Below are 144179 nucleotides of genomic sequence, written 5' to 3'. Positions count from 1 at the left end.
GGGTGTCTTCTACAAGGCCTTGAAGTTCTCTCACGAAATTATTTTCCGCCACTGGCGTAAAACTGCTGTTGTGCCATCGCGGTATCTAATTGGCCGTGGGACCCCATCGCGCAGGCCGCGCTATTATTTTCTTTATAACTCCCGGGCAATATTACGAAGCTCGGCCATGTTAGGGAACCCCTGCCACTTCGTGTGACCACTATGACACCACGCTGTTTAATCCACAAGTTGGCTAATCCCTATGACACTTCCATAGCAACATGAAGCACTAGAACACTACTACACTAACGCACCACGTACGTGATCCTTATAGGAACATTTAGGCTGACCAAGGATTGTTACTTATCCCGCCTAGATGCCTGCGTGCAGCTTACCTGTTAAGCGAGTATACATGCTACTTTTTGATTGTACAGCGCCTAATGAAGGACCTAAATGAGAAATGGTACGACTATAGCAAAATAAGGTCCAAAGCTGAAAAGCGGAAAGCCATGAGACATAGTATATTAAAAATATCACGTTTCATTACCGGCATGTTCATCCTGTACCGCAGAACGAATGTACTGAGCAACATAGCTAAACACAGTTGCACTTTAGTGTGCTCGGAATTGCGGAAGTGTGCTTTCCTTCTATTCACGATTGTTCAATGTCAACTGTTCGCGTAATAAAACAGCGACGATCACTTTAAGTTCACAAATTACAGGAACGGAGGCAGTTATACGGAGCGCTGCCGATGTTTTTGGAGCTTCTTCAAACATGTAGTGTAGTACGTTTGACGCTTGAGTGCGTTGCGTAATTTTTTTTTGACGTACACGCGTCCGTGCAGATGCTTAGAAGCGGTAATAAGTGTGTTTCAGAGAGGATCCTGCAAGGCAGCGTTCTGGATTATGCGTAAAACGTACTGAGAGAGAAAAAAAGAAAGAAAGGCGAGGTCAGTTTTTCACAACTAGCTAAATTCGGATACGTACTTGGAGAAAGTGGGAGAGTGAAGAAAGAACACACAAACGCAAAAATAAAAGACGCACAATGGTAAACCAGAGAGATATCTCGCTAGCTATCCTGCGCTATAGAAGGGTAATTCGGTACATGGCAATGAAGAAAAAGAAGAAAAAACTGCAAATATACATCGCACGCCCACTATAAAAGTCAACGCGTTTAGATATAGCCTCTCAGCTCTATTGTTTTGAAAGTTATCATCAGAGTAGCGCGCAGCTTGCGGCGCTGATGAGAGTATGTTCCGCCATGGATGTGTATCGTTGTAGCAGAGCTAAAAGATGTAGACTAAGAAGGTGCAAACACACAGGACGAACCCTTCTTAGTCTACGTCTTTTAGCACTGCTTCAAGGATGCATTTGTACCAACTAGCCCAACTATCTATCTTCATGGATGTGCTACTGAGGCGTTTTCATTGATGGTCGGATGATCAACAAACGGCTGAGCGCAATGGAAGGATATCGAAGCTGGGCATTGAAGCGTACAAAGCGGCAGATGGGGTTCTCGACTGTCTCATCGACGGATACGCAATGTTTGATTTACTGGTTCGAGTTTATCATTGTAACATCAGTATACAGGCACCATATAAGAGGAGTACACACACAGCTGGTCAGCGCATATGTCGTCTCTTTTGCTATGTCCCGTCTAGTGGAATGCTATAAAAATGCTGGCCCCTCCGCGTTTGAGTTTCTGAAGGACAATTTCAACAGCGCGGGAATGAACACGAACCACGAAAAGAGGGCTGACATGTCCGTGTCAGCCCTCTTTTCGTGGTTCGTGTTCATTCCCGCACTGTTGAAGTTTTCCTTTAATATGAACTACCAACTCGCCCGAACTCTCACGTTAATGAGTTTCTGAAGTATAGACAAAAGAAACTACTGCATCGTCGCATGACCTCATAGACTCGTAACAGTGACCACATGTGCATTCTAAACCTACTGCTTATAGGCAGGTCAAATTGCTAGCGAGCCGCATGGACGCCGGACAGATATAGGCGCTGTCTAAAGTGAGCGATGTATGCAATGCGAAGAAGTGTCTGGAATAACAGAGAGCTTAGCTAGTTGGTAAGTATTCATTCTAAAAAGACAGGGCGTGCAAACACGGACACAAGAAAGAAGTCAGGACGCCACAAACGCCGACTAACAACTGAAGAGACGCACAACGGCGGAAAAGAAAGAAGGCGCGAAAACTTATCTGCGCGTGCCCATGCAATAAGCGACCCTATCATTTGAAGGATCAAGGATTGATAGGTTTGCCTATTGCATGGGCATGCGCAAATAAGTTCTCGTGCCTTCTTTCTTTTCCGCCGTTATGCGTCTCTTCAGTTGTTAGTCGGCGTTTGTGGTGTTCTGACTTCTTCCCTATGTCTGTGTTTGCACGCCCTGTCTTTTTAGAATGAACTGTCTGGAGATCGGTGGGAATGGGCGAGGTAGGGAGTAAATTGGGACGGAGTTGCGAAGCGATATGGAAGAATGTACTGATGACGATCACAACCGCGCGAAGGAGTACTCGGTTTGCAAGCTGGCGCGAACATAAACGAAGAGAAGAATGACCGAACGGGTTACGTCGCATCCGGGGTATCTCACTTACTCAGCCCCGGAAAAAGAGCCAAAGCGGACTGGGCATAGCAGCCACCATCCCGTGCGCTGCCTCGAAGTGACTTATTATTACTTTCGCTACCGTTACTTACAGGCGTCCGGTGGGAACGCGAAATTAATAGCTATCAAGTGAAATGGGTAACAATAAATATATCAGCAATTAAGGATTGGCAATATACATTATTCTGTGAAGCATTTACGTAGACTTTAGGTGAACGCCTGTTGCGTTGGTCCCGCCCAGGATGGGCCACCTTGTCATTGATCATCTCGTTATCATACCGGTCGTCATCACATGTTGCTGTGGTCTAAATTATGGTCAAGGAAAAAACCTCATTCCGCAGGAATGGTTGCCCGAGCGCAGCTCCTGAATACCAGTATCACTAGAATATGTAGTGCTGTTTGTGAATGATAGTTAATACAGCTAAAACAGGGTCTGGTGGCTAACAGTAACGAAATAATTTGATCGAGTGGTAACAGCTTTTATACGACAATAGTAAACACAGGTTCATTCCGCTCAAAGCTCTGATGGCACCCCGTATCTTTCGACATTCCTTCGGACGCTCTTTGCTCCTTTCCAAAAGCAGTTGCCTTTACATCTCGCCTCTGCTGCCACGCCAGACGTTCTTGATGGTGTGGCCCGGCGCGTTTAACCTTGCCCGGCTCCGATGGAGAGCATCGTTTTGGGGTGGCCAAGTAAAGACCTGGCTGCTACATCATCTGGAAACCCAGAATTCTGTGCGCGTTATTTCTTTTTTTATTCCTCTTCCTCTCGAGCTACGTATTCCTTGTTCGATATTTTTAAGGAAACCAAATGAATGCGAGCAAGGATACTGCCGAACCATCAACCGATGGCCCGTCACATATTCAAATCCAATCTAAATTTCTGTCCCCGAAAAATTGCAGCCAGTTTGCACTAGCGAAAGCTTGGCACAGCGAAGCGCGGGCCCGTCGCCGCTCGCACTCCCCGCTGACCGACACGTCTAGCTTAGAGATGTGCGGCTTCCTCCTCGGGTGTACGCAGCCAGGCTATGCACTTAGGTACTGCGCACGCATGGCTTAACTAGGTGGTGCGGTATCTGGTGACTAGACGACGCGATGCTTGCTTCCTCTTTCTATTTTTCTTCCTCTTTCTCTCTACTTCTTTCTCTTTCGCTGATGCTCTCCCAGCGTCTTTTTCTTTCTCTCTATTTTTCTCTTTGTCATTCTTTCTGTGCTACGCTTTACTCTCTTCCCTCCTCCTTTCCCTACTCCTCACCATCACATCTCTCCTCCTCACGCTCACTTCAGCTTCCCACTCCTTGCTGCACTATACTATACAAGGCTATGCTATGCTCTGCTAGCGTGCTTGGATAGCCGAGTGGTTAGGACGCTCGCCTTCAGATTGAGGGTACGCAAGTTCGTGTCTCGCCTCGAGAAGGACTTTTTTTCGGCAAGAATTTTTCTTTTTCTCTTTCTCTTTCTTTATATCTTTCTTTCCGCCTCTATGTTTATTTATTTATTTATTTATTTATTTATTTATTTATTCATGTTACCCTACAGGCCCCACAGGAGCATTGAGTAGGGGGGAGGGGTTACAGAAAAATCACAATACATAAAGCATAAAAAGAAATTACAACGAAGAAGAAAACAAAGAAAATTGTACAATGGAAGGGAGAAGAACAAACACTATAAGCAAATGCAGGAAAATACAAAATGGAAAAAAAAATGAAGCATATTTATACAAAATCAAGGGAACATATAAACTTGCAGTTGCTCACGAAATTTGGCCGGATCTCTCAAAGAAACAATTTCATCCGGAAGGCTATTAGAAAGTGCGATGGCGCGTGGGCAATGCAGAATTATTGAATGACTGTGTGTTGCCGAAGATGCGTCTGAAACTGAGATGATTATGAAGTCGACTAGATGTACGCGAAGGAATGTCAAGCGATAGACGACTGGCCCACGAGTTGTAGCAGTACTTATGGAGGAGGCATAGGCGGGTGACTTTCTTTCTTTCTTTCTTTCTTTCTTTCTTTCTTCTTTCTTTCTTTCTTTCTTTCTTTCTTCCTTCCTTTCTTTCTTTCTTTCTTTCTTTCTCTCTGTGGTCGTTCTCAGGGTTATTACAGGCTACGCCGTAGCGGTGAGTAGTGCGATTTGCCCAAATTCCGAGGCACATACCCGTTCATGATGATGACTGTTTTTGGGCACGGTCACACACTTTACGCCGAGCTAGAGCAGCTTCGCTGTTAAAACTCAAGCGTACACATGGGCAAAGTTTATTTTAAAAAAAATTAAAAAGATCAGGGTCCCTGCAGGCGACCCATTCGGCTCCTATTAGGTAACATTCGGTAACCACATAACACGCCCAGACGCGACGCACATGCAGTGCTTGTTTACCCTCCTTTCGTGTTATTTTTAACCATTTGCTTCTGATTACCGAAAATTTCCCCTGATTTTTTTTTGCCTCGTTTATTTCCCCTCATATTTTTTTTTATTTTGTATTGGCTTTAAGCCCGGTGTACTTATATAAAATGGGCATCCCCCGCTTTCTATCTCGGTTTTCTTCGATGAGAGGGGGGGGGGGGATACTAAAGCCATGGACGGGGCGTACAGCATATGCCTGGTGCTCATGATAAACTTTACGTTGTTTACTCAGCCTTCGGGAGCTGTCGGTGACAATTGCATTTTGCAGTCATTCCTTATATTCATGCACCGTAATGCTTTTAAAGGAAAGCGAAAATTCGACGCTTGTAGCAATGAACACCCTTAACATGGCGACCACCCAATGGTGTTGCGCTCAGCTTGAGGTTACTGTTTTGATACCGGCCAACACTGCCGCTTTCTGGAGGGTGCAAAATGCCAGGTGCGCGATAGAGAACGTCGTTTGGTAAATATTAGTGCGAACTCTGGAAGTACAGCGTGTCTCATAATGATATCGTCGTTTTAACGCGTGAGACCTAGAATTCAATTTTTTAAATATTGACTTAATTATTAATTATTTCTTGACGCTTGATTAAATGCGGAAACATCAAAAAAGGAAGAAAACTTGAAAACCTTCTAGGTGTCACGAAGTGGTTGACTGAAAAAAAGAAAAGCAAATGATTGGCACACAACTGGCGCTTACAAAGATTTATTTGTGTCCGTAATTTTTTCATTCACTTTTTTTTAAATTTCTAGTGCCCCTAAGGCCCTGAGGAGGGGTTTTACATTATGTAGGATGGAATGCTGGGCGAGTTGGTACAGATTCATCGTGGCTAACAGCGCGATCAACACGGACGAAAACGAGAAGTGGACACTTGAAAGTCAGCGCTGTGCCGTGTCCACTTCTCGCCTTCGTCCGTGCTAATCGCGCCTTTAGCCACGATGGGTTTCACATGGCGGGTGACCTGCTTTTGTATAGTACTTCTTCAATGATGCGTCTGAAGTGGTTTATGTGTGACTTCCGTGCCACGCAGCCAGCGCCCCATATGCGGTAGAAATCTCAGAGGTGTGAAAATATAGCGTGCACAGGGTGGTTGACATACGTCTAAACAGCGCATTATCAACTATGACAATGTGAGGTGATGTACCTCGTGTAGTCGAACGTAAGTCGATCAAGTGTATAGGACGAGACCTATATATTTAACTTGCCGTACAAGAAAAAATATAAGCAGAATATAGCTCGAACGATGGCTATTTAAATAATGGAGAAGCTTTTAGCAACGTTGCTTGCTGGGCGAGTTGGAACAAGTCAGTCATAATGGTATTTAGCGCAAACTGTAGACAAAGGACAAAGGAGAGGACGTGGACGCAGCGCATGTGCTGCGTCCACGTCCTCTCCTTTGTCCTTTGTCTACCGTTTGCGCTAAATACCATTATGACGGAGAAGCTTTTAGCATGAGCTGTACGGTAGGCGTGCTCTTGTTTGCCCCATAAGCTCAGCTTCTAAATCTCGCTTGTTGACCGCACAAGGTAAATTATCAAGCAACTCTTTTTTCCCTTTTTACGGGCGAAGCTCCTCAGGGTGTGGGCCTGTCCCTCCTTTGTAGTATGTAGTAGTAGGCAGCCACGCATAGTGGGATGTATCCACTCCATGTGATAAAGATGACGATGACGACTGTTGACCATGAAGAATAAGCGCGTTCCACTATAGTGGAATGTACCCACTACACGTGATAACGATGACGATGACGCTGATGACCATGAAGTATAAGCGCGTTCCATGACGATGACGACTGATGACCATGAAGAATAAGCGCGTTCCAGTATAGTGCAATGTACCCATTACACGTGATAACGATGACGATGACGCTGATGACCATGAAGTATAAGCGCGTTCCAGACCACACATTCTCTTTCTGCCATGGATGAAAAGGATCGTGAACGCGCTCTCGCCCTCGAAAGGCAAAACGGCAACGCCGACAACAAACGTTCCCCTGAGCTTAACGTCATATATGAGGACCACCGCGTTTGTGTGTCAGGTCTTTGTATGATGATCGAGTGGGCAACATTTACGGGGATTGACGGTTTACCAGATTACCTCCGGAGTTTCGCCCACTCATCATCATTCACTTCGTGGGTATGGCGTGATTTTTTTTATTGGCTTGTGCTTCTCTTTACTACAAAAATACAAATTTATATGCAAGCCAGTGCCGGTGTTGCTTACTCTTTCACACACACACACACACACACACACACACACACACACACACACACACACGTGCATCGGTAATGGCGAACATTGACGCTAAGCACAACTAATTAGAGCTGCGCATCGCGTGAGAGCTACACGTACTTTCTCCGCACGAACCCTCGCCACGCAAGAATTTTCTCCGTTGGAGCTCCTTCCGCTTGGCCACGCGTCTTCCATCGCGATAGCGATATGTAGCGGCTGGCGATACGCAAGCTGCTTCTCTTGAACACACAGCGATAAATCTTCCGGGTAACGTCCTGTCACGTACTGGTATACGACGACAGTTTTGAGGTGCGTAGCACGCACGCTTGCCTTTCGCATTGGGTTATCAGGTGGGAATTTCGCGAACGTGCACGGTTTGTCTAAAGTTATTTCTGTAATAAAGTCAGCAACCTTGTACGAAGCAATCTCTGATGATATTAGTAATGGCACTCGAGCAGACATCTCCTCAACGGCTTCGACGAAGGTTACGTGTTCTTGCTCAAGAATGCCAGACCCTCAAGGCTCTACGCTTGGGGTTAGTTCTGTAAGGACGTATTTCGAAATTGCCACGACGCGTATACGAAATGCCTCATCTCTGTTTTTCAACAGAAGGGGCATTGCTCAGCTTCCACAACAGTGTGGCGTAGCTTCATTAACATACACTTTAGTTCGATACGACAAGTGAATAAGGGGAACGCAAAGAAACAAACACGAAAAAAGAAAGGGAGCAGTCGAGGCGTTGCGTCGAGATTTTACGGCTACGCCGCAATGTATTTAATGTCTAATACGTCTGCAGACTGAAGAATTAGAAGAGTGATCAACAGGAAAGATGGAGTTCTTGAGCTGCAACTCATCGCGTGTGCCGCAACAGTACATTCTTTACGGGCATAAATTCTATAATGGCATTGCTGTGCGACTTTTGTCCATTTATTTTAACACAAGCTATGTCGATTTATTGCCCTTATGAGTGACTTCTGCCCAGTGCCGCTGCAATCCAGCGCAATGCTGACATTCTTTCGATTTGGTTGTATAACAGCCTGCTGGAAGAGGTCACCGCGGTGATCACAATTGCACTTACGTGTTGCTTGTCGCTGACATTCCCACTCACCACCTTGATATCTCGGTGGGGTTGAATAATTACCGAGAAAAAAAAGGTTAGTCTAGAAAATGTTTAATGAAATTCGTTGGGCCTTTTAATAAATAAAGCAACTATGCAGCTGAACTCAACCTGAAAGCTGTAGGGATCGTGGAGCAGTGATTCGCCTGCTCTTCGTCGACGCTGGCGTTCACGGGCAAGCAAGCGCTGTCGTTCCAAACGTGTAGCCTGATCGGCGTTCATGGCGGGAAGGTAAACGCTCACTTGTGATGCAGTGGCGCCCTTTCCCCTCCTCCTTTTCCTCTTCCTCCTCACCCACCCTTCCCTTTCCCGTCCCCTTGCTGTACCATAATTTACATGGCTATGCTATGCATGGTTTTGCCTGCGTGCGCCACACATGGGTACGCTATGCTTACCCTCTCCCCTCCTCATTTCAATCCTCCGTAAACTCACATCACTTCTCCCCTCCCTCACTTCCATTTCCCGGCCCCTTGCTACACTAAACTATAGATTGCTATGCTATACATGGGAATGCTATGCACGGTTTTGCCCGCGTGACGCCAAGCAACGACGTGAAATTACAGTAGATGACATGACACCTGAGACGACAGCCTTAGCCGCTAAAGTGCTCCGCACTTAAAATAGACACAGATTCATGCGGAGCCGTACAGGCTTCCTCGTGAGAAGTGGCAATGCTCCACACCATAAGCCGCACACACAAAGAAAGTACAGAGTAGATTTTCCAGCCTTTTGTGCAAGAGCAATTCATTCTACGATGGTTTTCAACGCACCTTCCGTACTTACTATTAAACTCAACTTTCCATACCTTTCACTAGTGCAGAGATCAACCCCTGCCTCCCCCGAAATTCCGAAATCGTTCCATTTTGCGTGTGTATATGTACACGCACACATACAAACGCAACGCACGCACAAACATACATAAAGCAGCATGCCCGAAAAGAATTTCTGGCTGCGCTAGTGATACCTCTGTTCGAAACTAGACACGTGTATACCTCCGCCGCATGTTCATTCCTGGCCACCTATACCATAATCAGACCAAGTAAATCGCTGCATGAAACTACGTTGTGTTTGCTGCGGCGTGCACCTCTGCCACCGGCACTTCCGCAGCAGCGCATGCACTTTGCTTGGGCTGGGCATTTTCCGCGGTTTGCCAGTTGTCGTTAGTCATCCACTTTGGTTGCACGCGTGCACATTGTGCAAAACCATTAGTGGCAGCCTCATCTCTGGCCTGTGTCCTCTTGCTGCAGGGTTCAGTAACCACAAGGTACAATCTTCCTACGCGGAATCGTTTTCGAGCAGGGTAGGCCAGCGTGAGTGCAATTGTCTGGCACTTCTTGATAACACCTTTGGCTTTCCCTCGAGTTATTTATTTATGTATCTTGTTCCTTTCTAGGTAACCTTCGCTAAGATGAGATCTCTAACGCTCATGTTGGCGCCGTATTGGGAAATCCGGCTTCGGGCGATTAAAAGAAATGCCGCCGCAGCTCGCGTTTGTTTTCATCGCAATCTTACATTGGTAGCAAAAAAATACGCTAGAGTTGTCCTTGAATGAATCATGGGGAACTATAGTGGTTTTTCTTACCAGATCCGCCACGGTGGTCCAGTGGTTACGGTGCTCGACTGCTGACCCGAAGGTCGCGGGATCGAATCCCGGCCGCGGCGGCCGCATTTTCAATGGAGGCGGAAATGCTTGAGGCCAGTGTACTTAGGTTTAGGTGCACGTTTAAGAAGTGCAGGTGGTCGAAATACCCGAAGCCTTCCACTACAGCCTCCCTCATAACCCTGAGGCAAAAACCAGTCAAAAAAAGACGCCGGCCAAGGGGAAGAAGTGACACACACAAGGACTGGACGTCTTTTTTTGACTGGTTTTTGCCTCAGCGTCATGTACCAACTGACCCAGACTTCGACGTTATCCCTCATAACCATATCGTGGTTTTGGGACGTTAAACCTATCGTATCTTTTTCTTACCGGCCAGGTTACAACCGCTTGAAAACAAACTCGAATAGCGGAGTGCGCAGATTCCGCAGTGTTCACATTTCTTTTTTATCGCCATAGTACAAGGATTCGGCACTATCCGCGGCATCACCACCGAGCTCTTCGGCTGGCGAGGCCCATTCGACAGTTTCGTCTAGCTTTCGTAGAGGGTGATACGTGACGAAGACTAACGCGTTGTCTGCAGTGAATTCTGACAGCATTATACCACTATTGCTGTAGTATCGTCCAGCACACAAATTTAAACTGCGCGAAGAAGACAACGCGTAAGAAGCGCAGACGTATGGCATGTTGTTGGGCTGGCTGGTTCATAGATTCAGCAGACAAGTTTAAACTGCGCGAAGAGGACACGTAAGAACATAGAAACACGCGCTATACCATACATAGCATAGCCATGTATGGTATAGTATAGCATGGGGTCGAAAGTAGAAAGGAGGGTGAGGAGGAGGGAGAGTGTAACATAGCAGAGCGGATGTTAGTGGAGGAGGGAGGCGAATTGGAGGTTGGAGACATGCAGGTGATCAGACGGAGAGGAGGTTCCTTCAGTGCTAAACCACGACCAAGTCCGCCTAGCTTTGCACCAGTTTGCATTTCTTCGCTGAGGCTTCCCCTCAGCTCCGTCGTTCATTGGCCTTTACGACGTTGAGTCAGTTAAAGCCACGCATAAAGTGCAGAGTTACGCGAGATCGTATCCAAAAGAGTTTGCTGCTAGCCTTCGTTCGTACAACGTTATAATTTGTGGCTATGGCATTCATTGCTTCACCTTTGAGGCGAAACTGTGATTTTTTGTTTTCGCTGGCGGAGGGAGTAACAGGCTATTACGCAGCGCAGCTGTAACAGACGGGACGAAAATTTCTGAGAAACTCGCAGTGTGATAAGTACACTTGTAGTTGATTCACTTAAGGTTCAGTACACATCGAATGGCCGCTTTATATACACTTAACCTGCATTATCTGTACATGGTGAGGCCTGATCAGACTCTCCTTCTAATCGATCCTTTTCCAGCCTCGTTCAGAGGTTGCCGCATCCACACCTACGCAGTCAGAGGAATAAAAAAGTTATCCTCTATTGACTAAAACAATAATTGTATTCAACGACATTCAAGGGTACGTTTAGAGAAGGTTGCAAATCTGTAGCTCTTATTTATTTATTTATTTATTTATTTATTTATTTATTTATTTATTTATTTATTTATTTATTTATTTATTTATTTATTCATTTATTTATTTATTTTTGCGCACAGAAGCCACACTGTGTTTAACACGCTGTAACAAACGTCAGCCACTTCTAGAAACGGTATTGTTTACGTAAGAGCAGTGGAAGACTTGTAGAAAGTATAAGCAATCATGGAAAGCCCAGTGCATACGATGGGACAAGTAAAATAGCGAACATAGGTAGCCTAGCGCCTATTGTCCGAATTCCTCTTTCGTAAGTGCTAATTTGCATGAATGGTCGCATTCGCCATATTTGAGCATCTAGTGACAGAATTTGACGATATTTTTAAAACTGCGGTACAGTTCAAGAGACCGCCCTGTCGGCGCCTGATGTCTCGCATTAGCGTCACGCAGGTCCCACGTTTGATACACATAAGCCGAGCAGGCGGCGCGTTCGGAACGCCAGCGCTTGCTTCCCGTGAATGTCAGCGTCTCCGAAGGGCTAATTCGTCTGCCCGAGCCAGCGAAGCGACAGCGAAACGCCAGCGTCGGGAGATATACACTGATCTACGAAAGAGAGAAGCGGAGGCGAAACGCCAGAGCCGCGAGTTAGACGCACCGCGCTCGGAGCCGCAAACAGTAGAAGAACTGTAGAAAGAGACCATAGAACAAAAAATAGATAATCGCAAAACAAATCAAATGATCCCAAGAAAATAACGAAAAATGATATAAATTATCACATAATCACACGAGAAGAACCAAAAAGAGCAAAAAAAAACAGTAGATAAACACAAGAAAGGAACACACTACAGAAAAGAGCAGCTAAGCACAAGATAAAAATAAAGGAAACACAAGCGAATAAATGCTCCGCAGTCCGTATACAGCGTTCACTTGAGGTGGAACTGGCTTTGATTTTTATAGCAGAGCTATTATGCTCGAGGTTTGCCGTGTGTTGTAGATAGAATATTTATCGCCATCATGAACTGGCACGCACTCTATTCGGTCCTCTTCTGCTTCGCTGCCAGAACACGTGCGCCGATTTGTCCGGCGTGGGATGCAATAACTCTGATGGACGAGAGAACAAGTACAGAGAGAGAGAAAGAAAAAAAAGAAAGAAAGAGAGATAAAAGGAAAGATATAGAAAGAAAGAAAAGCGAGAACTTCTTTGTGAAAAAAATGTCTTGGTGAGGCACGATTCGAATCCGCGTGCCCACGATCCGAAGTCGAGCGTCGTAACCGCTTGGCTATGCAGGCAAACTAGCCGTGCATAGCATAGCCTTGTATAGTATATTATAGCAAATGGGGGGGGAAAGGAAATGAGGAGCGAAGACCGAGTACAGGGAAAGAGAGAAAGAAAGAGAGAGAGAGAAATAGACACAGACAGAAAGAGATAGAAAGAAACAGACACAAAAAAAGGAAAAAAAAGAGAGAAAGCACAGCCAGGTATAGTATAGTACAGCAAGGGGTAGGAAAGAGAGAGGTGAGAGGGCAAAAGCGTAGCCAAGCCTTGAGCAGCTTGGTGCCCACCAGCTCTGCTGTGACCCAGCCTTGCGCGACTTAGTGCAAGCTACGCTAATGCTTTTCTTATGACGAACAATTCTAGCCTAACAGCTTTCTTTTTCGGAATACAGGCCCGCGTCCTGTCCGTGTTACTCGTCCCGTCGTATGGGGTGTTCCCTGGGTTTGCTTTTCACTAAGCCAACCAGCCCTGCTTAAAAGTGATGTGCATCATGCGACTGATCCACTCAATAATCCAAGCAACACATAGGAATCAGAGGAAGATGCAGGCTCGAAGTTATTAACAATGCGCAGTTCGGTTACCTTTGCACAACAAAGGAAAACGTAACGTTTCGAAATTGAGTTAATGGGACCCCGTCCCCTTACGAACGAAATAGCTGTTATTAAAGCGTTGTGTTCAGGTTGTGGCCTTTTCTGCTCAAGAAACAGCTCTGGGGCGTAACTGAGTTGAATTTCACGATTCGAATGCGTGAGGAAAGCATAAGTGACGTTTCTAGCCGCTACAAAAACAAACAAACAAACAAAAAATTCCGTGTTTATTTGCACTCACAGGAATTCAATTTAGGCCTTCAGGGTAAACACTGACGATAACCGTATCATGTCAATGTCAATAACCGTATCATGTCTTATCTCCTCAAGAAAAAGTTATTGACGCATGAGATAGCATATGCAGCTAGCAAAATCGACTCGAGAAATTACAGTTTATCACTGACCTTCTTTGAATTAGTTTCTCAATATACAATTCTGCGAAATAGGTGAATAGTGAGAACGCAGCTTAATGCGCAAAATTATTGAAAACTTGGACACAGGTTCTATCCCCATCCGTGACGGCCACTTTCCTTTCGGAAGGAATTCGCTCGTGTACTGATGTTTAGAGAGAGAAAGAGAGAAGAAAGTTATGCGGCAGATAAGGGAGGATAATCGTACTGAGATTTAGGTTCACGCTAATCGACACAGGGTAGCCAGAATTACTTAGGAGCCCTCGGTCACGGCGTCTCTCATAGCCGCAGTTACGGTTTGGCCCGTCAAGCCTCGTAAGCGACTCAATTAGTCAGTAAAGTAACAGGTCTTCCTGCTGCAGTGCAATAAATGTTTAAATTTACGTTCCTTGTTAAACTATAGGCGATGTATCGGAGTGTAGTTTAATCCATACCTTATTTTGTTAGTCAACTTTTGTGAAATACTTTGAAGCATTCATCGAAAATTAGCCGCTAGCACCTGCTGTAATATATTTTATTTTAAGTATAATAATCTGTTTCTAATACTCTTGTGTCATGAAAATAATACTCGATTTACAATGTACTTACAGAAGAATACGAACATTGATTAACGGTTGATGAGGTACCCTCAAGTTTCTGCTACCAACAACTACACGGTAATAAGCCAACAGTTATAAGCCCAAAAGAGCCCGTGTGGCGTCTTAGGATTGTATGCATTTCCTCAAGGCGGGAAGAATAACGCTTGGTTAAACATTCTGGACTCAGTGGAAACAGTATCGTGCAGCTGTGAAGCTATGTTAGCCTGCGTTACTCTTACTACTGTTTGTTATTCAGAAAGTTTCTCGCACCGAACCCACAGATGTGAGCCACCGAGGTCCGCAGCGAAAGCAATGATGTTATAGACACAACAAGCTATTACTGGGCTTCTCCATTTACTATCACGGAGTTGGTGCCTTTGTTGTTCTGTTCAGGCACACGCGTGTTTTTGCCAAGAAAGAGTTTCTCTGTCGACACAAGGAAAAGGAAACGTGCGAACAATCTTGTGCACCATAAATAAAAAGACAAAACAACGCCATCACCGCGTATACTCGAGCGTAGGGGTTCGTTCGCCCATCAACCTCAAGCACGAATCCGCAAGGCGCTGCGGAACCGGAGAAAGCAAGAAAGAGGAGATGATTTCTATACGATTCTATCATTACCGTGGGTAACATGCGACCGTGCAAAACAATAAAGGAGCTGGAGAGAACACAGGCGATCATGAGAGAGAGGGCGTGGCGGCTGTGTTCGAAGTGACGTCATGACAACGCGCATTCTACGTCACTGCGGGCCTCTCTATTATGTAATTGCTGCGGCCGGACGCGCTCTTCCCAGGCCGCGCTGAAAATCGCTTCTTCCTTGCCGGCGGCGTCCCCCGACGCTTTGTCGACGTTGGGATGGCTCGCTGGAAGCGCACGCGCGATGAACGATTCGAGCGGCGAAACGGCGCCAGATGCCAAACTGGCAAGCGATCCCCCTTCCCTCCCTCTTGCACTCGTGCCTTGTCGCCATCCGGTTAAGCAAAAGGGTGTTGGACGGAGCGCATTGAGACTTGGCGAAGTATCTGAAGACGTTTCGTTTCTCTCGCGCGATGTTTCTCTCTGCTTTCGCTTGACCTCCATACTCTCTCCCTCTCAAGGCAGCGCTGCTACGCTTCGCGCCAGAAGGTGGTCCGGAATTTACAGCGACGTAACGACACCCTCCGCTTTCGAATTTACTTCGCTCGTCAGCGCGGCGTCGCCCACCGTCGTCAGAACGTGAGCGGCGTCTTCCACCGAGACGGGAAAAAAAAGGGTTTGGCAGCACGCAACCCTTCGATGACTGTTATTACGAGTCCGGTTCGCCTGCCGGCCATTCCTTTTTATTTATTTTTTTTTTGTGTTTGCGTGCATTTACCTTCTCCGCCTTAGCCATGGAAGCACCGATGTCGAAGGCATTCACGGTCAATGGTCGTTCTTCTTCCTGCCCGCCCTCCTCCTCGGGATGAAACAGCGACTTTCGCTCTCTTTTCAGAAAAAAGCCCCCGATGTCCGCTAGCAGCTGTAGCGTCGCCATTTCAGTGACGTCATACACGCGAGTGGTGACGTGCAGAAGTGTCAGGGGGAAAAGAAACGAAAAATGGGAGAGGGGCGGTTCGGTTATAACTGCCGGGTATGGTTCTCCGGAAACTTTAGTAGCCGAAACAAGCCTGCGATACGCTTCACGTGGTTGGCTCGATGCGCTACCGGGACTGAACCGTCTGTGTTCCTTTTCAGTGTTGCTTTAGACAAGACACTTCATTCTAAAGGACAGTGAACCAACGAGGTGTAGATTTTGGGTTTCGTTGAAAAGCTCGAACGAATTGCCAGTCTCTTCACCGAACTTTCGGAAACTTCTGAATGCTCGTCCAGCGGGTCGCTTCACACAAGAATTAGTTGCCCCACTGAAATCAATTATCACTGAAAATTTTCATCCAACTGCGGGCTCGCTTGCTTGCGAACCGGTGATGGTATCTCGAAAAATTGGTCAAGCTAGGCTCCCTGTTTACAGTGGCCTACTCATTCTATTGCTGTCTTACTGGACACATACCGCAAAATGCGCTACCATAGTCCCGCAGTCCGGCATTCCAGGTGCTGAGCCGACTAGAGTCCTGAGCTCTTGGAATCCAACGGCTGCCTCAACTTCTGTCGGGACTGAGAAAGCTTTTCACCATTCGCAGTCCAGTAGTGTGCGCTTACCTGCACCAATTGTTTTCACGGAAACTGCTAGCTCTTCACCCAGTGAAAATGGACGCGCTGCCACATTGGCTACTTCTTCGAGGGCGACATGGTCAACTGCTCTCCTTGAATCGATGGGAACGGAAGCCAAGATGTCCGCGACAAGCCCCACTACCAGTAGTGCGTCGGACACAAAACCAGAAGAGCCATCTTCGACTGCTGCCAGTTCGCATGGACCACACAAATCGAAGTTTATCGAAAACTTGAAGGCCACGATTAAGTATATCATGTCGACCATGGGCAATGGGCTCACACGGAAGCTGCTACAAGCTGATATATCGATGGAATGTAGCCTCGGCATGCTGAAGTTCATGCGCGCAGTCCAGGAGCTCGAGCCGTGGGCCATGAGAGGTGAGTGTTATCTGGTTATATTCTACAACAGAGACACCTTGCATTTCATTTTAAAGCCACACTTATTCCGTAGCAAATTAGACATAATTTTCGTAGAATGGATTAACGTCTGGTAGGCGGGTAGCTGAGATTCTACCGCGAAACGCAACGCTTGCTGTGAGATTCTATTGCATACCAGGAGTGTGTGGTCGAGAGCAGGGTATGACGCTGTGTATTGTATGATTTTTCAGCGCTGAAGCCTCCACAGCTCGGCCATTATATTTAACTGAAGTTTACCTCTCCGACTAAGGCTCGAACAAGCCGCTAATGTTCCCACGACAGTTGGGGATCACTCTATAAAGTATATAATTACTTGCCGTTTTTAGCGCGCCTAACCATAGTTACATAGCTCAACATTGTGCTTTTCTGTGTTTAGCGGGACGGGACAGCGGCCTACGTCAATGTGCTTAAACTAGAGCGATATACACTTACGAGGTGCCTTATTCAAGGAGCTATGCACCGCTAAGCCTGTTGCACATTTTGTTTCTGCAAACTGAGTCTACATAACCGGCTGCTCTTTTGCGCGACTTTGTCTCGAGTCGTGTGAGTTTATTTTGTCCAGCAGTCCCGACGCTTAGGTTTTCATTAAGTGGTCGTTTCGTTACCTACATACTTATGCAGTGGTTGACTCTACGGCCAAGTACCCGAACGGCATGCTCCAGGCTTCCACGGCAGACCTGGGCGCTTACGACGAGTGCATCGAAACAGTTGTGCGAGACGAATACGGCGATGTGAAAGTGCGGGGCCAGTACTGCAACGTTCACGTGTCCCTCGGCGACGATCACTCCTTCATTGGCGACATACTCCCCGCATTTTTCTACTCACACAGGAGGGTGAGCATATTCTTTACTTACCTCATGGTTCCTCTTTCTTAGTATTATCTATATTTATTCTGCAGGAAATAGGAACATTCGTTCCTGTCTCCTGTAGCTTAATCATAAGGCTATGCTTTGTGATGAAATTTGCCTGACAGATGTTGGGCATAGGAGGACCCAAAAACTCTTGCAATAAGCCATAATGCTAACATGAAGCTTAAAATGTACTGACCATACCGATAAAATATTCGCTACTGAAGAGAAATCATCATCAGCACCATCAGTCAAAGGAGATTTTTGTTTACTTGTGAACCTCACCAAGAAGAACAGAAACGTCCTTCGTCTGACAGGTGCCGTGAGACGCCTAAGGATGCGGTCAGGCTCCGCTTACGTTCTATGCCGCAAGTTAAAAAAAAAAGAACGCATCGGGCTGATCTAAAGAATAGCAACACAATTTCTGATCTAACACTCTAAAACAAAAGATTATGGCGACGCTAGCAGGTTGAATGCTAAGCCGACACAAACTTAACTAATATTAGCCCTAACTGGTCTTTAAAAAGGCGAGAAGCAGCGCGAAATGCCAACGGTATTTTCTACATTAGGCGCAGCGTCACCCGGCGTCGCGAAGCGCTTATACAGTTTCGCCGGAAGAGCACAGCGCTGATTTTACATAGTTGGAATGCACTGCATGGCGGAGTTGCCGTCATTCGCTAATTACATGGGCCGCTATGTTGTGCAATGCTTTCGCGCAGCATGAAATGGCGGCCGCACTGACGGCGTGCGCAGTGTCGTGAACGCGACGAAACTGCTTCACTCTAACAAAAGCAAAGGTTCTTTGTATGAAGCCGGGGAGGTTCAGGGATAAGCTGAGCTCTGACAACCAACAATAATTTGGGGGACATACAGCTGGTTCATCTCAACTTGTACGGCGGGATCTGTTAGCAATGGTTCTCACAGCCATCACAGCTCCCTTGCATCCTGCCATCTTCACGGCACCACCGGCGTCTGTTCCCATAAGGCAGCATTTATTCATCAATTTCTCCGCAAGAAATGCACGCCGGTGACGTTGGACGACACTCTTACGTTGCCGGCGTCCAATTTCTGAGGGTAAATCGCGCAACGGTGCGCTGGAGGGCTGTGCGAACCCGGTATAAATATTCTCGCCCAATAATCCTATAAAGGACAAGCGTATCTCCTCTGCGTGATAGTAGAATGAGACAAGCATGCATCCTTGCACGGGATCGAGAAGTTACGTATAAGCTCCACCAGAATGCATTAGTCGTTGTTTACCATTGTTTAAACACACTATTTTCTCGCAGTCCGATTACGGGGAAAGAAATTTTGCCTATCTGCTGTAGTAGTGAGAAGCACCAGCATGAACCTTAGGGACTAAGCACTGCCTTTGGTCCGTCTATAAATGACTATTTCCGTCTGAGTGCGACGCAATTTAGTCTATCAATGAGGGCGTGATGCGCACTTCCTAGTGTTTAGTCGGATAGACAACAACAGTGATTTTACGTAGCTAAAGTTGCGCTTGCAACCCCGCTCTCCCTAGTATTTGTCATAAAGTGCAGTTGCGTCTCGCACTGCATAGTTTCTTGCTTGCCGCGGTTCAAAGGACGACTTGAGGTGAAAGTTGGGGTTATTTGCTCTGATTTATTACGCTCTGCCTAAAGGAGAAAAATTTGAACATAAACAAGCGAGGAAACAGAATGCTTGTCTTGTGCGCTTCGTGCTCATCTTGTCCTGCTTCGTTTTTAGTGCTAGGTAAATCTTGGGCTTCAAAAACAATGTATCCGCCCCACCAAGCCACCCTCTTTCTTTTCGCTAAAACTGGTTCTATGAAAAAGCACTCGACTATTCGACTTGTGTTAAAGCTGAAAGCAGTTATTCTGTTATCACACGGCGCAGCGCATGACCCTGAATGTGCCCAAAGTATTCTTTTCCTCATGTCTGCAATGGATGAGCGACATCTGCGGCAGCTGTGTTCATTGACAATTTACAAGAGAGAAAGTGTTTAGAGGTGCCACATAATGAAAAGCTAGCTCGTGGACATAGGAATGAGTAAACATGGGCAATAAGTGTTAAATGACGCCCTTGCAGCTTCTCGACGATGACGAAGGAATGCACTAAATTAATGAAGATTGAAACGATATGCCGTACGACAAACCACGATTTGAAAATGAGTGTTCCACTGCTTTGTCACGTCGAAACGATGTCACACAGGAATAGCGAGAACGAAATGCCTTTGTTACGTTTCGTGCACCCTGCACAGATGACGCTATGTGAATACACGACGTTTTCATGGAAGACGGAGTGCAAAGGCGGCCCTCCAATTTGCTTTCAACGAAAACCTTTCACAAACGGGATGCTGAGTTTCTGTTTGACGAGATTTCCAACAGTATACGTCCGCAGAACATGCGCATTCGATCATTGGTTCCTTTAAAGGCGAGCTAGTTAACGATGCATTGCCATTTCTATTGACCATTTAAGAGCACTTTATGCATAACGACGTAGCAAGCCATGTTGTTTCGAAAACGCTCGGGTGCGCTATAGGTCGACGGCAACATTAAGACAGTCCTCCTTAGCCCTCTACAAGGAAGTTCTGGCAGCCTTTTTGTCACACTGAATTTGTTTCCTACTTTTGAACCATCTTTTCATTTTTTTTTATTATTAGGCCCAAAACTTTACTTCCTACGTGACGGACGAGAGGCTGCCTGGTCTACGTCTCGGCATGTGCTTCGTGAACTCATGTAACGAGAAAGACCTTACCAACATCGCCAAAACACGTACGTACACCTGCATTTTTACGATTGTGTTTGCGCGGGCGCGTGCCGCGGTAACATGCGAGTATACGCAATACAGAATTTCCTCTTGACACCACTTGAAAAACTGGATGGAGCATAGAGCAATGTTTTAAACTGATTCATTGCTTGCGATGCCGGAAATTCCTTTCCAGCCTTGTCGACTGGCCTAAAGGCGGTGTCAGCAGGAATGTGGCTTCAAAACGAATAGAAAATACATAGAGATGTTCGTAGACACTGTGCTTGCCTCAAAATGTCTCCTACACGAAAGTTTGTGGTGAGGCTGCAAGTAATTGCACTGATTCTTTCGCTTTCTGAATCCTAATCAGTTCAAACTAAATCCTTATACATATACGTAAAAGAGGAAGGTTTCCCGATGACAACAGTAAAAATAGCTTTTTGTGCAATTGAAGAAAGAAGACGGCTTTACGTGCTCTTGCGCGCATCCACGCAAGAAATGTTCTACTCCGCTGATACTTACTGTTTGTCTGGGACTCTCTATTGCAGTAATGGGAAACGTGGCCAAAATTGTCGTGAAGAACTGCGTGACAAACGAGGATGAAGGGATCAACAAGACACAAGCCTGGATAATGTAAGTGTATTCGTGTGCGTTTGTTTTTCTAGCTGAAATTTTAAGCATTTCATACCTACACAGGTGAGAATACGCCGAATGTGATAATGTCGTGTCGACATAGAATGGAGGAGCCGTCACAGACTCGTACGCACCGGAAGGCACACAGAACATTATATTGATGATAATGTAATAATAATTTACAAATGGTCATGAGATATGAGAAATAGTGCGGACGCTGATTTGATGTATTGTTACAATTGTACATTGCTGTAGTATACGCTGTATTAGAGTTACCCAAGTGAATAATGAATACATGAGAGATTTTTTTCCGTGCAATTTTATCTACATCACTCACATGATTTTTCAGAGGTTACTTGGCGGTCCTCGCGGCAGTTATTGTTGCGGCTACGGGCTTTGAGCTGCTCACGGAAAACTGGGACAAGAGATGCAAAAACGGTACGGAAATATGCTCGGAGTATTTCTATTAAAAAAAATATTGCGTTTCAATTGAAAAACTTGCAGATGCATTAATATTTCCTTCAAATGTCGGTACAAAAATAAACAACCAACTTGCCCTTTCATAACTGCAAAATAGCGGTGAATATTAGCAGATTTTCGTTTGCAGTGAATAACATGGCGAACTCCACAGATACAATAACGTCATCAATTTTTAGGGCGAAAAGAGAACATCAAGGGCTTTCTTCACGTTATTATGGCTTTAGGGGTTGAAAGTGCTTTGGGGGTCGAAAAATGTGTTGATTGAAGAAAATTCTGACGTTATTTAATTGAAAACCTAGAAATCAATTTTCTCTTCATATTACTACAACTATATTAACATTGTACTGTGTAGTCTATCAAATCATTTTTAAAGCAGCTTTTAACAGCATTTTTAATTTTTATTCTAGGTGTTCCATACAGGTGCGTTGTGGCGTTCTCAGCGTTGTCAAACACAAGGCTCATTCTGAGCGTCAACAAGGACAAAGATTCGGAAACTTACTCGTACCGCTTCATGCATGGCATCCGCTTCCTCAGCATCTTCTGGATTTGCCTTGGACATTCCTACGGGACAATCACCGAAAACATAAGTAAGCCTTCTTGCGGCATTTATCGTCATCGTGAGCAACTGTAAAAGCTTTATTACACGCGTTGAGACTATTAAAGTGTACTTTCAGAAAATTACGCTGACTGTTATCAGGAGTGCAGTAGTACTGGGAAAAGAGAAAACGGTTATCTCCAGTTTTCAACGATTCAGAATATTAAATGCCTACACTACCAACCTTGCTATTTAACCATTTCTGTCAGTACTTTCTGTTCAGCCACGCTAAACTGTTTTCCTGGCGTTTAAGAAAACAAGTGTAACAAGAGAGGAACTGTGGACACAAACAGGGCTGTGAATGCCAAAACATTTTGAGCGGCACGTCATGTATTAGCCATGATGAAGTGGTGCGGCTAAATTACTGTCGGCATTCGCGGTCCGCGGTATGAGTACATTTAAATTTAACCTTACTATTGCTTTGTTTTGTTATACATACGAACATGAATATGAGCATTGAAACGCTCTTCTCACAATATACTGCGGTTATCTTTATTTCAGCGAGGCTTGTGAACGCCCTTCACTACTTCGAGCACTGGGAAACACTGATTGTGACGGCTGGGTACTTGGCTGTGGACAGCTTCTTCTTTTTCAGGTAAGCCTCCAGCGATTACTGTAAGAATAAATTGGCAGAAAACAGGGAGGTTTAAACACAATTTGCTGGAGTGTAAATTATGGGATCAAAGGGAAGACCGGTCTTCGCCATCTTACGAGGAGCTCGATAAAATGTTAGCTTACAGCCAAGAAAAAGGAGCTTTTTCCTCACACGCTCTACAAGTTTAAGATGGCATTTTTTCCCGGACCAATACTGCTCGGTGTGAACCCCATTACTCGACGCGTTACTCGTTTCCTCGAGAATCCTGCAAGTCTTGACAATTTTTATTGGGTATCACGTCATGAATGCTGATCGGAAGACGTTACTTTCCTCGGAAACAACCATATTTTATTCTATAATTACCCTAGCACTTACATTAACAGAATAGAGGCACGTGATTTTCAAACGGACCCTCTCCCAAGGCTTCGTTTCTGAGATAAAGTAGGAACAAGTGCTGGCTTCACCTCTGCCGGTAAGAAGTTTCGAGAGCTTCCACTCCGTAATTTTTTATTAACCTCATTGGAGAAACCTTTTTACCACATTACTGTCGAAATATTCGAGAGATTGATTAGTTGGGTCGCATCTTGATATATCACGTTGTCTTTGTGTTTATCGTAGAAATCAAAGCCCGCAATATTAAAAAAAATTACGGTGCTCACATCTGGCTCACTTATAAATTTTTCTTGTTTTTTTTTACAGTGGATTTTTATTGTACTACACCCTCAGCAAACAAAAGCGCAACCGAGTTGTCGTGGCTGTGGTGGCAATCATCAGAAGGTACATAAGGTGAGTTAAGGAGAAGAGGTTGGAAGACTTTTCGCTTTTTTGGTTAGGCATATATTTAAAAGCAATGAGATTTGGCAAGCAGTATAAAAAATTGATTCGCGCTGCTGCATTATTAATGGACCTGTTAGTTTTCAAATTAACTGCGCACAGTTAACTACGTGGAAGAGTTTTTCATGACCCGTTTCTCATTGCTCAATATTAATTTCAGTGAACTGATGCCAACCCGCATACTTTTCTCTTAAGGTTGGCGCCTAGAAATAACTGCCTGAATTGATATCAGAATTATATTTGCAAAAATGAGCAGTAATATTTACCAGAGAATTGTATGAAATATTGAGAGATTAAATTATTGACATCTTGCGCTAAAGGAAAATCTTAACTTCACGTGGCGCATTGCGTAAAAAATGCACGCAAAATAAAGTAAGATAAGTGTATTAATAATGCTTCATAAGGAATTGATTTCAGCGGTGTGAGTACCTAAGCAAATTAAATTTCTGTTATTTGAGTATTGTCTGTGCCTTTTCAGCTTCAAACGTTCATGTGCGGATATCTCGATGCGCTGACTTTTCAATCGAAGTACAATTCTCTTCGACTCGCAGGGCCACCGTCCCACTCTTCTTCATGATCATGTGCATGTACCTGCTGCCGCTGATAGCGACGGGACCCAACTCGAAAGAATTCTACAACAAATTCTACGCCGAAATGCGCAAGCACTGGTGGGACTTGCTCTTTCAGCTGCGTAACTGGAGGGCGGACGAAGAAGTGGTGAGTGCGCGCCTTAAAGCTACTATTTCCTGAATTCATTGTTAAGTTGAGGGATACGTGCACGTTCACCTTTGCTTACAATAGCAGCAGTGTTCTTTACTGAGTGGCAGAGGAAGCATCACTTTTGGCCGTGGTGGATATGAGTGCAATTTGGCAAGACAGATAAAAGAAATCTTAAAAGACGAGATAAACAGCAAACAAACGCGTACTAGCTGCAAGAAAAAGAAACAATAAGCAAAATTATCGTGCCTCGGACGAGATCACCCAACGAAAGTTTTGCACGTGCTGTACCGTGTATATCTTGCACTGTCCATTCTGACAACGCAGTTTCTCTTGTTTTCTGTTCTAGTCCACCATGCCTCACCTGTGGTACCTTTCTGCAGACTACCAGTTCTTCCTGGTTGCGCTGATAATTATCCTGGTGTTTAGAACGTAAGTATTTGAATATATCTTTGGAAGGCAGACTAGCAGAAACATTTTCACTGATTGCGTGCGGTGCCAAGAAACAGTCCATTAATGGTACAGGTCTTTTAGTGATTCTAATCAAAAAAGCATAGTTTAAAATGAGGGGGTCTCTCTTGTGGGTGTGTGTTCGCGCTGTTACTCCCTTAACCTACAATGAACCAACTCGCTCAAAATGAAGTATTAATGTCCCTCATAATCATACCATGGCTTTGGGGCGTAAAACCGCGACAATTAATATTATCTGTGGGGCAAACGCACAAAGCGAATTTTGCGTTCATTGAGAAAGTCCGCTTAACACGAGCAGTGATTGGCTTTGTGCGTTCGTAAGGAGCCGAAGCAAAAGAGATTCACGTTGACGTGGTCGCGGTGTACGGTGAGCGTGGCGAAGCTTATGACTGCTGTGAAAAGGTGGAGATAGACTGTAGCCGAGCAGTCTGCGACAATGAATAACGGAGTGTCTCGCCGTCGTTAGATCAGTAAACACAAACTGATGCGCAAGTAGAGGCATAGTGATTGATGACCAACTGAGAACTGTTCAACAAACAGTGTAGCCACGTGAATGAACGATCACATTAAATTCTTACCGCAGTCACATCAATTGCTTCGACTAATCTCTGCTACTTCATGCAAGTGCTAACTTCATTTACCCCCTCCTATTGTTGCACGAGCGACTGACTGTTTCATCTGGTGTACTAAAACATCCTGATATTGGAAAAGCCCATTTTTTGGTTTATATACAGCGTGCGTTGATGCAGAACACGTTATTTAGAATTGGAGTCAGCGATGAGGTCATGGAATTCAATTCTCTTTCATGCTTGCGGTACTTTGACAATAATGTGAACACACTGTTTTCTCCGTCGTAGAAAAGTCAGGCGTGCATACACGGACACAAGAGAGGGAAAACAGACAACAAGAACGCCGACTATCGAATGATAAGTCTTGGTGCATGCTCGATACATTTAGTTTAAAATAGCGCAAAATTGCGCAATGTTCCATGCAGGGACATTTTGGCTTCTATATACACAGCGTCCATGGGGGTTTTTGTGTGCAAGTTGTTACTGCAAAGTTAGAATTTTTTTATTGCTGAGTTTTTTCGCATGTTTAGATAGAAGCAGATATGTTTACTGTGCATCCGTTTCCCTGAGGGACGCGTGTACTTCACACGCAACGCATCAGCAGTTATTTTTCTTCTAATCTCTTTGCAGGAGAAAGTGGCTGGTTGCGTTAATCTTCAGTGTGTTATCGCTCGTGTCTTGCGGCATCGCTGCCTGGCAGATATATGGGACCAACATGACACCGTTCCTTGTGCCAGTGGCAAGTGAGTTCGGGTAAGTGCTAGTCTTTTTGTGACAGCCGTCGTGATCGAATAACTTAAGGCAGGTATCGTCATAACCGCTAGTCATCTACGTGACGGGATTCAAGTTGCCATTGTTTTAGATAAGGAGACGATTATAATGACTCAAAAGAGGGTGCTGCACTGGAACTCTCCCTGTAATGAAGTGCAGTTGTCCTGCGACACAAGGTGACTCCAAGGGGATAATTAAGGTGGGGTGAGACTTTGAAAGTGAGTTTAAAAATTTGGCTGTACAGTACTGGTAATAAAAGCTATGGCTATACGATTTGCAAGGAATTTTAAAGATAGACACACGCTGCATTGGAGCTCAATATTAGTTTTAAATTGTATTTAGTGTTTTTTGTTTTATTAGTTTTTCTAAATGTGTACTTTTTATCTTAAGATCAGCTATCTGCAGAATATTGCAATTTTGTACAAGGGCAGGTACCAAAGCTTTACAGAAGTGGAACTAAAATTATGAGAGTACAACAAAAACTGGGTTTGTTGTTTTTTTTTACGTTCGTCAATATATGACACTTTCCACATGTGAAAGGGTTTCTTGATACTAAAAATATACAAATGCACCTAGGCTACTGACCTTAGTTCCAGTTACGTAAATACCACTAGCTACCACGTGTGAAAAATTTTGTTGGCTTATGCTTGACACTTCCTGCAAAAATGGTACACAAACTCCGAAAATGTTGTTTCGAGAAAAACGCAGAGATTACGTAGGGTTACACCCACATTTGCTGTCATCGTGCCGAAAAAAAAGGACCAAAAAAATTTTTTTTTTGAAACCGGGAGCACCAAAATGTGACAAATTTTATGAAAGACAAAGAAATTCTCTGTCAGATGATTGCGAAATCTCAAAATCGAATTTTTTGCTTAAACGAAGTCCCATCCCCACCTTAAAGCAGTCGGGGCTTAGAAGTGTAGCCTGGTTGCGGTTGTGGCACTATTATGTGTACTTTCGAGGCCACCTCACAGTTCGTTATTTCAATAATCCCGTACGCTCCGCAATTTCATAGCGCTTGCTGTTTTCTACGCACATGTGTTTTTCGCGCAGTCTTGTCTCAAAACAGCCTATGAGAGCCAACTAGCTATTTCAGTAATTTCTTTATTACTTTTCTTTTCTCTGCAGTACTGTGATGGACACGTTGAACCACTATTACATGCTTCCATTCTACCACGGCGTCTGCTACTTCTCCGGATGCCTAACATTCCTCCTCGTCGAGAAATACGGAAAAACAAAAATTTCAAAGGTGAGTCGAGCCATAGTTAGCGAACTGCCTCGAAACTCTGTAAAGATGCTTTCGTTTATCATTTACTGCATTTGAGTAAAGAAAGAACGTTACTTGCTGCGACATAATAACCAAAGCCAATACGACTTATGGCAGGTGATATTCCAAAAACAAAACACAGTTTGTGTGCCATAGCTGTAAACATAAACCAAAATTGCTTACCTCGGTGATCCTTAAGAAAAGCACTTGTTGCCAACTGGCGGCACAGGGAATAGGGTAATACTACTTATTTTCAATATAGCCCTGAGTCGTCATTGCCTCTTGTTCCCTACCTCCAAATTACCTTTCGTGGTTTCCTTCCGGTAACTAATTCCGTCCATGCTGACTCTACACAGATGATCCAGGCGTCTCTGTGGTGCATCAGCTTGTTCTGTGGCCTGTACTGCTTGTTCATGAAGATCGAGTGGTACCGAAGCAGTGAACGGGCTGCCGAGTCCAAGCGCATGTTTTACGCTTTCACTGACCGTATCCTGTGGTCTATTTGTGTGGCGTGGTTTGTCTTCACCTGCTCTACTGGCAGAGGAGGTAAGTTTACATGACTGGAGTGTAAACTCACATGCGTGTGTTTTAGTTTCTCATTAAGTATATACACTCTAACGAAGAAAAAAAAAGAGTACCTGTTACTCTTTTTCGTGAGCCCTGACCTGCTGCCACACATGTAATCTATTTAAAGATGCACGTTAGCTCTCTTTTAGAGAGTCGCGCCTCCCACAACTCTCCGAAGAGAGTATAATCTCCAAAAGAGAGTTATATATTTCGGAATTATATATTTGGGAAAAAGGGAATTATATATTTGGTAAGTCACGACTCGCAAAAAAAAAAAAAGTAAATGGACTCTTTCTTTTTTTTTTTTCGAATAGCCTAGTCCTGCGGTTGACTCCGCAGGACTAGACTATCAAGTGCGCGTTTCACAATTATCGGGTGATCCAAAATGTCTTTGAAAAACAATCTCAAGCAGCTTCTTTGTTCGCATATTAGCTTCGATAGCTAATGGCGCCTCGAAGTTGTGTTTTCTGGAGTCGTTCGCTGCAAACTTGTTACGTATCCGTAGCACGTGCGGCTGCTTTCCCAAGTTCAGCTCGTGCTTTTCGGTCGCCCACCATTTTGTGAGTAAACACATCCGAAGAATATTAGGACTAAGTTGCACCAGGAAACAATGTGCCATAAACATTTCGCCGCTTTACGGCCACCTGTAGACACGGCTCTTCGTATCCATGTCTCCCCCGCAAACATTGCGTTCAACGCAGAACTAAGGGCGAAGTGAAATGTACTGGATGTGCACATTTTTTAATAAGTCTGCGCACGTCAGTCATTTGGAACACACGGATGTTTACAAAATTTCCGGCTTGAATAGTTCATTTTTCGCTTTATGAGCGTATTTACGGCCGGGTGAAAGTCCTCACAAATATTTAGTGGAAGTAAAGCTGCGAGCCCATGAAATGGTGTTGGTTGTGGGCAAGGGCTTTTCTTGCAAAAGGAAAAAAAAAAAAGTAACTTTGATTTAAGTATGATTTGAAGTTGAAGAGTGAACAAACAACTATAGTTCTAAGATAACACCAAGAATGAAGGACAATGTTGCTTCTATACGTTTTCTGACGTAATAATAAAGCCCAGTTATATAAATGACGAATCACGATCTGAAGGAATGTATGTATGTTACAACTCGGGTTCACCTTCTATATTGCATTCCGCATTCTGAGTATTTTTTTGCTTGGAACAAACGCAGGAATCGTCAACCGCTTTCTGTCCTGGAATGGATTTGTGCCACTGAGCCGGCTGTCGTTCGGCGTGTATCTCATCCACTCGCCGTTCTTCATCCTCATGTACCACATCGCCAGGGAACGTGTCTTCTTCTCACACTTCACGCTGGTGAGTCTAATGGGAAGGGACTTATGGCTGCCTCTATCTAACGTTGCGATATCGGCAACTTGAATACTAACCTAGGCTCAACTAATTTTTGCTAGAAGCGCAGTAGTATTTTAGCTCCATGAAGTGACTTCAGTGGTAGAACACTATATCATTGAAATTGAGCAACTCAGCCTGATAGTCAGTTTGGGGAGAAGCACACGACGCAATTTAGTGAAGTATTATGACTGACACAGGTTGCACAGCTTAATAAATCTCGAAAAAAAAAAAAACTTGTACTATGTTTGCGCTTCATTCTGACTTCACTATCAAGCTGTGTATAGGGTGCTTGCATGCGCGAATCTGTAAAACTGTATTTGTTTTGTTAATCGTAACTCCGGCAACCGAGGATTCTCATTTGCGACGAGCACGTCACGATGAGCCGCGCTTTCTTTCACCATGCATCTTAGCCTAAAAGACACGGTTACATGACGTAAGGGAAATCCCGGAAATGAGAGGGACATCTGCTTGCGGATGCAGGGCTCCAATACTTGAAAGAGGTTTCCAGCTTTGAAAGTGTCGTACTGTATTAGCAATAACGTGAAACTGGTTTGCCCAGAACGCGGCGAGCTAAACTTGGTGTAGAGACAAATTGCGGTTGGGGACTCCTCTCTAACTGACTACACTATACGATCGTTTCGATGACTATGTAGGATTGATATGAGCCCAGATTGTGTCTGTTGTTCGTGCCAACTACTGCGTGTTACAACTACTGCGTGTTATTTGAAATAATAGCAGGAATGTGTGCAGTGAAACGAATTGCTGTTTACTGAGGCTCTCTATGGAGTATCACAAAACACATGATTGTAAGCATGGTGATACACTTTTTTATTCACTAGTGAAAGTGCTAAAGCACAGTGCAGTGCAGGCGTCGGTATTTTTCGATGAAGTGCAACTCATAACCCTACTTGAGAATGAGCGTAGTCATTGTTCTTTCATGAGTGCAAATATTTCTGCAGAAAAAAAAAAAACGCGTGTTCAAGAGTAAACTGAACCAGTCAACCAGGATAAATTTGGTTGATTTTCTTTCATCCGCTGCAATGTGCAAAGTGGATTAGATTTCATTGCAAGAAAATGCTATCGAGAGAAAATTTCGTGCAACTCAGTTCCACGCTCACTGTCGCCCCAACCGTGCAGGTATCCCAATGCTTCGCGGTCGTGGTGTGGAGCTACATTTTAAGCTACTTCCTCTTCATCGCCTGCGACGCTCCGACGGGACAGCTCGATAAGTTGGTGTTCATGCGCGAGCGGCGAAAGGAACCGTCTCGGGCGGGCGTCGTGGCCAATGGCGTCCATCACAAACGGCAACAACAACGCCAGGGACTTGCCCGTCGGCATCATCGAGGAGGGCCCGATCAAGAACTACTTCTCCGGGATTGTGCCTCCTTCTTTAGGAAGTCGCGACGACGGCTGCTGCGCCGAGAAGAGTTGCCGCCTGTGATCTTTAAAGCACGCCAACAAAAGCACGCTCGTTGTTGTTGGACAATCTGCTTGAGCAGCGGCAATATTCCGACGATCGATGCTTCTCCGCGCGGCTACTGTATAGTTTGCACTCGCTCCCCCGGCCTAGCCTAAACGTTCTGAGAGAAAAAAAGAACGCAATGGGCGAACCTATGTGTTCGGTGCCATGACACGCGCAGGCGAGCAACTTAATGTGAGGAAGCGTTACGCCGCATTTCAAGAGCGTTACCGCGAGAAGAACTCGTGCCGGGGGGGGGGGGGGGGGGGGGGGAGAAAGAAAAAGCCCGACCGGTTTTCGAAGCTGATTGCTTTCGCTGACGTCTGCGACTACGTGGCTTTTGCAACCGAACCGAGTTGAGTCATTACGCGTCACCTAATTACCAGACGCGGAAGCCTCGCTCGGGAAAGTTTTCATAGGCGCTAATATCATCGTTTGCGTCACACTTTGGTTGAACCGTTAAATCCCCTACCGGCCTGCCGATGGCTCAGTGGTAGGTACGAGCGATGCATGTGGAAGCCTCCACTCCCCCATCCTCCCCCTTTTTCTTACTTTGCAAAATTCAATTCACATCGTCGTATCGATAGGTGGTCACATCTAAGAAGGGACCGCTTGCTATTTCAACAGCGTCAATATGTCCTGCGAGAAAAAAATGACTGAGATATGTGTTAGTCACGTTTGTATTACACATCAAAGAAATCTTGTGCCGGTATTCTTCTATGCTTAGCGTTTATGAAGTGAAAAAAAAAATCCCGATGCTTTGGTAGGGCTATCCCGCTTACTAGGACTAGGTGTATGAGGCAAGGGCGTTGGTCCGCATAGTCTCACTTTCGCCCATAAAAGCCTGATGCGGAGAAAGAAGAAAATGCTTGTGCGTGAGTGACAACATCTTAAATATTTATTTTGTTAATGACAAACATTCGCACAGCGCGCATCACTTTTACATTATCAGCATACTGCATTTTTTCACTTCAGTGGAATGAGAGCCTATTTATATCGTCATACGACCCATGCGCGCGGTGCTCTGTACATAACTTGTAAATAAACTGTGCCATCTGTTCTGAAACAAACTTGTGGAGTTGTCTTTGCGTAGGAGACTTGTAAGATAGCTCTAAATATACACGTTGTAGGACATCGCATTGCATTTACAGCATTCGATTTTTTAGAAACACATCCTCAGCGAAGAGGATTAATATCTGATGAATTAATTGCATTTCTCCTCCATCTAAACGTGTGAGTATTGTCTCAAGATAGGAAATTTTCCAATACTTAAAGGGCGAATTAGGTTTGAAAAAATGTACCTGGTTATCTTGATATTGCACACAGGAATGCACAATTACGAGAATACTCGTAAATTTTAGGAAAGCTCGGAAAAGTAGAACATAATTTCATTATAGAAACAAAAGAGTTGAGGTGACGGAAGCAGCTTTGCATGGGTGTGAGAGGCTAAGGAATAATTCTTAGTTATATAATCCACTATTGCCGCGGCTAAATTTTAATGCTGGATTTTTGTGGAAGCCCTTGTACTCTATACACAAATATGCACAATTACAGCGGCTCGCCTTGAAACGGAAAACAAAAACTGCTAAAGACTTTGCTGAAATGGGCACTACAACAGGTAAATCTCTATATTGTTAAGTGTTTATTGTCTCGGCATGTAAAAGAAGCACAACATTAAAATTGGCATGTTGAGTTGTCGTGCATCAAAGGTCGTCTGACCAGGAAGAAGTTACCGCCAACATTTAACGTTCATTTGGAACCCCAGAAGGTGCCTCGAGCAGCAGTTGCCGTTTTCAGACGCCCCTAAACGTTGACACGTTGAGCATGTGTGAAATTTTTACTAAAGCATAAATTCATGTCTTATCGTTTCCATCTAAGATTGCATATACGATTCAATAACAATTCTGCAGCCGCTGGGGTGCTCGTAATAAGAAGAGCTGCGTGCGTTTACGGTTGTTACGCATGTAGACGGGGCCACAAGCAAATAGAGCTACAAGGTAATGAACACACACACGTAACGATAAATTTCCCTTCCTTGTGTCCCCGTTTACTTGCGCTACAGATTATTCCAAGATGTCACACCACAAGCCCACATTGCAACACTAGCTGGCCCAGCAGGGGTTTCAGTGGAATTGATTAGTACATGTGGCATGAGCATCAAATCTTTGTGGATCCGTATTTCGGTATATTCAACCAACAAGAAACCCATTTATGTACTGAAAGACGGAAGACGACCGGACAAGACAAAGCCAGCAGACCCGTTTATTCCACAGGTATTGACCAGGCTCGAACGCGAAGAACAACAGGGGTCAATGGCTCTATGCTAGCAAGAACGATGAAGTACGTTAAAAGTGCTTACATAATTAAATCCTAATTTTCTGACCGTCTTAGGTAGCTGTGCATTACCTATAATTTTACCTGTACGTTTTAAATAAAAAGTAATTTGCGTGTAAAAGAGATTTAGCATCAACCTACAAAATGGCAATAGACATTACTTCATTTTACTGTATACGCTTTTGTATTTTATTTCGATCAATTTGTTCAATGTCATTCCTTGTATTTAATTTATCGCAGGCTCCTATGGGCAGTAGATGTAAGCTTGCCCACAGCTTGTGCTTTTACATCAGGTTATACCAGTACTACTATTAACACAACTATACTGCACCGTATTCGCATTTCACTCCGCTCTTCTTTGTATTTCTTTTCCTTACACCTAGCGTACGGTAGCAAACAATGTATTTCAATTGCGGCTAACACTTCTGCCTTTTCCTCATGCATATCTCTATGTATTTAGTGTTCGCCTCTGTGTGATGGCAATTTGATCTGGCCATAAGCGACTGCGCATTACGGGAAATATGTGCTGCGAACATTCCAAATCGTTTTGTTGGAAGCCATGCCTACAGAAAAAAAGTGTTTGTATGACATAGTGAGCAGAAGGTAAACAGCGTCTACTATTTGGCGCTGTTTGTTTGCCTTTCATTCTTTCTTGCGAAAGAAAGAAAGAAAGAAAGAAAGAAAGAAAGAAAGAAAGAAAGAAAGAAAGAAAGAAAGAAAGAAAGAAAGAAAGAAAGAAAGAAAGAAAGAAAGAAAGAAAGAAAGAAAGAAAGAAAAATATGTTTGGTTCATTCTATGGAGCAAGAAACCCAGATGCTCGATTACCCTGATAGGCCCAATTAATACTCCGAATTATTACCCCAAATATTCCAATAAAACCATTTACTGAGACAGACAAACAAAGGTACAATGATGTCCGCAACGTTGAACAGGTCCTCCGCTTTATGTGAGGCTCCGTAAAAAGACAGCTGGAAGACAAAAGCGGAACAAAATGTGTGTTAAGGAGTTCACGGAGGGCAATGCTACACCATCTAGATCCCCCACAGTCGCCGTGGTGAAAAATGTCAGAGTGTTCTTCGGGCTGGTTTTTTTTAGGGTTAGGAGCGTATTTCCCACTATAGTCCTGCCATAAATCATACATACGTTGCGTTTCGCAGCCCGTCGTGATTCACGAAGCTTGTTTCTGGCTTCGATTCGTATACGCCGCATTCTTCCCTGGACTTTTTTGAAATACGCTGCCGCGTCACAAGGTCGCGGACGCCGCCAAGCGCGTACGCACTCGTAGCGGTAAGCGCGGGCGAGCGCCTCCCGAAGATCATTGCGCCTTACGAACAAGCGCGCGGGCGAATTCGGTGTACAGTCGATTAGTGTCGCAACGCTGACTTCACGCGAGCGCTTTGGCAACAACGCCGTCCATGCTTTCCCCCCTCATTGCGTCGAGGAACCGCCCCGCGGCTGTCCAGAAATAGCAAACGCCAACCGCTTATCCAACGCCACGCAACCGAAACGTCGTTACTTGCGATTAGTGGAGGAGAGATACCTTGACTCCGTCTGCTGAACTGACACCCCTTCAATGCTCGGTGCTTATGGACGATGCGTCACGGAGAATTCCGAAAGCTACGTCGTTGTCTGCAATAAGAATGATACGCTTCAGAACAACCTGGACTGCAAAGCTTCTCCTTTCAAAAAAAATGCTTTGTGTTTGTGTGCTTAGAGATGCAAGAGCGGTTGTTAATTTGCTCCGTGCCGGTAGCGAGACATACATTCGGCGCAGATAAAATTTTGGGCCATTTTCTCTAAAGGGAACTGTCGTAGTGTGTGAATCACTTAGTGTAGTAAGGCCGAGGTATCATAGTGCGCACGCATTAACTTATTACATTCTTAGCAGAATGGATAAGAAACACTAGTCACTGCTAAAATCAAGCGAATATGTCGGCCTCACACAAACAGCAGACGTTTTTTCGAAGAATAATAATGTTTGTGTGTGTGTGTTTCGTCTAGATTATAATAATAATTGTTGGGGTTTAGCGTCCCAAAACCACGGTAGCGTCTTGAGTATATTGTTATGTGAGAGTTCGTATACGCATGTCTTAATTCACACCTCCAGAGATGTTCTTGACATGTGTTGCTCGCAAATTTTATTGTTGTTTTCCTTAAGTGCGTAGCACTTTAGGGGCTCGTCTTGCCGTACATCTACTGCATGTCGCATGGTCATGCAGTGGTAAATACAGGTCTAAAACAAAGCTAACAATGCTCAAAACCAGTGCGAAATAGACTAACAAGGTCTAAGATAATGTAAACTACAGAGATAACCAAGAATTAGTCACAACAATTTGCCTAAAATCGCGAAAGACACTTCTGAAACATCCTGCTAATACCCGGGCCACGCAAGAGAGGCCGCCCCAGCCTCTGCAAGCGAGTGATTGCCGAGACGGTGGCAAGCGCGCGATTGCCAAGAGAATCACCGTGTTTTTCTTGCTACGCACTTCTTCAGGTTTCACGGTAGTGGAACTGCATCGAGCGCAGGATTTAGAACTGCACCAAGACCTACACAAAAACTATATCACCGCTACATTAACCGCAGAATTAACACTCAATTAGAGCAGAATCAGCGCTACGTTAAGCGCTAGATTTATAGTTTTTTTAGATGGTGACCCAGCAACATCACCCAAATTGTTAGTCCGCTTCCTATAGAATACCTCGCAGCAAAAAGAGTATAAACCTCTAGAGCAGGGGTTCACAAACTTTCTGGCCCTTGGGCACCCCAACGGCTTTTCCAGAGTGCCACGCAACCCTTAACTTTTGAGCATGAATACAGTCGAAAAGGGGGGAGGAGATGATAACGCCTCTCGACGCGCGCAACCACAGTATTAACACTGCCCGCGTTGGCCTGTTCTCTTTTCTTTAATATCGAAGGCCATCGCCGTTGATGTAAAACTCCCGATAATACGTGGACTTGCGATTCCCCCTCGCGCAGCTCTGCGGGTCGCGTATAGCGCGCGCCGACCATATACTGCATGCGTCAGGCACCGCGCAGCGTAAGCAGTGTGTTTCACGCAAACGAAGCGCTGGACGTATACAGAGGCCTGTTTTACTTTTTGCAAAACAATACTGGAGGCATGCCAGTCGCACAGCGAAACGGCCGTCTACCGATAGCTAAGCTAAAGCCCTAATGCCCGTGTAGTCCACAGCCGGCACGAAGCGACGCCCGTATCAAAGCGCTCGTCGCGCGTTTTGATTACAAACCGACGTAGAGCAGTGGCAAATCACCGTGTATGAAAACTGTGCCACGTGATCGCCGACGCGCCATGAGCCACGAATAATGCGCCGAGGTGCCCGTTAACGTCGTTTGAACTGATTTAAACGCTCACGAACGTGAATTATACCAGCGCTCCACGCGTTCTGTCACCACGGTTCCGCAAATTGTGCAAGTTTCATGGCGCGCACTAGACGACGCGTCTTTAGTGCTGCTACCAGTACCACGTGGGTCTCTCGCTACCCGCAGACATCTGATGCGCGGATGCGGCGTGCAATGGTTTCGTTAGATGCAAAATGCAATGCAAATTTGCTTGTCTAAATAAATAAATTAGTTGCTAGTTGGGGTAAACCGGGAGCGGGTTGCATTCGTTCTGGCCGCTCACGGAACCCTAAGACGTCCTTCGCAGAACCCCTGGGTTCCGTTGAATCCAGTTTGAGAACTCATGCTCTAGAGGTCCGTCGAAAAGGCGAAGACGGCTAGCTTACGCAGAACAATGAGAACGCAGTAATCAATAGAGTTATTCCTTTGGCGACTGATTATTCCCTGATTTATCCATCGAATTACCGAGCGAGTGAGAGGGTTTAATAAATAAACATCATACCTCGAATGCGTCCAACGCATATGTGGGGCAAGCAGGACGACACCTCAATGAAAGTGTCGGGGTTGCACTTACCCCATCTGTGACCATAGGCGCAACAGTGCCGCGGCCAATATGGTGCATCGCGCCCATTTTGTGGCGCCCAAATCTTCAACGTCACTGCGACATACTTGTTGTGGACTTGTAGAGGCTTGCATTTAAGCAGTCTTCGCCACCGCCGCGCAGCAGCCCTCAGGCCTGGTCGACCACAGGACCTTGATCGCTGGATTCACAGATCATTCCAACGTTCACTGTTAGGCTTCAACATGAAGCAAATTTGTATGTGTATTTTTGACACCACGTATTACTGTGCCTAAGGGCAGGCTTTCGAAATAATAATAAAAAAAAGGCTCTGAGAGCATCGCTTTGCATGCAAGAAAACGACAGCCTCAGGCGAACCTTCCGTGCACTGCAAAGTGTGGGTGTAGTTCAATGTTTGACAAAACTTCAGTTTTGGCAAAACTTAATAAAATTACAGGATAAATTCGGGAAGCCTTCCACACATTGGACCAGCAGAGCTTATGTGTTATTCTGCCATTCTGCTAAGCCAGCCTGAAATTAACTGTATCAGAAACAGCATATAGCAAGGAAGCCAGTCACCCCCCCCCCCCCGCCATAAAAAATAAAAAAATAAAGAAAAACAAATAAAGTGAGAAAGATGTCGAAAAGTCATCGTTAGTTCGTGACGTCGCCTCTCGTGTAGCATCAGAGAATAGTCCGCCATGGTTTTAAGCCCCTGCACCATTTTCTCTTACCCTTTTGTTTCTCTTCTTGTGTTCTTATTCCAAGACGTATTTTCAATAAATTCAGTTGATAGGTTAGCCTCCTTGTGTCTTCGTTCCGTGTGTCCTCCCTAGCTTTGTGTACCCTGTAACATTATTGGTCAGCTGCCAGCTCGTAAAAAGATCACGTGCTACGTGACGCCAAAAGGCAGAAAAAGAGTGTTCCATACTCGCCGCCATGGGTGCTATCGGCGCTAACTAACACTCCTAGGTTTAAATGCACATATATACCCTATAAAGTGGACGGGGGGAGACCGCCGACGTAGCTAAGTGGTAGAGCATCGGACGCGTTATTCGAAGGTCGCAGGTTCGGTTCCTGCCGGCGGCAAGTTATCTTTTCGTCCACTTTACTTTATTCACATTTATATCCCAATTATTACAAATAACATTCCTTATACTTTCCTTGGCATTACTCTCTGTTAGTTATTAATATTGTGTCTAACAAAGTAAAACGAGCCCTCAAAAGTCATCTTCTTTCCGTCATTCTGTAACATTAGCGCAGCTGAAAAATTTTCACGCCATAGCTTTTCTGCTTGCGTTTTGTTTTCCTTCAGCATTGCATTCAGTCATTCTCATATTAACCATAGAATTATTTAATTGGCTAACACATACCTATGTTACCGTTATCAAGTAAACGTATCATCACCTACAGTTCTCCACGCATTAATGCTTTCGGCTTACTTCACCAGCCTTGTGAGTTAAGAAATTATTCCAGTACGACTTAGCCGTTATATCTGATAAATTACCTAATTCCCTTCAATCCTTTGAATACACTGAAAGTAGCTTAATTCAGAATACCAGCCCCACTAGGTTTCCTTTTAATTATATTTGCTTGTTATGATACATGATAAAAAAATGTAAGCCAGTTTCGCGACTGTGAAGTCTGAGTAAAGAGCTCAGGAGGCAAGCAAGCGCCACCACCTGGCGAACGCAGATTGAGTTATTTCTTCACCTTTATTCATCGTTGTTCATTTATCTGTTTCAGTATTGCCCTCTCTTCTCTTTTTCTCCTTCTAGCACTCACGTCACTCCTCCTTACCCTCACTTCTATTTGCGACCCCTTGCTATGCTGCACTGTACATGTCTATGCTATGGTTTACCCGCACACCCCCTTCATTTCCTCCTCCTGCACCTCCTCCTCACCCTTGCATCCGTCCTCCTCACCCTCACTTCCTTTTCCCATCCCCTTGCTAAACTGTACTATACAAGGCTACGTCATACCTTGACCCCTCTCCTCCTCCTTTCCTTCCTGCTCACCTTCGCATCACTCCTTCTAACCCTCACTTTTCTTTCCCACACCTTTGCTATGCTATACCATGCATGGTTGCGCTATGTTAGGAGCTGCTTGGTACGTACCCGCTTCCTGTGGCGCATATCTGCCGAGTTATCTGTCGACGACACCGTCATGCTTAAACAGCTCCACTGCTAAAAAGAAACATGCCAATTCGTTACGCTCAGATTTTGGAGTAGCTCGCGTTTGCTATACTTAAATACTATGCCCATATAGAGATGCATTTCAAGGCTTCTGTAAAAAGTATATACACTGTGACATGCGTATTAATATATATATATATATATATATATATATATATATATATATATATATATATATATATATATATATATATATAGAAACAGAATAAGACAGATTAAAAGGACACACATTTTTGCTACCTTTCCACCTCATTCACTGCCCAAGACTACGTGTCTCTCGAGTGCTGACCCGCATGTCGCGGGATCGAATCCCGGTCGCGGCGGCCGCATTTTCGATGGAGGCGAAAATGCTTGAGGCCCGCGTACTTAGATATAGGTGTAGGTTAAAGAACCCCAGGTGGTCGAAATTTCCGCAGCCCTCCACTACGGCGTCCCTCATAATCATATCGTGGTTTTGGAACGTTAAACACCAACACTTATTGTTATTAAGACTACGTGTCTGTCGTCAGCGGGAATAACCGTTGCTGCGCGGGGAAACAAGGACACTGACACACAAGGGTCATCCCGGCATTTGACCTCGTCACAATCTCTATGTACGAGTCATATTCCAACGGGAAGAAAGCAAGCTAGAAGAACTTAAAAAGCCTGCCTCCGTTTGTGTTGCATGTTCAATCAAGGACACGGCCTGGGGGAGCAGCGGACCGTTAAATATATGCATCAGGAGCCACACAGGGAACGAATGCGACTTTAAGGACGACACTATCATGCGTTGTTGTGACAGTTACACAGTTGTTATGACAGTTAAAGGGTGTATCAAACTCATCATGCATGCAAACGCACAGCGTAATTGCTTCCTGACAGCAACGTGTGCAGTTTGATCGTTGCATGAATCGGTGTCCGCACGAGCACGCGATATTTAGATAGACGCGGGAGCTATTTACTGTTACCGTGGCGTTTCCAACCGGTTTTCTTGCGCCATTGGCAGAGGTTTACGAAACTCCATGAGCACTGTTGTGAGTGGACCAGACGACGCAATCAGCGAGGTTATGACCACTAAAACCGACTATTAATGACCACTAACATTAAGGCTGTCACTCTAAAATCGTGTAATGACCCATTCCGAGAGCGCACTGGCACTTCGGGCATTGACTGGTCGTAATTGTCTTGCTAGAGGCTCGACAGCAGACTCAGAAGGATTGAAAGACTGCTTATTATCCTGTCCGTTCTCCTGTGGCAGATTTACCTGCAATCAGAAGTGCGGCAAGCTGTGTCGCCATCGGCGCGCATATGCGATACGTTACTAATCTCCGAAGAGTAAAAAAAAAGAAAAAAAAAGAAACAAGGGGTAGAAAGCTAGGAATTGCCCGCGACTGCAGAGAACCGTCAAAGCACGTGCGAAAACGAATTTTTCACGCAAGAACGCACGTACACAAAACAGAGCCCGTTTTTAAACAAGAAACACATTGCAGTGAGCTAAATAGCTGGGCGAGTTGGAAAAGATAATAATGCCCCAAAGAGAACTCCGACCTCATCTTTCAGCTCATTGAAGATCATGCGGGTGCTAACCTTTCTGCGAAAGATCTGACATCATCATTACACAAAAAGACACAAAGCATCGTGAACTTGCAGAAGTCGTACGCATCGAAAGATTGCACGATGATTGTGTATCGGAGCCGCCCATCGTTTAGCTAGATTGTGAAACGCACATGCTTAGTAATATTTTACATGTGACATTGAGCCCGGCGCGCAAAGGTTGTTGGTTTTTAGAGTATTTTCCCTTTCAAGCGTTTTGTTAAATAAACGCAATTGCCTTACGGCAAAGAAGTCACACTCCATATCACTGCGCACCAAGGACGCCCGTATACATGGACGTGGTGCAGTGGAACGATTGCATGATCGCCTGATGACTGTGCGAGACAGAACCGAACATTTGTCACGGCTTACGCGTTCATCAAAGACTCGACGTATTTATAAAAAAGAACGCAAATATCACCGATTTGTGGAAATCAAAATACGCGAAGCTTTCGTGAGCAAACAAAGAAAAATTTGCAGTGGATTAGCTCGGCTATGCCAGGATATACGTAGCGTTAGCAAAGGTTCAGCTGATTATACTTAGCTTTCCAGGTTGTCTAGGATTATTAGCCTTCTTTTGTTCATTCTTCGTAGGCTGAACCGCTAATTGCCAGGCAACTCCTTCGGGATTCGATGAGATAAGCTTCTCGGCTCTTCTGCGCAGTTGAGCAGCATTTGCGCTCTCCTTCTCCATGGCGTTATCCACCTGCAAACAGTCCAGAGGCGCTATCAAGCGGCCCCAGCGCAGTGTCCGACGTCGACTGCACAGCGAAGGCGAATAGCTGCGCGCGCGCCGGCGCCACTGTGTTTATGGCTACGACGTCACTCCTCTCGAATGCGGCGCAGACCTGCAGCGGTGAGCCGCGCGCGGCGGTGGCGGAGTCTGCGCGCGCGCCGGCGCCAGCCTGTCTGCCGCGCCTACGACGCCACTGCTCCCGAACGCGCAGACCAACAGCGGCGAGCCGCGCGCGACGGTGTCGGAGAGCGCGTGATATGCCAGCTCCGGTGACCCAGCTGTGTGACATCACTGATCCTCGCGCATGCGCAGCACGGCTCATGACCCTCCACGCGAAATCGGCTCCGGCTAGGCAAGTGTAGCTAACGCTACAAAATGACGCACAAGGGCAAGAAATGCGCTGCCGATTTGATTGATGAACCGCCCTCTACGAACCATGGTGGTCATGACGGAGACAAATGAGGTTTTATTTTGCAATAAAACATCTTTAGTCACCAAACACAAGAAGCTTAAGATTGCAGGAACGCGCCGTAGTGAGGTGAGAGAAGCGCAGCGAATATCGGCGACGAACCATCGCACTCATGCACTTTTAGTTCTAATAGCGATTAGCATTCCTAGAATATTCCGCGCGCTTCCCAGGACATATGTGTTTAACCGTGTTCCCGCCAACTTGGGTGATTTAGTTCGCGCCAAATTTCAGTGAACCTCTTTCACGGCAACTATCTGGGTATGTGGTTAAAACACCGCTTGATATGTGGGTGTTTTAATACCATTCTCTGACTAGGTCGCCAGAGAAAAGCGTGTTTGTGTGTTTGTGTATGTGTACGTGCATAACAGCGCGAAAACATAACAAAAACCATTTGGCGCAGACAGAAAGTAGGCCACTTCAGTTGGGGCAACAAGTAACAGTATGATACAGTCGGCGCATAAAGAAAGCAGGACATTACTGCTGCCTCAGTGGGTAACCACACCGTATTGTCGGTGCAACAATTAACCGTATCGTACAGTTGGCGCATAAATAAAGCTGGACCATGCAGTTTCCGCAGCATGTAACCATTTCATACAGTCGGCACAGAAAGAAAGCCGGGCATAACAATAGAAGCTGCAAGGAATCGCACCATGCTGTCGGCGCAGCGAGTAACGATAGTGATCACACAGTCGGCGCCTAAAGCGAGCAAGGCCGCACAGTTCACGCAACAAGTAACCATGCCATACCGTCGGCGCAACAAGTAACCACATCATAAAGTCGGTGCAGAAAGGCAGCTGCACAGTAGAATTACCACCGCAATGAACCATACCATATAGTCCACGCAACAATAACTTAATTATACAGTTGGTCATCACATAGTCGGCCACAACAAGACACCATAGCATGCTGGCTAAATGATGGCTAGTGTCGGTTAATTATGTCGGTTAATTATATTAGTGTCGGTTAATTAGCGCCACCACCGCGGAACAGAGGAAGGCTCGGGAAGCCGAACGTAAACGTAAGCGTCGGCAAGCGGTAATTCAAACGCCTTGACAACCACCGTCTCATAAGTCAGATAAGAGAAACGGAAAGTCGATGTGCACCCCCCGCGATGCTTTCGCATCCCACCATGGTTGCCCGTAGGGGGAGATGATGTGTAATTTTCAATTTGAAGCCTCGGTACAAGATAGACTCGACCTGTTTTGTGTGCCCACATTGCTATATAAAAATGTTGCTTTCTGTTTTTTTACTACGATTAATTGTAAGAAAAGAGTTTCTACAAGTTATGATGCACGTAAGCTTCGTCTTTAATTCGTAATTTATCTATTTTGTAAATTTCCCTACTCTAAGAATTTATGCAAATTTATAAAACCGCCCAATTCTTGGCCAATCACCCCATAGCGGCTGTGAGTCACAGAAACTAGGCAAACAACAACAACAACACGATTCTGAATTGCCGTGCTGAGTGCCTGGATTCGAATGCCGTTCGAACCCTGCCTTTCGTTTTGATATTGGCGCGATATCTGCGACAGACACAGGCGGAAGTGGCGGACAACTATGCCACCAATATCGGCTGTTGCGAGCTCATAAACGCTCACGCTCTAAAAGTCTACGCAGACCCTCCTTTGGGAGTTGCCAAAGCGATGCATAGGCGTCCAGTGTTATTGTAAGCTGCGTCCCTCCCTAGAAAGTCGTTTTCGGACGCCATGGGCATATATTTGTCTAGCGATCTGTCTAGCGCTCTTCAGCGTCTCGAATGACCCCATGGCACGCGCATACCGCGACCACTGAAACGCCTGTTTGGAATCAAATTTTCGCAAAGTTGCAATTTTGATGATGTGTGCAATTCTCCATGTCGCCTTGACAGCTTTGGCCATGAAATTCAACGTAGCGTTCATATTCTTCCTTTACATTCTACATTTGTTTTGCACCGCGGATACAACGCATTCATATATGATTCAGCACCGGCAAGAAAATTCATTTTTGGCTTTATACATTTATTTATTTAAAGCGATGATTTTCTTAAGTGACCGATGGGTCAGACGGGCAGTTTCCTCGTCGAGTCGGCTTAGAAATACTTACGCATTTAAAACGGTAAAATTTTCAACCTTAAATTTCTCACAGCCCTTTCTGTCGTAATGTGTATGCTTGCAGTTGCCAAGAACAAGAGCACGGTATGCTACCGCAATGTTTACAAATGTATTTCTCTCTGTTTCGATGAAATCACCACTTCGATAGAATTTGTTATGTAGAATGCAGCTTTCACAATTTAGTTAGGGATTCATTTAAAAAATAGAAGTCTCTTAGCCCGCTTTTTTAAATAACTTCAAGGCACTCGTGACCGCGCTCGGAACACGTGTACTTCGGGACGACGACCCAGCAAATGGTCCGTAGATCTACGATTTTCCTGCATCACTCTACTAAAGGCGATGCGTATGCGGAAATAACGTTCTTATTTCGTTCATCTTTATTTCACCTAAGTCGGTCAGAAAATGCACGGTAACAAACGTTTAGCTGTCATAATGACACGATGACTACCTCACCTTCACTTACGTTCACTAAAATTGAATATAAGAAAGCATGCCCTCTCACATCGAGGAGCAAGTCAGGATAAATAATCTCATTAAAGACGCCTGAATACACGTATCACGTAGCAAATGACTCATTCATACAAATTTGCGTTTAGGTTCAAAGAGAAATCTTCAGAACAAATAAAAGATGATAGTATGAAATGCAAGGCAAGTATTAATGTGCGTTCTAGTTTCATTAGAACTACGAAATTGTGACTAAAATGGCACATTAAAAGTTAATGAAAGCGAAAATAGATGTTACCGGATACATGCATGCATATGTTTAAGCGATAATGAGTTGTAACTATTTTTCCCGACAGCATTCTTCCTAGATGGTGTCCACATCTTACTGCTCTTCTAGTATTTTATGCTACTTACTTCAGACGGGCACGATTCGTGCGAACGCAGTTCATTCAGTCGACACTTTACGGCACACAAAAAAATGGATGAGCACATTCCTGACCACATTCATGTACACACGGATCGCGCCTGTCCTTGTCGACTTTATCGAACACATTATGTAACACGCATGCCGACACGCTGGAATGTACACAAAGAACCACATGCATTTGTACAAACATAATCGTGCGCACATTTATATGCAGGAAAGTTAACCAACACCTTCGTGGAAGCAGAAAAGGATGTGTGCCCCATTTTTTTTTTAGATTCTTCGTAAGGCTTCTCGGCACGTCAGCTTCCGAACAAATAGCAAATTTTCCCGCAAACGCTGTACGCAACCGCCGCCAGAGAACGAAAAAAAAAAAAAAAGCAAGAGACTCGCGTGAAACGACCCGCAGCAGTAATTAGTTCTGGCAAAACGATGAAGAGCCTAAAAAAAAGAAGATAGAAGGTAAGTGGTTTTTCTGCGTAAAGTCATAATTTCACTGCCACCTGAGTCCGTCAAAGTTGATTGCTTTTGCTACAGCCACAACGTGTCCTTCCGAGCCGGCCATGAACATCGCCTGCAGCTATACAGTTGCGCAGGGGCAGTGACCATTCCCATTTCAGCTGCAGTCTGGCGAACGGCCTTAACCTGCTTAATACTTCGCTTAAAATAAAACGAAAAAAAAAAGACGGAGCAATGCATCATGCCCCAAACGATTTGTATGGAACTCACTTAAGAATGAGCGCTTACAATCTAAATTAATGACATAGGGTGAATTTATAGCTTATGTGATTAGTTTAGATTGTAAAGTGCTTATTTCTTCCCTTGTTCTTTTTCAAGGCAATGTACGCGCGTGATTTGACGTGGTGGTCTGAGTACGCGTGTGAAAGCAAAAATAAACATATTGTTGCAACTTATGTGGTCCGATGGTTTTTTTTCTGCATGTTCTTGTCACTGCTGCGCTACAACAAGTAGGTGGGTAGCAGAAAATGTCATGGAGAGACTTTGTGGCTCCCAGGCGCATCAGCTCGACCCTGCACTCATTTGGCTAGAAACGCACACACGGTGAAGCTAATAACGACTTCATCATTGCTCAATCTCGGCAAGCTCTATTCCAATCAGACGCTAACATTTTGTGACGCTTCTAGGTCAAATTGCACCAAATCGAGCCACCTTCGAGATTCTCCTAGAGCAACGGTGGTGAGTTCTCGCACTTGGCGTTGGGCATTGTGTAACACTTCAATTGTGTGCACGATTGACGTTAGATATACGTTTACAGCAGAGTTCAAGCCCGGACAAGCTTGTAGCTAGCATGCCTGCGCGGGGCTGCGAGATACAGCTGTACAAAGGCCGCACGAAGCGACGACCTTTCAACGAGGCAAGACAGAAAATGAAAACAAACAGACGCAATAAAGTGGAAAACGATATAAATTGTCATGCTAGTTATCAGTTCTGGCTTAAGCCCATTTCTTCTTTTTTTATTTCTTTCTAAAGGCGCTCTTCTCTCGACATACCGCGTAAATGAACTCGCGCACAAACCTGTCTCTTTCGGAAACACAAATGGTCCACATGTTCGCAATGACGTTTTTCTTCTTTCAGTGTGTGCGTTCCCTTTGCTATTTTTTATTTGCCTTTTACATAGCGTCCCTACATTATGCAATGTCATTCACCGTCTTTTCTGCCATAGAATATACGAGAGAACGAAAAGATTCACCAGCTGTTTGAAAGAACATATACGATGTAATTTTAGCTATTATTTTTTTTTAACACGAAAGTATTTTATGGCGAGGTCAACCAAGACTTTAGGGACGTTTTTCCGTCAAGCAGAGGACGGCTGATAAAATCGACGCTAACGGATGAGAAAGAAAAAAAACTGTAAGAAAAAGTTCCCCCGCCGGGAATCAAACCTACGACTTTTTTCTTGGCCCCAGACTTTAAGCGCCCGCCGCCCCACCCACTACTACCGAGGCAGATGCACGGCACTCCACAAACGCGCCTTATATCTTTCGAACATTTACTCTGGCACGGTGCTCTCTGTGGGCGGGGCGGGGCGGGGCGGGGCGGGGCGGGGCGGTGCGGTGCGGTGCCGCCGTCTGTGAGCGGTGAAGTAATGTGGCATGACACTTACTAGCGCCGATACAAACAATTCGGCGACGACGCATGGGCTCCGAAATTGCGCGCCGGTGCGCAATGTCGGAGGCCATGGTTAAAGCGTCTTGATACAAGCAAAAAACACTGGCCGCGATAGCATCGGGGGGTCGCCCTAGACGCACTTACGTTCTGTGCCTTTGACTTCGTGTTAGCGTGTGATGGCACGTTGTCGGAAGAGTGCAGCTTCCACATGCAGCAACGGTGTTTCTCCGCCGACTGCTTCGAGTGCGATAGCACCGACTAACAAAACTGCTGCAGTAAGCGCTGCAGAAAGGCAACGATGTCGACGACGAACGTCGTCCGTTGGTGGAGCAAGACAAAGGACAGTGGGACGTAGAACGGCCTGCGCGCGTTCGCGGCTCAAGCTACGCCTCCCATGTTGCTGAAGCGCAGTGCGGTAGTGAGCACCGGCGTAGGTTATCCTATTACTCGGGAGCGCACATCGTGTCGTTTCTCTCCCCAGTTGACGACGCTTTGAAGTGCACGTCGAGAACCAGTGTTATTATGTGCTCGTTGATGTCATGTTTGCGAGGGATTCACGATATGCTGTGTCCAGGTATATCTTAAAAGCTTCAGCTATCACAAAGGTTGAATCAAGATCATGGGCGCTGGTCGTCGCGATGGAGATGCGCCACTAGGCGTCAACGTGGGTGCATCCACGTCAAACGGTGCTATAGCTGCCAAACACCAGTAGCCATTTTAGAAGCTCTCATATACCACTACACAATAAGCACTACTTCTGTGAAGAAACGTTTCACTTTTGTGTTATACCAATTCCTATGACGGAGGGATCAGCCATGTTTTTTTCATCAAACAACGAAGCTTTTATTTTCTGTAAAAGGTGCTATGCATGGTACCATTGGGCACATTCCTCAACAGACTTTACATTAGAGGCCTAGTTTTCAACACGCTTGAGAATAACTTCTGCATGTTGGCCGTCATACTGCCCTTTGAAAGTGTGCGAGTTGCCCTGATTGTTTTTGCTTCAAGGTAGACCTTTCATCGTTCTTGCATTGTACACCATCATAAGGTTCAAATGGAGATTATACAAACATACAGAGCGAGGTCCAAGCGAGCTTTGCATATAGCTACAATGCACTGTAGCTATATGCAAACACACAAGACACCTAATTAAATCAATCACAAGCTAACACCGTAACATATTTTAATAGCACAAACGAATTATTAATAAAACGGTAACAATTGAATTATTACATAGAGTACAAAAACTATGGAGGTTTGATTTGTATACGTAAATATGAGTGTATTTGAATGCGATACGGTAATTAATTCCAAAGTAGTGTGGCTGATAGATTAGTAACGAGAACTAACGGACAATAATGCCAAGGAAAGTATAGGGGATGTTCTTTGTGTAAATAGGATTTAAGTGTGAAGAAAGTAGAGTGGAGGAAAAGATAACTTGCCGCCGGCAGGGACCGAACCTGCGATCTTCGAATAACACGTCCGATGCTCTACCACTGAGCTACGGCGGCGGTCATCCTCCCGTCCACTTTATGGAGTATATATGTGCAGTTAAACGTAGGGAGTGTTAGCGCCGATCGCACCTGTGGCGGCGAGTGTGGAACACTCGTCCTCTGTCTGTTGGCGTCACGTAGCACGTGATCTTTTTACGAGCTAGCAGCTGACCAATAATCCTTCGCATACTACCTGAAGGCATCAAATCTGCCAAAACGAGACCCTCACTATGAATGAAGGAAAGAAGATGACTTTTAAGAGCTCGTTTTTTTTTCTTGGAGACAATATTAATGAAAACTAACAGACAATAATGCCAAAGAAAGTATAGGGGATGTTGTTTGTGTAATTCGGATATAAATGTGAAGAAAACAAAGTGGACGGAAAGATAACTTGACGTGGAGCAAGGAAACTAGCTGTTAGTAATTATAGATTATGGGAGCTGCCCCTTAACAGATTTATGAACAAATATTCCAAGCTAGTATTTATTTAGTTTGTGTACTGATAAAATACCACCAGAGGTGAGCAATGGAGATGCTTCTTATCTGTAGCTGTTACGTGTGATCATGCAGCCTGCTTGATTTTAACGCGACAGCGTTAAAGAGCTCGTATCGCAGAAATTCCGTCGTCGGTGTCGGCGCCGTTGGTTGTGAGCGAGAAATCATCATCTTGTCCGTGACCGAAAAATTGAAAAAGCTACAAATAAAATAAATAATAAAAATGTTGGGTCCGAGTGAGAATCGCACCCAGGCCGTCTACCACGGTGTTCTACCACGGAGCCACGCCTCTGCTTGGAGCTGCACTGAAAGTAACATTCATGCTTCCCAAAAATACGCGTCCTGTATACAAGTGTCATAGTACGAGATGTAATATCGCAGTAATATTGCGTGGTACAAGCGTACATTGCCATCGGGCGTCACACATGTCAATATCATAACGACTTGGTGGTTTAAAGACAGACACCCATTACAAAAGGCACACACATTACTGCGCGTATTCCCTTAAGACCACGTAGTGGGTGCATCGCAACTTCGAAAAAGTTTCTCGCGCATAATTGCTTCTGGTTTAAAGCATGCTACCCATTACATAAGGCACACACCTTAGTGCGCGCATTCTGTTAAACACTCGTAGTATTCGAAGTGCGCACTAGGGGCAGGATATCGCTATCGCGTTCAACTCCTAAAGGTGAAGCTTAAGCGTCCCACAATTTTGTGTATGCTGCAGAGTGAACAAACGTGTGGCATACGTGTTCTTCGAAGATGATATTCAATGATTAGCTCAGGTATAAATAAAAACGAAGTAAATGAAGGTGATTTTTATAAATATTAAGAAACTGTGAACTTTCAATAATATTCTAATCCCATCAGCTGCCTTATTTGTTCAGGATAAAGCATGCTGATAAAATCTTAGGAGTTTATCTTATGCGACGCCAAGAACTACTACACTGTCAGTAGGAAAAAAATTACAGCATATCCACGGGCTGGGCGAAGCTCCTGAAGCAATCATGGTCTCGGGATCGGCTTCTCGTTGAGCCCGTTTCGCAGCGGCGTCCTTGGCGCGCACAGTCCCGGGATCCGCCCGGCTGCTGCCAAGCGAGCGTCCGCCGCTGCGCGTCGTCCATGCTCCACCAACGATCCGACACGTATGGCGACGATCCAGGAGAATGAGAGAGGCGCTCGCTCCCCGCGCATCCCCGCGCAGCCCGTGCAGCAGCCAATCGGAGAGTAGCGGCACTTCCAGCGCCATCTAGTGTCGATTCACACAAGCGCCATATTGCACACAATTCTATTGGACCAACGCCATCTAGGAAATGAGACGAGAAATGGTGATGACACAGATTGTGTACAGCGCCATCTAGAATATCGTCCCTGAACTGCAGTTTGTATGTACTTCTATGAGACAGCACGGTCTATTGTACTCTTCGGGAGATACTGCCACTGCCGGTTACGCCTGACATGGGACAAGGTTAGACTAAGAGGAGCTACGCGCCTAAAAGTGTGCTGGGAGCGAAGGTTTGTGATGGTGATCCTGAACAAGGCTTTTGTCTAGCTGAGAAAATGACAGTTAGATTTCGTGTTATTATTATGTAGTCTATTTAAACGGCACAAGGTTACGGTGTTTGCCGCGTCGAGGTTCAGCTTGATTGAAAATATCAATACATCAAGACGTTTATGTAAGGAGCAGATAGAAGTATGGTCGGCGTAAATGATAGATTCGTAGGACTCTAGGCACCGGGAGAAGTCATGAATGTCTATTAAAAACAAGGCAGGCACTAATATAGACTCTTGCGGGCCTACCAATGCTAGTTATTTTAGAGTGAGAGCAAGTGCTTGAAACTTATACGCTGTACCCTCTGACTTTCAAATAGTTGTGTAATGATCTCAGGACGGGGCCAGTTATATCAAGAGTATAATTTAGCAATGATATGAAAAAGTAAATCAAACGCTTTAGAAAGATCGATAAACAATTCGCCGCGAAAATTTCCGATTCAATTGCCTGTCAAATCTTATCTGTTAGAAATATTTGATGCTAAATCAATTGAGCATCCCTGCCTAAACGCAAACAAAGTTGGTATTAGGATATGAAATTTTGACAGAAAACTTAGTAAGCGTTGTACGATTAGTTTTTCAAGAACTTTAATAAAAAAGCATGGTTGATCCCTTTGTCATAGGATTCGGTGTAACACGAAAGTGAACCGTGTCTTCACAGGAGTATAGTTGATTGTTTATTGTACATTTATGTATGAGAGCTTGCGCGAGCTTGTTTGGCGGCTATAGCACCATGTGACGTGGATGCATCCACCTTGACGCATAGTGGCACATCTCCATCCCGACGACTAACGCCAAAGATCATGATTTATTCCTTGTGATAGCTGAAATAGTTATTATACATCTGGACAGAGCATATGCTGAATCCCACAAAAAGATGGCATCAGCAAGCACATAGCTGGTACCTGATATGCACTCATTCAGAGCGTCGTCATTTGAGGAGAGAAACGGCATGGTGTGCGCTCCCCAGCAATAGGCATGTGCATGTGCTCATGCATATACCACGCAGCGGTTCAGGAACGCGAGAGGCAGAGTTCGTAGCTTGAGACGTGAACGCGGGAAGGTGTTCCGCTCCCCCTGCACCGAAAGTTGAAACTACTGAAGTGGCCTCGGAGATTGGCTCCGGCATCGCTCCGTTGCTATGGCCGTCCCATGCACACGGTGACAGCGTAATCAGAGGAAGCGGTCTGACAGCCAGACGAGCGTCACTGATTGGGCGCTAAGCTTGGGCTGAGGTCGCCATCCCCCGGAATGCTTAAGATTTAACAAAAAGCTCACACCACGGGCGGGCTAGAAACACGAAGGAAAAGCGGTGCGCGTCGTGGCTCCTCTCTAGCCTGGCCGTGATTTCTCACAGGGCGAGCGGGGAAGCAACGGCGCATTGCCGGAGCTAATCTCGGAGGCCACAGTCTTGATGCAGTACTTCACCGATCCCAGGCGGCGACAGCACTCCCCGCGAAGGTCACTGTGCAAGGGAGATGGTGTGAGAGATATAAGGCGAGTTTGTGGAGCCGCATGCATGAGCGTCGGTAGCGCAGTGCGTAGCGTGCTCCGCTCCAACAGTCGCAGACCGAGAGGTCGTAGGTTCGACTCCCAGGTCATCTAAATCAACGAAACGTTTTCTTCTGATTTTAACGCGAAAGTGTTTTATGCCGGGGTCCAACATGGCTCTACTGACGTGTTTCCGTCACGGTTATGACGTTGTAAAATATATAGACTAACAGCTGGCAAAGAAAAAACTAGCAGAAAAAGTTCCGTAACAGGAGTCGAACTTACGAGCGCTCGCTCCGCAGCGCGCGGCGCGAAACTACTTGGCCATAGCTGGCGCGTTCTTCCCCATACTAATAGCGAGCTCTTTATATCCACCGTTTGCTGGTGGCGGTGCTCAGAGATCGATGGCACTTCAGTGCGTTTTCATTATCACTAGCGAGATGGCGCGAAGAGCTCGAAGGGCGCTCTTTAAAGGTAGTTGCCACACGCGTTGCGATGAGCGCGCGCCTCTACAGGGCATGGTCGCGAGTGCGCGCGCTTATCTCGCGATGCTGGTTGTTTGTACGTCTTCTGCTCTCACCGCAAGTTTGCGTTGAAGTTACAGAGAGCATGAAGGTCACTTAGCTCACTGAAGCGGCCGCAAATGCGAAAGCAGCGCGTTGCTAACAGACAAATAAGTTACAATTGTGACAGTTCGCGTTCATTTTGTGTATACTTGTGCGTTTGTTTTGTGTGTCCTTTGTGTTTGAGCAGCACGCTCTAACTGTTCAACTGTGACAGTTGTTAGTTTGCGCTCATCCTTTCCGCGCGTTTCTTTCTGCTTGAGCAGCGCGTTGCAAGTTTCAAGCTGCTTACCGTTCTTCGCGTGACATTACAATTTGTTGCTGTAGCATTCATTCCTTCGCGCTTGGGGCGAAAGAATGCACATCAAACGCTCAACTACGTCTGTGAAGACATGCCTCACTTTCGTGTTATACCGATTTCTATGACCGAGGGATCAGCCATGTTTTTTTCTTCGTCATCTGTATTTTTCTGACGCATTTCATTAAAGTCTTGGTGGACGCCGACACAAAACACTTTCGTGTTAAAAAAAAAGAAAGTATAACAAGAGGGCGACACTTTGAGGATAGATGCTTATCTGCTTTTTTGAAAAGAATTATTTTGGCCATTTTCAAAAAACTTGGAAAATTCCTGCTTTAAAGATAAATTTCGCTACGCAACAAAATAGTCGTGGCAATGAGCACGCTATGGACTGAAATTATCAAGGGAAGTCCCTGTATTTTTAAAACTTGAAATGGCAGGTTGTTTGTTTATGAATATTGACTGTTGATATACTGTTTGGCTGCATGAAGAAATTAAAAAAAATGTAGATGGCCTCTGAATATTTAATACATGTCACATTTCATTCATGAGCACACAATGAAGTATTACAGAACTTGGGGCACTCGCAAAGAAACTGAATACTTGTAACCAGATCAACGCATGATTTCAGACATCTTAATCTGTAATATCACTTCGTTAAATAAATAAATAAATAAATAAATAAATAAATAAATAAATAAATAAATAAATAAAGTGGCCCCACATTTGCGCAAAAATTCAATTTGGTGGTCGGATTAAATACCAATGAATAGGTCTGCTAAGTGAAGAACGTTATCTAAAAAAGAGAAAAAATTCAAAAGGGTCCATTTTGTTTGCAGATAACTTTTCTGTACTAAATGCACAAAATCCCAGTTTTGTTTCCATATTCTCAGCGTTAGTGTTAATAATCTTCAAAAAAACAGACTAAACTGGTTTTCAGATTCTGATCTTCGATGAATGAGCGTGCAAACAAATATCCTTGTTAAAAAATATATATATACTAGTCCCCTGTGGTATGCGAGGTCACACTTAAAATACAAAAAGTCTTCGTGCAGTATCACTATGGCGGCGCGCACATAAGAAAAAAAAATCAAGTTGTAATTTATGCATACCGCATCACCTGTAGTTGTAAACGCCATATGTGGCGACGTTCGCGTATAACCTTGCCACAATACCGCCGGTTATTCACCCTCCTATCTCGTGTGCCGTCGAGAACCCGTTGTACAACCGAACACGTTATTGCCCTCAAGTGCACCTCGATGCCCTCGATGTCATCATTCCCTCGATGTCATCATTCGTGCTGCTGACCGCGCGCGGCAGCTCGCACGCACCCGTCTGCAGGCCTCCCAGGAGTACCATAGACGCCTCTATGATTTCTGACATCGAGACGCACACTATGCTCCTGGTTCTCTGATACGAGATACCAAGGAGAACTTGGCATCTCGTACAAGTTCTCTAAGTTTCGTAGCGGTATGTGCCCTTTATAATAGTATAGATTCCACTGCCCTGTTTTCAAGGGCTCACCGCGAGCAGTGTTATCGGAGTAGATGTTGCCTACGACGCCATGGACTTGGAAGTCATTAGAGTTATACACAGAAGGTTGTTCGTATTAGGTAATGGCAATTAAGTTATCCAGTTCCCAACAAGCGTAGTTCTTGTGGTACAGGCCGCCAAACTACTATGAAGTGCTGCAGCGCTGCCCTCGAGTGGCTGAACGTTTCCTTCACGTCTGACGAAAAGATGTACTATAAAGTAATGTCCAAACTAATTAATGATACTGCACTCCCCACATTAGGATGTGCAAAACAATTCTGTTCAAATTGTCTAGTTTTATAACATTGCTTTTAATATGTACAGCAGCATGAAAGTTATGCCCTCAACAACAACCAAGACGAAGATGAAGATTGCACTTGAAGAAAAGGGACCGAACTCATGAAGGTTCCACATCTGAAACACTTAGCTGGAAAACACCGGTTATTCCTAAAAGCCATTCGAGGAGATTCATGGTTTGGGTAACAGGAACTCACCTCTTTTTAACACGAAAGTGTTTTATTCCGGGGTTCAGCAAGACTTCACTGGCGTATATCCGTGACGGAAATACGTCAAAAAAAGTACAGATGATAAAGAAAAACCACGATAAAAGGTTTCATTATTTGGATGACCTGGGAGTGGAGCCTACGACCTCTCGGTCTGCGACGATAAGTTCCAGGCGCTCTGCCCACTGCGCCACATACACTCATGCATGAGACTTCACAAACACACCCTATATGTTTCACGCCTTCTCCCTTTCACAGTGACCTTTGTTGCCGGGGGGCGGTGTTGCCGTCTGGGATCGGTGAAGTGAAGTACTTCATCATGACCATGGCCTCTGAGATTTCCTATAACGGTCTCATTCGGTGTGTTTGCAAGAGAAGTGTAATTTTGTCAATGCCTCAACACATCGCCAGGTGGCGGCCTTAGCCCAAGCCTCGCTAATAGCATCCACCCGTACTTAAAATAGCTCTGCGACGCTCGCCTGGCTGTCACACCGCGTTCCCCGCTAGCCCCGTAAGAAATGACGGCTAGGCAGAGGGCAGACATGAGGCGCGTTGCGTTTACCTTCGCGTTTATAGCCTGGTCGTGGTGTTATCGTTTTGTTAAAGGGGTGGTGCCACGAAATTTTGAGGCTCTAAAAAGCCTGCTGCAGGCATCTTCTGTACGCGAGGACCCCCAGCACGAAGTGTTGGACAGAGTGAACGTTTAGAATATATTTTAATTTGGTTCCAAAGTGTGCCCAAATGCTCATTCTCACGATCAAGACCCATGGCCAGCGCCACTGGCACCGTCGTCACTGTGCAGGAAGAGCTTTAGTGACGTGAGACCATATTAAAGTGACGTGCAATGAGCGGTAACCTCCAGCTCCGCTGCACCAAGCAAGGCAAGAGAGGGTCGCCTGCGAACCTACACTCATATTTTCTCAGCGTGTTGCCGAAGCAGTCCAACTTACTCGCATATTGCAATGTGCTTCGCATCGTCACGCGAATCAGCGAAGACGACTTTAGATAATTTTCGCTTGTTCGCATACTTCTTTGCTTTAGCATACCGGGTTACCGTAGCCGCAAACGTGAGAGGCCGGATAGGTGGGGTGACCTGGCGGCGCTGAGATGAACCAGACAAGCAGACATTTGTTGCAGAAATTCGTATTCTACTTCTTTGCTGGTGGAAATTCTCGGCAGTGGAGTAGTACCGAATGCATTGCCTTTTCAAACATTTTTTCGCCACGGTGATTCAGCGAAAACAAAGAAGCGCACCTCTAACTGTGGTTGTACAAAGCGTCACAAGATGTCGGTACCATCGTCCGGGAACCCAGTACTCCGCAAAGATCTCTGCGTAAGCCGGAATTCCGTACACGCCAATATTCTCTAGTAGAAAGTATTAGCTAGTTTTGAAGGCATCCGGACTGTTGCTCGCACGTGTGCGCCAGAGCAGACGATGCAACTCTGCGCGCGTCACAGCTTTGTGGGCCCACTTGTTCAAGCTTCCTACACAGTGACGTGACTGTCGAACTCGATGCCCAGAAACCTAAACCGAAAGTGGTTCATATAAATAAGGCGATATCAAATTATTTAGCGAGAATACATGGATCTTGCAGCGTGTAACATGCTTTCTAGAGCAATAAGAAACAACTGCGACGAAGAACGCGCAAGCCACGAATTTGATGGCAACTCCCCTTTAACTTTAGCATTTCGCGGGATGGCGACCTTAGCACAAACCCAGCCTCCAATTACTGGCGATCTCCTGGCTGTCACGCTCCTTTTTCGCTTATTACGCTCTGTCCGTGCGAATAGAACGGCCTGAGCAACAGCGCGTTGCCGGACTTCATCTCGGAGGCCACGTCATTACACTAACGAGCGCCGACAGTGAGCGCTTCGGTAGTTCCAGCTTTCAGTGCAGAGGTAAGCGGGACCCCTTCGCGTGTTCACGGCTCAAGCTCCTCTCGCGTCTCTGAAGCGCTGTGTGGTGCATGCGGGAGCACAGGCGTAGGTTACCTTATTACTGGGGAGAGCACACTTTGGCATTTCGCGCCTGAAATGACACTTTGAATGAGTGCATATCGAGTACCAGTGTTATGTGCTTTCCGATTCCGTCTTTGCGCGGGATTCAGCATGTGCTGTGTCCGGGTTTATGTTAACTCCTTCAGCTGCCACAAGGGTTAAATCATGATCGTTGGCGTTACCCATCTGGGTGGAGATGTGCGTGTAGGCGTCAACGTGGGTGCGTTCACGTCAAACGGTGCTATAGCTGCCAAGCACCAATAGACATTGTGCAAGCTCTCATACAACTGCATCAATGTACAACAAACAAGCAACTATACTCCCGTGAAGACAAGGTTCACTTTCGTGTTATACCGATTCCTATGATGGAGGGATGGACCATGTTTTTTTAACACTAAAGTGTTTTATATCGGCTTCCACCACGGCTCCACTGACGTATTTACATCACGGATGTCACGTTGTAAAATATAAAGGCTAACAGTGGGCAAAGAAAAAAAAACCAGGAGAAAAAGTTCCGTCACCGAAAATCGAACTTACGACGCCTCACTCCACAGCGCGCAGCGCGAAATGATTCGGCCACGGACGCCACGTTCTTCGCAATGCTAATCGCGAGCTATTTATATACACCATTTGCCGGTGGCGGTACTCCGAGATCGGTGTTACAGCATGTTTTCGTTATCACTAGCGAGATGGCGCGAAGGGCTCGCAGAGCGCGCTTTAAAAGTCGCCGCCGTTGGGACAAGCACCCGCCTCTACATGGCGTGGTCGCTCGCGCGTGCGCTTATCTCGTGATCGCGGTGGTTCGTACGTCTTGCGTTGAGAGCACGAAGGTCACTTGGCTCACTGCAGTGACCGCTTTTGCGAAAGGAGCGCGGTGCTCGCACAGAAATGCGTTACAAATGTGACAGTTCGCTCTCATCCGGTGTATGTTTCGTTCCGTGCGTCCTTTCTGCTTGAGCAGCGCGTTGCAAATTCCGAGCTGCTTGCCGTTCTTCGCGTGACATTGCAATTTGTTGCTGTAGCATTCATTCCTGCGCCCTTGGGGCGAAAGAATGCGCAACAAACGCTCAACTTACGTTTGTGCAGACACGTTTCACTTTCGTGTTATACCGATTCCTATGACAGAGGAATCAGCCATGTTTTTATATTATACAGCTAAATACGACTTCACAAATGCAAATGGCGATAAGAAATTGCGCTACTGAAACAATAACGAAGTTGATAAACTAATAAATAACACCCCTACAGTGTTGGCATTTGTCCCTAAGGGGGCAAAAATTGCAAAGTTACGAACCCCATCCTCTCGTGACGTACAGCAGCTGCTGTTGGGGCGCATTTATCAGTAGTGTTCTGACGGGTACGATGCGGCAAGGCCAGTGTATGTAATTTTAAATTCAATCACATCTTTTTAAATTAGAATTCTAATCAATTGAGTGGTTTCCTCACGAACTGAATTCTCCACAGGAGCCTAGTCCACCTTCATTTTTCTTTAGTGAACGTTCTTATTAGAGGGTCACCTCTGGTGAATGTAAGTTAGAAACGAGATTGTAAGAATGATCGTAAATATGGGCGAGTGTTTTCTTTAAGTTGCTGAAAAATTTATTGCAAATTTATCACCCGACAACCAATGTTGCTAATTCCTAAATATTGCACCACATTTTGATTTGTACTTTCAGTACAGGTGTACTGTTGCCAGCGCAATTGCCTGTTCATTGTAGTTTGCTCGAAAAATCACAGCAGGAACAGCTAAAAAAATAAATTGATTGTTTTTTTTTTCCTCTTCGATCTTGGACTTATAAGAGATCGTAAATGTTTGTAAGCGATACCTGAAAACTCTACACCTCCAAAAGCTGTGGATCTTTGATCACGTGCAAAAATTGGTTAATCGCTTTAATAAGTGACAGCATGCTGTACTTAAACTGTCAGTTCGACCAAATGGAGACACCAGAAAAGCTGTTTCCTTCAAGCAAAGCCTTGACTTTCCAAAACGACACATTCTCCAGAAAGATAGAGCAGTGGAAAATTATTCCAGGGTGAATAATACCGAAACCAAGGGAATTCCTGTGGCGAAATTCCGCAAAACACGAAGGGCATGCAATTAACTGCGCTGTGAATTCTGGTGAAATAAAATATCCTACCGCATCGCGATTGAAATCAGGTGATAAGCGCATCATTGCTCCACTTTCAGGCTGTAACTATAGTAAAACAATTTTCTTCGGTAAAACAAGCACTCGAACTTCACAGAGTGACATTTCTGGCCACAGTGATCACTAATAATAATATCTGCGGTTTTACGTCCCAAAAGCACTGATTATGAGAGACGCCGTAGTGGAGGGCTTCTGAAATTTCGGCCACCTGGGGTTCTTTAACGTGCGCCTAAGTCTAGTACACGGGCCTCAAGAATTTTCACCTACATCGAAAATGCGGCCGCCGTGGCTGGGATTCGATCCCGTGAGCTTCGAGTCAGCAGTCAGGCGCCATAACCACTAGACCACCACGGTGGATTCACAGTGACCACGCAGAGTAGATAAATGAACACCTGGGCCTCCATTCACAAAAACATCTTACGTTAGAATTGTTCGTAAGAAAAACATTTAGCCAGTCGTGATGCTGGGCATATCATTAGTGAAGCCGGCTAGCCAATGAGAAAGAACACTTAAGAACCGAAACCTTTGTGAATTAGTCCCCCGGTGATTGGAAAGGAAATACTTTCTCCGAGTGCTCTTGCACTCAAAAAACAGCAAAAAATGGCAGTAGTGTGGGACGGCGAACTGCGTGATCAAGACTCGCAAGGCTGGCGATACTAAGGTCTTTCGCATAAAAAAGACTGATATGAGGGTAATTACGTGGATCTTTTTAACCCTGTATATCCCATGGCTAATTCAGTTGTGCAATTATTTTTTTTGCCCATATGTAATAACAATATAGATTAGAGAGGCAATAACCCGAAACCCAGGAATCTTTAGCTTTATCTCGGAAATAAAACGGCTGTGCACATATGTGGACGCTGGGACCACTAGGTACACAAGGCCCACCCACATTCTTCATGGCACATGGAAACCCTGTATATCCCATGGCTAATTCAGTTGTGCAATTATTTTTTTTGCCCATATGCAATAACAATATAGATTAGAGAGGCAATAACCCGAAACCCAGGAATCTTTAGCTTTATCTCGGAAATAAAACGGCTGTGCACATATGTGGACGCTGGGACCACTAGGTACACAAGGCCCACCCACATTCTTCATGGCACATGGAAAGTTTGCTTGTCGAGGGTTCTATTTAAACGAGGTCATCATTATGATCCCCGCTTATCATAATCAGCGCCTCCACCATCAGTATCACCATCATCACAATCGTTCATGGGGCCTCTCCTTGTTAACGGCTCTGCTTCAACACGTTCGTCACTGCATTTTACCATGAAAGCGTTTATCCTCATGTTCAATGCTTTCATCACCATCATCTTCGCCATTCCAGCCGGTTTTGCTTGCCCACAGCTCTGCTTCAACATGTCCATCACCATCATTATCGTCGGTAATCATCATTATCAATGCGTTCATCGTTATGTTCAAACTGAACGCTTTCATCCTCATCTGCAGCGTTGTTCAAGGGACATTTGCTGTTCGATGACTCTGCTTCAACGCGTTAATCATCGAAGCTTTCCAAGTCGGGACCTTCTCTTCTTGTAGGCAACTCGAAAATTATGACATATATGTATTTATCATTCAGTCCACGTCTCGAGGAAAGCAAATAAATTCTAAACACAACTATAAACACAGTATTTGGCCCCGTTTCCGATAATCTTTTGTGCAGAGCCGCACGGCAGAGAAGTGCGCCCTACTACCATGCGGCTTTCTATCGACTCCTCACAAGAACTCGTTATGTCTGGTGTCCACAAACGTAGATGCCGCAGCGAAAAGCCAAATAAAATAAAACTTTGGTTGCTCACAGTGCAACAAAAGTTACATAAAAAAAGATAAACTCTTCCTTTTCTCAGGTACGGTGCGGTACGAAACACTTTCTTGAAGGCATCCTGATAAGTGCCACCCCTTAGGGCAGCACCGCAGGGCGGCACGTGGGGACAATTAGCCCTATCCTAACCGCTGCATCGCAGACTCTCTGGACAGCCAAAAGTTGGAGATGATACTCTGAGCTCTTGAGGGCCGAGCTCCTTTTTTGTTCAGTATGTCCATGTCCCCACGTATTGTGGGGCACCGCCGGAGCATGTATTTTAGATTGCACGAACCACGCAGCGAGGGCACTGTGAGCTAAAGTCATTTGGGAATAGGGAGTGCATGAAAGCCAGACAAGGATATTAGTTAGTCTGGAGCAACCTAAGGGTCGTAGCCTGTGGTCTCGTGACAACTTCTTCTTTCCACATATGTTTGTTGAATTCCTTAAAAGCGAACAAAGTGTCTCAGAACTCTTGCACCCCGAACTGTGACAAGGCTCTTACTCTCACACTCCTAGGCACGCGGTAGTACGCGTGCCTAGGAGTGCGCGATGTTGTTGAGGTTGGTGCGCGAGTCCACATTTTGGCCCCAGTGTCGGGAACCAAGTGATCGTGTGTAGTTAGTACCCGGTTCTTAAGAACGTCATGGTCCTCTTTCGCTATGGAGCTGGAGGCAAACGCCCTGACCACCGGTCAAGAATATGTGTAGATTTGCGTTCTATTGTCGTCTAAGAGAGCCAAAGCTATAGCAACCTGCTCCGCTTTAAAGAGGTGCTCCCAGTCGCGGACGCAATCGCGGTCTATTGTCACTACGGCAAAGTGAAATGAGCGAGCATTTAGGCCGAATCTACGAGGTAAATCGATTGGGCTTCATCCTTGATCTTTTTCTTGTTCTTGCTCCATGTAAAGCCTAATAAACCAAAATATATTTAGCATGTAAGGAGAAATTAAAAAAAAAATGTGGGTATACTCCTCGACGGCGACTTGAGGAAAACGCCATTGTTCTGTGCCCAATTACCACTGTTTGTGCTCTGCAGTTGTTACGTGGAGATGTGTTTACGAAACTTTGAAGTAATGGCAACATATCACATCGATTTTTAAGGCAATGCGTTGGCTTGCTCAATCACACTTCACTAATATGTTTTGTCCACATATGTGGACGCTGAGATCATCATCATCATCATCGTCATCATTATCGTCATCATCATCAGCCTTACTACGCCTACTGCAGGGCAAAAGCCTCTCCCAATCAACCCGGTCCTGCGCTTGCTGCGGCCACGTTATACCCGTAAACTTCTTAATCTTATCTGCCCGCCCAAATTTGTGTCGCCCCCTTGCGCGTTTGCCTTCTCTTGGAATCCAGCCTGTTACTCTCAATGACCAGCGGTTACCTTGCCTACGCGCAACATGCCCTGCCCATGCCCATTTATTCTTCTTGATTTCGACTCTGATGTCCTTAACACCCGTTTGTACCCTGACCAACTCTGAGCTCTTGGCGATTTTTCGAGGTCGATGGATCTCAGTGAAATTCGCTGGGTACGTTCCTTTGCACGTTTCCGTCATTTATGCCAAATTACAGGCTTGAGACATGCGCAGATTGTTTGCAAATGTATTTTAATGATTGTCTGCAAATGCCCTCCTGGCTTCCCACAATTATTGGCAACATTGCGTCTGTGACGTCAGTATTGGCAAGACGGCGGAAGTGACGCAGCCGAGGGCACCGCTAACTTCACGCTTAGGCCGATACAGCGAGCGTCTGCTGTGCACACGGCGACAGACAGCGTTGGTTTGGCCGGCGTTTCGCTGGTCGTCCCGGCTGTCACAGTTTTCATACTCCGCGCCGGCGTGACCGGCATGCTTGCCCGACTTCCGGTTCGGTCGTAACAACGTCTACGTCATACGTAGACAGTACACTCGGTTGGATTTCGGTTTCGGTGTTGCGCTTTTTTGCTTATTTAAAATTATTCTCCAATTTGCCGAGTATTTCTGCTATCGGGCCCGTAACAGGAGCGTCTCAGGAACATAAAAGCACCATTACTTTGACATGGCCAAAAAATCGCCGGAGTTGGCCTTTAAGGTTACGCCTACCATGTTCCCTTTCAATGCTCGCTGCGTCGTCCTTAATTTAGGTTGAACCCTCTTTGTAAGACTCCAGGTTTCTGCTCCCTCAGTAAGTACTGGTAAGATACCGCTATTATATACCTCCTTGTCACAAACGAGCGCGTCAATAAAGCGCGCGCGTGGTCACTTTCAAACAGCACCGGGATAGCACGGCGGCTCGCTCGCCCAGGAAGCGCGAACAAAGAAAAAACAAGTATTAAAAGACGTCGGCGCAGCGTTCCCCCCCTCACCTACTCGATCCAGACGCAGACAACCAGATCAAACGCCAGCAAAGCCTAGAACCATCTCGAGGGAAAGCATGACACGACGCCGAGTGACGCCACCGCCGCGGGCGGAATGGACGGGAAAGGTCTCGCACTTTCCCTAGCCTTGGCTGCACTGCACGCCGAAGAACCCTCCCGACGCTTCTGGAACCCGGGGGAGAAGAGATAAAAGCGTGCACCGACGACGGCGGGAGTCAGTCGGTCCGGAGATGGTGATGTTATGTTGAGTGTGGCTCCGCCAGCCAAAGAAGGCGGGTTTTGTGATGGTGTGCGGTCAGTCGATTGTCGATCTGGAAGAATCGGATGATGACGTCGTGTGAGCCGTAACAAGTTACCACGACGGTCGGAACACAACGACGATCAGCGCTGTAGTTAGCGTGAGTGTTTCCTGGAAGAGAAGCATTGAAGTACCGTCCAAGAATTGTGGACTGGATACGCTGTTGAATATTCAGGACTTTAACTGTTCTTGAATAGTTGTAATGCATGAGATTGCATTTGTAGCGCGTGATCTCTCTGTTTAGTTCCCGTTGTGTTAACACCATCTGAGTTATACTGTGAAGTTGCAACTGATACCAGCCGAGTTTGTATGTATTAGTGATGTTTGTACTGCCTTAACTGAGAATATATTTCCTTAGTGTTATCGACTCTCGGCTCTGACTCGGTCTTTGGACCACAACCAGCGTTCGCTGGCGCACTAAAAGGAGCAACTCTAAATTGTCCGCGCTTTCGTGGTGCGTTTAGGGGGGCCGATACGTCCGCCCTTGGAATCCGCCCGGCGATTGCCATCCCCATTAACGGGATTAGTGACACTTCTTGAGGCATAGTGGTAAACTACCATTCATGATTGGAGAATGCCTGCCGAATGTGCTACCCCCCATTCTTATTCGTATAGTTACTTGAGTTTCATGGTTCGGCTTTGCAGTGACTACCTGTCCAAAATAGACGTATTCCTTTACCATTTCCAGTGGCTCGCTACCTATCGCAAAGTACTGTTCCTTTCCGAGACTATTGCACATTACTTTAGTATTCTGCATAATAATTTTCAGACGTACCTTTCTGCTTTCCTTGCCCAATTCAGTAATCATAAGTTGCAAACCGTCCCGCGAGTTACTTATCAGGGGAATGTCATCAGCGAATCGCAGGTTACTAAGCTACTCTCCATTAACTGGTATCCCTAACTGCTTCCAATGTAGGGCCCTGAATACCTCCTGTAAGCTCGCGGTGAATAGAATTGAGGAGATCGTGTATTCCTGCTTTACACCTTGCTCTATTGGAATTTTGTTGCTTTCTTAATGGAAGACTATGGTGGCTGTGGAGGCGCTGTAGGTTTGTTTCATTGTTTTTACATCTGGGTCGTCGACGACATGATTCTGCAGTGCCTGCATGACTGCTGATATCTCGACCGAATCAAATGACTTCTCTTAATCTACGAAGGCTATATATAAAGGTTGGTTATATTCTGCGCATTTCTTCATCACCTGATTGATAGTTTGAATATGGTTTATTATCGAGTAGGCTGTACGAAATCCTGCTTGGCCCTTTGGTTGATTGAATTCTAAGGTGGTTTTAATTCTATTAGCTATTATCTGTGTAGATAGCTTGTAGACAACAAACAATAAGCTGATCGGCCAGTAATTTTTCAAGTCCTTGACGTCCCCTTTCTTATGGATTAAGATGATGTTAACACTCTTCCAAGATTCTCGTACCCTGACCGTCAAGGCATTTCGTATACAGGGCGGCCAGTTTTTAACGCAACCTGTCTACCGTCTTTCAACAGATCTGATGTTACATGATCCCCACCAGCGGCTTTGCCTCTTTGCATTCCCTCCAAGGTTTTCTCTACTGCCCTGTCGTTACTGGTGGGATGTCCGATTCCTCTGGGCTACTACTTCTTACATTATCGTCCTGGTTGTACCCCCCGCTACTGTACAGGTCCCTGTAAAATTCCTCAACTACTTTAACTATCATATTCGTATTGGTAATGGCGCTGCCTCCCTTGCCCCTTAGTGCGTACATGTGGATTTTGCCTGTGCCCAGTTTCCTTTTCACCACTTTGCGGTTTCGTCCATTCTTTAGGGCTTGTTCAACCCTCTCCATATTATACCTTCTCATGTCGGCTACCTTACGCCTATCGCTTAACTTCAAAACCTCCGCCAGTTCTATTTTTTCTGCTGTGTTTGAGGCTTTCATGCTTTGACGTTTATTAATGACGTTTTTCGTCTCCTGGAGAGCTTGCCAGTGTCCTGTCTAATGGCTGTACCTCCAACTTCTACTGTACACTCCGTAATGATACTCATCAGATTATCGTTCATTGCGTCAACGCTAAGGTCGGTTTCCTTGGTTGGAGCCGAGCATCTGTTCTGGAGCGAGATCCCGAATCTTTGCGCTAAAACATGCATTGGCTTCTTGCGTATCAGTTTTTGTCGTTTCTTCCTCAAGTCTAGGCGAATTCGACACCTTAGCATCCTATGGTCACTGCATCCATAGGCGTGCGCACGAGGGGGGCTTAGGGGGCGGCCCCCTCTAATCACCTAATCGAGGGCGGGTGGAGGGGGGGGGGGGTGCGCGGTCTGCGCCATATGCTTACTCAGTCGGACCTTTCCCGGCATTGTTTAAAAAACAGGGTTATGGCCACGCAAGTTTTTGAGGATAACGGTGGCCGACGGCCCCTTACATAGAACTCCAACTGTTTACTTTCTATCTTTACTCCTGGAAAGCGACGTACGAAAGGCAGGCTATTGTGAGCAGCCAGTCATCGCTTCCTTTGCATTTTTTCATCCATTGTGAAGCATGTCGTGTTTCGGACTCAACAGACGGTGTGTGTCGGGGGGGGGGGTTCGATCAGTCGTTGACCCCCACCCCCCTCTCTCTTAACGGCGAACCCTGCGCATGCCTACGACTGCATCGTAACTTGCCAACCACTTCCGCATCTTGCACGATGCCAGGGTGCGCGCAGTGTAAAGTCTATTTCATTCTTAGTTTTACCATCAGGGCTCCTTCCCGTCCACTTTCGGTTCACCCGTTTTCGATAGAACGTATTCAAGATTCATAAATTATTGCGTTCTACGAACTCTACTAATAACTCCCCTCCGGCATTTCTAGAACCGATGCCATATTCCCCACTGCCTGGTCTCCAGCCTGCTTCTTGGCTACCCTGGCATTAAAGTCGCCCATCACCAGAATATACTGTATTTTTACCTTACACAATAATGATTCCACGTACTCATAGAAGCCTTCAGCAAAATGGTCATCATGGCTGCATGTAGGCGGGTAGGCCTGTACCACATTGCTCTTGTGCCTCTTATTAAGTTTAATTACAATACTTAATTGCCACGCTCTCACTAATATAATATTATACCTCTATGTTTTCAGCTATATTTTTATGGATAAGGAACTGCACCCCTGTTCTCTTCTGTCGCCTAAGCCCCGATAGCATAGGACGTGCCCATTCTTCAGCACTGTATAGGCCACATCTGTCCTCCTAACTTCACGTAGCTCTATTACATCCAACTTAACGCCATTTAGTTCCTCAAATAGCACTGCTGGACTAGCCTCACCAGATAACGTTCTAACGTTAAACGTTGAAAAGTTAAGGTTACAATGGCAGCCAGTCTTGACCCAGAGATTCTTAGCACCCTCCGCTGCGTCGCAGGTCTGACCGCCGCCGTGGTCAGTTGCTTCGCAGCCGCTGGGCTGAGAAGGCCGAGGGTTAATTGGTGTATCCATGTGGGAGGTAGTGGCCAAATACTGCGCCAGGATGGCCAATCCTTCTCTGGTGAGCGAGTGCGTTACCGGATGTGGTCAACGGTGAGGCCACACCTCAGACCTACTTATGGAATTCCATCATCACACGGTTTTTTTTTTAAATACAGGTGAGGAACTGCGCGGCACCGGGATATAAAGAGTTCAAGGGTCATTTCTGGGATTTTAGGTGCCAGAACCATGATATGACTCAGGCACGCCGCAGCGGAGGCCTCCGAAAAATTTCGACCACATCGCCCAGGAAGATTGGCATCGCACGGACACGGGCCTGTAGCATTTCACCTCCATCGAAATGCGTCCGCCGCGGCGGCGGTCGAATCCGCGTCTTTCGGGTGAGCAGCTAAGCTCCGTAACCACTGCGCCAGCGCGGCGGGTGGTCATTTGGGCAATCATGTCAATTCATTCACAGTTCTTCACAGTCCTTCATAGGTTGCGCCTACGAGGGTTAAAAGATTTTGCGCTTTCTTTCTAATATTGCATTGCAAAACAGACCAGGTGTACAAAAGTACAAGTCCTCTGAAGTCCATGGTGACAGAGAGACTTCTGAGAAACATTTGCAAAGAGGAAAAATTACGAAGGGATAGGAAATGCCAGCCATTTAATATATGTCCCTAGACCTTACATACAAAAAGTACTAAATCATTTTAAATAGCATAATCAAGAATGCAACGAAGTTTATTATTTGGAAAATATAAAATTAGCATCAATAAGCAGAGAGAGTTGCTAAGTTTATTACTAAACAGGAATCTTCGCAATGGTTCGTTAAATAAGATGACATTGGATGGAGAAACCTGCATCCTGTTGGCATATATAATGCATTCAGTAATTATTTTTATGAGGTGTTTGCCATATGTACCACATTTGCATTGAATTATTATCGGAGCAACTCTATAATTGTGTATTGCCTCTTTGTATGGCTGCATTTTATTTCAAGACAAGATCTTATTTTTTAAGGCTTACTAAAGGCTAGTATCATTCCGGCCTTTTGTGATATTTACATTTTTACTTGCCAGCTGCTGTAATTTAAAGGGGTCATGAAGCACACCTTGGGCTTGTTGAAAAAACACATCCTGCGGAAAGCTGACACGGCTATGAACTGCTCTGCCAAATACTACAGTCGTGCGCGCCGCGTAAAGGCCACAAGCGGAGCGCGAAGTTGCCGTTTCCCCAGGCGCCCTCTTTTCAAACAGAGGCCGGTTCTCACTCTCGTCGGTGGGCGGGGCGTCTGGCAGTTTACGTCGCAAGAGACGTAGCATGCTTATTGGCCGATAGCCGACGTAAATCGAGAGCGGCGTTCGGATCAGATGCGCTTCTTGCCGCGGGGTGCCGCCACTTGCCGGCGCCGCACTCCTCAGTACACGGTAGCCGCACTCGCGCGAGCGAATCACAGCGGGAGAGCGATCGCGTTTCATGACGCGCGCTGACGTAACTTCTTTCCCCCATGCCATCCCTCCCTGTCTAGCTTCCAGTGCGCTCGTCGGCACGAGAAAAGAGAGAAAGCGCTCGGAGCGTGCGCCAAACCCCCGTAACTCCGCTGATTCTTGACGGATTCGAGAAATTTTTGCGGCAATCGATTCGGGAGGCAGTAAACTCCGATACTGAGGTCATTACATCATTACTTGGAAAAGTGGTTCATGACCCCTTTAACAGTTGTATTTTCTTTGAGAGTCTCCGTGCACTGTTTGATTTTAGGAGCACTTCCTGGATGTTATTCTACATGTATTTTCAATCAATATAGTAAAATATAGTAAATGAATAAATTATTATTAAAACAAATATAAATTATTATAAGAAATATATATTATTATAAATAAATAAATTATTATAATCAAACAATTTGCATTAAAAAATAAAACTGCGTTTTATTTTCAGTTTGTGCAGACTAACAGGCACACATTTTCTATGTATTCAAAAGAGGCAAGGATTAACTCAGAACCTCAGAACTCAGAACTTTCGGAACCAACGAATTCATCACCGGATGTGGTTTGGCGGAATTGGATCTTGTTGCGCCCTCCAGCTCCATTTAGGTCGTCCTGATAATATTGATAAAATATTACGACATATTTAAAATAGAGTTATATGATATAGATATTTCGCTGAGAATTATTATTCTGAACAGACGCACTTTAAAGCCTACCAGATGGTCAAAATTTCCGGAGCCGCCCACTACGGCGTTCCTTATAATCATATCGTGGTTTTGGGACGTAATATCCCAGCAGTTATATTATTCTGAACAGTCCTATTAATATTACCGTAACAACGATGAAGTTAATCATTTGCAAGAAACGCAAGGCTCACAATGATATTTTTTTTTCAGTATGACGCACTCCAGAGAAATTTGTTCGTCCATCAGTGAAATAAAAGCCACATGGCTCAAAATGCTAATGATATGCAGATATAACATATATCTCAGCGGTCTTCGCTAAAACTTTTAACAACGTAAGTAGCAACGATTATGTCGCAACTGACAGTACCTTGTGAACTATGCTGAAACCTGCCGATACGGAACTATACAGTACCTAGCAGAACATGATATTCAATTGGCCTGTTGGACAAGGTCAAAGTCCTTTGAAAATCTTGTCTATACCTTCATAAAAATTTTATTAAATGTAGCCTCTTTAATTCCACTTTCAGTAGGTATCTTTCGCCTAGGTGCGATGGCTTTGTTGTCTACAAAGATAGTTTAGTGGTATTCCCTGTGGGATACACTCAGCAGAGAACTCATGGAAAACTGACATTGTTCCGAGATCGAAAACACGAAGAGTGAAAGGCCGCAGCTGAAAGCGCCAGCAAACGCCCAGTGGAAAAGAATGTCGCTATTACATTTGTCCAAACGTTATCGGAATATTTTATGTGTTTTCAGCCGGAAAGAGAAAGCGATTCGCGTTTTGACCTTCATCTTCCGGCAACCGCGCTGTTTCATATATATATATATATATATATATATATATATATATATATATATATAGAGAGAGAGAGAGAGAGAGAGAGAGAGAGAGATAGAGAGAGAGAGAACAACTTTATAAAAATGCCTGCAGGGGTGATTAGGCTCCATGCGCATTTTAATTCATATTTGGCATGTTGTTGCAATTTTTGTGTGCACATACATTACACAAAGAATAAACCGACCCATACTCTAAGAAAAATTCGAGTATTTAGGGAATATTTCTGCCACACAACAATAATCGCCATCTTGGTTGCTCGCGTTTCCTTTCTTGAAAGCCGGCTCTCGTCACTCTGTTATGTCACGCTGATAACGCGCGCAGCGTTCGTGACCGGGAAGTGCTGGGACCGCGGTGACAACGCGAGGAAAGTACGCGAGGTGGATGACGATTATTGTTGTGTGACAGAAATGCTCCGCAAATACTCGATTTTTTTCTTAGGCGTACTTGCTCGGTGGTGTTCTTGTCTACACAAAATTTGCCTCACACCTACTTTCAGTACTACCTACTGCTGATTTGTCTTAACAGACGTCAAAACATTCAGAAGAGCCTTTCACTTACGTGAACCTCTTAACATTAATTGACTCGTGTGCAGGTAGTTAATCGCTGTGTTTTATTGCATCGCGGGAACTTTCACCGGGCATACCGAGCCTTTCCCATTTCCTGTTGACACTGACGCAGACCGCTGTCAGTGAGGCCCTGTTGGACGCAAAGATTAGCAGAGCTCGGCTGCAGCACTGGATGAACCTCTGCTTAGTTCAAAACCGTGCCGCTGCTATGGCGTGACAAAGGACCACGGTGCTGTTGCTGCTTGGTTCTCTCTGTCTCAAACGACCACAACAAGGGGACCACATTGCAGTGGATGTTAGTCCTAGCTTCTGAAGGACCTGCAAGGTAGGTTTTTCCGCTGTACTCGTCATTCGTACTTGTATTAACGAAGATCGTCGCACCTCCAAGAGCGAGTATACTTTCTGCTCGCCAAAAAACAGGCGGAAGTAACAATTTCTTTGAAGTTGAAGTATATGTGCTATGTAGCTGAAAGGCGCACCATAACGCTTCGTACTGCTACCGTGCACGACCGCCACCCAATTATTTACCACCATATCTCGAAATAGCGCAGTTTAACGTTTAATACCTCTAGAAACTTCCGCATAGTTGTACGGTGTAGCGGGGGTGTCGATGGATTCGGCCGCTACCGTTGGTGCCAGTAGTATACTGGCGGTACCCGACCGTGGTATCGACACCTGTGGCTCTACGCCGCGATGCGATTGTATACCGATACTACCGTGTGTGCACTGCATGGTTGAAACGGGAACGTGCTCGGATTTTCCTTAGTCAGGCAGCTATTTCTCTGAGGTGGTGTCGTTGAGATGGTATACGCCTCTGTCGCCGACGCTGTTCGGGCATTTGAACTTCCCAATAAGAAAAGAATAAAAGCCTCGTTGGCTCTGGCGTTCGCGTACGGTACAGTGTAGGGAGCCTACATAGAAACTAGACAAGCTCCGCGGCGTGGTGGTAGGCAGGCCACCGCATAAATGACACAGCGCAACATAGTGCCAGAAATGATGATCTTGCAGGCTATGCCAAAAGTATTCTCGGATAGCAAAGGGGGCTCGTGTTCTATGTTTATATTTGTTTTTTATGTGTTGTTTAAGAGACGTAGATGCTTTCGTAAAGCGCCGGCTGCCTTTTTCCCAAGAAAAAAGAATCAGTGAAAGTCACAGCCATTGAAAAAGTACACAAAATTGCACCTTTAGACAGTTCGTATAAGCCAATCAACCCATGAAAAAATTATATAGGCACAAAGTCTGTTCATATAGGGACACTAAAGCTGACACAAAATGCCGTTCAGTCACATAACAACACTAACATTCAAACAATGCCCACTTACTGGGACTTGAAGTAAGTTTACACATAAAGCGACACCTATGTCGACATGGTCATGTCAAAGCGTATATATAAAATTTGCTTTCACTATGTAAAAAAACGCTTATTTCAGTAACTTCAAAGAATATGACGGACCGGCGTCTTGAAACTTATTTAGCGCCATTTATGACTGCCTGTGTTTTGGCCATGAACCTAGGACCTTCCTGAGACTGAAAACACTGCGGTCCAGTGCCACTAAATTGCTTATTAATAGATAGTGTCTTTCTTTGTTGTAATCCCGGTATTCTAATAAAAGAGGCTGAATATCCTCATCCACATTGTGGCAAGTGTATTCTGAACTTTCTGCTCGTGAAACTGAGTGCGCGACACTGAGTTGGAAGCGGTGAACCAGCGTTTCAAAAGGTAAGTTTGTATTCAATGTTAATGGGATTTCGATTCATATGAAAAAAAAAAAATTGATGTGATATAAGTCAAAACAAGATTTTGGCTTTCCATCGAACTGTGTCGCATTGCAATCACGGTCCCCCATCTGTCTTGGTGTGTTTCGTAAATCACCTTGTGTTACAGGTTGTCCAGATGTGACATCTTTCGTATGAGCTTGTCTGGCCGCTTCATCCCGCTGCAACAGTAACACCGAAATCGCAGTGGCTGAGTACTCAAGAGAATATTGCTGCCGCGTGATTCTGTTCGCATGCTTTTGTAACTTTTTTTAATGTGTCGTTCGGTAAAGCTGTAGTTTTTCGAATTAGTGTCATTAAGAAGTGACAATAACGCTGCCTGTGAATCACATAGGGTAAACCATTTTCTCGCATGTTTTAATGAATTTATTTGTGTTGAACATATCTGCTCATAAGCGTCACAGGAAATGAGAAGGAAAACACCTAAACCACAAGGGCGCTTATACACAAGAAAGGCGTTACGATAGAATTGTTCGTCATAGAATGCGGCAGGCAGTCGTGATGTTGAGCACACTGCTAGGGAAGGCCGCCACCGAATCCCGAACATTACTCAACGTCTCGTGGATTCGGCCGCAACGTTTAGGATTTTCTCGTCATTACGTCCGCAGGCTATATGTGCTGGAGACCATGTACCTGTAAGCGTCGCGGAGATGCCCGAAAAAAAGGACGAGCAAGTATCTGCGCAGGAAGTTCGACGGAGTCGACCTCAGCTGGACAGGAGTTGGGGCAAAGCGGTGATTGCGTGCGCAGCCACGTTCTTCTCATCTGCTGTCCACTCGACATCGGGCATATTTTATGTGGCGCTCATGCGTGAATTCGGCGTAAACCGCGAGACGGCATCCTGGCCGACCAGCGTCTTCCAAGCCATTGACAATGTTTCAGGTGAGGGCATGTCGGCAGAGGCAGCATCAATTGCAGCCAGTGCCATAACGAATGCGCGACATTGAAATAAGTATGCTAGGAAGACTGGCGATGAGAATCGGGCGATAGATATAAACAGGACGTAGCCTTCATCCTGTGCATTTCTGTAAGTACGCACCGCGTGCCTGTCCTATATTTATCGCTGGTTAATATAAGAGCGCACGCAAACTAAATGCCTCGTTGCATGCGCAGACAGCGCGGCGCGTTCCATAATATTTACGCGCAGAAAAGGTGAACACAACGAAAACGTGTGGTAGACACAATAGAAAACAAAACGTAACTTTCTTAGGAGTATCGTCATCACATCAATATATATGCACATGTCTCCGTTAATAGTAATAATTGTTGGGGTTGGGGTTTAACGTCCCAAAACAACCATATGATTATGAGAGTCGCCGTAGTGGAGGGCTCCGGAAATTTCGACCACCTGGGGCTCTTTCACGTGCACCTAAATCTAAGCGCACGAGCCTCGAGCATTTTCGCCTCCATCGAAAACGCGGCCGCCGCGACCGGGATTTGATCCCGCGACCTACGGGTCAGTAGTCGAGCCCCATAATCACTAGACCACCGTGGCGGGTTACACGTCCCCGTTAGACCACAGAAAAAAATTATAACAGAAAGGATGAGTATGTCTACCAGAGTGTTGCCACAAGGGAAGGGTATATTAAGGAGCGGCGAAGCATAAACCTTCCACTGATACCAATGAAGAGATGCCTCGAAGAAGGAGATAAGATCAAGGGCAGCTACATTGATCAAACGTTTTTTTAATGAAATGATCATGATCATCATGATCATCATCCTAATCATCGTCAGCCTATACTATATCCACAGCATGTCAAAGGCCTCTTCCGATGGCCTCCAAACCAGCCTGTCTTGTGCTAGCTGATTCTGTTTTGTGCCTGCAAATTTCTTAATTTCCCATCTTTTCATATTCATTCGGATGCGTTAACTGTTCATCGGTTATCTGTCCTTTTCATGACGTGACCTGCCCATGCCCATTTTTTTCCTTCTTAGCACCTACTAAGGTCTCAGCTGCCCCTGTTCTGTCTCTGATTCACTCTGCTGTCTTCCCATGTCTTAGAGTTACGCCTGTCATTTTTCGTTCATCACACTCTCCGGGGTTCTCAACTTCTCCAGGTTCTTTATTGTTCGCCAGGTTTCTGCATCATATATGTTATAACTGGCAAAATGCAATGTTTGTACACGTTAGTGTCAGTGGTCAGTTGCATGTCGTGAGTTGAGAATGTCTACTATATGCGCACCAGCCTATCTTTGTTCTTCGATGAATTTTCGTTACGTGAGGGAGCTCTCCTGTTAGTATTTGACCTAGATATACATACCTATGCTCCGGAGGTCTATAAAGAGCTCTTGCTCTCTCGCCGACCCACCTAGCATTATCTTTGTCTTCTGCATATTAAGACCCGTCATGGTGGTGTAGTAGTTAGGCTGCACGACTGCTGACCCGATGGTCGCGGGATCGAATCCCGACCGCAGCAGCCGCATTTAGATGCAGGCGAAGTGATACAGGCCCGTGTACTTAGATTTAGGTGCACGTTAAATATCCCCAGCTGGTTGAAATTTCCGGAGCCCTCCACTACGGCGTCCCCCATAATCATATCATGGTTTTGGGACGGAAATTCCCAGCAGTTATTAGTATTTTTCATATCCATTCAATCCTCTCGGTTTCTGAAGCCTTCTTGGTTTAGGCCTACAATTATTTTCTTGCTGTTCGTCGGCGTCAATGTTTAAGAGTAGGACGTCATCTGTAAACCGTGGTTGGATTAACGGCGATGTTCTCCGATAAGCTTTATTCCTATTTCTTGCCTGTTTAGTTCTTTAAATACTTCGACACGCAGTGAATAAAAATGCAGAAACTGCATCATCCTGTCGGAACCCTTTCTCGATCGGGATTTTCCTGCTTTTTTTGAGAAGTAGCCCAGCAAGTGAGGAATCTCTGCCTATGGTATTCATGTATGTTTCAAGTGCTCTTTGCCGACCCGATGCCTTCAGAACCGCTGGTATCGCTACCGAGTCGAAGGCCTTTTCATTATCTATGAATACCATATAAAGGTTTTTTTTTATATTGGCCAGATTTCGGAACTATTTGATCACACACATGAAGGTGATCCATGGTAGAGTGCCCTTTCCTAAAGCCAGCTTGCTCTCGCTGTTGATTAAAGTCAAGTGTGGCGCTTATCCAATTCGAAAATGTTTTTGTGAATATTTTGTACAATGCTGAAATGAGGTTGACCGATCCCTAGTTCTTCAAGTCTTTGACGCCTCACTTTTTGTGTATTAATAAAATATCGATGTCTTTCCAACTCGCTGGCACAATTTAGGTTTTAAGGTATAATGTGCAGAGTGTCGGAAGCTTCTTGAACCTAAATGTTCTCCATCTTTGATCAAATCGGTTGTTAGGCCGTCTTCACCGAACGCGTCTCCACGGGACACGCCTTCTGGAAATGTACGTTGGTGGGCTAGTCGGTTCATGTGCAGTGAAAAAAAAAAAACCAAAGAAAGTATGACTGCTTTACGCGAAGAAATAACAACGGCAGAGGTCAAAATGTCGGGGGGGGGGGGGGCACAACTCTTGACCCCTTGCGCTCCCCCCTAACATCTTCACTCGTTATTTATTTCCGCAAAACAGCCATACTTTCTGTGGCTTTTTCATTGAACACGCCTTGTTGGGTCTTTCTAACCTCATCGGTAGTGACGCTTAAGACTTGGTTATGATGTTACACTTTGCTTGCACTCAGAGTAGGGTTGTTTATATTCGAACTATACCGTACTGGGTAAAGGACCTGCATCACTCTCACTGTGTCATTAAAATTGTTAATAAGATTGCCTCGCTTCTCTTTAACTGTGTGCAATATGGCTTTTTCCATAGAGAGTTTTCTTTTAACTGTTTTGATGCTGGCATTTTTTTTTACTGCTGCCTCCACCTCCCTAACGCAATAGTTTCATATATCACTAAGTTTACTTTCATTGATCAGTTTTTTTCAACTCAGAAAAGGCTGTAACTCACGCTGTCTAAAGGGCAGCGCAACGTCACTAGAGTTGATTTAATTACACTCGAATTTAAAATGACAAAGCATCGAGTTCAATAACATTTAAAGGCGCGCGTAAAACTTTATTTCTAGGAATTCAAGTTTTCACGAAAAGTCAGAACTTACGCCTACTGGATATTATGGCCGATTGACTATCAAGATGATTGCCTTTTTTTTTTACTTCGTTATCATTTAACTTCAAAGTGAACGAAAGAAACTATAATAGCTATGTGGTCTTTCCATAAACGAAGGGCCTGGAAAACTAAACAAATTTTTAGGGTTAGGTACGCAGGCCTTGGATTCCTTGGGTACGCACGCTATTTTCGAAAAATAACGTGCGTAACCAAGAGGTTTGCGTTTGACGCATGGCGACCGCTGAAATGGATTGCGCACGCAAAGTTCGGCACCTTATTATAAATTGGCTCAATATATGACGTTGACCGGTATGAGTTGTAATGACGAATTCACGGAAGCTTTCGGTGCAGCATATGCCGCGTGTAAGTAAAGAAATTAGGTCGCACTAGCGGTTCCAATCCTGAAGGAACAGCCGAGCTGAGCGGCCTTCCTTAGAAAATGTAGGCTTAACTTGGAATGGCAAGCATCACCTCCTGGCGAACACAGATTGACTTCGTTGCTCATCTTCTTTTTCTTTCATCAGTCTATCTTTCTTCCTGTGGCGCATACACGCTTTCTGTTGCCCCCTCCTCCTTTATTTCTCCTCACGCTTACATCACTCCTCCTCATCGCCACTTCCCTTTCCCACCCCCTTTCTATATCATACTATTCATGACTATGCTATTACGTGAGCTGCTTAGCACATACCCGTTCCTGACCCTCTCACCTCCTCATTTCGCTCCTTCTCACCCTCACATCACTCCTCCTCATCGTCACTTATTCTTCCCACATCAGACTACATTACGCACGTATAGGGTTTTTCTCCCGAAGCAGTGTCAAGCACTGGCGTGGCTCTGTGGTAGAACACCTGCCTGCCACACAGGCGTCCTGGGCTCGATTCGTGCTCGAAAGGAAGATTTTTTAAATGTTAAAAGCTGCTTGAGTTTTCTGGTGACGCGAACCAGCCCCTAACGAAAAACTTAACGCTGTAAAAATTCAGGAGACCTTCCTCTATCGCGAAAATGTGGGCACGCGAAGTTTGGCGTTGCACGCTTGACCTGCTACTTTTCTTTGTTTGTGTAGGCACGACGACAACTGCGCTTACGCAGATGGCATCATGCCGAGTGACTTTCGCTCCGGCACCGGAACTTGAGGTCGTCATGCGTTCATATACAGGCAACAATAATAATTGTTGGGGTACATTAAGCCCCAAAACCACGATACGATTATGAAGGACTCTGTAGTGGAGGGCTTTGGAAATTTCGACCACCAGGGGTTCTTTAACGTGCACGTAGACCTAAGTACACGGGCCTCTAGCATTTCTCCTCCATCGACACGCGGCCGGGATTCGATCCTGCGACCTTCGGGTCAGCAGTCGAGTGCTATAACCAACAGTCCACTGCAGCGGGTCTACAGGCAAAATTCGAATGTGGCAACGTGGAATTACAAGTTACTTCAAGAAAATATAAGATTGCCATATCATAAACGGCCGATCGCCGAGAACCAAACAATCTAGAGGGCATCAGCTATTGGAAAACGGCGCGTGCAAATACGCATGAGACCAGCGCACCTTCGAGGACCGTATTTCTCATGCTCAAAGAATCGCTCGATGCCGGCGCCGGGTTATTCGCATAGGAGAACGCCGAAACCGAAATCTTTAACTTTGACCAAGCTTCGCTTGAAGAAGAGAAAAAAGAAATAGAGAAATAAGCCTACTTATGTTGGTGTTTTTTTTTCTTTTTCCTTAATGTTTGTCCTCGTGCCCACATGATGCTATTGCCACGCGCGCTTGTTTCTTTATTTCCCCGTCGCCGGTCTTCACTCGCAAATAATTGCAACACGTGTTACCACCACTCGGCTCCGGCCGCGCCAGTATGTTTGGAGCCTTCACGGTTATTTTTAGAATGTTCTGATGAGATTGCGCGCAAGACGCGAGTAGTCGAGTTTATTGCGGAAGTAACGCGAGAGCACCAGCGATAACGCTTGAATGGTAGATCACGCATGTGTAAAAGACGACGTGTTTCACCGACGATCAGATTATCGACAACCGTGCTCGCGGCTCTCATTGCGCTGCGAGCATTACTTGATTGTACACAATCAAGTAACGATCGCAGCGTAATGCAACCCAGCAAAAGGAACACTGGAAGTATACTTTGAGTGTTTCTTTTCCTGGGCATAAGTTCGCCAAATAGCTCATTCAATCTTTACCTATTTCAGTGCTTGGTTTTTCACCGCCACAATTGCGTAAGACTATAAAAGCTACCATATATTCGCAGTGCAAGCTGTCAAAGATAATTTCTGCGTGGTTTCATCGAATCCCTGTCTGATTCACCACAGCGCCAAAGCCGTACAATTAAAAAATAATTTCGGTCCTTGTTATTCTTGTCGTATTATTTACACCTGCAGGAATTATACTAGTTGTCCTGCAGAAACACTTCCCTGTCTCATCAATTGGCCTCATTGGGAGCGTGCTGTTCTGGTCCGGCATCCTCGCTTCCTATTTCGCTCCCGATATCGCTTGGATGACTGTGACATTTGGGCTCATTCAAGGTGAGCCACTCGCAGGACTACTTCGCTAGTGGGGAACATAAACCGATGCACTACTTGCGAAGGCATAAGCAACTCCGCGCATGCATGCTCTTGGCGTATTGTCTGCAAAATTGGCAGCCTTATTGTTCTAGGTCAGCTATATTATGCTATTGTTGCGCTCAAGCTTCTTTAAGGCGATTTAATTTCGTAATTTGACTTGTTGTTCCGTTCACAGACCTTAAGGCGATATGTCTGGCCTCTACTTTCACAACAGTCACTGCCCTTATAAATCAATATCACTAAATAGTGCCTGCACGGCAAAGGAATATGAGAACGTACGAAAAGCTTGGTTTAAGATCGTGCAAATACATATGAGGCTTCGTGCAAAATATGACGCCTGACACACAAGATTAATCGGAATGTGAAGCTGTTCTTTGTGTTGGAACTGAGAAAAACACCGCCATTAGCGCTCGACTGACCTGCAGAACGCGTGGATTGCTGGCAGCGTGATTATGTTTCCCCGAGGGGTCGCGTACGCAAGAAAACGACGAGCGCGAAGAGGAAGCCGGACCGCTCGCCGATGGGTTGCAGCCCCGGCCGAATCGCCCTCTTCGGTGACACGCCCCCCTTGGTTGGCACGTCGCTGTCGACTCTCGTCCTGGCAGTAGTGATGCTGGCAAAACAGTGGGAATCGCGAAGCCGCGCAACGTAGGTGACTGGCCCTCCACAGAGACGCGCCAACCACTGAGACGTCACCGTTTTTCAGCTCGAACTGCACTACATATCACGACAAGCAAGGTCCACGAACCGGGCAACAGCCATTTGTGGTGGCACCCGCTGTTTCCAGCGGTGCGCTGGACTGAAACATCCCAGCAGTGGCGTGCTGAGACTTGCATTACAAATGTGTGCTGTAGCGAAAACAAAGTGCACGCGCAGTCGGTTTTGTTGCTGCTTGCAGCCTGCTGCCAAGAAAAATGCGCAAATGCCAGCGCCATATGGCTACTGCGCCATGAAATTGCGTCCGTGCGTATACGGTGAAAGTGAAGATATATGCTTGGTTGGAATATAATTATGCCAAGTGCGGAGCACAAGGTGCTAAAGGTAGTGTGCGGCACGGTGCACGTCATCCAACGGCGCACTACGAAGTTTCTCCACGTCCAGTTGCGCCTATAGACGTAAACCCTCGTGATTTAAGTCTAAAAAGCTGAGCGCTTTCGCTTGCAGCAAGTCGCTATTATCTGTTACAATGCATACAGATCAGTGGCGACCGCGATCGTTCCCGGAGCTGCTACACGTGTCGCGAAGATTATACTGACTGTCTGACGTCACGGACAAGTCTATCGCGCTTGAGCAGAGGCTTAATAACGTCGGATACTGGCGCCGACACCCCCGAAAAAAAAAATCCCACAGTGCAAGAGAATCGACAACTTGGCTAGTTGGTTGAAATGCATGGAAGCGCAAGCAGACGAAGAAGAAAAAGGTCCTGTTGTCGGTCCTGTGTTCTGTCCTGCCCTGTCCTGTTATCCCCCTGTTTTCGTATTCGTCTGCGTGCGCTTAGATCGGTCAAACTATGCATATATAAATCCCGTGGTCGTGCACCATATAACGAGACGTATATTGCACATGGTAGTCCGCAACTAGTTATGCTAATGAAAACGGTGCACGTAAGGGCCTCAGATATCAGGAGATTTATAACTTCCTACAGGACTCTACATGGCTACATTCTGCTGCTATTTTGATAGAAAGAGCTTGGCAACGGTTCCTAGTCTTGCCCCAGATATAGTGCAAGTTCGTTGCGAAAATCCTTCGCCGTTACTGCGACAAATAGAGACTCACTGGCTTTGGGGAAAGTCAACATTTTTTATATTCATTCCTGGACAAAACAGGAAGGTCGTGTCTCCAAACGTGCTAGCAAACTGTATTCTTTGCGAAATGAAATTTTATCTTGAAAGAGACAGTGACCCAGCCAAAAAAGTGACTCACTCCTGATGCGTCAATTAACGCGACACACGGTAACAAGGAAGATTGCGTAATATTTGTGACCAGTCGTAAATGTTCCCGTTGAACCGCGAAGCACGGGCACAATAAACGGTTACATATTTTCTTTCTTTTAATTTTTGAATAGAATGAACCTACTGTGATAAACATTAGAATAAAAAAAAGAATGCGCGCTAATAAACCGCAACAGAACCGAGGTACCAGGTGCGCCTGTTTTTCGTTAGTCCCAGCAATATAGAAACAAAGGCATGCGGTATAATATTTGCGGCTTTTAATTTAACGATGACGCAGTGAATTAATGAATAGAACTTAATTAAAAGCAACAGATAACATCATGTATACTTACCTCCTAGGTGTTATTATCTACCGGCTTCATGTTGTCGTGGAGAAATTTTTGTTGAGCTCCTTTGACTCGCTCAGACAGTATTACGCTGATTTTCACTTTTTACTAAGTGAGGCCTTCCGACATCCGTGCCAAATGATCTTTTACTCAATGTCGCTGTTTTCTGGTGGATTGTGAAAAGTACTCGTTGACTGACTATGCGTTAAGATAAATGAATAAATATTTGTTCGCACATTTTTTTCCCTTTCTAGGGCTTGGATCTGGAGTCGTGTGCGTGGCAATCACCGTTGTATTAATGTCGTACTTCGAGAAGTACAGGGGCGTGGCAACGGGCATTCGCTACGCCGGCTACTCGCTCTCGTCGCTTTTTTACCCCCTGCTGCTGGCGCAATTTGAGCAGTCGTTTTCGTTCCGACAGACTGTTCTTCTATTCGGCGGCATCAGCCTACACTTGACGCCACTTGTCCTCGCACTGAAGGAGCCTCCATGGGAGAGACAGTCGAAACACGCGAAAGAAGCAACCGTGAAAAAGGCCACGCCATCTAGGACCTGTCAAAGCGATTCCGAGGGGCGAGGAATAGGATCGATCGAGCACACAAACCCAGTGATCACGGGATGCCTTGAATACTCGCGCGAGAAAGTGAGGCCAATCGGCGAACCAAATGACGCGGACGAGCACCGTATTCTGGCGACCCGCGCTGCAAATGTAAACCCCGATCCACAGCTAGAACATGACGCTGCAGTTCACCCGCAGACGACGGTGACAACATCAGTACGAAAGTGCGTCACGGTAGATCCCAGAATTGCAAAATTAGTAGGCCCTAATTTAGAGAACACCAGCGCAAGAAACGGACTGGACTGTGCGATCTCCAGCAAACTCCAAAGTGGAATGGAACATGATAGCACGAACTGCGTTTTATTTGCTTATGGGATTAGACGTGCCACGACGGATAACAGCATAGTCTCGAGGTCGAGTGACAATGCCCAGTTCCCTATTGATAGGCTTTCGGGAGTCAAGCCGAGAGAAAAGCTGGAGCGGACGTGCTGCGCGCCAGTGACATCCCAATCAGACAAGAATGCTGTCCACTGCGAGGGTAGCCAGAAATCATACCAAAATGAAAAGCGGAGCCCCTGCTTTGCTCAGCTTTTTCTGAAGCCTGCCTACTGGATCGTGGTTCTTGGCGGCACTTTAGCCGACTACAGTGATTGCGTTCTGATGGCGACTCTGGTGGATTCAGCGCTCGATCGCGGAGCAACGCGCCTTGAAGCGGACCTTGCCATAGCGTGTTCGGCGCCAGCGCAGTTGTTCGGCCGCACTATGGTTCCCCTAGTGGCCGACATGGGCTACACCAACCGCACGACGCTCGCCTGCGCTTGTTACTTTCTATTCGCCGTCACTATCGCGTTTCTAGCCTTGACGCACAGCTACGCTACGTACGCACCTTGTGCGGCGGTCGCCTCCCTCTTCATGGGAACCTTGACTACCATGAAGCACGTGGTCACAGCCGACTACTTCGGGGTCGAAGCCGTTCCAATGGCGTGGTCTACCACCGGCGTGATAATGCTACCGATGCTCCTCTGCAATCCATCCATATTAGGTGAGCTCCAGTGTAAGAACCACAGCTATGACGTCATTAAACAAGCGAAACGAGGTCCGGCCTTGGTAATGTTTTCCATGTCATTGCGGTCCTGCCAATATCGCCATTTTTTAACCAATATGCACACCGGTACAATACTGCATTGCAGTGGGCGAACGGCCGCTGAATCCTTGCAGATAAAAGGCACTGTTTTCGGTCACTATTTTCACTATTTCATGCCAGCATTGCCCTCGAGAGAAATCCTCGTGCTTCAAATGGCAGAAAAAAAGAACACTTATAGTTGACGCAGAAAAAGAAAAGAAGATAATGGCATATCAGAGTACAAGCAGTGATTGCAGACAAGGGCACGAATGCTTTCATTGAGTGCACAGGTAACATGCTGCGCATTACCTAGCATTGCTGCCCGAGTTGCGCAGTGATCGTACATACATGCTGTGTCACGTGGTTTAGTCACTTCTTGCATAAGTGAAAATCTGCGCAGCTCGAACCGTGACGTTGCACAACTAACCGACGCTTCCGCTACACCGTGGGTGGGGTGATTGCAACTTGAAAATTATGCAAGCACCGTTACTCACCTGCAACTTTCCTAAATTGATTCAATGCCTCTTATTTGAAAGTTCTGCCTACTTATTTCAATTGCGTTGCACCCCCGGACGTTTCTAAGAGCCTCTTCACTTTAAAAATAAACTCTATACATTTACAATACATTCAACCGACGTGAACAGGTGACAACAAACAACAAATACGATTCCGATTTTCGCATGTTCTAGTTACTTTTGCGTGCTATCAATTATTAGTCACCAAAGCCACATGCTGCAGGTGTTTGGTCTACTTGTGATATACATAAAGATAAACCGGTGCCCTTTTTATACAAGCGTCTTTTACGCAATTAAGGTGAAGTAGAAGAACTATATAAAAAAGCTAGATATGTCATCGACAGTTGGGCGGTCTCACCTAAATGTAGAACAGCTTTTTGTTCCAGTAGGTTTTTCTACGGTGTTAAGTGGACGTTACACTTGGGAAGCTGCAATTCGTTTCCAGAGAATTTCTATCGAAGGAAACCGGGAATTCCTTTCGTTCAAAATCAACAGAACATTTCCGTTTGGTCGGGATAAGAACAGAAAAATAAATTGCCTATCGAGCGGTAGCGAAATTTTGATTGAGGCCACATCGTCATGTTTTTGTTGCAAAGGTCACCTACTGCGCATAACTGCGACGACAGTATTAGCCCCAGGCGTGTATCAGGTGTTTAGAGTCGCATAAATGTGAATGTTTTGTGTCTAGCAGATAGCGCTATCTATAGCCACTGTCATCGTCGAGAGGATGGTGCGGCCGTGAGCTTCGTGGGCGGTGACTTCGCTGTAAACAAAGCAGCTGTAAAGACAATACCAGGCGATCCGTGCAGTTCTTTAATCCATCGAAATAGACAGCGCAAAAAATCAGATGAGGCACACATAAAGGATTCACAAGAACAGGCGCTGACTTTGTGCCTGTTTCGTCTCGTTTTTTGCGCAGTTTATTGCAATGTATTCGTGCCAACTAGTCCAGACAACGACACTTGTGCAATGTTTTTCAATGTTCATATGTAATGTAATTCGAATGCTTTTTGTCACTTTGCATTGCAGCGTCCATTTGCAAGGGTTTTTTTCCTCACAAAATGCAAATTTTTTTATCGAGAGGAAGAGGGAGAGAGAGAGATAAAATAAGGAGGAGGAGGAAGGAAAGGAAGGAAAGGCAGGGGAGTCAACCAGGCGCCCGTCCGGTTTGCTACCCTACTCTGTGGGGAAGGGATGAAGGGAAGAAAGGCAGGGAGGTTAACCAGCGCTGAGCCCGGCAGGCTACCCTGCACTGGGGAAGGGGGAAGTAAAGTTATAGAGGAGGAGAGAAAAGTCACTTTCAGCCGGCGTAACAATTCCTCGTTTGGCATTACAAACGGCGAATCAGTCCGGTGCTTTCGTGGCCTTTCGGAACTGTGATGGGCAGCCCATGGTTCCAATATCTTCGCGACAGTGAAAGCCCTTCCGTCTAGTTGATTTAGAGCAGTACGGAGGTGAAGGCTTTCGTTTGCGTATGTCGGGCAGTGAAGCCGAAGGGGCTCAATAGTTTCATCAACGGCACAGTCGTTGCACTCGGCATTGTCGGCCATCTAGTTAAATGAGTAGGCTTTGGTGAATGCTACACCCAGACGCAGACGGCGCAACACTGTATCTTCCTCCCGGGAAAGACCAGGTAGTAGCCGCAGTAGTAGAGATGGGTCGAGAAAACACAGTCGATGGTGTATGAACTGTGGTGTATGAACTATGATGGTGTATGAACTTTTGCAGTGTCATGTTCTGCGCCAGCTTACTTGAGTATCGAGCCGCGTCATGCCTGGATAACGGTATAGAAACAAGGTTTGTCTCTACCTGTATTTTTCTGGCAGCTTCATCGGCGAGGCCGTCGCCGGAGGTACCGCAGTGACTTGGTATCCACTGAAACACAACGTTGTGTTCTTTTTCAATCGCATAGTGCAGCATTTCTCGTATCTCCCACACAAGTTGTTCGTACGATCCGTGACGAAGTGCCGACGAAAGACATTGTAGAGCCGCCTTTGAGTAGCAGAATGCTGCCCATCGATTAACCAGTTGTTGCTTGATATAATAGACGGCACCTCGCAGGGCAACAAGCTCCGAACCAGTGGATGTGCTCACGTGACAAAGTTTGTAACTCAGGTTGATGTGTCGTGATGGGATGACGGTGGCGCCGATTGAGCTGGTCTGGGTGGTAGAGCGATCCGTGTATACGTGAATTCTCTCAGCATAGAGAGAGAGAGAGAGATAAAAGCGAAGGAAAGGCAGGGAGGTTAACCAGGTTTCACCCGGTTTGCTACCCTACACGGGGGGAGGGGGAAGGGGAGAAAAAAGAATAGAGAGAGCAAGGAGGAAAGAGAGAACAAGTAATACGCGCACACACATCAGTGTTCACCACACACACAGAGACAGTCACAACAGAGAAATATGACATCGGTTCCTCTGCGGTTGTCTAAAATTATACGCGTTAAAAAAGGCTTGCGAGGACTGGCTCCAAGGAATCCAGAACTTGTAGAGAACATTGAGCTGATGGAGTGGTCAATCCGTTGAGGAGAGTGCGCATCGTGGTCATGAGAGACCTCAACACAGCGAGGACTTGTAGGTTTTTGTCGTGGCAATTATCTGTGAACGATGGTGTACATAGCGGGCCATTCTGCATCGGCTCTTTATGAGCGCGCAGTGGTGGCAGTGAGGGCCACGCGACATCCGCCGCCGCTTTTAAAGCCTCTGCGTCTTTCCGGCTCGCCGATTGTGATGCAGTGGGCGGTGGTGGTGGTGGCGGCAGTGGTGGTAGCTGTCGCTTCAGAGAAGTCTGACAGCCTGTCGGAGTAGGAGGTCGCGTTGTCCGTCCAGATTGGGCAGCAGTAGTCTTAGACCTTCGTCGCCGACGAGAGCGTCGTTGTCTATTTCTCACCACATCAGCAGCCTCTTTGTGCGTTGAGCCGTCCCGTACCATCTGTTTCATGACGCTCCATTCCTTTTTCACCAATGGACAGTCCCTTGATGAGGCTTCGTGTGGTCCATGGCAGTTGGTACACTTCAGGGCAGTTGCTCGGCAGGATTCCGCATTGTGTGGCTCTGCACAGCGGGGGCAAACCGCCACGTTCCTGCAAACTCCGCTTACATGACCCATTTTTTGACATTTATGGCACTGGAGTGGTCTTGGTGTAAACGGACGGACCACGTGACGAAAGTGTCCCACCTTCACGTGGGATGGCAATATGTCTCCTTTGAAGACAATCTTTACACAACGCGAGTTGCCCAGACGTGAGACTTGGACGATGTTGCTATGGTCACAAACTTCCTTGATGAGCATTGGAAGGTCGCCACAAGGAATGGAGATGTCGACATCGTATATGAAACCTGCCACCATGTCCTTGTTAAGTGGAAGGTGAGCTCGAACCTTGATACCGTCGAAGTCTGTGACCCCTGGTCAGAGCAAGCAGAGATGCCTGGTGTATAACGTCGATGGCCAAGACATTCTTGCGGGGGTTGACTCGAACATCCCTGATTTCGTTTGGAGCCAGAGACTCGAGTTTCCTCGAGATGGTCTGCCGATTCAGGTGTCTCAGATTGTCCGATGGCGTAACTGGCACAAATAAGACGGTGTAGTTCGTTGAAGCCACCTTCGGCTTCACAGTAGATGCGGTTGAAGCTGGTGAAGCACCCATAGATCTTCGTTTTGGTTTACGACTGTAAACAGGGGTGAATTCATCGTCAGAATCGTCACTGCTCACCGAATACAGTTCGGTGGACTCGCTGTCGGCGTCGCTGAGTTCGCTGTTCCGTTTCCTCGAGGGGCCCGCCGATGGCGGAGGCATGCCTGGAGGGTGTGCAGGCCAGTCTACTTTCAGTGTAGCCAAATAAAATACCGATGGCTACGCGAGGAACATGAAAAATCAGCAAAAACTGTCACCCGGTAAACAAAGCGATGTGCCCTCTCAGCATAGAAAGTATGCAAACAGCCTAGAGCTGCTTGCTTCAAGAGCAAGGTAGAAAGGTCTTTCTTGTTCCTGATTCCTGGGACGGAAAGGCGCAGTTCGGGTTGACGTAAGCAGCACAAGGCGGATGGCGAACCCGCCGAGGGTGTGAAACCCGATGGAAGCAAAGCGCGGTGAGAGCTAACGACGTTGGAGGACGACCCCTGTGGTCATTGTTCTGGCAGGTACGGCAGATGGCCGAACATCATCCGTGCAATATGTCGAATATGCGCTCTCAGCGCGTCGGTTGTGACGTAGTTCGTAATCGCATGGTCCCGAGCCAATATAACTGTTCCGGCTGTTTAGGTGCTTCGTGGTAGGCCGAAGCAAACACGTAGTGCCTGTGCTTGCACGCTCTGAAGTGCTCGCATATTTGACATATGCTATGACAGTCAGGCACCTCTCGCCTTCACATACGAAGTCTACGTCGAGGTGAAAATACTTTGCCACTGCTAAAACTTACATGGAAAATCATTTATTAACAAAACACTTTTAGGTAACAACTGGAGCGAAGTTATGAAAAAAATGTAGGACGTCACAATGCATAGTATACCCAACCACGCGCAAGACCACGTGGTTGAGGAGTAAAGTTTCTCCGCTGGCGCTTGCCGCAAGTGGGCGCGACGAGTAAAGCGTCCGCGAAGGAGAAAGTTGCTGCTCCGAAGGAGAAACGCAACCCGTTGCTCCATTCTCGCTCCCCCCCCCTTTTTTTATAGAGTAGGATCCGGTTGTCCATCATGGACTCTCGCTCTCCCGCCGGACGTCCTAGCATTAGCTTTGTCTTCTGCATATTCAGCTTCAGCTGTACTTTGACGCTTTTTCGGTCTAGGTTAAAATCGTTGTTTTTTTTTTCTTTTTTTTTTGCATTTCGGTGCCGGCATTGCTGCATAATAAGATGTCGTCTGCACGTTGTAAATCGCTCAGATATTCACCGTTAACATATATTCCTCCATCTTCCAAATCCAGTCGTTTAAACACCATGCAGTTGTTTAAAGAGATGGTATTGGATGTTTCATTTTCAACGTTAACTGCACGTTAAAACATATAAAGAAGCTCTCATCTCTTGAACTTTTTTGTGGGCATGAGTTTTGTGCTTTTTCAGTATGTTTCAAACAACAAAAAGCCGCTTTCATACTTGGTGTGAAGCCTATTACCCCGGTCACACTAGCAAATTTAGTGTCATTTTGAGCAATTGCACTTACGCCCCCAGCATGTAACTTTGGCGGTGAGCTGCTACACGTGAAAGGGAAGTGTACTTTGGAAATTAGAGTAATAGCGATGAGTAATTCAGCAGCACAGGATATATTTGTTACTTGAATGTTTATTGAGTGACAATGTATTATAGCTATAAGCAGCCCTTAAAATAAACTTTAGGTCGAAGCGTGGCGGATGCGGCCGTTGCACGGCATGTGATGGGCATTCCCCTAGCGGCCGTGGCTGTCAACTGCCTGAGAACGAGAATAGCAAAGTAGTTTTTAGTGGTATAGTATGTTTTAATCCATAACAATATTTCTAATAAGAAAAACTATAGTTTAAAAATACTACGAACTCCGCCTCGATTAATAACTTATTTATTCTCGAGCAACTGCTACCGAGGCTGGACACTCCGCCTCGGCGAAGTGAGTTTGGCGAGCGCACTCGCAGGCAAGCGCGCTTTGTAGCGAGTGTCACTGTGTCAGCGTTCCAATGTGGCAGCGCGCGCATGACACTGGCGGAGAAGTGCACTACCTTGAAGTGCCCAGTGTGACAGGAACATAAGAAGGACGATGTGTTTTTATGTTCCTCACCTTCCAAGGTGGCTTAGCACGTAAGGTGTCGCGCTGCTAAGCTCGAAGGCACGGGTGCGACTCGCGGCCACGGGGGTCGCATTTCGATGGTATATAGAGAAACGCAAAACGCGCTGGTGTTCTTAGATTCAGGACCACTTTATTGAACCCCAGGTGGTATAAATTAATCCGTAATCCCTCACTGTGGAGTGCCTCGTGATCATTTTTGATGTGAATGATATCATGGTTTCGGCACGTAAAACCCAAATAGTTATTGTTATGTTCCTCAGGACTGGAAATGTCGATTGAGTAGTTTCACCAATAACAGGCCAGCATGAAGTCGCTCTCCAGAAACCCTATGCGAATACTTCTTGCCAAGCCTTTGGAGTCCTTCCAACGTTCTCGAAATGCCGCGTAATGTAACCGCCGAGCATAAAGCACTTTGTCGCAGTAGGAAAATGTGACCGTTGAGCAGACACATTTCTGGTCCACCCCATGATGTACCCGCAAATCTGCGCAGTGCGTTAACGACATCGACTTTATCACGCCTTATCTCTAGAAGTTTCACTATGAGCGATAATCGTGATAGGAGCGTGAGTGATTTGTCCCTCCCCGATAGCAGCGCCCACTAAAGTAAAGAAATTCTTTAAAAAATAGTAAAACTAAAGAAATAGATGATAACACAATAAAGTGAAAAGTATCCACATAACTCGGAGACAAGAACACATGCACAAAGGGGCAATACTGTCGCATGACAGTATTCCCCCTTTGTGCGTGTGCCCCTTTGTGCAATTACGCACTGCAGACTTTCTTTACTGAATTTATTCAATTACACAAGAAATATCAAGACACATACATACCAGCCGAGCATAGGCGGACAAGGAAAGTAATCAAAGCTAAGGCATGTGCTCTCCCGTCCTGTCACCGCCCCATTATGAAGGGGTCGCTCATAGCATTCACACAATCCATCCATTCTGCTTTGGCATTCCATGTAACTTCATCATTAAATGACCCCTAATTTTTTGAAGTATGCAGCCCAGAATAGTTGCCGGCCGAGTACTATTCAGGGAAATTGATGGCGTGCAACAACTGGCTCAAGGCCTTCTTCCCAGACTAAGATTTAACCGCCTCTGGTTGAAGGGCAATGCAAGTAGTTTTGCGTGCGGTTGTCAGATCTTTCCATTCCTTAGAAGAAGTTGTTCATTGTATTTACAATCTCCTGCAAGGCCATATGCAGAATATGCATATTAGAGTGAGATGCTCAAACGGACAAACCAGCATAAGGTGAGAATCATAACCTATAGACGGTGTTTTCTTCTAGTTCCGCCATGATCCACATAAAAAAGAAAGGGCTGTGTGCATTCTTCATTGGGGCAGTCTCTACATAGCATCGTGCTCAGAATGCTTTAATTTTCTTGTCCAAACGAATATCTTAAAAGCGATTAACATTTAGAAATCAATTTGAAGATGTCCCATCCAACCGGAGCTCCATAGCGCTCTAAGCAGAACTACAACGTGGCAGAGAGTGTCGAGAGCCCTATCGGTGTCTAGTTTCACAGACGCGTTTATGGCCTACAGACGTTACAATATCTATTTTTGCATCCGTTGTGCATTTGTATTTTAAAAAAGTTTTATAAAACGAGCGTACAACTATGCCCTCTTTTTTACACCGCCACTGAAGTGTGGCATCGATCATAATCTACATTGCTCTTCATGAGCAACTTGTATTTCGACTTGCATTATTAACTAACGGGACGAAAACGACTCAAAGTCCAAAGCTGTTTTACCAGCTATCAGAATTGTCATGGTATGAGCAACATTCCAAGAGTAAGGTACAGGTTCTTCCATTAGAAGACCAATAAAAATGGCTAGAAGGGGATTTGCGCACGCCGGCCCGACACTTCTTTGCGTGCACTGTGTACGCAGTCACGTCTGGCGTAGCAGCATATATTTCGCCACATGACGGAATCACTCAGCGCAGCTTGCGTAACGAAAATTCCGGGTATAGATTACCGTGGTGCGCTTCTAGAATATCAAGTACCAACTTTATGTTCAGCTCGTGCGAGTAGATTTTCGCATTCTACACACTGCGATGAAAAACGAGTTCGCAGTGAAGATTGCACAATTTAAAACCAGCTGCTATCTCCGGGGCTACAGCGAAATCACGATTTCGTTCGGTGATGACGTCTGGGCCTATGTTACAGGCGTTAGAGCTCGCAAGGTGGGGCATTTCAAATGGAGAGAACACGTCCCTGCCTCTGTCCACACCTCAGCTTTCGGAAGATTTATCGACCTGCTTTGGTTTATTCACGGCATAATATCTACGCAGCTTGTTGCGTTTCAGCACGTATACAGCGCGTTCAAATGCGCCTATACGAAGTTCTATGAAGTTGTTAACTTTGATAGAACGAAAACCTTATACGAAACTAATTCGATATTTTCCCTCCCAACTGGTGCATTTAGGTTCGCGCTTACTAACTAAACTATTACTCGACTTGGAAAGCCGCGATCCATTGTTCAATTGAGTGCACTTAATAGTTTTACGAAAGCAGAGTAACGATCGAGTCCAAAGTGCTGATTCTTCGCCCCTCTTCGGAGACATGCCGCCTTTTATCATTTGTTATATCACGAGAATAAATAATCACTAACTTTTGCGGCGACAAATGAAATATTAAACTGCGAATGGGAGATTGCTGGCAGGCCTGCACTCTTTGTGACAATATTACATACGAGGACCTGCTATGATCTGAAAGTTTTATGGTCAAAGCGCGTAAAGTAAGCGTTTTTTCTCACGATATTTTGCCGTTATACTTTCTCCACACACGCCTCGATAGGGATATTAGACGAACGGACTTGTCAAGTAATCTGAAGTGTCACTAAAATGCCGAAGTGCGTCCGAAAATCTGGCGTGCTTCGTTTAATTACCGGTGGCTTCGGAAGGACAGGGACGAGGGGGGGGCGGAGGGGGGGCAGAGGGGGCTGTTACCAATTATGTACTATGGCGATTCAAAGAAGCGCGAACAGTGCGGCATCTACATTCTCTGCTGTTTCGCCTATCTTTTCAAGCGGCTGTAGCCATGAGACAATCAAGAACCACGCTGCCTGATGGTAATAAAAAGTCAATAGAGTCATCCATGATAAAATGAAGAACCACGCTAACATCTTTTTATTGCCACCAAGCGCGATGAAAACAGCACGTTGCGCGGTTCGCGGTTCTTTCAATCCCCCTTGTACACTCGCGTTCGTATTTACATCTTTTTATTCTCAACTGAGTGGGCCACTCTCTCTCAGTTCTGGTAATAGAAAACTAAAGTAACAGTGTTGCTTTTTAATAATGGTGTGTAATTTTAACTGCAGGTTTCTTTCGGGATCAACAAGGTTCTTACGACAACTTCTACTACTCATTGAGCGGCCTGCACTTCCTCATGGGTACAGCATTTTTACTGCTGAGGTGTTCTGCCTTCAGAAGAGAAAAGAGCTGGTCTGTACACCCTGAAAAAAAGTGAGCGCCAACTGCGGCGCGCGAGGACTTACAAATGCTCGACACACATTAACAATCTGTTCGCTGCTCGTTGACAGCGGTGCATTTTCGTCTCATCGAGTCTGGCACCTGCCGCTCCTTTCTTCTAAGGTTGAGCTGCTGGCATGGCGTAGATCTTATTTTCATGCTGCACGAAATACTTCCATATAGTGAGTTCGGGGAGCTACAGTGCGCAAAATAATGAATACATACGAACAATTATTCATGGTACGAAAACTATAGGCAAAGGCTCAAAATGTGCACAGCATATAGTATATATATATTGTGTGTTTGTGTGTGAAAATACGGAAGGCATCGCTAGTACATGGACTTCAGGACCAAATCTGTCCGACTACGCAGGTCATTATTCACAGCACCAACCCAACCAGTGCAACCAATCGCAAGAAATCGCGAGCTTCCATTCACTGGCTCGACTGGAGGACTGACACATGTGATTCCGCGTCGTCGATACCGATATCGTGGTATATAGACAGCGGAATAACTATGGTAACGCTACACGAAATGCGCCGTCACCTTTGTTGTTTTGTACAGCTTCGAAAGTGCTGCACCATCAACTCATGGCAAGCCATAGTTTGCATACAACCACTCCCTATTGTTTGCTGCCCTTTGGTTACACATTTCACTTGAAATCTTCCGTGGACATTGCGCAGACGATAACTCCTTTTCCTTCATTTACGAGCGCATCTAAAAGCATCGATATGCTCTGATGCCGTGTTCACTCTATGCGTTGTTTTTGTACATGTGGCCCTGGTCCTGGCCTATATTGTCGAGGGAGATTGTGAATAAAAATTTTAGGACTTATATAAGTATTTCTTTTTTTTTCTTTTTGTAACATAAACCGCGTCGTGCTATATAATGTTGCTTCATTTTGTTTGCCGCACCGGATTCTCAGAGGATCGAACGCACTATTGATGTAAATATCCATGAAGAGTACAGCGAGCATAGCTAAGAGGCGGTCCATGATAAACTGCTGCAATTTCGCCGGCAAAGCTGGGTGGCGCGGCGGCAATGTTTACCGACTGCCTGTCGCACGGGAATTCCTGGTTCTAAAAGAGACTTGCGCTCGTCACGCCAAGATGCGGCAATTATTAGCAGTACCTCGCAGCCAAATGTGCAAAATTGCAAAACGTGCGAAATGCTGAGATCCTTGCCGTTAAGAAGTAGAGAAATATAAGCTTTATTTTCAATTTGTGCTGATATTGTGGTGATATACGCAACTCGGTGTCTGCTGATCAAGTGATAGTAAAGCCGTCTCTAGCTATCACGAAGTAGTTATTTCAATGTCACCACGATATCGTCTTTGTAAACCTTCCTTTTTTTTCATCGCCAAACACAGAAGCAATCATCTCAAATGGCATGGTTGGAAGGTTTCACCAGCGGTTTGGCTCTCACCGAAAACGTAGAAAGAGATTTAAGAGGACAGACTTTTGGGCTAGTTGGTTCGTTACGTTCATTGAAGCCATAGCGCGGATAAGACAGGGACCACAGAAAGAGGACAGGATGTGCTCTACTCACAACTGAATCTTTATTTCGGAAACATGTCGTACTTATACAGCAATGAAAAGACAGCAATCGTCACCACAAGACCGTATCACAAGCGCAAGCCTGCATCATCCAGATACGCGATTTCCTTAGCACTGAGAGCAATCGAGGGCGCACTGACACAATTGGTATCTTCTCTAGCAATCAACCATGCCTCGACAATTTCCCGCGTATTTTATCAAAGTTCCTATGCATAACTACGCACTCATTGAACACAGGTCGGCAGCCGCAGTCATTACAATGCACTGATACATGCCCGTCGCGGTAACAGTTAAGCTTCTGTTTGTGCTCTCTGAGCCTATCATTCAGGCATCTGCCCGTCTGCCCGATATATACCTTGCCACACGAAAACGGAAATCTATAAACAACACTCTGAGCACAGGTCACGAAAGGGCACTGGTGCTTCTTCGCGCATCCTCGGCGTTTCTTGTGGAAGGGGTCAGAACCCTTACAAAGGCTCACTAATTTCTGTGGAGCTGAAAACAGCACATCAGAAGCTTAACTGTTACCGCGACGGGCATGTATCAGTGCATTGTAATGACTGCGGCTGCCGACCTGTGTTCAATGAGTGCGTAGTTCTGCATGGGAACTTTGATAAAGATACGCGGGAAATTGTCACGGCATGGTTGATTGCTAGAGAAGATACCAATTGTGTCAGTGCGCCCTCAATTGCTCTCAGTGCTAAGGAAATCGCGTATCTGGACGATGCAGGCTTGCGCTTGTGATACGGTCTTGTGGTGACGATTGCTGTCTTTTCATTGCTGTATAAGTACGACATGTTTCCGAAATAAAGATTCAGTTGTGAGTAGCGCACGTCCTGTCCTCTTTCTGTGGTCCCTGTCTTATCCGCGCTATGGCTTCAATGAACGTCCAAAGAGATTTTTTAATGCCTTCAGTTTTGGTCAAACTATGAAACAGGCGGGCGGCTCTTAAAATGACTCATGTGCGCAAACATAAAATATAGAGAAGCCTCGAAAAAAAAAAAAAAAACCCTCAAGCTTCTCTTAACGACTGGACCTGCCCGCCAGCATACCTGAACGCTAGCGCTCTTTATAGGTTCCCTATTGGAGTTCGTGACAAAGAGAAAAGCTAAAGTTGTGGCTAGTTGGTCATACATAGCTGACTGCGGCGCGCTGCTAATATGCGCACAAAAAAACGCAAAAGTGGTGATCAAGCAACTTTTCTTCAAATGCAAGCTGATATAAAACATCAATAAGCGTGTGGGGTCAAGACACGGGTTGGCTTTTGCCTTGGTTTTTGCACGTACAGTCGAGCGCGATTTGAAGGTTATCGTGCGAGCGCCGACCAAGAAATACAACAGCGCCACGATCCAGAATCCTCTTTCGAGGAGAGGGAGGTATCAGGCAAGCTTCACTCATTACTTTTTTGTTTCTTAAGCTGCGACCACTCCCGACTGAGGAAGGCACATTTTCGTTTCTTTTCTTTTTTTTACGACAACGCGGTATATCTTGTTCACCTGAGCAAGCCGTTCAAGCAAAGCAGTGCCAAGCAGCAGCTTTACCAGATCTTTCCCAGCAATTTTGTTATCGTCCGCGGAGATAAGAGCCAACGAACTGTACGTTTGATCGCAGCGAATGAAAATGTTTGAGGCCCGTGTACTTAGATTTAGGTGCACGTTAAAGAACCCCAGGTGGTCGAAATTTCCGGAGCCCTCCACTACGGCGTCTCTCATAATCATACCGTGGTTTTGGGACGTTAAACCCCAGATATTATTATTATGATCGCAACGAATGGAAAGTTTAAAATAAAGAGAAAGAGTGTAGAGTTCGTGGTAGGGGTGATTGTTGTAGCATGGAACAGCCAACGAGGGCGAAAAGAATGCGTAATCTTGATTTTCACTGTTCCCGAAACGCGCCGCTAGGCCCCTGGGACGCTACACCGGTCGACGCTCGCACGATAACCTTCACATCGCGCTCGATTGTACCATAATTTTTCACCGTCGTTGGTTGCATTTTCCTTGCGTTTTTTTGCATGTATCTGAATAGCAAGAACATGCACTGAAGAAACACCCGCTTTTATTGTTTGTGTTCACGTTTTATCCCAAGCATATTGACGTGCCAAGACGTACGCCACGGAGACGAATGACGTAAGCGAACAATGCGCTGCTGCCGAAATACTTATAACTGTATACACGCTGAAAAAGAATCCACTCCGCAGGATGCACCCACTTTGGTTAGCCTTGGCTTGTACAAACGTTTCTTCGTTGACTGTGTCGTTGCATCACAAATTGCGGTTTTCGGTTGCGTGGCAAAGTGGCCGTTTTTCAATGGCGACGGGCTAGTTGGTAACAAAACAAGAAAAAAAAAGACTTAGCAATGTGCACGGTCGGGCTACTTTGTAGTTTATGATTTCTTCTTAGCGCAAAAGACTTCTTCAACAGGAAACGAAATTTTTGCGACAGACGCAAACGCTAAACACAAGCACTCAAATTTTGCGCTTGTGTCTGTCGCATTCATTTTGCTCCTTGTTGAAGAAGCTTTTTGTTTTTGTGCAAGCACGAAAACAAGGAAAAAAAGGCCTTCTTTAATCGTTTGTGAAAGTTACGAAACAGGACCACTCCGACCAGTGGAAATTAATTCCGAGCCCTCCACGACGGTACCCCTGAAAAGTCCTGAGTGTCATTGGGTTGTCAAACCTTATCAGTCACTAGTCCCTGTGGTTAAAAGTTCCATATCTGAACATCCTGTTCCGCTGGACATAACTGCACACTGATCTCCACTAGAGGAGCTGGATGGCGCATCGAGCACGCGGGCGTGAAGCCACCGGAAGCCGCCGTTTTTGTCCCGGAAGAGAGCTTCTCTCTTGTTTTTTTTAAAGAAATAACTGCCTGTAGCTCAGTAAACTGTACGAATCGACCGGAAAAGTCGTCAGGGAAGACATTTCACGCGTAAGTACCTCAAAGTTGCATTACTTTTTACGCATTTTGTACGTTGCAGCACTCCGCCATATTCGGACGGTGTCGGCACGGCGTCTTTCATCTTTCGTGTAGCGTTCGTCGGCGTTTAAAGTGAGGCGTAATCGCAGTTTGAAAAAATAAAAAGAAAAACGATCATAACAACAGCTGCCACCCGAGAATATTTGAATTGCGCGATTGAGACGGAGAGAAGACGCCAGCTTCCGGGACAAACAGGGGACCTTCCGGTGGCTTCACAAGCGCCCGCCTCGCAGAGCGGGGATGCGCCGTCCAGCCTTTTTAATGGAGGTCAGTGTAACTGCACGCTCTGTGTTGGAAGCTAGAGAAAAAAAAGAAAAAGGAAACGATTAGGAGTACTCGCCTAATCGCACTACTCACCGCTGGTTGAAGCCGCTGGCCCACTAGTGTCGAGAAAAGGAGAATGCGGCAAAAATACGCATGCTGGTCAAACGGCTCCTCAAGATCGTGCACGAAACGCTAAGCGCACGCGGTAAGCCACACAAGACGACGCATGTCGCGGCAAATAGAAGCATGCTGCTTAAATGGAAAACACTAAAGGAGCACGCGCTACATTCACAAGGGACTGCCTGTACCTTTTGTCTAAACTATCGGCGTTTCTGTACCTTCGTTTGTAATCCGCGGCTTTTTACCCAGTCGCATGAGGCAGTGCAGAGTGATGTGGGCTAAGCATCCTTTGAACTGAGAGAGGTGCGGATCAAGATTTACTTTACAGCGAAGCTCTTTATGCCGAGGCGAAACGGATGTCCGTAGGCAAGTTTTCCCTAGCGCAGGTATGTGCCACAAAAATTGGAGAAGCCCCACTATCCACCGCTACTCCACGAAAGAAGTGTCCGCGGGCAAAAACGTATGTGCCACATACAGGGTGTTTTTTTTTTTTACAACACAGATGTTTTATAAAAATCCTACGACAGAAAAGCGCGTGTCGTTTTCGCACACGAACTCCACGTCGAGGCAGAAATACTTTGTCACAATTAAAATGACACTGATGCGACTAATTAACAAAAACCCGTTAACCTGTCAGTTATCGACTTGAGGGCAGGTGTTCAAATTAGAAAGTTGTAGTGCGTGCCGACTTATGGCACACCTATCTTTTAGAAATCACGAAAGATGCACGCAGTTAGAGCAGGCCCCTGAAACTGCGCGCCAGTTTCGGTCTCAAGGAACATGCGCGCTCGTAGCGGTTGCCGGGCATCCTAAGATCTGGTTGAACGAAGTGAGCATGATGTGCATGTTCGCATATATTGTCTTTCACGAGTTTTTTACAAATAAAGAAATTTCATTGAACTGTAAAGAACTATTTTTTTGTTTATTTGTCTTTTTTATTTCTTATTTTGGGAATTCAGTGATGCTACCGAGGACTTCTGATTTGGAGCAATTTTTGGAGCAGCAAAATTTCTGTTTTGGAGCACTTTGGAGCAGCAAAATTTTCATCTTGGAGCACTTTGGAGCAGATAATTTTGCATCTGGGAGCACTTTGGAGCAGCGAATTTTACATCCTGGATTGCAATACAGAAGCATATTGCTTTAACATTCAACCACCTCAATATTATTATGGGGCTCTTATGAAGGCTAGAAATATTTCGATTCATTGCAAATCTCATGGAAAAAATCATCCCAGGAGCATAGGCGTGCACACAGGAGGGGGCAGGGGGGGCGGCCGCCCCCCCTTATCACATAATAGGGGGGGGGGCGCAAAATCTGCCCGTACATTGACCCTTGCGATAGCAATTATATGGACACTCTCGGCGGATTTTTGCCGTTGCCGTAATTTTCCGTATAAAGTCCAAATTAATAACATCACCACGCGCATTCTAGCCGCGGGTAAAAGCTCGCGAGCGCTGGCGACGAACGCGGCTGAAGCGGAGATTAAACTAGCCGGCCGTCTGTCTCCGCCGCACGGACAGCGCATGCGATAACATCTTCCCGCGTGCGGGCCTGCCGTCGATTGCTCATCAAACAGAGAGGAAACGCCCCGCCCGTCATTCGTAAGGAGCATGAAGGGACGCCAGGGGAGCGGAAGAAGGGGGGGGACCGCATCGTTTGAAGGGCGCAGTCGCTTGCGCGCGCGCTATCTCGAGGCATCAGGAGACGGCTCGTAAACTTGCTGTGCTCTCAACGCTTACTTCGCGTTTAGAGAACTCAGAGCAAGGAAACGCTTCGGTTCCTGGAGGGGCCATATTCCCTTAAACAAGCGTTTTGTTGAGTTACGCGAGATCTGATCCAAACGAGTTAGCTGCTAGTCTTACTTCGTTTCACAATACAATTTTTTGACTTCGCATTCATTGCTTCACTCTTAAGCGAAACTGAGTTTTTTTAACCATTAGTTATTGACCCCCGAAAGCGAGGGGCGGACGTGTAACATGGCGTAGCCGCTTCACTGTGGGCCGTCAGCGACGGGCCCGCTACTGGCAGCTGCGCATTTGCGGCTGCTCCGACCAGGAGATATGATTTTACTAATGAGATGACATTTTTAAAAAAGCAAGCAAAAAATTCGAATTAGAACCCTAGCACGTGAGCTCAAAACGGCAGGGCCTTTTAGGGGGTATTTACCGCAGAGTGATTATAAACTCGGACGTGCTGCCGGAAGGAATTACGAAAAAGCTGTTCTGGATGAAGATCCATGGATAAAGTATATCTGAGGAAAAGTGTCAACGCGTTTCCACCGTTCGCGTGCTCTTCCATAAACGCGAAGCAAGGAAAATTCGATATTGCCCATATATCTACTGCAATCCCAGATTTCATTCCGCGATGTCCGGAAACAGAAGTGACAGACATTTTAGCGGTACTCATTAGTTATTACTGAACATTGCTTTCCTTACGTGCCGTGCGACGCTCGAAACGAGCTATCAGCAGCGTTTCTGGAACAGACGACGTCCGCCGATGAATCGCCGTCGCACTTTCTCGCTACCGATAGGCCTAGACGTCACGAGCCTCTGCGGAGAGCGCGTTTTGCTGTCGAGCCGACTTGCAGAACAGAAGCTGCGTCGGCACCGTGCACGGTATCGTGGCTTACTCGGAACGCACGCGCGAGCGCTATTTATTCAGCGGAATAATTCTTGGTCGATGATTGCGACTTTATTGGCAGCCCCAAGATCGAGCTGCATGACCCGAAGGTCGCGGGATCGAATCCCGGCCGCGGCGGCTGGATTTTCGTTGGAGGCGAAAATGTCTGAGGCCCGTGTACTTAGGTTTAGGTGCACGTTAAAGAACCCCAGGTGGTCGAAATTTCCGGAGCCCTCTACTACGGCGTCTCTCATAATCATATCGTGGTTTTGGGACGTTAAACACCAGATATTGTTATTAAGATCGAGCTGCACATGTTCTGACGCGCCGGCAGTGCGATTGCCGGTGATAGACGCCTCCAAACCCGAGACTTTGGCGCAATTTGGCGCAAATTTCGTCGATATTATCAGGATGGCGCAGTAAATACAATTTGGCGCACTTTGGCGCAGTTGGCGCAGGAGTGGAATCACTGGGAATTTTAAATCGGGCGAAGCGCGGGAACTGGTTTACTTGTGTTCGTAGCGCTTGTCTCTGCTCACCCTGGCCACTCGCTCAGCGATATCAGAAGTTGGATTTCACTCGGTTGACATACCAAGTACGAATGCGGCAAAGATAAGACATTTGATGTGGCGCGCAGTGAACGGAAGCCGGAGCCACGTCGAGGAGGCCAACTGAGTATTAGACGAAGATGGCTAAATCGGGGCATCACATGTTTTGCGCGCCTCTGTGGTGTGTTAACCCTCGGATTTCCAGTTCCGCGAAGGTTTTTCAGGTTTCCTAGTGACGACGGGTGAGCACAAGTATTTGGGTCCATTATTTCAGCAGGCATTCATTTTGCATGACTACATGAGTAAATACGGTTCTCTGCAAGCCTGACTGGACTGACATAAGCGCAGTGTCACTAGACTAGTTTGCCATGACGACAGCCTACCTGTTGCCGGCAAAATACGTTTAATGAAAGGCTTGAATGCGTGTTCGTTCGGCGACACAGTTTGTTCATCTTTTACTTTTGCCATGTTGTTCAAATGATGTGAAGCAATTACAGGCTCCTTCCTGTTCATGTAAATGCATGTAGCCAGTTTGAAACTTTGTGGGCCTTTACTTCTAAACTGTCTCTGAAATACATGTAATGGACTCACTGATGCTTTGAGAAGTCGTTTAACAGGGAATGTAGCTGGAGGCAACGTTTAGACAAGTGGACTTTGCTTCGTCAAGGCAATACTGCTGCCCTGACGAAGACAAGTCAACTTGTCGAAACATTGGTTCCAGCGGCATTCCATTTTCAACGTTTTTCATTGCTTCACGCCTCTATCTTCCCCTAAATTTCTGTCTTGTTTGGTACTCAAGTTCTGTTAAGAAAAATATATTCGCCGTCATAACAGACGTGATTGAGTCAAGTACGACGTGGCCTGCTAGTTATTGCTAATAATTTTCCCATTCGTTCGCATGTACTGGGTTCAATGTTTGCTTATTATGTGCATATTTCAGTTGTGAATTAAAGCTGCTTTTGCGGACTGACACTTTCACACTTAGTGTATGTCTCTGTTTTTTAGTACGAAACACGTGATTAAAAAAGATAAGATTTAAATTTTACTTGTGTTGATCGAGTTTTGTCTTATTGAGAAATCGATCAGCTTTAGTTTGTCCATTTCATAACACACGAACAAAATTAAAAAGATGGCTAACTAAACATAACGAATGGCCTCGTCACCCGAGCGGCCAGCGGACCTGCAAGATAGCACGAACACATTCCGCTTGCATGCGAAGTGGGAAAGGCGGGCTTCCGCGGCAACCCACCGCCTCTCCCTTTCCCTCCAATTGCTGACCTCACCAGTGACACCATGAAAAAAAGATGTTTTGTTTGTGAATTATATCCAATAGGGATACCTGGCAGCCGCCAGTGGTGGAAGCGGCGCTGGGAGGCGCGCCGTGGGTGGTATGCTTGCTCGTTGCGTCCGTATACATGAGGTGCTGTAATTCCCATTTCTGTCGGTTGCAAAGCCTGTAATTAGAATCCTCACAGTCCCAAAACAATAAATTTGTTAAATTCATTAAATGCAGCCGTTTTTTATGTATGTTTTCTTGGCAGTATGCTTATGCTGTCTTAACTTATCACAGAGGAATATCATTTCTATAGATTGTGAGAAAAATAACTGATTCCTTTTTTTTTCTTTAACCCAGAAGGAGTTTTCCGTAATTTGTACAATATTGTTAGCGTATGTAAGACAACTTGCACTTGTGTACCAATACATACTTCTGCGTAACTCATGTGCACAAGAATACTTCAAATATTTATGACTCAAAATGATTGTGTGCTTGTTGACAGTGATTGTTGACAGTTAGATTTTGTACTATGCACTCTTATTTTGGTCCACATCCACTTTTCAGACTGCATTTGACGCATGACGACTTGTAACTACGCTCAGTGTTGGCCTCTTATTGAGCACAGTTATGCAAATAAGAAAGAATTACTTAACTTCCCTCACTGTGAGTTCACTGATGAACCCTGCAAGTTGCGCGATAGTTCCACCAATGAGGTGTCCCTTGCTTGATTCTCAGAGTAAACTTGTGCCCCTTTTTTAGTCGTTATTGCATTTCATCTGATTTGCATCCGAAGTGCAGTTGATCCTCAGCAGAAAGCTGTGGAAGAACAAACAAAACAGAAAGAAAACTTATTTTTGCTTGAGTTGATAGCTACGTTTAAAAAATGCATTTGCAATAAACATAATCCAACTAAACCTGGGTTTTGAACTGGTATAGCGCATTACGGGGAAGAAGAAACGGCCGAGCAGACCGACACAAGAGGACAGAGCGCTAACTTCCAACTGAGCTTTATTGTGAAAATGCATCAAATATGTTAAGAAATAAAGCTCAGTTGGAAGTTAGCGCTCTGTCATCTTGTGTCGGTCTGCTCGACCGTTTCTTCTTCCCCGTAATGCGCTATACCAGTTCAAGTACGACGAACCAACTCGCCCAATCTTCAACACTTGTAAACCTGGGTTACTGTGATGTATGGTGCCTTTTAAAATGACATCAATTTTCCTATGTCTGGATTTATAAGTTTACTTCGCGCCATTGCCGAGAAGCAGATGTTTTACTGAGGATGTTTTCAGTTTTTGCTGACGTAACATATTTTCACTAAAGATAGGCTGTGTTCTATCAGCAATGGTACAGCAGGTTGAAGATAAAAATGTTAGTTGGCTTCAACAGCATTTTAATGGTTGGTTGAAAGCTTGCAGCACTTAACTTACCAGATCTTCCATAAAAAAATAACTTGGCAAATTCAAAATAGTGCTGGCAGGAGATTTGGAAAATGAGTTTCAGGAGGCACATGACCCTTTCATTGTTGATTATTACGCCGCTTAAGGTGCCTGAAGCGAATAAATAAAAAAAACAGAAATACGATGAAACAACAAAGGCTCTCTCCTGTAATGTTAAGCACAGCTCTAAAATTGTCAAAGGAACTATTTATCTGTTATAGTTTTTTACCTATCTTTTTTAGCCCAGTTTTCAATTCTACCTATCTGGCTCATTTCCATCTTCTTAACTATCTTGCTCATTTAAATCTTCTGTGGTTTCTATGCATTGAACGGGGCTTTCTTCACCAGCCCAGTGCACCGAATCTGCAAAAAAAGGCAAATTTCGTGTCTTCCCAGTTCACCACTTAGCTATGATTAAACAAAGAGTGTCTTACAGATGATGCAACAATGATCAACCAGTCAGGACTGTCGTCATGTTACGAAAACACTAAATATACAATGTGTTCAATGTGCAATAATGTAATTGCCGAACAGGTTGAAGATGGAAGCGTTAGTTGGCTTGAACAGCATTAAAATGGCTGGTTAAAAGCTTGCAGCACTAAGTCGTCTAGGTACTGCACTTCCAATCGCCTGCATGATTTCGGGTACAACGACAGTGGCATCAATTTTATTTCACTCTTTTCTGTTCAGAAGGCAGAAACTTTAAGCGTAGGTCACCTGCACAATGATCATCACACTCCTGGTAAAACAATATAGGGATGGTTAGTAGCGTGACCACTGTGCCTCGTACTTGGCAGAAGTAAAGCCCACTGAAAGGCCAGCCCCCTTGAGCGCCCATTAGTTTGGTTATAACAAAAACACCACCCTTCAAACAGGTCAAAGGGACCCTAGCTTACAATGTTCGAACATTGTCGAAAACTGCGTTGTTTCCTATGAATTCATCATCGGGCTGTACAAGCTCAAAACCAAATCAGTTAAGGAAGCGCTAGCATGCTGAACGTTTAATCAAAGCAGACAAGGATAGACGACACAGCTAGAGAGCACGGTGAGCGGTTATACAGAGGCCCGATGTAAACAGTGTATATTTACAGAGTCCGAAAAATCCCAGCTGACAATCCCGGTTTATATTGTGGGCAGAAATACAGAGAATTTTCCTCCAGAGCATCCATGGTGACAGTTTGACGGCACTCATGAAAATGGTCGCACAATGACTTGCATAATGGGGCCTGCAGAAAAACGAAACACCATATGCTAGCGTCTTTTCATGTAGAAAAGCTTTGTGAAAGTGAATGGCACATACTGTAGCATTCGTGGGATTTAGTGTCATGCGAAAACATATTCTCGCCAGACCGAGCCTCCGGATTCCCAGGTACGAATTTTGTTGAATCTGACGCTTCCTGCCATGCGTAAAAACATCTTTTAAGTTATGTCGCAAAACAAACAGAAAGTTTGCGATCCTATCTTGTCATGATTGTTTTTCATAAAGATGCGCTATTTGATAACTTTCAAGTTACGCAGCAAAGCAACACGAAACTTCCGATGCTATCTTGACATGATTGTTTTCCATAAAGATGCGTTACTTGATCATCTAGATTATTGTTTCGACACTGTATATCACAATTCAATATGCAACCCGCAGAGGTGTGCGGCTCATATCAGCCAGCAAATGAACCAGAAATACGGTAAAGAAGCAGTACAGGGTCGATCGCACTGAGCGTGAACATGGCTCCGCACATGCGGAGCGCCATTGCACCCAAGCCATTGGCAAATTCATGCAAAAGCGCACATGACACGAAGCACCACATCGAGGTCCATTTTCTCGTGGACCACTCTGCATTGTTTCATTGCCGGGTTAGATGCAGTGGCACTCCGCAGGTGCGTCGCCAGGCGGAGTGGGGTTCCCGACCAAGTGCGCACAGAAACCACAGAAAGAAGATTATCAGCCCAAGACTGGGCTCATGCCTACAGGCCACCAGGTTTAAGCGCGAAATGTGCGTTCTTTTTTTTTTTCCACAATGGTAACAAGCTGCTGACCAAATTCTGCCACTGTGCCTCGATGGACTGAATCGGAAGCAACTCTCTTGGTTTACTGCCATGAACTTTGTTGTGACATGAAAGGGCACACAAAACCTTATCCATTTATCCGTTTATATCAGCATAGTTTTCCGAGTGCACTAGAGGAAACACGAGAAGGTCGATACAAGTGAGCGACAGGCGGAGGCGACACAAGTGAGGCACCGAGAACAAAAAGCTTCCATCCCTTGTCATGGGCGAGCGCCTGACTGCGGTTACAATAAGTCCGGTGACGGACAAACGCCTTTAGCAAAAACACAGCATCGCAAGACACCACATCAGCCAGAACATCCTGCGTGAACCTCCTTACCTCACAGGGTTTGAACCTTTAAGCGAACGAAGTTACGCTCACAAGTGAAAGCAAAACACGTAATACATGGATGCGGGATCAATCCATCCATGGCAATCGAGCACGAACAGCAACACAAAACAACTATGAAATTTGGAATCTCTTACTCTTGGATGACATAATTTTCGTATACGAGTGGCAATGTAATTTATCAGAGTGCATAATCAGGAAAACACACAACAACTACCTAATGAAGCTTTGCTTAACTAGCTGCTGTGGCCACTGCGGCCATGATCACAGTAGCCGCATTGAATGCGCTTCTCGGCCATGTCGACGGTACACACCATGTACTGCTTGCAGTCGCATTGTTTCTCATTACACGGGCCACGAACCCCCCCCCCCTCCAAATGTATCAGTAGCATCGTAAAAGCACGCCGTTTCAACAAGCGCAACGCGCGCGCCACGTTCACGAAGTTGTCTGGCACTAGCTAGAGTTGCTGTACATAGCATTTCTTTAGGGAGACTCACAATGCCTCAAGAGGGCCCTGCGGGCAGGAGGAGTGCCATGAGCGCGGAGTAGACAGCCTGGTGAACCGTCTTAGTCGCTGCTATTACTATGAGACTTGTTATTACCGCGTGATATTTGCGGTGGTAACTGAAGTCGAAAATTAGTGCATACAACGTTGTAAACGACAGTATAAACAAAACGTTGTCCAAACACTTGTCCTACTATAAACCGAGATGGTGTAGAATGATATTCCTTGCATCAAGATACCGAAACAAATTGTCGCTGTCTTCTTCTTCTATTTTTTTTTTTTTGAAGTATCGCGAATAAGCTTGTCGCTGGGCTGCCACTGAAGTGCCAAACGAGAATAACGCTATGTGCAGGAGCGGCCACCGTTTTTGCAGTGCGCTACAAGATACGCCCCATGTCTTGCTAGATTTTTCGTGCTTATGCAGTCTTCTTCGGAAAACAATGCACCAAGTCACATCCGCAAAGTAACGCGCTTAGGCAGAAAACGACGCAGGAAACGAGGTACATAAGCAGACGCCGCGCGTGTTTTCTCCACACCGCGATTATTCAGGTAGCCCGCCTTCGACAGCCACGGCCCTGTATGCATTTATTTCACTACTCCGACAATCCCCTCGCCCGAAGCGCTCCGTGCTGTGGACGGCACACTTCCGAGTATTCTAGTACTGATATCCATGCAGCAAGCCATTTTAGTGCAGTTCGGTTGCGCGTGCTATTTCAACCAGAATTTCCCTTCCCGATCGCCCTCGCCGAATGTGGAGCCCTCGCGCTCATTTTGATAGTGATGCAAAACGTTAAACATATACGGCGCACACTTTTTTTTTTTTTTTTTTATTTGCGACATAGACTTGCCCTTAAGGCATAATATTTGTTTTGTATATTTGTGTTAAATGTGCGCCGTTAGGCCGGTGTTGTGTATGAAGTGAAGAAGTGTCTTGTGGAATGTGTTGTCATGTATCCATCGGTCATAACTGTTTGTGTCACTGTAGCGAAGACCAGCTTGCAGGAGATGACGGGAGCGTTCCGACTGTAATCCTTGGCATGTCCATATAAGGTGGTATGCATCTGCTTGTATCACCGGTTACCTATAAATGTTACTGAGGTATACATGAGCCCTATACATTTAAATTTAGATTATTGTGACCCCTATGAGCAAGCATGTAAACCTTTAAATCTTGCAAAGAAAAAAAAACTTCAAAATGTCGAGTGGTGTAATCTTTAGGATAGAGGTTAAATTTTGGTAAACATGTACATAAAGGTAACACGGTTAAGTTTATACCTTTGCTAAGTTACCCTAGACGGTGCCTCCGTCTAGGTTCTTCCCATGGTAGTATTGTCGTGAAAGTAAACACTTTCATAATGATTACAATGAACGCACTGGTATCAGCAACTGGAGACGTAGGTGACTGCCGCCCTAGATCTGTCAACGACAAGACCACGGTGTCAAGGTTTTGGGATAGAAAACGTAAAACGAATTTACTAAAAGCTCTTTTGTTTCTCTCACACCCTTTCAGATCAGAATTTACTTTGTGAAAAGGTTGCCAGCGTTGGATCAAATTCATCGTTCCACAAACAATTTCCAAATATGTATAAAAATGCTTGATAACTTGTTGTTTTTCTTATTTTTCTTTTTTTAAAGTAGTAGCCCTAACGCTTTAATATTGCGTGTTTTTGTAAAATAAGCTTTTATGTACTTTATTTCTTGGCGTGTGACCATGTGCCCTGTTGAACACCAATACGCTGCCCCGCCGTTGCGTTGTACTTAACACAAATGTGGCATATTTAATAAATTGTGATTGAGGTCAAGTACGTTGCTTTTAACAACGCAGAAGTTAATTTAATATGTATAGCTAAAGCACTCGCTCATAAGAGGATTCATTATGCTAGTCTCATGCCCCAATTCCGTAACCGAAATCGTAAAACGACAAAATGCTTTCATGAAAGAACCACAAGACTGATTTGAATGAAATGTATTGAATTTGATCACGAAACATGCATTCTAGTTATTATAGGACCAGTCGTTTGAATACAAAATCCTTCTTTTTTTTTTACGAAAACTGCCCAAAAACTGGCGAATTGTAAATAAAGAATATTGCAGAATTTGTAACCCTGAACCAAAATGGAAGTTTTCTGTTACATAAGCTACACCTTTAATGCTTGTGCAGTGGAAAAATTGAGTAAATAAATTTATAATTAATGTGAAACTGTTGCAATGTATATGAATGTGTTCTAAACAAACCACTTATAAATTACCGGTGCATTCTGCCGCCGCGTTTCAGATATATTTCTTTTTGTTTTCTTTATTTAGGCTATTAGGTGCACTTTACAAAATTGTTGTACAGTTTTTTTTCTTGCCGAGATACACGACGAACAAGTAAACACGACACATCAAATTTCTTTTTTTAATGTTTTTACTATAGTCGTGAAAGGATACCTGCTGAAATAAAGAAAGTTCTTTTCATGATTATAGATTTTATTATTTTCTTTCAAATTAAGAAGATATAATAATCTATGCACTAGTTGTATTGCAAATTACTTCTCTCTTCCAATATATTTGATAGGAGCCACAGAGAAATGAACAGGCTTGAACGCGATGCGCCGAGCCAGCGGCGTTCGGTAGCAGCTGAGCGCCATGGAATTAACAATTCCCCGCTAACGGACAAGGGTGTGAATTGAATAACCCTATGTTGCAGGTCAGGGTCAGTAGCTTGTCGAAGCCTGCGGGTGACTTGAGAGCAGCATCGCCTGCAGCAACGGTGCTTTTACCTGGATACTACACGGGCGTTTAACTCTTTCGATGCCACGCGCAGCTCCACACAACGCCCCCTGCTTGGCCCCTCGAAGCGGGGCGATAACCTCCGCACCAAGGGAAATTCCCTGCACCAAGGTCACGTTTGGTGATGCGTTCGGGCGTGTTTACCAGTATTGAGGTGGCGTATGAAAAACAACTTCAAAGCAAATAAAATGAAGTGGTACGTCTGTCGACTTAATTTGTGTAGCGGTGGTCCTTGCTGCGCGTACAGTACTCTCGCTGTTCGCGTTAAGGTTGCGTTCTCTGGTTTTCTTGTTATTTGAAGAATGCGGGCCCTCGTGACGCATGACTGAGTCGGGCGTTAACGGGCGCTTGGGTTTTTCGATCTCTAATTTCCCTAGGGCCATCATTTTCGATGTGAGCAACAGACCTGCGTCGAAGGCATAGCACGTAGATGGGTTATCGGTTGTACATCTTAGCAGAGATGGATGTGGTTGCAAGTGACGCGCGAAACTAAATGTCCTTTTGCGTTCAAGATTGGAAAGAAGCTGTGAAAAAAGCCCAATTGTTTCTTTTCATTGCTGTAATAGCAGCAGGCTGGATTTCATTTCAAAGGTTGAAAGTAAGGTTGTCGAATGTTCCATTGAAGGGTGAAGATGACTGCGGTATAATACTGAGCAGGTGCTCCTGCTTCTCCACAGCAGGAGCGGCTATATCGAGAAAATAACGCGTGCACTACAACCATCAATGATGAAGCGATTCCTGGAGCTCACATTTCGGGGTTTTTTACAGGCGGTTTCACCCACCGTGGTGGTTGTTTAGACGCACAAATAAGTCGAAAAAGAAAAGAAAAAAAAGGCCACGTATAAAAAGGCAGCTTGTATCTGAACTTTTACAGCGCAAACATCCTTGACCGAAACCGCGAAATCAGTCAACATATACCTAAATTACCGTCCACCACTAAATGTCGTGGCAGTTAATAATCTGTTCCCAATAAGTTATCATGACCTCTTCCTGTTGTGAATCGTGGTTGGCAAAAGTGGATACTTGCGTAGAGGTTGATACGATAGCCTTTGTTTTTGTATCCGGTTGCTATATCCCAGCATTTGTTTATGCTAAAGCATCTTCCAACTGGCCGTCGTTATTGTTCTAAAGGCTACCTCGAGAGATGTCAACAGAACTGTCGTTAGGCTAACTATATGCGGCAGAAGTGTTTCGACCAGCTCCCCCATCACGCGTGACCGGAAAGCGGGATCTCCGATAAAGAGAATAGCTGCTTTTACCTGGCCGTCTATACCATTTTGTGAATTCACAACCGTCAATTTCGTACAGAGACGTGTTTCCAGAGTGACGACATTCACGTCATCAGTCTACTGGCCAGTGCCTAGAGGAATCTGAGCAGAGATTGCGAGCTGGTTTTCTTCCCTCCCCCACCCCAACCCGCTTTTACTATTCTGCGACGAACTCAACGCGGGTGGAAAAACCAGAAGTGGCGAACCGCTCGTGTTTCCCTTTCCGCCGTTTATATCGCCTCTCTTTTTCGTCGTAAGGCCTTCGCCTTCTCGTGCGTCTTACGCCCTTATAACACGCGCTTGTCTGAATACCGATAACGCATGACAGAGACTTGTCGAAAGCGCCGCCTCCAGCCGCACGCAACGGTGCATTACACGTGACCAATGCTTGCACGGCTTAGGGGATGAACTCCCTTCTAATTACTGCGACGGCGTGCGTGCCGAAGACGAGAGAACGTTTATATTCTTACTCTTTTTTTCTTGCTCACTTTTTATTTCTCTCGCTCCGTACTGAACAGACACGAGGTGGCGAAATCGGTCTTCGGGGTCAGTGTATGGTCTTTCTCGACCCTCCTCCTCAGAAACCGTGAGTCCTTCTTTTGCTGTTGTGTGTCTGTTGCACCGCTATTTGCGCCTCAAAATAGGAAAGACAAAATGGAAAGGAGGAGAGGTTTCGCACTGAGTGTTAAGAGCTGCTCCTGAAATCATTCAGTCGCAATATACCCTCACGCGCCCCTTCCGAGCGGCAGTTTGCGAAGATAAGAGCCGGGGGAAAGCTGGTGCTGGCGTTAAAGAAACATTGTTCGTCGAGCCGTGCAGGCGGCGTTAAACTCCATAGACGTTCGGAATTGTCTTGCTTTGGTCTATGGATGTCTTATCGGTGAAGTAGTCATCTTGGTTTGCCGGGAGCGCGAAGATATATCGCTTAAAGCCTAGTTATACTTGTTGCAGTGTTCATCGCGTTTCTGAGACTGTTGCGGACGTGCCGACGTTATCGAGGCCGCGCGTGGCATTGGACAAAAGAAGGCACCAGCTCGGGCTTTCGTCACTGGAATAATGTCACGGACAGCTAGACTGCTAACGCTGCAGTTTTTCTGCTGCTCGCTCCTCTTTACATGCTGCGTGAAAAATGGATGCGCGGGTGTGACTACACAGACCACTGGACTCCCAGGATTACCGACAAATGATCAGGAAGGATTCTCAACAGCACAGGCTGCGACCGCGCCTTTCCAAGCTACAACTACCGCGTCGGATCTTCTGCCTAGCAGCCTTAGAGTGCCTCGGGAAGGCCGCTCCCATTACGCGGTGACGATAGCCAAACAAGAGCAATTTACTGGCGGACAGACATTCGAAAAGAACCTGCCCGGAGAAGGACTGACCCCTTCGATCGTAGCACCGTCGACGATGCCTCAAGCGGCGCAAGAAAGTAGTTCCGAATTAGAAGCAAGAACTATGTCCACGGTATTTACGACCGGCAGCGCGGTTGATACGTCGCTCACAAGCTCCTCTGCTAGTGTAAACGTATCTCATACTTCTAGTCCTGGAAAGTCTAAGTTTCTAGAAGGCATGCGGGCTGGGATCTCGAAGATCATGTCGAGCGCGGGCCCAGGGCTCAGGAGACAGTTACTCCAGGCGGACATATCTCCAGAATGCAGTTTCGGCCTGTTCAAGTTTATGCGCGCCATCCAAACACTTGAACCATGGGCCTTGAGACGTAAGTGTGCTGCATTTTGACTCGCCTATGTTGGCCATGTCGTATTCTTTGACGCGCAGTTATTATGGCGTATAAGTTTCTTTTTATACGGGCACGTGCTCTCTATTGAGAAAATCGCTTTTACGCTAGAGTTCCAATGTTTGAAATATTAGCGAACACTGGAACACCAGAGAACATTTATGTATAAAAGATAATCTTAGTAATGCGGCTCTAAGGCCTGTGGACCCAAAGCTGCTCGTCGATTGCAGTGATTCTTTGCAGTAAGTGCCCGAAAATCATGATAAGCACACATTTTTGCGCAGGGAAAGAGATCAGGGATAAAATGGAAACCTTTATTTGAAGTCGACTTCTGAGCTCACTTTAACCTAGCTTTTCTGATATATGAACATTTGTTCATTGGCCAGCGTCCAGATTGCCAGCAAATATAATGGACGTATTAACGACGTGGCTGTATCTTTCGCGTGGACAATCGCGAACAGCGCACGTCTAAGAAAAGTTTTCTGAATAATGACCCTGGGGTACAATTCGCAAAGCTTTTACTCCGTAAGCAATATCCTCCATGGCCGGCGGTCTCAGCTAGCACGTTCGAGATCGCGGGTGGCCTGCAACTTGTTTGATGAGCACTTACGATGTGCGAACACTTTGTTAATGGAAGTTGCTCATGCAACCCTTGAAAGCTCCCTGTTGCGGTTTGAGAAAAACCGAAGTGTGATCAAGCGCAGGCTAATGACTAGAGTTGACCAGGACGACAGCCGATCATAAGTAAGCTTCAAAACACAAAACTTTCTTTCAGTACCGTACTTAAAAAATTTGGCAGATCCCACGTACCGTGGGAGTCGATGTTACGAAGCATGCGGTGGGTAGGTGACTGTGGCGTAACGTTTTTTACTGAGCGACACGTTACAAAATGACGCTATAGATTTGTATATATTTTATACGCACACATATATATGTTGAAGAGTTGCATATGAGTTATATAAGCAGTTGTTAAAGGATGGGTAACGCTGCCAATGACAACGTGGGTATTACCAACACCAGAAGCGGTAAGCTGATATGTAGTGCTTATACGTGTCCTGAGAACGCACGCGCGTTTCACGAACCCATGTGCATGTGTGCAAGACGTTCTTGACAGTTCTTGAACAAGGGCATCATCACCGTGATCAGTGAGCACCAGCAGCTGGTCATGACTCGTTACAGAATCCGGTCGTGACCGTGGTGAAGAGGGGTCCATATGTATTGAAGGATGTGGTATAGTAGAGCTGTTGGAATTCGTGGATGCCTCAGTCATTTCGTCGACAAATTATCTGTCGACAGAGCCGGCGACATGTCGGAACCTGAAGCCACCTTCCACGTTAGTGAGGTATGGGCGGTCGAGGCTGGTAGGCCTGGATAGTGCTGCGTAGACCAACATCAATGGATGGTGTTTGTCCTATTCGTAGACTACCTGGGCGTATGTGGCCTACGTAGCCTAGTCTACAATCTGACATTATCCTCGGTCAGCATGAAGCCATCGCCCAGCCTCTTAAGGAATGAAGAGGACACTTCGTCGTTCTGGTGGACGAAGTGCACTTTACGATGTGGTGATGTGGATATCATATGTAACTTTCGTTAATGTATTCCTCTGGGGTCGAGCAATGCTTCAATATAGCTTGCTGAATCATAGGAATACAAACGTAATGTTTATTAGACTGCTATAAAAGCGGAGCCAACACTGGAACTACAGACGTCAATCTGATATGACGCCCGTATCGTAGGAGTACACATCGTAGGAGTATCATGTAGTGTTTATTGCTTTCTTGTAAAATTAGATAGCCAGCACCACAACCACAATTGACGTTGCACTGATATTACGCCTGCGTAGGCTGTTTTTCCAAACCAATTGATAGACCTGGCGTGGCTCAGTGGTAGAATACCTGATTGCCACGCAGATTGCTTGGGTTCGATTCCTGCTGGGATCCTAATTTTCATTATTTCCATTCGTTGTGTCAACGCTGCCGATGTTGGTTTTACTTAACTCTCTAGCATTTAAGTTACCAATGTCTGTTCTCGCCGTTCCTGCGTATACATCAACTGTCAATCACCTGTGGCGCATACCCGTACACCGCGGCCCGTTGTAACCGGGTATGTGCCACACGTGTCTAGTGGAAAGGGTTCGACGACGTACGCGACAGGATTTTAACGTTATTTATGTCATGACCCGGCAGTCATATTCGTCAAATCCTCTTATCCTCCCATGCAAATTTTGGTCTATACCAAGTTAAAGAGACGATCATGAGAGCGCCCAGACGTAGGCGGCTAGATAGATAGATAGATAGATAGATACGTAGATAGAAACGCTCAAAGTGCCAGAGGTTCGCTAAGAAATGCTTCGCATTTAAAAAAGTACTTGCGATTGAAATGCTCACATCCACAATAGCAAACAATATCCATGTTGCAGATGCTATAAGACAAAATAACTAGCCAATGAAAAACAACATCATAAATTAAGTTATTCGTGCATTTGGTCCTAGGGCCAATGTTCGTTACCTTACGCCATTTCTGTTTGATTTTGGCTATCGCAGTAGATTTAGGATCGCTAGCATGCCGATCTTCGTGATTGGCGTCTCTATGATATCCAGCGACGAAAAACAGTGCTTTAATATCAAACATATTTTCTGAATACCGGTTTGGACCAATATTAATAAATCTACTCTTACGCAAGTAACATTCACGATTGTTCATATATTTTTATAGCCAATCGTCCCCACAGCCATCGCTATTATGAGTGAAAACCGCACGAGCGTCAATCAGTCTGGATATCTGCTTACGTATGAGCTGATTTCTGAGTGGGGTCGTGCGCCTAATTCTGGAATTCTCTCGTTCGTAAGAGTTTCTTATAATTATTGCCCCGTCACAATCGGCCGGTTCCTGGTCCATGTTCGAGTGTCGGAGTCCATGTTCAGGAGTGATATTCCCGAATTTTTTTCTCCCGTAAACGCTGTTTGTCACCGGCCGATCACCTTCGCTATGCAGTCATATTCGCTAGAATGGTTCGCTGGCCAACTACGATGGCGAATATGTAACGATAGTGACGGTTATCGCCAGTGGCGATCCTTATTTACAATTCTTCTTGCGAAGAGTTTCGATAAGTTGGCTTTTTGCAGGAGCTTATTTTGAATTTCAAGCGCTAGTGACAGGTTTTATCTGTGAAATATTCCTGGATCACGGGGTGTCAGTCCCATCCGTCCACTCTGGGTGCTGTCGGTTTCAAGAGCACTTTCAAATCGTGACCTTACTCGTTATACACTTCCAATGTAAAGTAGCAGTGCCTGCAATTACATAGCTGTTGGCGGGGTACCAAACTCCCAATCTCTACGTATGCAAGCAGTGCGATGATAGTGTGATAGCTTTATGGTCCAATTTATAATTTCGTCTTCCGTTTTGTGTTCATCAAGGGACCGAGTTGTGCAATAAGCCTAATTTATCGCCAGGGTCAGTGGGCCGTAAGCCGGGGAGCGTAAGAGTGGACTTCTGACCTTGTCAGTGCGACATATTATTGGTGTTTAGCGCCGAGCCTTTGTACATATACGGGCAAGAAGGGACACACAACCCCGCTCGTGCGTTTCCCTTTTTGTTGCCGCCTGTGCAAAGTTTCTGCGATAAACATTAAGGTGATATAGTAGATGGAAAGTAACAAGTATAGATTCGAGCACACAGCATTCATGAAATCTACTTGAGTTTTTTTTTTCCAAAACAGCCAAATCTAGAGACCTAAACTGGGCTAAATTTCACGGGAACGTAAAACACGCCCACGTGTGTTTCACTTTAAAAACATTTGTAATCATAATGGGGTAATTCCTGATTGTTATGTAGACTAAAAAAAAACGCAGGTTTCCAATAAAATAAAAATGAGCCAAATCCTGCACTTGTTTGAATGAAACTGAGCCAGATCTATCAATCCAGCGCTGCGCCCACACCTCGTGGCCTAAACAACCAACACAGCCGCCTCCAATCTGCTTAATTTGCGGCCTAGTTGCTTTGATATCGTGCTTTCGATCCGTAATTACTTTTTCTTGGGGATGTTGGTACTTACTAAAGGACACAATATTGTAGCGTAAAACTCAAGTAGAAAGAATAAAAGGCAGGCTTGACTACTTCTTTCTGCCTGTTGGTGTTTCTTTTCGAGTTTTGCGCTGTAGTATGAAGTCCTTCTTTCGCTCCAAGACGATATATTTCAAATGGAAGGCAACGGAAATGAAGATATTGGGCGCTAATCTATTCCTTGAAGACGTGATCCCAAACGGCGCGGCAGCTTAGAAGAAGCTAAGAAGAAGGTGAGCTGAGACTTTTTAGAGACCTTCAAAAATTTTGGTGTACGCTTGAGCTTTGCCTTCAAGAGATAGCGTATCGGACTCCATTCGCATTGCCTTGTCAATCGCTATCCTGTCTTCGTTTCTCGGTTGGCACCTCAACGTTGCCGCAAGGAAAGAAACGTCTCTGCGCGTAACGATGGCCGTTAAAAGTGTCCTAGAATGCATACCGCAAGTATTGTTGCGAAGCGCGCACTACGCCATATAATTATTCCTTTTCTGAATTGGCAACGTACCCACTACGCGTCCGTGAGGCAACACGCGCACCAGCGCAGCTGCACGTTTTCTTGATGCTGTTTCTGCTGACGATGTTGATTAATCGTGGCTGAGCACTTTGTAATCGATGGGCCTTTAGACCACCTACTCGTTGCGCAATTCACAGGTTTTGACGCCTGGTGCGGTTCAATGGTTCTGCCCCGCAAAACGTGATAGCGTAATCTGACCGTATACGTATCACTTTCCCAATCGCTAGCCTGCCTTCGCTTCTCGGTGGCGATCTAAACCTTGCTGCAAGGAAAGCGAAAGTGGGCGGGCCATCTGCCTTCTATCTTTATTTGCATCTACCTGGAATTTTTGCTCACGGACAACGCTGACTTTTCGCTCACAGCCAAAGACGCTGCCGCCACCGACACCGGAATTTTGCAAAACGAGCTCTTTAACGCTATCGCGTTAATAGATGCCAAGAACAAGAAAACGCTGCCGACGGTCCAGAACGGTGCACCTATTGCCATTAAGTACCACTTGCTCTACAAGTCTAGTAATCGCTATTACGCTGATCCAACAAAGAACCGCACCGAGGAAAGCACAGGGATGATGTTAATTTTGTCGCAAAGCGTTGCTATGTCGTTAATTCGCTGCCATTTGGGCTTCTTTTGTGTAGCCAATTAAATCCCAAATGAAATGTTTAGATCTGTCAGAAACAAATTCCAGTTTTACTGCTTAATGCCGAAGTTAGTGGGATATATGCACATTAACTGCTATACGGGTTTGAGGTATTTTTGTGACATGAGTGCACTGGCAAAAAATTCTTGGAGCAGGCTCGACCATATTATCAGTAGCAAGAAACTGCGTTTTGCTCAGTTCCGCTTGAAGGGGAATTTGAAAAAAAAAGAAAAAAAAAAACAACGCCTCATTCGTCCACACGATGGTGAACGGGCTAACGATCTCGTTGCCAGAAAGAATCTGAAATTAGCACCTAGAACATTTAAACACTTGATAAATCAGGTTGTGGACAGTACACCTTCACAGTCATCCGGTGAATTTGGCTCAGAGACATGGAACACGTAATAGATAGTTTTAGTTGGGCGTCCGCAGCAGCTCTGCGACGGCAGGCTGCCAACCATTTCCAATTAGGAGTCTGCGTCCGCAGAGCGGCTGCAGACTACCCAACTAAAATTGTCTAATGCGTAACATAGGCTAGAGGCCGTGAAAACCGTCTTTTGTTTTGTACTTACGGCTACAATATGGCGCAGTGGTCGACGCTACGGCGAAGTATCCAACGGGGTTCCTCCAGGCGTCGCTGGCCGAAATAGGCGCCTACGACGAGTGCATCGAGACCGTGGTGCACGATGACCACGGCGTCGAGGTGGTCCGCGGTCAGTTCTGCAACGTGCACGTGCTAGTCGGCGACGACCTCTCCTTCGTCGACAACGTTATACCAGCCTTCCGCTTCTCTCATAAAAGGGTGAGTGGACTTTGTTATAATGTCTTTGTCCTTTTTTTCTGCTAGCGTTATTTTGTAAAATGCGTTATTTTTTACGGGATAAGGAGCGACCAGCCGGTGGCTCTAAAATCGCAGGTATACATTTCCGATGATGTACTTTCCAAACTTGTGGCTAGAATGGCATGCCTGGGAAGGTAATGAGGGAGGATGTCAATTTTAGTTCACGAATGCCCGCTACTGCGGTGAGGAATCGGAGATAAAAGACAGGTAGCCTAAGCGGAACGAATGTCCGGTTTGTTATACAAAACTCACGTGTAAGCGAGTACAAAGCGCCTACGCAGCCTCAGTATTTTTAGTACAGTGGAATAACTTAATTTTCTGCAACGCTCTTTCGCCGCTATGGCCCATTCAAAGTAAATCGGGGTGTACTCTGTCTTCCCTTTTAGCGATGAAAAAGAGTATCTATTATCGCTTGAGCAATGTAGCTGTCAATCGCCGGTTGTAAAAAAAAAAAGCCCGTGTTAACTTCACTCAAAGGCTGCGGCCACGGGCACCGTCTACAAAAGACATAATGCGTTGAAGTACCACGGTACCGCGCTAGCAAGCGTGAAGTACAGGAGATTACTTATCAGGTCTCGCAGTTTCACAACGCATTTGTGAAGCTTTTTGCACAGTACTGGACTGCATGCATTGAAATTCAAACCAATTCATGGTTTCCTTTTAAATGACCGGAAAATACACAATCTAGGTTCACAGCCATAGCCAGTTGCTACTAACTGGTCCAATGACGTATAGAACATGTATTAGTGCAACTAATGACTGGATAGCAAAATTTAGGTAAATAGCTATTTTGTTGCTTGCTTCGATGTCAAGCCTCTTGTGCATATCAGGATTGATTTAGTGGTAATAACATGTTTAGTACTGTTTCTATAGTGCCTATAATGTCTGGTCTGGCGTTAGATGCTATAAATACCTATTTTGAGCATCCGTACTCACAGAAACACTACTACTTCTTAATTTTCACTTTTAAGCGCAATTTTCGTATTCTAAGTGAGAAACAGCTTTTTGTTCGCAAGTGCTTTTCAAATTGCATTGTCAACTTCACTAATATAAAATTGTATTATAGGAAACCATTTTTCACCCCTCACTTAGTGTTTCATGAGAAGTCGACGCGCGCGAATCTGGTGGGCTCCATGCGTAAGTTGCAAAATCGACACATTTCCAACTTTACGCCACTGCTTCCATAGCATTACGGTATACTGTGACCACGATCGTCCCACTATAGTAAGACACTTTCCGCAGGAACTGCGCACCGACTTGAGTGGGACTATCCTGAATGTAATGCAATACTAAACTGCACATTAGAGTTGAGACAGACGAAGCAGGCGAAGCAAGCTAGAAATCTCAGGAAAGGAGTCATGTGCATTGTCTGTGGAATTCTGCTGTTAACGTATATTTCTTGCACTGAAGATATTAGGGTACCATTTCTCGTTTTACTGCGTAGTTGTGCAGAGAATAGCATCGGCAACCAGCGCAATCGTAGAAGCGGTTCACATATAAAACAAAGGCGTATGCTGCGCAGTGAACATGGATATTTACGCGCCCTCGATGAACGCATGCAGTGCAACTGAGACATTTGTATGTGTGGCTTGCGCACACGTTTCACAGAGTGAAGCAAGCAGGTATCGAAGCAACAGCGGTGCACAGACGCTCATGCGCGTCAAAATTTCTGATCTTGGTCGGCTTCGCGTTTGACCTTGGCTACGACTACAGCCTATTTGTTTACCTACTTGAAGCGAAGATCACAAATACCCTCTGCTACTGCTTCGACAGGTCCTTGCTTTAGCCGCTTGCGCGCGCTCGACAGATAAACGCCTCGGTCGCAGTGCATGCGCCGCGCATCGCCAGCGCGTGAAAAGCAACGTTCACTGAACGGCATACGCCTGCGGAGTATATCGCGAAGTGCTTTGCACTAAAAAACTAACTCGTGCGACAGGGCAAGTACGGTTGACGAATCTTTCGACCTTCGTGGCCTTGTAGCTTGCTTGCCTTTGGCGTCAATCAAAGGCGTCCACTATCGGCTGCACCGGCGAGCGCGTGCATAGGAAGCACCCTTAACTGGTAAAGATTAGTAAAAAGCTTTTCCTTTTAATTTGCAAAGACCTTTTATTGCCTCGTACAAGTTTCAAGCTCAGGTCACGTAATCTTTCGCTTGCGCTGTAGGTAAACAGAATGGCGTAATGTTTTTAACTGAAGAATTAAAACGCTCATATCAGTATTAAGCCATTAAGACAAACGTTGACAATTATCCTTCTGCAGGTCAGAGTCTGAATATGAAAATATTTGATCCTTGCAGAGCTAAGTAAACAATGCTGATATTTTTAATGCAGCCTTCTATCGACGAGTTGCAAAACCTTCCGATGTAACTTTCCTGCACTACAAACATTCATGCACAAATGAGGCGAGTTCCGTCCTTGCTACAATTTTTACGTGCAATGTAGCGCTTCCCGTGTTTCGCCAACGCGGAGGCGCTGGTTTGGCCATGTCCGGTCTGGAAGGGAGACATGATTGATGCGCGCTCTGATTCGCGCGCGTCGCGTCTGCCCCCTATTCCGGATATGCCCAAGCACGTGAAACGCTACACTGCGCATAAAAATTGTAGCAAGGACGCAACGCACCGCCGTTTTGCATGAATTTTTGCTGTAAAGAAAAGGTGGCTTGTAGCTTTTTGCATCTTATCTGTAATCGAATGCTCGCGTCCACGGTATGCTGCGCGTTTGCCGTAGCTTGCGTATTAGAGACATCCTGCTATACACTTCCGTTATATATCCCACACGTTCGGCAGCATTTCTTGACGCCTTCGAGTTTATTTTCTGCCAGACTTTTATTTGGATTTTAACTTCCAGTTATCACAAGACACTTTTTGAACGCGTTAGGTCGTTTCTAACTAGTGAATTAATAGCGAAAACCGAAGATTCCTTTCTGGACAAATCCAGCTTGATAAGGCTAGTTAACTTCAGGTACTAGCGGGTAAAGCAAGATGCGTCAAATGAGATCTGAAGTAGACAATGGTATACTTTTTCTAAACATATTATAAAAGTATACAAACACGTCGTCCTGCAGCTGCGTGCTCGAGAATACACCAAATAACATCATATAGCGATCTGCAGAACAAAGAAATTAGCCATTGTTTCTACTCATCTGCAGGACACCTTAATGCGTTAGCCTTAAAGAGCCCGTGTCGCAGAGAAGTGGGCGTCGACGGCGTTGGTTGGGAGCGAAAAATCGGCGTTGTACGTCAGCGAAAAATCTCAATGTATTCAAAGAATAAAAGTCAAGGTTCGAGACGGAATCAAACCCAACATAGGCCACAGATACCACCAGTGGCGGGATGATTCTTTGCTGCCTGCCTGGTTGCTGCACAGGGTACACACCCATCACCTGGTTGGTTAGCCTGTGCCTTTAGTCATGGCTCTGGTGATAGCGCAGATGGTTCAGGACATTACAATAACGCTAACGCTCAATAACGCTATCGCGTTCCGTTCGTAAAGGCGAAGTTTAAGCGTCATCCAAGCTTTTTGTACCCTCATTCAGACAAAGGGTACCGTTATTACTTTTTGTTTCAACCACGGTTTTCTTTTATCCGTTTTCACAAAATATCAGTTTCCCCGCAAGGGCGAAACAATGAATGCGATAGCGAAGGATTGGTATGTTATACGAAAGAAGGCCAGCAGCTAACTATTATTGCGATAGCAATTATATGGACAGTCTCGGCTGGTTTTTGCCGTCGCCGCCGTCATGCTGGGTATATGTATAAGTATGTATATATACATCAATATCCCAAAGATATTCCCAGCGCTCGCGCACTTTTGCTAGCGCGTAGAACATATACGCGGGCGAAGTTACGACTTCGACTTTATACGGAACATGACAGCGACAGCAACGGCGGCGACAAGAACCCGCCGAGAATGTCGATATAATTGCTGCCGCAATTACTAAGCAATTGCAGTTTTGTTCGAAAGGCGGAACGTCGATAGCAGTAGCAATGTATTAGGCCACTACATGAAGTAGTTCGTAGTTTTATCGGCCACATTTATCGTAGTGAACATTCACCAACTAATTAAAGTGACAAGCATAGTGTCTCGCGCGCAAAGGCAAATATGACGAGAACACGAAGCGACAAGACATGGCAGTTCACCTAGTCTACGTGCCCGCCGCAGGTGACCTGTATGTTGGGTCTATATGCGCCTAGCCGCGTGTGCTACGGCCGGGTTGATTAGAGGAGGCGCATGCTCACCTGTACTGAACACCCGGCTCCGCACGTTTTACACGACGTTCAGCTCAGCTCCCGACCTCGCCCCTCCACCTCAGGCGGGAACATGGTGTGCATCATGCACTATCCTTCTCTAGACATCCTTGCAAACTTTCCCTCGCACCCATAGCGTACCACGCGTGTGGTACGATGAGATCTTACTGCGCTTGAGCTTTCTACTGAATGTCATGGCGACGGCAAAAAATTTATTTGCAGTGTCCTTATAGTTACCATCTAAATTAAGAAAGATGTTGTGGCTCATATATTGGAGCGACGGTATTGCAGAAAGGCCAACTGTGAGTACATGGAATAATAATAATAACTGTTGGAGTTTTACGTCCAAAAACCACGGTATGATTATGAGGGACGCCGTAGTGGAGGGCTCCGGAAATTTCGATCACCTGGAGTTCTTTAACATGCACCTAGATCTGAGTACACGGGCATCTAGCATTTCGCCTCCATCGAAATCTGTCCGCCGCAGCCGGGATAGAATCTCGCGACCGTCGGGTGAGCAGTCGACGACCATAACCACTAGACCACCGTGGGGGCTGTGAGTACGTCGAAGTCCCAACAGTACCGTAAATGAACTTCACGCGCACTTAACGAACGAAATTACCTTTCTTATTTTGCCTTTTGCATTTCCTTGATGTACTTGCATCAATAACATTATCGATAGCCACGAACAGAAAAAGACCGAATAAAGCTTGTCTTGTTTGAAGATGTGGAGGAGCGGAGATCGTAGCCTCTCCTTTGCACCATATAATTTTTTTTCTCCGATACCTGTAACCGATATACAGGGTGTTTCAAGAAATGTGTCCAACCTTCTAAAAAAATCAGGAAAATGCGATATTTGCTCGGGGTTTTCAGAATTGCTCTTTCTGTAGCGGCAGGAATCTTAAGGTAGTTAAGGACATCATTTAGGACAGTAATTAAGAAAGTTACATTAATTAACTTCTTAATTAGCCGAATTAGGTGATTGTGTCAAATGAGGAAATTGAAGTTCTTCATGCGAGGAACCCATCCGAGCTTTGAGATTTCGCAAAAGCGTCTTCTAGTAATTGTTGTAGCACAATGAAATTCCACGAAATGCAACGGCTTTCAACAGCGAAAGCCATCGAATTCGCTTGAATTTCATTACTTCGTAATTATTACTAGAGGCCGCTTTTTCGAAATCTCAATGTTGGGATGGGTTTCTGGCACAAAGAACTTCAATTCCCCAATTTGACAAAGTCACCTAACTCCATTAATTAAAAAGTTAATTAATTTAACTTTCTTAATTACTGTCTCAAGTCATGTCTCTAACCATCTTAAGATGCCTAGCGCTACAGAAAAAGACATTCACTCATTTTGGACGTCTCAGAAGAACATGACAGTTGCGTTCTTCCATGTTTCTGTTTAAGTTTCGCCATTGAATTTGGTTGAATTTGATTACTTCGTAATTATTACTAGATGCCACTTTTTTGAAATCTCAAAGTTGGGTTGGGTTTCTCGCATGAAGAACTTCAATTCTCCGATTTGACACAACCGCCTAACTCCACTAATTAAAAAGTTAATTAATTTAACTTTTTTAATTGCAGTCCCAAATAATTTCTTTAACCATCTTAAAATCCCTGCCACTACAGAAAAACCAATTCTGAAGGCAGCAATCAAATATCAAATTTTTTTTTATTTTCTGAGAAGGTTGGACACATTTCTTGAAACACCCTGTATTGTGAATCGGTATCCAGTTCATTGTTAATGCCTGTCGTCGTAACTTTCTTTGTTTCTTCTTTCACATAGGCCGGAAGCTTCAAGGGCTATCTGGCGGATAAGAAGTTGACTGGTCTTCGCATGGGCGTGTGCTTCATCAACTCGTGCACTGAACAAGATATTACCAACATTGGCAGGACCTGTAAGTTTTGATCGCTGCAGTTCTTTAGGAAAATATAGGACCTCGTTAAACTTATATATGCGACATACAGAGATAAGTGGCATGCACAGCAGGCTAAATCTGTCATCTGCCTGCTAAGGGAACTCAGGTTTATATTTTGGGCTAACACTCGCCACTTTCGCCCGGATATTTCATCACAGGCTAACACTTGGGTCCCGTTACTTGATAGGGCCTCTTCATAAAGTTATTGTCTTTGATATGGGCAATTGCAGGTGTCACTTGAGCAACAGAATATTCATAAGTACGGCTCTTGTTTTCTTGGGGCACTGCAGTTTGCAATCGCAGTACTCCTGGCTAGTTGACCTACTAGGCTCTTAGTATTTCCCACCATAGCATATGACAAAATTTCGTCGGATACTTTCCTATCTCATGAAGTATCGAACATTGGAACTCTTCAAAACGTTCTCATGTTCTTTTATTATAACACCGGTTGGCGTCACGACAAAGCCTAGAAAATATTAAATTAAAAAAGTAAGATATGCAGCTTTGTTTAAGCAGGTTATCATGACGTTTGTTTGATTTGTTTTATAAGCCTTAGCCACGATTTCTGTTCCCCTCGTGACTTTTCGAAGTCCGATATCGTCAGACGATAAAGCCTTAATCACCGCTGAAAATAGATAGATAGATAGATAGATAGATAGATAGATAGATAGATAGATAGATAGATAGATAGATAGATAGATAGATAGATAGATAGATAGATAGATAGATAGATAGCAATTATTAATGATATCCCTGGAGCTGTTAGCCTGATTTATCACCTGGCTCGCTACTCCAGGTGTCGGGTGATGACGATAGTATATACAACGACAACGTATACACACAAATACGCACTGTCAAACACACACACACACCACACACACACACACACACACACACACACACACACACACACACACACGCACGCACGCACGCACGCACGCACGCACACGCACACGCACACGCACACGCACACACAAACGCACGCACGCGCACTTACACTTATGAATTACTCTTTAGTAATTCATAATTTTTTGTTCAGGTGAGCAGTCCTTAAAAACACCAGCAGCACTTTCATTTTGCGTATCGCACAGGCAGGGCTTTGCCATGGCCCGGGGAGGTGCCGAAGGTCCAAGCACACGCAGCGTTGCAAATGTATCGTTGTCTTCCCAATCAAACAATAGAAACTGAGAAAACGTCTCGCTAGTAATGTGCTACAACTTTACGTTATAAAATCCAACTCGATCATGCGTTACATCAACTGTGCTTCGTGCGAGGAGCGTTACTTGGCAACAGCAAGAACAAAGTTCCTTCTCCGTAAGGCTCCGCCGTTTTATTTCGAGAGACGTGAAAAGAGCGCATCACTGATACTATTTGTAACACCGCTATGCAATGGCACTCTTCGAGGTGTGCTTAGAAAGGTAATGAAGTGACTCAAACAGCATCCGGGGGTAAATGCAGGCATCTTTCTTTTTTCCAGTGTTCGGAACTGCAGCAGATATCGTCGTCAAGAACTGCGTCACTGGCGTGGACGATGGGATAGACATTACCCAGGCATGCATAATGTGAGTGCGTCGTAATATACTCGTACCTGGCTTTGGTGAGCGGAATAGTCATTCGCGCTGACAAAAACCAGTGTGCGTGGCATGTAAGAATACGTTTCATATATTAAATGCGATTCAAGTACGAGATGTGAATTGTAGACACTAGGTTAGCTGCAAAGCGTTTCCCAGTATAGATTACATAACAATTTGAAAGCGGGCGAAAATAGAACCCCTCCCGCTTCTCTTTTTTTATGTCTCTAAACTTTCCTTCTGCTGTCGTCATTAAAATGCCACAAAATATTACATTAAAAGAAATTAACTGTACCGCATCCTGAAATATTTTGCTGGACGTACATAAAGCTAAATTTTGTATCCTTGGCCGTTTCATGAAAAATCATATTTTTACTATATTTTGTCCACGCTTGAGAAGCTGCAAGTAAACAACCTAGCGGCGAATTTCGCCTGCTTGCAGTTGCGGAAGTAAACTTTTTCCGAAAACGCGGCAAGGAGGCTCAAAATTAGTTCAGCCACAACAGCGCATGCGCAAGACAATTTCGGCCATCGATGTAGTGTATAAAAATAATTAGGTAGTGCTTTGGCGCTGCTGGCTGTGGGAGCCGTAAGGGTGGAGGTTCAGCCAACATTGAATTATAATTAGCGTAATACTTTACCCGACCTTCGTGCCTCTGCCTATGAATGTCTGTGCGGCTTTACAAATGATCCGTTCCCTCATATTATACTCAGAGCTCTATAATCACCCGCGTTTAAAAATAAATATGATAGCTTCGGTATGGAAGGGACAACCGATAAACCATATGTAGCACAGCTAATAATGTCAGGAGAACGTTCAAATTCAAACGGACGCAGATCAGGGCGCGTATTCGCAAATAACGTCCTACGAATAAAATTCTCGTAAGACAAATATTTCAGCCAATTTTGATGCCGGACATATCATTGACGAAGGCAACCAGCCAATGGCAAAAATCATTTACGAAAGAGAAGTTTTGTGAATTCGACCCCAGATGCACTATCATTCTGAATGCTCGTAGCACAAGAGTTCCCTCTAGTATTTTTTTTCAAGAACATTTGTAATTTCAGGCACATTGTCAACGCCGGTACAACAATCGTTACAAGCTTTTAGGTTCTTGTCGGTGTAGTTGCATACACCCGCTCAAGCTTAGGGTGCTGGCTAATGTGTAACTGGGCCTGTATTCACAAAAACGTCTCACGCTAAAAACTTTTTTAAGAGAATATTTCAGCCAATCACGATGTTGTACGTATCATTAGTGAAGGCGGCTGCCTAATGGGAAAACAGATCCCCACGCCTTTGCGCACGTGCATTCAGGCTCCGAAGAACCTGTTTAACTCACTTACGCCAGTATCACTGAGACATACGTAATTAGGTGAGAGATTGCGTTCTAGTTGTGTTTCGATACATAATAATAGCAGTGGCGTTGGCAGACATTTTTTTCGGGGGGCCACCTCCTTGATCTGACATTGTGTCTGGGCAGATAAGTGGGGTCGAGTGCCATTTTGTGCTCTGTATCCCATGGGGAAGAAATTTCGGTGAGGGGGCACGGGCCCAGTGTGCCCCCCCCCCCCCTAGCTACGCCATTAAATAATAGTAAGTTGATGTTAAACAGTTTACTGCCCATAATATAGTTCACGATCAAATGTGTTAAATGTTAAGTGTTTGTCGGTACAGTTGCTGAAAAAAAGTGACCTTTTCCAGCCATGACAACTGGTGAAAAATAGTCCACTTTATTATGCCTGCTGACGTGACTTCCAAAAACTGATTTATGTTAGGCGGCCACATCGTAACATTTAACTATATATGTTTCAGCAACCCTTAATGAATGCAGATGCAATCATAAGCATTTGTGTGTCAAGTCATATACTCACGTATTTTCTTTCAAAGCAAATGTCTTTCTTTCACCGCAGTTTCTTATAATTTTACAGAGCTTTCTTGGCTGTCCTCGCCGGTGTCATTGTAGCTGCAACAAGCTTCGAGCTTCTCACTGAAAAGTGGGACAAGAAACGCAAGAACTGTACGTATATACAATGCAGAGTCCGTGGTGGTCCAACTCTTTTTTTTGCCTACGTTGCCCATTGAGCGGCTAATCGTGGCTGAAAATTATCAGCGCTCTTTCTAGTGAACAGCATACCCATCATGGCAGCCCAGTCGTTACGTCATTGCTGTGCTGAGCTCGAGGTCCCGGGCGCGCCGGCGGCGGCCGCATTGCGATGGGGAGGAAATGCAGCAACGCGCGTGTACTTAGCTTTATGTGCATGTTAAAATATATTGATATGATCAAAACTGATCTCCGAGTCCCGTATTGCACGGTGTGCCTTGTAATTAGACTGTTATTTTTCTTACATAAAACCACCAAATATATTTGAATTCTTTAGCAAGCACTTTCTCGTAACAAATGTTTGAGTCTAGACACCGTTCGCGAGAATTATGTTCGCATAAAAAAAATTTCTGAATGCACGCAATGTAGTTCGTTTAAGTGTGAATATAAAATAATGTTAATAAAAAATGTAAATGAAACAAAATTTGCTAATTTGCCTCTGCACAAAACTACACTGTAAGCCATATTACACCTATATAGGTGTTTTTGGTGTCTATTACTCACACCCGTATACCCCACATAAAGGGCGTAATAAGCAGGTTTACACCCTTTTCATAGGCATACTTCACGGACTTACACCTTTATGCATCAATTTTCAAGGACGTAATATGAAAACCATATTCCACTTTCGCCTTATGACAAAAGTGGAATGGGGTGTTTAAGCAAACATGCACTCTAACACCCTTTCAAAAATATATAATAGTAATAACTGTTGGGTTTTAACGTCCCAAAATCACGATATGATTATGAGAGACGCCGTAGTGGAGGGCTCCTGAAATTTAGACCACCTGGGGTTCTTTAACGTGCACCTAAATGTACACGGGCCTCAAGCATTTTCGCCTCCATCGAAAATGCGGCCGCCGCGGCAGAGGCTCGATCCCGCGACCTGCGGTTCAGCGGTGGATCACCATAACCACTAGACCACCATGGCGGTTCCTTTTCAAAAATATAAATAAAGCGGTTACCCCCCTCCCCTCCCCCTTTCCTCCCTTCCTTCTGAAGCGCTATAAAGCAAATCCCATAGCTAGTTCTTCCAGGGCAGAACTATAGCTATAATTCGTGTATGCATGCTATATCGTAAAACGTTGTAGCCGCGGGTGTGGGCGCACAACGATTAGAATCGAAAGAAAAAAACCGGAATGTTGCTGCTCGCAGCTGTATATTGTCACTGAGGCTTAACAGCTTAAAACAGCCCCGCCATGGTGGTCTAGTGGTTATGGCGCTCGGCTGCTGACCCGCAGGTCGCGGGATTGAATCCCGGCCGCGGCGGCTGCATTTTCGATGGAGGTGAAAATGTTTGAGGCCCGTGTACTTAGGTTTAGGTGCACGTTAAAGAACCCCAGGTGGTAAAAATTTCCGGAGCCCTACACAATGGCGTCTCTCATAACGATATCGTGGTTTTGGGACGTTAAACCACAGATATTATTATTAACAGCTTAAAACATTCGCCAAGCTAACATACCGAAACTTCTTGCCAAAAAATGTATGGGTGTAACATTTCAAGAAACACCCCCACACCCTATACCAGTTATTAGGATGTTATATTTGAACATATGCCCTTCACGCGCCCTTATTCGAAATAAGGATGCGGAAAGGGCGTTTGTGTCGTATTTACACCCTTTGAAAAATAAAAAATGTCTGAAATAAGGGTGTACGAAGGCTGTTTCAGTGATCGAAACACCATTATTGGTGTGAAAATGCCTACAGTGCATTGCACGCGAAAAAAAATATTTTCCAAATTGCAGAGGGGGAACAGCGCAAAAAAAAAATGCCCCGCCACGGTGGTTTAGTGGTTATGGCGCTCGACTGCTGACCCGAAGGTCGCGGGATCGAATCCCGGCCGCGGCGGCTGCATTTTCGATGGAGGCGAAAATGTTTGAGGCCCGTGTACTTAGATTTAGGTGCACGTTAAAGAACCCCAGGTGGTCGAAATTTCCGGAGCCCTCCACTACGGCGTCTCTCATAATCATATGGTGGTTTTGGGACGTTAAACCCCAGATATTATTATAACAGCGCAAAAATGGGACGATGCAAAAGTGGCCACACAACACAAGCGCTGGCGAACAACTGTGGGTAAGTTTATTACACCGGAAGATATAGCTGAAAACATAACTAAAAGAAACGAAACAAAACAAGCATCACGTGAGCAAAATGATGAAATGCAAGAAAAATCCGCCACGAGTTGAAAATTGGACATATTGGACAGACGGGTCGCTGTTTGAACGACCGCCTGAAAGAGCATGCGTACAATCTCAGAACTTCGACGAGCAGCACGTCAGCCACCCCTTTGTTCCTCGTGCGACTGTGCTCCGCTCTTCCATAACTGTGGGGTTCTTTCACGATATCGTCACAGGGGCGCGAAATTAACGAAGCCTTCCATATCAAGAAGAAAGGAAACATGTGCGTCAGTCAGCCTTCACTCGCCCTCCTCGAAAAAGAGATTTTTTTGAGCTGCTAACGTTGGACTTTTCAACTCGTGGCGGATTTTTCTTTCATCATTTTGCGCACGTGATGCTTGTTTTGTTTTGTTTCTTTTAGTTATGTTTCTCAGCTATATCTTCCGGTGTAATAAACTTACACACAGTTGTTCGTCAGCGCTTGTGTTCTGTGGTCACTTTTTTTTCGTCCCGTTTTTGTGCTGTTCCCCCTCCGTATCATGTACCAACTGGCCCCTCAGAACACCCTTCTGCAATTTATTTTCCACATTGTTTTGAAGTACAAGTCAAACATCCGAACATCACGAAGATGAATATAAAACGGAAGCGTCAATTGTGATGTCGTTGTAGCTTATAAACTGTTGATATTTGCCGCTAAATGTGAATTCAAAGCGTTTTTATGCCTATTATGAGGAACCGCTTTATTCAGCCGTGCTCGAGCCGAAATCACATTGATGATGATATATACAGATGACGAAGATGCACAAGTGATGATGATATGTAAAGAGGAGGAAGAGTCATTCACTCTTCGCGCTCACACTATGAATAAAAAGAGAATGTGCGCATGGTCAAATCAATGAAGGAATGAAATAAATAAGAAACTGCAAGTGGCGTGCTGCGTTGAAACCTAGTACTTTCTTCCTGGAGCGACAGTACGTTATGGTACATGGTTCTCCTATTGAGTCCGCTAATATACAACTGTCTAAAAAACTCGATCGATGTTTGTGAGAAACGAACAAGTTGCACTAATTAAACGTTTTCTTACTACATTGGCTTAAACTTTGAAATGATCCGAGGTAATATGGCCAAGTGACTATGAAAGTTGGGCTAAATGTTGAAGCGAAAGAGTCAGCCGATGAATCTTAATGCAAGACCTGTGCCTCTGCATCACCCCGAAAGACAAATGAAGGTTTTTCTTTTTTCGTGTTAACTTTGCTTTCAGTATGCTTTCGAATGTCAAATATATGTTCTCGAAGGTCTTACAAGCATTACTTTATTGAAAGTTTCTACGCTCGACAAGATGATTTTGGAAACGGGCTCAAAATTGCTCATTTGCTTCGAAAACTCAAGATCGATAATTCAAAGTTTAATTAAACAAATTAGCCAATTACGAAAAAAAGCTGTGTAAATTACTCTGTATCGCAAGCCTGCTAATTTGGTGACCGGAACGTCGACGACATCGTCACCGTGATTTACATATAAATCTAGCGTGTAAAACATGATGCTGCCAAAAGAAAATGCTCCGTATGATTCTATTAGAACGAAGATTCTTCTACTCATGATAACTGTTAACGCTGTACTTTCGGTGAAATGGTTGTGTAAATATATAGACAGAATCTTGATGAGAAAGAGTAGGTATTGGGTATATTTTATGGCTAGACTTCTCCCTTACCATACTAACACAAATGCGTCACATGTACATTAAGGACAGTTCGGTATAGTATAGTCCAGCTCATGATGGCTCGACGTGTGCTTGTGGAAGTGAAACAGGGCTAACAATGGCTCAGTCCTGTGGTCCTCGTTTAAATGTTATGTTCTGTAAATACACAATGATGTGTTGTTCGTCAAATAAATCTCGTGCTACAGACTATATAAAGCTCACGCTCCTGAAATAAGCAGGCCGATGTCGCACAAGAGAACAAGCGTTATCCCAACTTGCAAAACTGCTTTGGTTAATCCCCGTTCATTAAAAAAAATAATTCTTGACCAATGCGTTCTAGCGATGTTACTTGAACTGACTCAAGCGGGTCAGTGTTAATAGTAGCCGTACTGCTGCCCTCGTTGAAAAATGCATACATTTGTTTTGTTTTCATGTCCATTGTTCGCGGTATGAGTTCAGAAACCTGACCACGGCTATTAGCTCGCAAAGAATTCTTTTTCTTTTTTACAGGCTATAGATGAGCCTCTCGCACGGCGATCTTTTTGAGGTGATTGGCTCCAGATATTGATTCTCTTTGGTACGCCTACGCTAGTCAAATCCACGTGTTCCCCATAACTATTCATCCGGGAAGATTACTGCATTATTGGCATTCCTTGGCATTATTGTCTGTTAGTTCTCAATAATATTGTAATATTACTGCAGTGTCTCAAATGATTAACGCTATTTTCCGCAAGCTATAAAAACCTTATAGCTTCTTATAGCTATCGCTGTGTAATAGAGCAGAAGCTCTATTAGACAGCGATAGCTATAAGAAAGCTGATTTCACATACCTTGTGTATCGTTTGTCACAGTGATCACGTTTACTTGGCCGCATGAAGTCGCCAAGTACGTTCTGCCCATCAACAAGTCTACGAAAGTTACCTTTTAAAAATGAGCGCGTCAGTCATCAGCGGAATCAACAAATCAAACAATGCAATGTTTAAATGGGAAGTATCTCTTAGCGAACCACAGGCACTTTGAACATATCTATCTATCTATCTATCTATCTATCTATCTATCTATCTATCTATCTATCTATCTATCTATCTATCTATCTATCTATCTATCTATCTATCTATCTATCTATCTATCTATCTGTCTGTCTGTCTGTCTGTCTGTCTGTCTGTCTGTCTGTCTGTCTGTCTGTCTGTCTGTCTGTCTGTCTGTCTGTCTGTCTGTCTATCTATCTATCTATCTATCTATCTATCTATCTATCTATCTATCTATCTATCTATCTATCTATCTATCTATCTATCTATCTATCTATCTATCTATCTATCTATCGTCTGGGCGCTCTCGTGGTTGTCTCCTTAGCTTGCTATATACCAAAATTGGTATAGAAGGACATGAGTGCATGACGAACGCGATTCACAGGTCATGACATGAAAAAATCGGGCGATCCCAAGCCTTGTGGGAATCGGTTTCATGCGAAGCAGTCAGCGAGTACTTCTATGCTGTATTTTATGGCACTGAGCCAAGCGTTACGAGACGGATCGACGTGTTCTTGTAAGGGTAGTAGCTGTGTGCACAACGTGGGCTTACCAGGGAAGTCAACAACACTGGCGTTTAAAGGGTAACTTATGGTGCGACGTAACGTCAGCCCTCACGTTAGAGTACATACGTCAGTATTATCGAAACTAAGTGCACATTATGGTGCAATAATGTGAACATCATATGTAACTTTCATTAATGTATTCTTCCGGGGTCGAGCAATGCTTCAATATAGCTTGCTGAATCATAGGAATACAAATGTAATGTTTATTAGGCTGCTAAAAAAACAGAGCTAACACTGGAATTACAGACATTAATTTGATATGACGCCTGTATCGTACGAGTACATATGTAGTGTTTATTGCTTTCTTGTAGAATTCGATAGCCTGCACCACAACCACCATTGACGTTGCACCGACATTGCGCCTGCATAGGCTGTTTTTCCAAACCAGTTTATAGACCTGGCGTGGCTCTGTGGTAGAATACCTTATTGCCACGCAGAATGCTTGGGTTCGATTCCTGCTGGGATCCTAATTTTTATTCTTTCCATTCTTCAGGTCAATGCTGCCGATGTCGGTTTTTCTTAACGCTCTCGCATTTAAGTTACCAATGCCTGTTCTCGGCATTCCCTGGTAGATATAAACTGTCAGCCACCTGTGGCGCATAGCCGTACATCGCGGCCCGTGGTAAACGGGTATGTGCCACATGCGTCTGCAGGAAAGTGTCTGACGACGTACGCGACAGGATTTTCACGTTAGTCATGTCATGACCCGACAGTCATATTCGTCAAGTCCTCTTGCCCTCCCATGCCAATTTTGGTCTACACGAAGCTAAGGAGGCGACCATGAGAGCACCCAGACGTAAGCGGCTAGATAGATAGATAGATAGATAGATAGATAGATAGAAACGCTCAAAGTGCCAAAGGTCGTTAAGAAATGCTTGGCATTTGATAACGTGTTTAATAGCGTGCCTGTCGCGTACGCGATGAAACCTTTTCTACCAGACACATGTGGCACATGCCCGCATAACGCGGCCCGTATGGTATACGGGTATGCGTTGCAGGTAATTCACAGTCTATATCAACCAAGGCACAGCGAGAACAGACGAACTAGATAGCGCTAAGCAGCCCGTATTGCAGAAAATCCGGTGCTAGCATCGACGCCATTGTGAATTAGCCAAAAATCCCCATGGAAGTAAAGATTAGAAATCATGGCTCGAGCCGGGATTGAACCCAGGCAGTCAAGTCTTCTATCACAGATCTACGCCAGTGCTTCAACCTGTTTAGGAAAAAGGCCATATACAAGCGTCATATCGGGACAACACCAACTGTGGTTGCAGTGTTCGCTATCCGCGTTTACACCAATGCAATAAACATGTACTCCGCAAGCTATTGTCAAGTGTTTCTCGTAAACGCCAACGACCGCTGCTTATGATGTGCACTTCACGGCACCGTAGCGTGCACTTTGTTGCGGCAAAACATCGCTGTAACGTGAGTGCCGACGTTACGTCGAACCGTGGGTTACCATTTGACCGCCACTGTAGTCGATGATTGGCAAACCCGCCATGCGCGCAACTACGAAGTTTTCTCAAAGGCGTCGATCCACCTCGTAACGCTTCACTCAAAGCAAAAAATCCGGCATAGGCCTTTCCTCGCCGACTGTTTCGCATGATATCGATTCCCACAATGCGTGGGATCTGCCTGAATATTTTTTTAGATTGCCACTTATGATTATGTATGGCGTTTATTTTTTTTCTTGCCAGCTATCCTATACAGGTGCATCGTAGCATTTTCTATAGTGACAAACACGAGGGTGATCCTGAATGTGAACAACGACAAGAATTCCGAGGCCAACTCATTGCGTTTTATACATGGCATCCGCTTCCTGAGCATCTTCTGGATTTGCCTCGGACATTCCTACGCAACAATCGCCGAAAACATCAGTAAGTCGTCTCTTGGGCCATTTTTTTCTTTCTTGTTACTAGAGTTCCGTAGAAACATGAGTCAAAACTTAAATTAGGAGGCGCTACACCAGTAACCGTGTAGAAATATGGCTTTCTATAACATTAAACTTGTGTCACTCTTTATGTGACCCTTTGTTTTGACAATTTTCGAAGTTTATTTCGACAGCACAGAATGCGTTTCAGAGATGGTCTTTATTTCAAGGCTAGTCGCCGCAACAAGTACTGACACTGACATGCTACTACTCTTCACATAAAGCGGATCAGACGATCAAAATATCGAAACAATAGCGTCGTGACGACAACAGCACAACGTTTTTTTTCCATAGCTCAAATTCGCCAAAGCAACCAAGGGCCCGTTATATCAACAATATCCTCTCTCTCTCGAAAGGATGTGGCCTCGCTGTTAAAGCGATCCAATCGCACCTACCCTGCTTCTTGGTCGTCCTCTAGTAGAGGAGAAGGGCAATGATTTGAAAAACAAAGAAGCACATAAGCAAAATACGCTAAATTTCTACTTGCAGAGGTCTGGTTTCGTGATATCGCCTTCGCGTATACGGTGCAGTGTACCGGAAACAATACACCACTTCCCGATTGCTTATAGTAGATTTTCCTAAGCAAGAAGTTTTCTCGAAGCCTCTCTAAGAATCAGCATGACTTTCGACGACCAGCTTTGATTTGGTGCTTCCACACTGAGGTACTTCCATGATAATGTTTGTAATACCATAAAAGATTTCATATGCGACAGTCATTTCCTGCCTTCCTAAAAAACTAATTATTATTTTGTTTACGTTTATTAATCACTATAGTAAAACGAGCGCTCCACTTTGAACAACGTCGCATAACACGTCATTTCGCAGTAAGAGAGTTATCTTTATTGTTGAACTTCCACTTAATCCATACGAATCGCCCAATTTATGGGTGATCTCCCACAGTGGGTATGTGCCTCGTAACGAGAGATAAAAAAAAGACCTTCACCGCAAAAGCTGTCATTGAACGAACGAATCGGTAAAATCTGCTGTCCTTTTTTTCAAGTTTAGGAAAGGTTTATATGATGTCATGGAAAGCCCGTATTTTTTTGCCATATGCTATAGCGCGATCCGCGGGACCATAATAAAGTTTTTTTCAATCCATCCATCTCTTGACCTGTAACTGGAATGTTGGAAATTCCTGTTCTGGACTATACCCTACTAAACTTTTCCCAGTACGTACGTTGTTTACATAGAATATTCCATGCCATCGTGAAAGCATGTCCATGAAGAGAGTGAATAAAAAAAAAACTTTTATGTCTTATATATGTCTTTCCGGCCACTGCTACTTGAACGATGTTATTTCCGATCCTGTAGTTTAGTTGATAGATCGTAAAGTAGGCAATGATTTTTAGCGTTTCTGGAACAAGGAACAATCGGAAACCAAGGGTGATACCCATAGGCGTGCGCAGAGGGGGGGCAGGGGGGGCGGCCGCCCCCCCCCCCCGTAATCACCTAAGAGGGGGGGCGGCGCAAAATCTGCCCCGTCCATTGACCCTTCTAGTTACCTAAGAGGGGGGGGGGGGGGCGAAATCTGCCCCATACATTGACTTAGTATGGTGGGGGGGGGCGCGGCGATTAACCTTCGCCCCCCCCCCCCCTATGGAGAACCCTGCGCACGCCTATGGTGATACCGGTTCCAGAATATTAAATTGCTTCTCTTAACCTGTGATCGTGCGACAGAACTTGTAAATCTCGCTGAACTTCCATAAAAAACCTGGACCAATTTTCATTTTCGTGAACTGTCTACCACTATCAGTTTTCTTTACAGTGTAACGATCAAATGTTCTCTAATCTCATTACACTTTTCATTCTGTTTGTGGTGCGACTGCAGCCAGCCTGCTTTTTTGTCTTTTCTATACCGGTGCTTTCATATGCACAAGACACCGAGTGTTCGTACATACCAATAAGGAGGCGTGGCCCACTAAAACTGCTTTTTGTTCACTGCCCAAAATATTCCTGTCAAGCAAATAATAATTACGTTTCGTTTCTTTAACTTCACCCACTTTCGTCGACGACTGCCAAACAGTAACACTGTCGCCGTTTTTGTTTCAGCGAGAGTGATTAACGCCGTACACTACTTCGAACACTGGGAGACCATGATCGTTACCGCAGGCTTCTTCGCTGTGGACACATTCTTCTTCTTCAGGTGTGATTCACAGCATACTTCCATTGAAGAAAAACAATTCTGAAGCATCGAACACCACACTATGTTTCCTGAATTCTTGAAACTTTTGCAGTGCTGAACTGTGAATGCTTATACTATACTGATGTATCGTTTTTGTCCAAGCGATGGCTGGGCTAATGAGTTTGTAGGTTATCGCTTAGACTCTTGAAAAGTAACCCTGTTCTCTTTTTTTGTAATTGTTGCAGCGGATTTTTGCTGTACTATACGCTTGTGAAGCAAACTCGCAATCGCCTCATTGTAGCTGTGGTGGCAATCATCAGACGATTCATTAGGTGAGCAGAAGCGCTAAGTGCTATGTTAATATGCACTAAGCGTTTGATTCTTATCACTATTAAGTGTGCTTCAGTAAGCACAAAAGTTCGCGGCATTTTATTTATTCTTCTCTGACACGTAGGTAAATGTTTTGCATGCACGGTTGTGTCAAAATATTGAGAAAGATATGAGGGCTGCACATCTACTTCTGTGTGCTCAGTACCGTAGGTATGAGAGGCCGTAAAATATTATTAGCCCTGAGGACTGCGATATAGTTTCCGACGAGGAGAACAGGAACTTAGCTGCTCATCTGTATTGAGCTCTAATGCCAAGAAGAGACAAATATTGGCTTTTCCGCTACAGACATGAGATTGTCAGGCAGTGGACGAACAAAGGATATCCGGCACCAGCTCGTGTCTCAATCGTGGCTAGCAATCGAAACACTAAGGAGAACCACATTCACCTTGTTTTCTTTTCCCAGGCTGACAGAAGGGGCAGAGGGCTGTGGTAACGACCATTAAGATTTATTTTGGGGAACCTAATCAATAGAAGCAAATAAATAAACAAACAAATATGCCTCGTGATACCTGTGCTTTTACTGCGACTAAAGTTCATTATTGTGGATATTATATGCGATGAAAGAGGGCCTAATATGTTTCGCCTAAGTAACTATGTGACTCATGTGTCAGAAGATTCTTTGAGACATCGGCACTACTATAAATCCACGTTTGGGGATGAGACCTCGGGAAAAATAGGCCATCAGATAATACCGGTTATAAAAATTAAGCCCTAGCAATCAAGGACTGTAGCGAAGAAATAAAGAGGGACAAAATAAAAATGCAGCAAAAGCGGGGGAAAGAGACCAGCAGGCGAAGAAGCAGAGTATCATTTAAGTCGGACATGGCGCTTAGGGAAGACGCATAGTGAGAGCGCGCTGTATCGTCGAAATTTGAACAGTGAACTTCAGTGCGCAGCACCAGAACAGCTATTACCTTCACAGTCACGGCCAGGAAAACAAAACACAGTAAAATAAATAAATAAATAAATAAATAAATAAATAAATAAATAAATAAATAAATAAATAAATAAATAAAACTTGCAGACATGTCAGGTTACTGCTTGCAAAAGTTTATTGTAATTATTTATGCCAGTGAGGAAATACGTGTAATATTAGTACAAGGATTAGTATCCGACATTACGCCCATTTATGAAATTTGAAAGGGAACATTTATGACAAGCACGCTTTCGTTTCCCTCGCAGGGCAACCGTCCCACTGTTCTTCATGATCATGTGCATGTACCTGCTGCCACTCATAGCATCAGGACCGAACTCCAAGGAATTCTACAACAGGTTCTACAGCGAAATTCATAAACATTGGTGGGATCTGCTTCTTCAGGTTCGCAATTGGAGAGGGGACCAAGAAATAGTGAGTGTTCTTCTTCTGCTTCTTATCATTATTAGAAATGTTGCATACGCTTATGTTTTGGACAAAGAAGGGTTCAGAGTGCCAGAATTTCTGCGGCATCCTTTGTGAAGAGCAGAGTGAAGAGCACAGGTTGCTCCATTCCAGGGTGAGACACCAACATCCCGCGCTGACACATAAATGTGTGAAAGATAAACTCGGACTAATATATCAGAATGACTGTAATTGTCGGCACACGATTTCGCGAGACTGAGAAATGAGACAAATGCGGGCGATAAGACGGAAATCATACCTCGCCGTCGAATAAGCGGTAGATGCGAGGGAAAGGCGCGAGCACTACATCAGGGTATGGGGACTGGCAGAGTCGGGCAACTATAGACTATAAGAGTTAACAGAGCTATCATTTGTGGTCCATGGTCCTCGCACCTCGATGGTGTACGCATGATATGACAACAAGGACAAGACGTCAGTATTGTGAAAACACACCAAGAGCCCGGCATTCTAGTCCGCCTAATTCGTCACGTGAATAATGCACTGTGATTAGAGCATAAGAATTTTGTGCTGGAGACCCAGCGTTTAAATCCAGCCGTTGGTACATTTATTTATTTATTTATTAAATGCGAAGTATTTCTCAGCGAACCTTTTGCACTTTCAGCGTATCTATCTATCTATCTATCTATCTATCTATCTATCTATCTATCTATCTATCTATCTATCTATCTATCTATCTATCTATCTATCTATCTATCTATCTATCTATCTATCTATCTATCTATCTATCTATCTATCTATCTATCTATCTATCTATCTATCTATCTATCTATCTATCTATCTATCTATCTATCTATCTATCTATCTATCTATCTATCTATCTATCTATCTATCCGCCTACGTCTGGGTGCTTTCATGATCGCCTCCTTAACTTGGTGCAGACCAAAATTGACATGGGAGGGTAAGAGGATTTGACGAATATGACTGTCGGGTCATGACATCAATAACGTGAAAATCCTGTCGCGTACGTCGTCAAACGCTTTCCTCCAGACACGTGTGGCACACACCCGTTTCCCACGGGCCTCGGTGTACGAGTATGCGCCACAGGTGACTGACACTTTATATCAACCCAGGAACGGCGAGAACAGACACTGGTAATTTAAATGCGAGAGCGTTAAGAGAAACCGACATCGGCAGCGTTGACCCAACGAATGGAAAGAATAAAAATTAGGATCCCTGCAGGAATCAAACCGAAGCATTCTGCATGGCAGTAAGGTATTCTACTACAGAGCCTCGCCAGGTCTATAAACTGGTTCGGAAAAACAGCCTATGCAGGCGTAATGTTGGTGCAACGTCAACTGTGGTTGTGGTGCTGGCTATCTAATTCTACAAGAAAGCAATAAACACTACATATGTACAGTACTCACAGATTGAAACAGGACAATTTAGGGCTAAGTAATGCACATGTTTTCGGTTCTACCGTCTTCGTTTCGGGTGATATCTGTGTAATTTCGACTCGAACGCGTAAGTCAGAGCCAACGTTATCTTTAGAGGCCAGATTCGTAGCGACATGACGTAGTTATCTCGAGCAATTGCACATAGAAATCCTTATGCTAAAAATTCTGATGTCGCGTTTGAATCCGTGAGTACTGTACTCGTACGATACAGGCGTCATATCAAATTAATGTCTGTGGTTCCAGTGTTGGCTCTGCTTTTTTAGCAGTCTAATAAACATTGCATTTGTATTCCTATGATTCAGTAAGCTATATTGAAACATTGCTCGACCCCGGAGGAATACTTTAACAAAAGTTACGAATGATATTCACATGATTGCACCATAAAGTGGCCTTATTTTTATAATACTGACGTATGTACTCTAACGTGAGGGCTGACGTTACGTTACATCATAAGTTACCCTTCAAACGCCAGTGTTGTCAACGTGCCTCGTAAGCCCACGATGTGCACACAGCTACTACGCTTACAAAAACACGTCGGTCCACCTGGTAACGCGGCTCAAAACCATAAAATACCGCACAGATGTACTCGCTGACTGCTTCGCATGAAAACGATTCCCGCAACGCGTAGTATCTGCCGCATATTTTATTTATTTATTTATTTATTTATTTTAAATTATGTATTTATTTATTTATCTATTTCTTTACAAATTCCCCTTCACAGCTGCTCTTTCCTTTCAGCCCCGAATCACAGCGGAGCACATGCCACTGGTTTCAGACCGTGGTTGGCTTTGCACTTTGCAGTAATCCTGGCTGTAAAGCCAGCTCCAGGATATCACACGCTGTCCTGCATTTACTATGAAATTGAAGCGTCATACACAATCATACAAGTGCCACTAAAATAAAAATGACCTACACCAGTTATGATACAGAAAAAGACCTAGATGATTATGGAAACTAATACGTATAAACTCCATAGAAAGTGTGTCGCAATTACCGATTCCATGTCCTACAGTGATGCCTCTCAACGTGCTTGGCTGCCTATTTTGTGCACACCTTGCGACATTGCGTCACAGCTGGTTTTCACACGGCCTTTCGCGTTTCTTCTCGTTGCAGGTAACCTTGGTGCAAGTGTGGTACCTCTCAGCAGACTTTCAGTTGTTTCTGGTCAGCGTAATTGTGATCCAGATGTTTAAGACGTAGGTATTTCTCTCTCTCTCTCTTGCTCTGCTCATAGACAGATGCGTACTCAGCTGTACCGGGTGGTTTTCCTATCACTTCCAATATTGCTTTAAAAAATCATAATACCTAAAGTCAACAGATCTGTGTGACCTCCTGTAGACTGGATGTGCTCCACCAAGTGCGCTCGTGATTGTGTCCATTCCTCTTCTCTCCTCTTCCTGTCTCTCTTTTCGCCCCTTTATCCTTTCCCTCAGTGCAGGGTAGCAACCAGGACGTGCGTCGGGCTAACCTCCCTGTCTTTCCTGGCCTATCTCTCTTTCTCTCTCTCGATGCCGTTATATCTGAACTCAGTATATGCCATTATTTCAGCGATATTTTTCAGAAAAAAATTTTTTGATGCCGTGAGGGCGCTGCTGAATTTGTGCCTAGATGTGAAACAGTGTCGTGCGAAATAACTTATACAAAAAATCATTGCTTCGACCATAGAGAAAAACATGTGTTTCTCCATAATTTAAAGGCACCAGTCTATCATGAAGATGATGGGTCATTGATCTTTCTTTCAACTCAATAGTTTTGGCCATGCGAACACATCGCAAAATGCTGCATTTTTAAAGTCTATTATAAAAAAAACATGGCTGATCCCTCCGTCATAGGAATCGGTATAACACGAAAGTGAAACGTTTCTTCACAGAAGTAGTGCTTATTGTGTAGTGATATATGAGACCTTGTACAATGTCTATTCGTGTTTGGCAGCTATAGCATCGTTTGACGTAGATGCACCCATGTTGACAGCATGTCTCTATCGCGACGACTAACGCCCATGATTATGATTAAACCGTTGTGTTAGCTGACGGTGTGAACATATATTTGGACATAGCGAATCGTGAATCCCGCGTAAGGATGATATCAACAAGCTCATAATCAACACTGGTACCCGGTATACACTCCTTCAAAGCGTCGTCAATTAAGGAGAGAAACGGCACGGTGTGCGCTTTCTAGTAATGGGTAGCCGACGCCTGTGCTCATGCATACACTCACACACACTGCGCTTCAGCAACACGGGAGGTAGAGGTTCGTAGCCTGAGCCGCAAACGCGTGCGTCCCGCTGGTTTCTGTCTCGCAGGCACTGCTCTCGCTCCACCAAGGCACGACATTCGCCCGTCGAAATCGCGTCCTTTCTGCAACGCGTATTGCAGCAGTTTTGTTAGTCGATGCTCTCGCAATTGAAGCAGTCGGCGGCGGTGAAATCCCGTTGGTGCACGTGGAAGCTGCACTACTCCGATGAGCCGACGCACGCTAACCCGAAGCGAAAGGCAAAGAAATACCTTAACCAACGTAACTGCGTCAAGGGTGCCCCGGCGACGCCAGCGCGGCCAGTCTACCTCTTTGGTATCGAGACGCTGTAACCATGACCTCCGATATCGCGTGCAATCTCGGAGTAAGCGCTAGTAAGTGTCGATCGTGAAGCATTACTTCTTTTCACATCTCACAGACGGCGGCACCGCCCCGCTCCGCCCGCCGCGAAAGAGAATGTGTGAAAGATATAAGGCGCGTTCGCATCGTGTCTCGCATCACCCGAGTTAGCTTAGTCGGTAGAGCGCCGAGCGCTTGCCGTCGCGGCCGCAACGTCGTGGGTTCGATTCCCAGCGGGGTACCTTTTCTTAGTTTTTTTTTCTTTCTCACCCGTTGGCGTCCATTTTATCAACGTCATATCCGTGACGGATGTACTTGGTGGGCCCCGGCATAAAGCACTTTAGTGTTAAAAACACCGATTAATTTATAAGGAATATATTGATACTATGAACTTTGTCAGTGCAAATAATAAGTGATAGTTATGCCGTGAGAACAAGTAAAGCTGTAGGTTGTGACGTAATTGTGACAATGTTTAAACTAGTAGCGTTTTTACTCATGTTGCGGATTTATTTACGCAGTGCAGCGCTCAAGGTAAAAATATGCCCGATTCATCGTCGTGTAGTACGCTTTGTTGGTAACTTATACAGAGAGTTTCGACAGAGCATGTCTCGTTCTAATCGAGAAAAATACAACTGAACTGAACCATAAGATAGCGCGAAGTTCCTCTTTCCTGCACGGCACGTTGACGTAGCAATCCAGCCGGCGCCTTTTCTTTGCGATTAATGCTCGTGAAAGATTTAACTAATATTGCTGGATGCAACGTCGAGCGTTGTAGCCCAGGTTCGTCACGAGGA

The 144179-nt window shown here is 45.2% G+C and overlaps 3 protein-coding genes and 1 non-coding gene across 4 annotated transcripts; 3 read left to right on the top strand and 1 right to left on the bottom strand.

Moving 5' to 3' along the window:
* The first annotated feature begins 16609 nt into the window (after positions 1-16609).
* On the top strand, positions 16610-30930 carry LOC119394253 (nose resistant to fluoxetine protein 6). Its single transcript, XM_037661543.2, has 15 exons — positions 16610-16865; positions 17526-17737; positions 20397-20508; positions 21031-21115; positions 21465-21553; positions 22003-22182; positions 22692-22785; positions 23485-23571; positions 24171-24336; positions 24686-24768; positions 26007-26129; positions 27276-27396; positions 27771-27960; positions 29162-29304; positions 30478-30930. The coding sequence occupies exons 1-15, from the start codon at positions 16742-16744 to the stop codon at positions 30913-30915; spliced, it is 2247 nt and encodes a 748-aa protein (XP_037517471.2). The 5' UTR covers positions 16610-16741; the 3' UTR covers positions 30916-30930.
* A 17619-nt stretch (positions 30931-48549) lies between these two features.
* Trnat-ugu (transfer RNA threonine (anticodon UGU)) lies at positions 48550-48621 on the bottom strand. The gene has a single exon. It is a non-coding gene; the product is annotated as a tRNA-Thr (tRNA).
* A 24449-nt stretch (positions 48622-73070) lies between these two features.
* LOC125756881 (uncharacterized) lies at positions 73071-126041 on the top strand. The gene is made up of 5 exons (XM_049411888.1): positions 73071-73302; positions 92643-92714; positions 118061-118272; positions 124343-124454; positions 125953-126041. Exons 1-5 carry the CDS (start codon positions 73071-73073, stop codon positions 126039-126041), a joined length of 717 nt encoding a protein of 238 aa, XP_049267845.1.
* Positions 126042-135261: 9220 nt separating this feature from the next.
* On the top strand, positions 135262-141993 carry LOC119375035 (uncharacterized). Its single transcript, XM_037645266.2, has 5 exons — positions 135262-135435; positions 137538-137631; positions 137856-137942; positions 139183-139348; positions 141907-141993. Exons 2-5 carry the CDS (start codon positions 137582-137584, stop codon positions 141991-141993), a joined length of 390 nt encoding a protein of 129 aa, XP_037501194.2. The 5' UTR covers positions 135262-135435; positions 137538-137581.
* Positions 141994-144179: the final 2186 nt, after the last annotated feature.

This window comes from Rhipicephalus sanguineus, chromosome 1, assembly GCF_013339695.2.
Source record: "Rhipicephalus sanguineus isolate Rsan-2018 chromosome 1, BIME_Rsan_1.4, whole genome shotgun sequence".
NCBI classification, from domain to species: Eukaryota; Metazoa; Arthropoda; class Arachnida; order Ixodida; family Ixodidae; genus Rhipicephalus; species Rhipicephalus sanguineus.
The sequence above is the reverse complement of the archived record's forward strand: the minus strand, read 5'-3'. Positions and strand labels throughout refer to the sequence as shown.

Bases quoted from the DNA above. Each gene is read 5' to 3' on its own strand.
- LOC119375035 (XM_037645266.2), top strand. From the start codon at position 137,582: ATGATCGTTACCGCAGGCTTCTTCGCTGTGGACACATTCTTCTTCTTC. The intron at 137,632-137,855 runs GTGTGATTCACA...TAATTGTTGCAG, and splicing joins GACACATTCTTCTTCTTCAG to CGGATTTTTGCTGTACTATA. The intron at 139,349-141,906 runs GTGAGTGTTCTT...TTCTCGTTGCAG, and splicing joins GGAGAGGGGACCAAGAAATA to GTAACCTTGGTGCAAGTGTG.
- LOC119394253 (XM_037661543.2), top strand. From the start codon at position 16,742: ATGTCGACCATGGGCAATGGGCTCACACGGAAGCTGCTACAAGCTGAT. The intron at 22,183-22,691 runs GTAAGCCTTCTT...TCTTTATTTCAG, and splicing joins GACAATCACCGAAAACATAA to CGAGGCTTGTGAACGCCCTT. The intron at 24,769-26,006 runs GTAAGTATTTGA...ATCTCTTTGCAG, and splicing joins ATTATCCTGGTGTTTAGAAC to GAGAAAGTGGCTGGTTGCGT.
- LOC125756881 (XM_049411888.1), top strand. From the start codon at position 73,071: ATGCCCGAAAAAAAGGACGAGCAAGTATCTGCGCAGGAAGTTCGACGG. The intron at 73,303-92,642 runs GTGAGGGCATGT...TTTTAACTGCAG, and splicing joins AGCCATTGACAATGTTTCAG to GTTTCTTTCGGGATCAACAA. The intron at 118,273-124,342 runs GTGAGTGGACTT...TCTTTCACATAG, and splicing joins TCCGCTTCTCTCATAAAAGG to GCCGGAAGCTTCAAGGGCTA.